This window comes from Physella acuta, unplaced genomic scaffold (assembly GCF_028476545.2).
Source record: "Physella acuta isolate Inbredline_101_S28 unplaced genomic scaffold, ASM2847654v3 ptg001116l, whole genome shotgun sequence".
In the NCBI taxonomy this organism is placed as follows: Eukaryota; Metazoa; Mollusca; class Gastropoda; family Physidae; genus Physella; species Physella acuta.
This window is the reverse complement of record NW_026732633.1, coordinates 92754-236932: the sequence shown is the minus strand read 5'-3', so window position 1 is coordinate 236932 and position 144179 is coordinate 92754. Positions and strand designations below refer to the sequence as shown.

General features: G+C 35.4%; 12 protein-coding genes and 2 long non-coding RNA genes across 14 annotated transcripts; 4 read left to right on the top strand and 10 right to left on the bottom strand.

Annotated features, from left to right (window-relative positions):
* Positions 1–5906: 5906 nt before the first annotated feature.
* Positions 5907–9788, bottom strand: LOC131955932 (serine/threonine-protein phosphatase 6 regulatory ankyrin repeat subunit B-like). The gene has a single exon (XM_059320252.1). The coding sequence runs from the start codon at positions 9786–9788 to the stop codon at positions 5907–5909; it is 3882 nt and encodes a 1293-aa protein (XP_059176235.1).
* An 8114-nt stretch (positions 9789–17902) lies between these two features.
* LOC131955931 (serine/threonine-protein phosphatase 6 regulatory ankyrin repeat subunit B-like) lies at positions 17903–21862 on the bottom strand. Its single transcript, XM_059320251.1, has 2 exons — positions 21668–21862; positions 17903–21235 (listed from the first exon to the last, which is right to left on the bottom strand). The coding sequence occupies exons 1-2, from the start codon at positions 21860–21862 to the stop codon at positions 18041–18043; spliced, it is 3390 nt and encodes a 1129-aa protein (XP_059176234.1). The 3' UTR covers positions 17903–18040.
* Positions 21863–28471: 6609 nt separating this feature from the next.
* Positions 28472–32395, bottom strand: LOC131955930 (ankyrin-2-like). The gene has a single exon (XM_059320250.1). The coding sequence runs from the start codon at positions 32393–32395 to the stop codon at positions 28472–28474; it is 3924 nt and encodes a 1307-aa protein (XP_059176233.1).
* Positions 32396–45788: 13393 nt separating this feature from the next.
* Positions 45789–47341, bottom strand: LOC131955942 (putative ankyrin repeat protein RF_0381). Its single transcript, XM_059320262.1, has one exon. The coding sequence runs from the start codon at positions 47316–47318 to the stop codon at positions 45804–45806; it is 1515 nt and encodes a 504-aa protein (XP_059176245.1). The 5' UTR covers positions 47319–47341; the 3' UTR covers positions 45789–45803.
* LOC131955929 (ankyrin-1-like) lies at positions 47319–49718 on the bottom strand (the record flags this gene model as incomplete). The annotated part of the gene is made up of 1 exon (XM_059320249.1): positions 47319–49718. A coding segment is annotated over exon 1 (2400 nt), but the record flags the coding sequence as incomplete, so codon positions are not given.
* A 9980-nt stretch (positions 49719–59698) lies between these two features.
* On the bottom strand, positions 59699–66811 carry LOC131955928 (alpha-latrocrustotoxin-Lt1a-like). Its single transcript, XM_059320248.1, has 9 exons — positions 66689–66811; positions 66139–66262; positions 65404–65517; positions 64696–65063; positions 64336–64440; positions 63873–63927; positions 62946–63308; positions 60723–61829; positions 59699–60003 (listed from the first exon to the last, which is right to left on the bottom strand). The coding sequence occupies exons 1-9, from the start codon at positions 66797–66799 to the stop codon at positions 59699–59701; spliced, it is 2652 nt and encodes an 883-aa protein (XP_059176231.1). The 5' UTR covers positions 66800–66811.
* Positions 66812–70207: 3396 nt separating this feature from the next.
* LOC131955927 (ankyrin-1-like) lies at positions 70208–73990 on the top strand. Its single transcript, XM_059320246.1, has one exon. The coding sequence runs from the start codon at positions 70208–70210 to the stop codon at positions 73988–73990; it is 3783 nt and encodes a 1260-aa protein (XP_059176229.1).
* A 5994-nt stretch (positions 73991–79984) lies between these two features.
* Positions 79985–83677, top strand: LOC131955926 (ankyrin-3-like). Its single transcript, XM_059320245.1, has one exon. The coding sequence runs from the start codon at positions 79985–79987 to the stop codon at positions 83675–83677; it is 3693 nt and encodes a 1230-aa protein (XP_059176228.1).
* Positions 83678–87512: 3835 nt separating this feature from the next.
* Positions 87513–88628, top strand: LOC131955925 (FMRFamide receptor-like). Its single transcript, XM_059320244.1, has one exon. It carries the CDS (start codon positions 87513–87515, stop codon positions 88626–88628), a length of 1116 nt encoding a protein of 371 aa, XP_059176227.1.
* A 560-nt stretch (positions 88629–89188) lies between these two features.
* LOC131955940 (uncharacterized) lies at positions 89189–91235 on the bottom strand. The gene is made up of 3 exons (XR_009388917.1): positions 91154–91235; positions 90348–90432; positions 89189–89582 (listed from the first exon to the last, which is right to left on the bottom strand). It is a non-coding gene; the product is annotated as an uncharacterized LOC131955940 (long non-coding RNA).
* A 26-nt stretch (positions 91236–91261) lies between these two features.
* LOC131955939 (uncharacterized) lies at positions 91262–94183 on the bottom strand. Its single transcript, XR_009388916.1, has 4 exons — positions 94124–94183; positions 93287–93387; positions 91888–91980; positions 91262–91427 (listed from the first exon to the last, which is right to left on the bottom strand). It is a non-coding gene; the product is annotated as an uncharacterized LOC131955939 (long non-coding RNA).
* Positions 94184–94804: 621 nt separating this feature from the next.
* On the bottom strand, positions 94805–103084 carry LOC131955924 (lysophosphatidic acid phosphatase type 6-like). Its single transcript, XM_059320243.1, has 7 exons — positions 103047–103084; positions 100409–100546; positions 99749–99811; positions 98607–98738; positions 97706–97830; positions 95788–95876; positions 94805–95043 (listed from the first exon to the last, which is right to left on the bottom strand). Exons 2-7 carry the CDS (start codon positions 100532–100534, stop codon positions 94805–94807), a joined length of 774 nt encoding a protein of 257 aa, XP_059176226.1. The 5' UTR covers positions 100535–100546; positions 103047–103084.
* Positions 103085–107543: 4459 nt separating this feature from the next.
* Positions 107544–108614, bottom strand: LOC131955923 (G-protein coupled receptor daf-37-like). Its single transcript, XM_059320242.1, has one exon. It carries the CDS (start codon positions 108612–108614, stop codon positions 107544–107546), a length of 1071 nt encoding a protein of 356 aa, XP_059176225.1.
* A 29420-nt stretch (positions 108615–138034) lies between these two features.
* Positions 138035–139345, top strand: LOC131955922 (uncharacterized protein F54H12.2-like). The gene is made up of 2 exons (XM_059320241.1): positions 138035–138059; positions 138336–139345. Exons 1-2 carry the CDS (start codon positions 138035–138037, stop codon positions 139343–139345), a joined length of 1035 nt encoding a protein of 344 aa, XP_059176224.1.
* Positions 139346–144179: the final 4834 nt, after the last annotated feature.

The window sequence follows — 144179 nt, the reverse complement described above, 5'->3', positions numbered from 1 at the left end:
TTTAGTCCTATAGCGCTTACTCCCCTTTGATAAATTAGGAAAACACAATTACTTCCCTTTATAAAACCATTGCATTAGTGGAAAATAATTTACTTTTTATTACTTTGTTTTGGTGTTGGGAAAAAAATAATTACATAATTAGCGGGGATTGATCAAGTGCAAATGTTGTAGGTATTTTACGGATAAGCTTGGAGTATTAAAATTGTTCATTAAATTGAAACAGGCGCGTTCGTTTAAGTGAGTGCAAAAGACTATGAATAAGTTGGGGTACTATAGTCGTTTATTAAGCTAAAACAGGCGATTCCGTTGGGTTTGCGTTAGTGGTTGCTGTTTGATTTGGTTCGTTTTTGTTCTTTCTTTTTTCGTTTTTGTTTGTGTTTTTTTCTTTGGGTTTGTATTTGTGTTTTTGGTTGGTTTTGCGTTTTGCGTTTGGATTTGGATTGTTTTCGTTTGCTTTTTCGTTATTGTGTGTGTTGTTATTGGTTGGTATTGGTGTTTGTGCTTGTGGTTGGATTTGTTGTTAGGTTTTGTTTTCGTTTGCTTTTTTGTTTGTTTTTTCTTTGTGTTTGTATTGGTGTTTGTGGTTGTGGTTGGGTTTGTTGTTAGGTTTTTGTTTTCGTTTGTATTTGTAATTGTGTTAGCGTTATGTTTGCGTTTTGTTGTTTTGGTTTTGGTTGGTTGTGGTTTGGGTGGGCAATGCCGGGTTTATGATGTTTACTACACACAAAGGTAATGGTCTTTAACAGGAAGGTTTTTCACAGAAGCCAGAGCAGGGCCTGGCCGGGACGGCTAGTATATATATATATATATATATATATATATATATAAATATGTATATGTTACGGTCAAAGCCCAAAGTGCGGCCAAAGCGCGGAATGGCCGGCCAATCCGCGCATTGGCCGGCTCTCTTGGCCAAAGCCCGAAGAACTTAGCACTAAGATCGTATTTCGTACATTGGCCGGCCAATGCGCGCACTGGCCGGGACGTACTGGCCAAAGTCCGAAACGCTTAAACTTGACAACGTATTTTGTACATTGGCCGGCCAATGCGCGCACTGGCCGGGATGTCCTGGCCAATGTTCTATCTAGACTGTGATCGCATTTTCATTACTCTGGGTGCGTTTTCATTGAGAGCAAAGTATTGTTTAGCTCTTGTTTGTATAGCATTCTATATGCAAGGCGACATGGATCAAAAGGGCCGTCAGACCATGAGACAGACATAGTAGATGGCTGTCAAAAGAAAAAAAATGTAAATCCATGTTAGTTTCCATATATGGGCTCTCGATAAAATAGTTACTGAGGAAGATCTTGAGTACATTGAACAAGAAATGGAGGTTGCCATAAATGCAACGACATCCTCAGCTAACACATCTACTGCCGTGGCGGAACGCCCAGACCAATTGCGTGACAATAATGTGGCCAACAGATTCTATATAGTTTGTGAAAAACATTGTAGTGCAGCTCATTCTTTTGGATCCTATGGCAACGATGTCCATGCTATGTGTGGAATACCCAATGAAGCAGACGAAGGGTACGGAGGGAACATTACCTGCAGATTGTGTCCCAACAAACAAGACATCATGGAACACAGATCAGCAGCTCATACTGGCTTGCAAACTCAAGGTGCTAAGATGCTTAAAACATCAAATACAAAATTTAAAGATGGTGAAGTGGGTGACTATGTACGCATCCGTTTTCCAGATGTTGACAGAGGTCACGGTGATCCCCGAAGCGTGATTGCAGTTGTCATGAGCGTCGAGGGCGGTTTCTACAAATTAGGAATGGAACATGGTGTTCTAAAACAACTGTATGCTAGAAGTGAGTTTTCAATTCTTCACGAAAAACTGCTCTTATTGTTGTCAGTTGGCACTGAGGAAAAATCACTACGAACCATCGCATCTTCACAATCATTGACCGGGGGCCAAGGCTACACTTGATGCAATTGCACAACTAAGTGCACAACAAATCGCTGCAAGTGTGAAAATAACAAACTGCTATGTAATTCTAAATGCCATAAAAATTCAACTTGTTGTAACAAATGATAATATTGATTGATTGAGACTATAGTACAATAAAAAATTTGAATGTTTCTGTCATTTACTTTAATTCATAATCAATAAAGACTTAATTTCGTGATCCTTACGGCATAAAAAAAATCTGCTCATGATCTTCTAATTCGGACTTTGGCCGGTCGTCTCTAGCCAGATGTTCTTCTAATTAAGATTTTGGCCGGTCCACCATGGCCAGTCTGCGGATTGGCCGGCCAAAGGCCGAAATCAAGCAAAGTTTCGGACTTTGACCGACCTATGGGAGGCGATATTGGCCAATGCGTGGATTGGCCGGCCAATCCTAGCATTGGCCGACTTCGTGCTTTGACCGTAACATATATATATATATATATATATATATATATATATATATATATATATATATATATATATATATATATATATAATATCAAGATGTAAAAGGTAGACAGACAGACAGATAGACAGACAGACAGACAGACAGACTGACTGATTTATTTGACATTGTGACAATTATGGTAATTTTATGTTAAGTATAATCGTTATCACTCTATGATACATATTAACAAGATGATTGTGTGCTATTAGAAGTTGATAATAAAACATCAATTCTCATACTGCTAGGCCGCTAACCCTTCCTGTTTTTATTACTTTTATTTTTCATTACTCGAATTATTTCTTAATGGCCACTGAGAAGCAAAGAACTGAAGCTACTACACCTTTCTGTTTTGAGCTCACTAAAGCACAGTAGTCATTGTTTTTTGTTGCACTGTTTTTCTCCAGAGTTCATCTAGTAAAAGTATTCAAAACATAATATGAATGTCCATTTTGTATATTTAATATAGATATATGAGTCAAGCCCGGGATTTGCACTCAAGACTTCCGTATGGAAAGTCGTACGCCCTACCACCCGTCCACGCTCACCCTCATTGAACTAGTTCATTTTACGAAAGCTCAAAAGTAAGAACAGGACCATCTTTGAAAATGGATCTGCATAGTGGTAAATTTTTGAATCTGTAACAGTGTCAGGCGGTAATGAAACACGCCATAAACATTTTAGAATAAAATTTGATGGTAACGTGGTCAGCGTTTTCGAGTCGGTCAAGCTCATGTTTTCTAAACCGAAAAGTCTCGAGTTCGAAACTTCTGGCTAATGAGACTCGTTAGTTGGGGACAGCCACTTTTCTAGGAGAGACAACTCCAAAATCAAACAACTGCTCCAAAGCCAAAAAGAAAAGCAGGCTGAAATCGGAGTCAATGGCGCATAATAAGTTGAGACGTGTACTTAATTCTGTTGGAGTGGACCTCTTTCCAACACTAAAATTAAGAATGAAGAAGAAGATCGTTACGGAAACAGAGTAAATGGCAAAATGTTTGCCATATATTTTTTATTTAAAATAAATAAAATTACAAGAGGGCATTTTATTACAAAATTTTATTGGAAAAATTAAAGCTATAGACATCAAAGTAATTATACCTCACTAGCCGGACATAATCATTTTCATATTAATACATAATTGTTTACACTTTATTATTGAAACAAAAAAACAATTTCAATACCAAGTACATTACAAATGGTATAAGAAACAAACAAACTTAATTTTGAAAAAAAGGTACCAAATAATATTCGATAAGCTGATACTAGTTTAGAAATTTTTTTCAAACAATTTTTACTATCTTTTAAGAAATAGATTCATATGCAGATAATAAATTATATATAGTTAAGGAAACTACGCAAGTAGATAAGAAAAGTTGTACATTTTGAGTTGTGTAAGATGAAAGCATTAAAGAAAAGTTTAGCTCAAACTAAACAAAGGCTAAAGCTTTTTTGACTCAGCATTCTATTTTAAGCATATAAGTTATTTTAATAAAAAGCATTCGGAAATAAATATTTGATTGTCAATCATTTTTTTAAACATCAAATATAAAAACAAAATTATCAAGATAAAAAACCATACGGTTGAGATTGACCTTAATGTTGATCCCAAAACAACTTAATTAAGCCAATAGCTTGCAAGATGTTAAATGCATTTCTGGCAATACTGTTTTAATAGACTCACCCGCATTCACCAGATAACAAATTTTATTGAACAGATGTTATAAAACATGTAACCGAAAAAAATTGAAAACAAGTTTTTATTGAGAAAATTTGCTGCAGCTGGTTAACAGCCGATGTACTTTACCCTGATTTTACTAGCAAATGTACAATTAAAAGTCAGTTCAACTTACTAAAACGAAGACATAAAAACCATATAAGAAAAAAAAAAATTGTTTAAAAGAAAGCATTTTTTAATAGAAAAATATCTTAATGTGTGCCATGATATTAAATTACAAATATAATTTACTTTTATGTTTATAATTAATTAAAAAGAATGAAATAACAAACGTAGTTCCGTTTTGTTGAATATAAAAAAAATTATGTTAAAGGGGTCATCCATAAATGACGTCACACTCGTAGGGGGAGAGGGGGTCCGTAATTTTGTGACGATGTGTGATGAGGGGGAGGATCAGATGTTGCGACGTCACATTTTTGCATTATAAAAAAGCAATGTTAGAAAACGAATTTTAGACGTTATTTCGCGGTTTAGATAACTGTTTTAATAAATCGTAATAGTTTAGACAAGATTTTGGAAAAATATCGATGTTTTAAAAAAAATCCAAAGCAATTTTGAGGGGGGTTGTAGGTTGAGGTGTGACGTCATTTTAGGGGGGGGTCTGGCTTTTTGTGACGACGTGTGAAGGAGGGGAGGGGAGGGGGGGAGGTAAAAATCGTCCAAAAAAGCGTGACGTCATTTATGGATGACCCCAAAGTTATAAAAAAATACAAAAGTCGATTTGGTTAAAATTGTCTTTTTGTAGCTAAACAAAATAAATATGAAATAATAGTACTAGTAAAAAGATATTACAAAATTAACTTCGCTAAACACCTGGCCAAAAAACCTGTCGAAAAGTTTAATTCTCATGTGTATTTAGTACACATATATCTTCTTAACACTCTTAATCAGTTTTAAAAAATCCAGCTGTACATTAATGATGATAAAACATTTTATCAATTATTTTCAACACAAGTTTACAGATTTTACAATCAAAACTATCTATATTTTTTAGATATTAAGTAAGAATGTCTGATTTTATCCTGAATTAAAATAATTTTCAAACTTTCTTTTTGCCATTACCATTTTTAAGCTTATATATTACAATACATATTGTAAATATCAAACAGAGGTTAAGTATTAGCTTGTTAACTAAAACCAGATGTAATCTCGAAAAATGAATGTTTCTTACATGTCCACATTTCACAGAATCAATTTAAGATAACCGTTTGCACAATGCATAATAAATAAAAACATCAATAAAAAAAGTATTGCTTCATTCTTAAATGCATGTTTGAATTTACAATCTTTGTTCTTGTTCGTGAACTATACTTTATCATTTTTATGGAAGGTCTACCCAAATGAGTAAGAAAGCATCTATTCTAAAATTTCTAATTTAAAAAAACTCACTCAAATTCTTTATTCCTTCAGTCTCATGTTTAAAGTCTACATGCGTAACTAAGATAAACACAAACAAGAATGTGCACAAATTCATGTATTAATCAATATTATTTACATCAATTCTAAATGAATTTGATTTAAACCCCGGACATAAAATTAATGTCTTTATTAGAATAATTAAATAAAAAAATCGGAAGAAAGTAAAGTAAAAGTTTCCCTTTCAAACCTCACGGTCTATGGAGCAAGTGAAGTAGAGTTCACTTGTTTCTGTGACCTCAGCATATGAGATAGTGCGGTCACTATGCCCAGCCGCCTTTACTTTCTCTATTATTAGGGCCTAATAGCTATCATTATAAAATTAATTTCAACAACCATTATTCAGTCATTCAAATAACCAGTCTATGTCCAAAAGGCCAGTAGTAGAGTAAAGGTCTAGGACAGGGTAAAGTCTCGTACTGTACTGGGTCAAAACAAAGAGGTATTTTAGACCAGTCTTCTACAGGTAATCTTGATATTGGTTCCTGAAACATCAACGTTCGCTGTAATCTTGGTGGGAGTTTGGTCTGTTTTAGTTTTTCTTCTCTCATAGGCCCAGTCCCAAGTAAGGTGGAGACTTCAATAAAAGCTAGTTTGACCAGTGGCCAGGGTTCTCTTTTGGCAAATGCTAGCTGAGCATATAGTGAGTCATTGGAGTTTAAGTTAACATCAGCATCGTCTTTAAAGTATTTGTCCTTACGCAAACTCGTCAAGTCAGATGTATAGATAAAGCCCGTGGCTAAAAAGAACCGAAGGAAATCAAAGTTTTTGTTCCGAGCAGCGCAGGTAAAATTTGATTCAGGGCATCGCGTGTAATTGCTCACTGAATGACACAGTGTAATACCGTTTATTAAGAGAAATTGAAAGATAATTTTTGAATCATCGTTCAGAACAGTGCGCACACATCTGCTATCTTGCAAAATAAATTCATTTAATAAATACCGGTGATTTTCATGCAGGATAGGATCAACACCAAGTTTCAAAAGCCTCAGAATGCATTCTTCCTGGTAGTCTTTTTTAACATTTAGTAAAGTATACACAATTAACGATCGATTTTCATTATCCAAAGTGTTTAAATTGGCACCAGCAGTAACCAGTACATTAATAGTTTCAAACAGACCATCCGCCTTTCTAATTACACGTTCATTTCTAATGTAATGACCTTGATTATTATTGAAATATTTGTTTATTCCAAGGTATGAGTCTTCTTTGTTTTTAACACCCATTACAGAATGCATGCAAGCGTTTCTTCCCTTACAATCTTGTATATTAACATTAGCTCCGTTATCCACTAAAGTTTTCACAATAAAGCTGTAGCCCACATTTACAGCGATCATTAAGGCCGTGATGCCTTCATCTGTAGTGATATCTGGATTCGCCCCTAGTTGTAGTAATGCATAAATAATTGAATAATTATACAATTTAGATCTGCAGTGCAAAGCCGTTTCCCCTGTTCTGTCTTTGATGTTTATTTCAGCTCCGCATTTAATAATACATTTAATATCTTCATAACTTTCCGCATAGAAAAGTGGCGTTTGTCCGGCATTGTTTTGTTCGTTAACATTCGCTCCGTTTTCTACTAAGAATGATGCGATGTGCAGATTACTACTTTTCACTGCAGCATGTAGTGCAGTTTCACCATTTTTGTCTCGTATGTTTATATCTGCGTTGTTTTTTATCAGACTTTGTACAATTATTGGAAACCCACGTTGAGATGCAATCATCAGAGGTGTTTTTCCCGTACTGGTAGCACAGTCTAGATTGCATTTGTTACTTATCAATAACGTTACCGTTTCGCCATGCCCTAATGAGCAAGCTATGTAAATTGCGCTTTCTTTGTTAGAATTAGTCATATTGATAAAAAATTGACAATTAGAATTTGTTTCAATTTTGTGCAAATATTTTCCATATGCATTAGCAATTAGGTTGACCTCATTTACAATTGTATTTTCTTGCCTGAATTCAACATTGTTTTGGTTACTATGTAATACGAGCTTTTCAACCAAAAGAGGAAATTCAATTCCATACTGTACACAATGGTGTAATGCTGTGTTTTTATTTTTGTCAACCAGAAACACGTTAGCTCCTGCTTTAAGTAAGACCTCGGCAGCCTCAACATTGCCGCTCACACAAGCTATCATTAGTGGCGTTTCACCATTTACATTCTGTTGATTTACTTCCGCCTTGTGTTGTAGCAGTAACTTTAAAATCTTTTTACTGCAATATCGAGCAGCTTCATGCAGACAAGTGTTGCCTTCAATGTCTGCTAAAGAAACGTTGGCACCGTGCTGGAGCATGGACTCAATTAGAGTTTTTGTTGTTATGAGTTCTTTATCGGGAACAAATACTTTCGGGGGCCTTGATGGTTGACCACGACGTGGACGTTTACGTTTGTATGAATTAAAAATCTGATCTATCTGGACAGTTCGGATACGTGGTTTGGACGCTATGTCCACATCCAAACGTTTTAGAACTATTATCAATGCAGGTATCTGATTATTATCTTTGACGTTGGTGTTAGCACCATTTTTCACTAAAAGTGTTGACATATTTACATCGTTATGTTCTAGAGCCTTCAATAGCTCAGAATGTCTGCCTTTATCTGCAAGAGCGCCATGTTTAAGCAGAATTCGAACAAGCTCAGTATTTTTGCAAAACACAGCAACATATAAAGGCGAGCATTGAGATTCACTCATCAAGTTTACATCCGCCCCGGACTCCATCAAATATTTTAATGGCTCTTGATGATTGTAAAGTAATGACAGGAAAAGTGGGGTGTTTCCAAACTTATCCACGGCGTTTATATTTGATACAGATTGGCATAAAGATTTTATGATGCCCAAATCACCAAAGATTGCTGCGATGTGTAAAGGAGTTCTATCATCCTCATCAACTGCGAGGGCATTTGCCCCTCCTTCTAACAGTATATTGACTAACTCAACTGATTTCTGTGCTGGGTGTCGAAGAAACGTTTGTGCTGCTATATGTAAAGGTGTGAGGTTATGACTAGAGGAATCCAACAAAGTCTTTTTCGCCTCTTTCCAGAGATCATAATTAATGCCATTTGCACTTCGATAAAACTGTGCAGTCTTTATGTTAACATCAGCACCAGCCTGAATCAGTTTTGACACAATATGTTTGTTAACGTTCATTAAAGCATAAATTAACGCTGTGGTTTGTTTGTGATCTGTAAAGTTCACATCTGCTTTGTGAACAATTAGGAGTTCTACGAGCTGCTCGTCTTGTTTTGTAACGGCCCGAATAAGGGGAGTAAACCCATGGTTATTAACTGTATTGACCTCTGCCCCATGTCGTAGTAAACATGTTGCCGTGTTTAAATCTGAGTTTTCAACACAAATTGCAAGCGGTGTTTGCCAACGTTTATCTAAACAGTTTATATCTGCTTTTGCCTCTATGAGAAGATTTATCATTTCTGTGTCTGATGCATTAGCTGCAACATGAAGTGGTGTTTGATGTTCTGAGTTTTTGACATCAACTTCAGCTCCAGCTGCCAGAAGTAACGAAATAATTTCAGACTTTCCACCGTAGGCAAAATGAAGAGCTGTATTTCCTTTTCCGTCTACTTCATGAATGTTAACTCCTTTTTGAAAGAGAAATTGTACAATATGCATTTTATTCGTTTGAACAGCTTTCATTAACATAGTTTGTCCCTCCCAATAGCGTTCATTAATATTAATGTTAGGTGAGTTCATTATTGCGTTAAATACATCATCTCTAGCAACGTCTTCAAATCTTAATGATGATATTTTATTTGTAATGCCACAGTTTATTAAATCGACAATTAAATCAAAGTGTTCATTTTTATAAGCTGTAGTTAATGCATGTTGATTAAAAGATACTTTCTCCCCTTCCACAACAGCATCCAAGAAGTTGTTATCCCTCGCCATCATTAAAGCCTCAAATCCTTGCTTACACGTAAAGGAAGCTCCAGCTCTAATAAGTTCCTTTACACACTCAACTCTTCGTCTTTCTACCGCTATGGTTAGTGCTGTGGTATCTCTAGAATAGTAACTTGTCACGTTTACATCAGCGCCTGCAGATATCAAAGTTTTTAAAGCCAGGATATTATTTTCAATAACAGACATCATCAGCGCTGAAACCCTGTCCATGTTTATACGGTTAATATCACTGCTCTGTAATCTCCCTTTATCTCCACTTTTAGCTTTGTTAAATACGTCCATAACAATGCGATAACTGTTTAGGTCATCCATTGTTTCTAACGAACGATCAAATCATTCAAATTAATAACTACAATGATAAAATGAGCTTGATCCGCTTTTTACTTTTTCGTATACAGAATATAGAGCAAGTATTGTAAGCGTGCTCAAAATTCACATAAAATTTTGACACTTTTCATCCTTTTACGCCTGAGTACTTCATCATATGCGGAGTATGGAGACTTATTTTAATCGGGCAAAAGCTATAAATGCAGATTTATCAAAATTTCGGCGTTTTATGCGTAGCCGATTCAGAAAAACTGGGCTTTGCAATTCCGTCCGTATGTCTGTTTGTGGGGATGTATGTCTATGAACACGATAACTTGAGTACCGTTACAGCTAAGTTGATGAAATTTGATATTATATCAAATTTGTAGTTCTGTATCTTTTTTTAGCGATTTCCGATAAACGGAATTGGGACTTGTTCTACTTTTTCAAAAAACTATTACTTGCGTAATATTTCAGATAGATAAACAAAATTTCACCTATAAGTAAAGTATTTAATTTTCTGCCCTCTGTCAAATTTTGAGTAATTTCCGTTGTCTGGAAGTAGTAATTTACGCTATTTCAGATTTCTCAAAAAACGAAAATGAATTTGTAAAGTACCGAAAGTTTAAATAATTAAACATGGACTAAAAGTTATGTTTATATCCCGCGTTGCCATCCCCCGTATTGGGATATTAGAATATTCGAGAAAGTTGAGGTGAGATCACTCCCGGTTTATTTCAATTGTCATAATTCGTTACAGCGCAATTTCGTCAATAATCTGCAAATGGAAAAAGTGTGTTTAATCAGTTGAAAATTTTATAAACTGCAAATTTCAGTTATATTATCTCACATTAATAGCAGGCGGTATTAAAATGTCTACGAAATGTATGCTCTAACAAGGAGTAATTTAAACTAAACATGATACACAGCTTTATAGGCATGTTTTAATATTTTTAATGCATTTTTTAAATTCATGTTTTAATAAAAGATAATTGCTCTCAGTAGAGCCTTTAAAATGAATATAAAAAAATCCTTACACCGAAAAAAGAAAAAAACACCTAAAACAATGAAAGAAAACCGAAAAATTTGAAAATGGAACATCGGGGCACTGTAAATAAATAAGAAGACTGGCATCTATTTTCCCGACGTATGTGAAAACAGCTGGTATAGAAATGGCCATACAATCTAGATACTATCAACAAAAGATAGAATAACTTTTTTCGGGTAACAACACAATTAAATATAATAAAACTCGGAATATAGACATAATTTTATAAACTTATTTTTAACTTGCTTTTCCTGACTCGCTCGTGTCTGTCTTCTCCCTGTCTAGATCGAAAAGGGCGAGCGAAATTTTGGTCACTTCTAGCCATTCAATTTTTCTAAAATTCGGTAAGTGGGTCATGACCCAATGACAATGCAATATGACATTAAATTTTACTTATTGGATGCCTAATTAATAATTGATGAATTAATTACAATTTTCTGAAATTAGTAGGTTGTCCTAAAAATGCATAAAAACGCTTTAGTAACAAGCTTTTATGCATAAATGCACTAAAAAGGAGAAAATAAATTATTTTCTTTAAAAAATAATAAATCACGACTATTTAAATAACTATAAGAAAAGCGTGCTTCTCTTTCAAAATATTAGTAAAGGTACCCAATAGATAATATAGTGACCCCCGCTTTTCTTTACAGATATTTAATTATTAGTCTTTTATCGTACGTTTAAAGAATATTATTATCTTCTAATTTTATTGCATTATTGCATAAAGGCTTGCTATTTAAACGTTTTTTATGTTATTGTTTTTCTTAATGAATTTTTCCCACGTTTTCTTTAACTTGCTTTCTCTGTTTGTCTTTCCAATCAAATCTTGCGATCGAAATTTCTGGCACTTCCCAGTTAGCTAGCGCGCTGAAATTTTCAGGGAAGCTTTCTTTTGGATGACCATTGAATATTCAATTGTTATTATTACTAAATTGATCAATGGAAACATTTTATTGAGCATTTTAGACCGCTATATAATCTATATATATAATCCTCCTCTGCTAGCCATTAGAAAAAAAAACCAGCGACGCGTACCTCGCGCGCAGTGAAGCGAACGATCACATGTCGCCACAGGCTTAGGGGCAGAGAATTTAGCTTGAACCGAGTTTAAACTTACAGAAGGTAGGCCAGTTTGGGGGAGACGATATGGTCGAGTGGTTGGGCACACGATTGCTATCCCACTCGACACGGGTTCAAATCTATGTGTTCTAGTCAGTAACGTATTCAAACAACGTGTTTTTTACGAGTTGTCTTTTTACGAGTTGTCTTTTTACGAGTTGTCTTTTTACGAGTTGTCTTCGTTTACCCAAAAAAAGTGAAAAGATAAAATCGATAGCAAGATTTTAATGCAAACAAACAGACAAAGACTAAAAAGTAGAAAATAATAATCATTAAAAAAGTTTTAAAAAACCCACGTTTTCTGATTGAACTAAAAAGTAGAAAATAAATGCTATAGGCCCTACATCACAATAATGCAAGCGATCACTCTACTATAAGCAAGCAAAAACGTGGGGCGCCGTGATTTTCTTACAGTTTCTAATACTGTTGACTCTCTACAAGCTCCCTAATAAAAGTCAATAGTATTATCTAATCAATAGTAATATAACTTTTACTTCGACGCCCCACGTTTTTGATCGCTTATAGTAGAGTGATCGCTTGCATTATTGTGATGTAGGGCCTATAGCATTTATTTTCTACTTTTTAGTTCAATCAGAAAACGTGGGTTTTTTAAAACTTTTTTAATGATTATTATTAAATCCTAAATTTTAAAAATTAGAATAGAATCTCGTAGAAAACAATTCCGCACCGAATGAACAGCAATCAAGGTGTATATAATAGTGCCCGTGGTCGTAAAAGTGCGTGAAATTACCAACAGTGCTAATCAAGCGAATGCTAATGCTAAATCTTGTTATCTACACTTAGTTTAGAAATTATGTGCGTAAAAATTAAATACTTTTGCATTTTCAATGGAGAAGCAGGGGTCGGCGTGGTCGAGTTGGTAAAGTTCACGGTCTCGAGTTCGAACCCTCGGGCAGATGAGTCTCATTGGGTGGGGACAGCCACTCTTCTAGGAGAGACAACTCCAAAATCAAACAACTGCTGTCTTGTAGTTTGTTCTTGGCTGGACAAAGGCTATGAAAGCAAATCCAAAAAGAAAAGAAGGCTGAAATCGGAGTCAATGACCCTAATGGAGCATAACCAGTTGACACGTAACTTTAAGTGTGTTAAAGGCGTTGTCGAGTCGGCAAAAAGCTCATGGTTGTTAACTCGAAAAAGTGTCGAGTTCAAACCCTCTGGCAGATAAGGCTCGATCCCAACACTAAAATTTAAGAACGAAGAAGAATGAAGAAGAAGATTAGAAAAGAAGGTATCTGGAAAGTTTGAATAAATGTACTTCGTTAGAAGTAGGTCAAAATTGAGCTACAGTATTTGCCACAAACGGACTCGTGAGCTAATTAAAAGCTTTTAAAAACTGAAGCCATTTTAGTTTGTTTTCCATTTTAAATAGCAATCTAGTTAAACCAGATGGAATTCAACCTAGCGGCACTTTAAACAGAACAATTAGAAATACGGCAACAAGAAAAAGATGCCCTTCAGATAGAAAATTTGGAACCAGAAAAGAAAGATGACATTCCATAATGCATTTATTGTAGATGAAACAAACTTCTAGCAAGGTCGTAACTAGTTATATACCTAAGAGACCGACGAAAAATTTACAGAATAACTTAGAGCCAGAACAGGCAGCATTATCGACTACATCTACAAAAAATATCTAAATATGCATAATGGCAATTCAACAAACAAGTATTACATTTTAAAAAAAACCAACGAAACCTGTCTTTCGTTATACAACTCAATGATAGCAACGTTAAATAAGTCTTCTTTAAGGTGCCAATAGAAAGAGACTAACATAAATTAATAGCAACAAAATAAATAAAATAAATATAACTAAATAAATTAAAAACAACAAACATTAATAACAAAAAAAATTGATAACAAAATTATTAAATCTAAAATTGATTAAAACTAGATTATTAATAAAACTACAATAAAATATATCGTTGAAAAAAAATCTAATAAAAAGAAATTCCATTTCTTCACAAATGACCACGTGTAACCTATATTGATTACTAGCAAACGATATCAGTTACAAGTGAATTATAGGCCTATTTTTTATAAGTGTTGTAGGCCTATTTAATTTTTAAAAATAAAATTGTTATTTGTCATAACGCAATTGGCTTTTCTACACGTTGAACGATATTAGTCACAAAGCAAAAAAAAATTAGCTAAAAATCCGACACATTTAATGTAACATAAGCTACCAATACCTATTAAAAATGTAAAAAAAAAAAAATTGCACCCCCCCCCCGCCTTTAACTTTTCATTTGCACCCCCCCCTCAAACTTTCGATTTCCACCCCCCCCCCCTCGAACTTTTCATTTGCACCCCACCCCTCAAACTTTAAATTTGGCGCCCCCCCCCCCTAAAGTCAGCGCCCGGGGACATATGTCCCCTCCGCCCCCCCCCCCCTCGCTACGCCTCTGAGAGAGAAAGAGAGACAGAGAGAGAGAGAGGTGCGCATATGGGCTTTTATATATTATGATTATATGGTCTAAACTGTCTCTAAACCAAACAAAAAGCCCAAAATAAACAGGGCAGAAGATTCATATTGGTCAAAAGATGCAAGAGGGATTGATTGGACACCTTGCGCAAACCTACAAAATCTATCACTAGTAAGGCATTTGATTTAAATCCCAAGGAATATTTAAAAAAAAATGGTAGATATTTATATCAAAACATCGACCATATGTAAAGCACAAGCAGCCAGAAGTCGTTGACACAAGAATCGCCGAATACAAAGGAAAGATGTCGTCGTGTTCTTAGACTGATTGACACTTTCCGTAAGATGAGGAAGATGGTATCGTAACTAAACTTAAAGTCGCATATACACTCTAAGCTAATGAGATAAGATTCATTTTATGAGAAAATATGCAGGTTTGCTTTAGTTTTTCTTAAACCCATAAGATAGGCCTATACACAGAAGATCAGCAAAATAAATGTTTAATAAAAAAAAATCCAATTCTATTCTAAGTTGAATAATTTAATTAATTAAGCAACACATAAACATATAATATATGCAAGAAAGAGTATAAAAAACTACGTAAAACCATACGTATTATTTTAACTTTATATGGCAAGTTTAATTTATAAAAATGGCGACCATTAGAAATCGTTATCTCGTTACATTTGATACACTACTAAGATACATTAAGGTTTAAGAAAACATAATCATACAACTTACAATTTCTCAAACACTTTCAGAACTTGATACTTTCATATTAAAATCACATGCAGCACCATATTCTAATAATTTTTTGCCATTTTCTTGAAAAAAAAATGTTTTTTTTTTTTTTTTACAATAGAGTTTTGAGTAAGCCATTATAAACTGAAAATAATTTCGGGAATTCCCGTTTCAGGTAAAATATGTATTCTAAAAATGAGATACGCTTTAGATCTACATTTTTAATCCAACTACAATTTATTTAAACAAATGTATGAGCTCATTGTGAAATAATTCACTAAAAATAGCTTAATAAATTCTATAATATTTTTCCTGGATAGCAATAGGCTGTAGGCTAGTTAACGTACCTTAGACCACAATTATGGTGACTAATACCTCTACCTAATACTTTCCAACAGGAGCCAATAATAGATAATAAAACTATAGATATTTTTTTAAAAGCATTATAGCATTTCTCCAATACCTTACCTGAACGGATATAGTTTCCCCAACTCTTTTATGTTTCTATTGCATATACATGCACATCTTGAAGAGAAAAGGAATTGAGGATTTTCTTTTACTTCTAAGCAGGAAGAAAATAAATAATATCGTAAAATCTCGTAGCAGGTAAAGAGCAATGTATTTAATTATACTATTATATTTTATCAACATGAAAATCATTAATTTTTAGTTTTTTTTTTTTAACTTTCAATCTTACCTTAATATTATTTTATTATATTATGTCGTTTTTTTAGTTACAAGGTAAAATATCAGTAAAGAAAGATAACTTTTTAAATCTATTGTCGAATTGCATTTCAAGTTAAGCCCCTTACTCCCCCACTTTCATTACCAAGGCAATACGTAGGGGATAACAAATAAATTTAAAAAATATATACTATTTATCGTTTTTTTTAAGGATAACTTTTTTACATGCACTGAAAAAAACAACACTTTTTCTCTTTAGTGAAAGCATTGGTCGGTAAATAGTGGATACATTTTTTGAGCAACCATTACTTTTACAAAATGAAATTTCTTTCATTGTTTTCACTATGATAGTTGTATGGATATTTAACTGATTGAAATATAAAAAAAAATGCTGGTAGTCAAATAAATACGAAGACATTAGATAATGGACGAATTTAACAACAGTTAGGGCTCTTGGCTAATTACGCTTCCTCAACAATGAGCTGCAAATATCGCACGATTATGTACCACTTCTCTAGCCCATAAGCACCCAACCTTGACTGTAATACATGAATATTTTAAAAAGATATAGGGTATTGCATTTCCTTTTTAAAAAAAACAAACAACGCAACAAAGTGTATAAAATGTGTTCAAGTCTATAGTGACGTTAACAAACAACCTAGTCAAATCATGTAGTAGAATCTATTCAAATGACTTGCTCACTCTAACGCAAAATATGACAATGCTAAGGGAACAAGTTTGGAGGTATGCAAAGACGGGATTTAATCGAATTGAGTTCTATAATGAGGAAAACTAACCATTTAGTATAATTTATTAATTGTATATGATATTCGAGAATATATTTTAAAAATTGTCTTAGAAAAAGATTGGTTTAGTAGAGTTTACTTAGAAAAGTTTATTAAATATTTAACCTAAAAATAAATATATATTGAAAGCCTATACTAACTTTGTAGAATAAATTATTGAATCCAAGGTGAAATGAATAAAGTTCGAGGCAATGAAAAGATAGTAAATAAAAATGGTTACAAATATCATTGTGTTGTATTAGGAGGTGTAGCAATATAAACAGTATAGTTTGTACTTGTTTAAGGAATTAAAAAAAAAACCAACAGTAACTATAGTTTATTCTCAAATTAATATTTGAAATATCACAACTCTTTTCTTGATTACGAGCTTTGTTTCTTAAAATGCTTTCTCGGTTGGCTTTAAGTGTATTACACCCAACAACTAAATTGTTTTAGCACTACGAGTGACAAAAACAAACACTTAATTGTGAAGTATAATTTTTAATTTCATAAAATGCCTCTACACAATAATACATAAAGATACAACTATAAAGTTCAGAAAAGCAGAATCTGGCGTTTTAATGCAATAATTAGCTCCATTGTTCCATTAGCAAAGGTCTGAGAATCATTGGTTCCAAAAACTCTCAGCCAGAAGACTCAAGTGACTGACGATACTTCAAGAGTTGTTTGAAAGTTAGAGGAAATTGGAATGACTAAGAAATAATCAATAAAAAATAAATAAAAACTCCTTAACAGCTATTAGGACCAACCCATCTCTAAGTTATAGTGTGACGGAGTGGTCTAGCGGTAGAGAGCTGGACTGCTAACCCTTAAATCTCGAGTTCAAATCCGGGTTCAATGCAGTAGGACGTCCCTGAGTCCACCCAACTCTGATGGGTACCTAACTCACATTAGGGAAAGTAAAGGCGGCTGGGCATAGCGCTGATCACACTATCTCTTCATATGCCGAGGTCACAGAAACATGTGAACTCTACTTCACTTGCCCCATAGACCGTCAGGTTTGAAAGGGAAACTTTACTATCTTTAAGTGATAAAGAGCAGAACAGACGAAACTTAAAACTATTACGTAATAAGGTGCTTTGGTATGCTGAAGACATTGCCAAAGAGAAAAAGAAATATGGTGCTTTATAAATAAGAAAACAAGATGTAAGGTTTTATGCAGGTACAATTTTTAATGATCTAAAAATATCAAAATTATAATAATAATAACAGTAACGATAACGCAAATTATAACAGAAGTGATAAAAAAACAGAATTAGCTTGGTTCAATTAAAACGTTTTCAAAATGTATTTATTAATGTATTCATAATTAAAACGATATATTTTGAAGAACAAAATACCGCTGAAATATTCCTAGTATCATGGTTAAAGTAAGTAATAAAAATTGTTGCAACATTCTGTAGAATATAATTTTCATTTATCTAACCAGCCTATGACCAACAGGCCAGTAGTAGAGTAAAGGTCTAGGACAGGGTAAAGTCTCGTACTGTACTGGGTCAAAACAAAGAGGTATTTTAGACCAGTCTTCTACAGGTAATCTTGATATTGGTTCTTGAAACATCAACGTTCGCTGTAATCTTGGTGGGAGTTTGGTCTGTTGTAGTTTTTCTTCTCTCATGGGCCCAGTCCCAAGTAAGGTGGAGACTTCAATAAAAGCTAGTTTGACCAGTGGCCAGGGTTCTCTTTTTGCCAAAGTTAACTCAGCATGTAGTGAGTCATTGGTGTCTAAGTTATCATCAGCATCGTCTTTAAAGTATTTGTCATTACGCAAACTCTTCAAGTCAGATTTATAGATATGTCCTGTGGCTAAAAAGAATCGAAGAAAATCAAAGTTTTTGTTCCGAGCAGCGTAGGTAAAATTTGATTCAGTAAATTGAGTGTAATTGCTCACTGAATGACACAGTGTGATTCCGTTTATTAGGAGAAATTGAAAAATAATTTTTGAATCATCGTTCAGAACAGTGCGCACACATTTTTCTTCAAAATACGGCCAGCCATCTGGCAAAATAAATTCATTTAATAAATACCGGTGATTTTTATGCAGGATAGGATTAACACCAAGTTTCAAAAACTTTTGAATGCATTCTTTCTGCGACTCCTTTTTTACATTTAATAAAGTATACACAATTAAAGATCGATTTTCATTATCCATAATGTTTAAATCTGCACCAGCAGTAACCAGGAAATTAATAATTTCAAAGAGACCATCTGCCACTGTAGATTCACTTGAAATTTCAATGTTGTAATCACCGTAACAATCATTATAAGTATCTCCATATTCTGCAACATATGAGTCTTTTTTGTTTTTAACACCTATCACAGCGTACATGCAAGCGTTTCTCCCCTCACTATCTCGTACATGAACATTAGCTCCCTTTCCTATTAAACTTTCCAAGACAGAAATGTAGCCTACACTGGCAGCGATCATTAGAGCCGTGATGCCTTCATCTGTAGTGATATCTGGATTTGCTCCTAATTCTAATAATGCATCAACAGCTGAAGGATTATAAGATTTAGATTTGAAGTGTAAAGCCGTTTCCCCACTTTTGTCTATCCGGTTTATTTCAGCTCCCTTTTCAGTCAAATATTTAATAATTTTCAAAGTTCCCGCATAGAAAAGTGGCGTTTGTCCGGCATTATTTGGTTCGTTGACATTAGCTCCGTTCTCTACTAAGAATGACACAATTTCCAAATTACCACATTTCACTGCAGCATGTAGTGCAGATTCACCTTCATTGTCTTGTATATTAACGCTGGCTTTGTTTTCAATGAGGCATTTTACAACATTTAGTAACTGATGTTTTGATGCAATGATTAGAGGTGTTTGCCCTGAGCTAGTAGTACAGTCTAGATTGCACTTTTGACTTATCAAAAACTTGACAACGTTGAGACGCCCTAATGTGCAAAATTTGTGAATAGCGCTTTCTTTGTTATCATTTGTCATCTTGACAAAAATTTCACTTGTAGAATTTGTTTCAGTGGTTTGTAATGTGTCAAACAAATTGTTTTCCTGTGCATTAACAGTTCGGTTGACATTACTTACCAAGGTATTTTCTTGCCTGAACTCATTATTATGTTGGTTACTATGTAAGACGAGCTTTTCAACTAAGGGAAACAAATCAATTCCATACTGTACACAATGGTGTAATGCTGTGTTTTTATTTTTGTCAACCAGAAACACGTTAGCTCCTGCCTTAAGTAAAATCTCGGCAGCCTCAACATTGCCGCTTACACAAGCTATCATTAGTGGCGTTTCACCATTTACATTCTGTTGATTTACTTCCGCCTTGTAATGTAACAGTAACTCCAATATCTCTTTGCTGCAATATCGAGCAGCTTCATGTAGACAAGTGTTGCCTTCAACGTCTGCTAAAGAAACGTTGGCACCGTGCTGAAGCATGGACTCAATTAGAGCTTTTGTTTTTATACTTTGTTTATTGGAAACAAACACTTTTGTGGGCACCGATGGTTCATCAGGATCTGGACCATACACACGTTTACGTCCGAGTGTAAACAAATATTGCTCACTTCTCTGAAAGCCTATGTATCGTGATCGTAACGTTTTGCTAAATTTTACAAGTTTTAAAACTTTTATCAATGCAGGTGTCTGAGTATCGTCTTTAACGTTAACATTAGCGCCATTTTTCACTAAAAGTATTGACACAATTACATCATTATATTCTAGAGCCTTCAATAGCTCAGATTTTCTGCCTTTATCTGGAAGAACGCGATGTTTAATCAGCATTCGAACAAGCTCAGTATTTTTGTAAAACACAGCAACATATAAAGGCGAGCGTTGAGATTCACTCATCAAGTTTACATCCGCCCCGGACTTTATCAAATATTTTGCTAACTCTCTATGATTATAAAGTAACGAAAAGAAAAGTGGGGTGTTTCCGAATTTATCCACGGCGTTTATGTTTGATCCAGCCTTGATTAAAGATTTTACGATGTCCAAATCACCAAAGATTGATGCGATGTGTAGAGGAGTCCTATCATCCTCATCAACTGCATGTACATTTGCCCCTCCTTTCAACAGTACATTGACTACCTCAACTGATTTCTTTTCTTCATATCGAGGAAAAGTTTGAGCTACTATGTGTAAAGGTGTGAGGTTATGCTCAGAAGTATCCAGCAAAGTGTTTTTCACCTCTTCCAAAAGATCATATTGAATGCGATATCTCTCTCGATAACACCGTGCAGTCTTCATGTTAACATCAGCACCAGCCTGAACCAGTTTTGATACTATATTTTTGTTAACGTTCAACACAGCATAAATTAACGCTGTGGTTTGTTTATAATTCACGTCTGCTTTGTGAAGAATTAGGATATCTACGAACTTCTCGTGTTGTTTTGTAACGGCCCAGATAAGGGGAGTAGCCCCGTGGTTATTACCTTTATTGACCTCTGCCCCATGTCGAAGTAAACATTTTGCTGTTTTCATATCTGAGTTTTCAACACAAATTGCAAGCGGTGTTTGGCCACGTTTATCTACACAATTTATATCCGCTTTTGCCTCTACGAGAAGATTTATCATTTCTGTGTCTGATTTATTAGCTGCAACATGAAGTGGTGTTTGACGTTCTGAGTTTTTGACATCAACTAGCTCCAGCTGCCAGAAATAACGAAATAATTTCAGACTTTCCACCGTAGGCCAAATGAAGAGCTGTATTTCCTCTCCAGTCTACTTCATGAATGTTAACTCCTTTTTGAAGAAGAAATTGTACAATATGCATTTTATTAGTTTGAACAGCTTTCATTAACATAGTTTGTCCCTCCCAATAACGTTCATTAATATTAATGTTAGGTGAGTTCATCATTGCGTTGAATATCTCTGCCCTGGCAAAGTCTTCAAATTTTAATGATGATATTTTTTTTGTAATGCCACAGTTAATCAAATCGACAAGCAAATCAAAGCATTCATGATTATAAGCTGTATCGAATGCGTTTTTATGATAAAAAAAGCTCCTGCCCTGATCAGTTCCTTTACACATTCGACTCTCCCCCTTTCCACTGCTATGGTCAGAGCTGTGGTATATCTGACCTTAGTTTTGGTTAAATTAACATCAGCGCCTGCAGATATCAAAGTTTTTAAAGCCAGAATGTCATTTTCCATAACAGACATCATCAGTGCTGAAACGCCATGCATGTTTTGGAGGTTAATATCACTGTTCTCTAATCTCAATATCTCTCCACTTTTAGCTTTGTTAAATACATCTTTAACGATTCGACCAGTCATTTTGTAAACGGATGATCAAATCATTCAAATTAACATCAACTACAATCAAATGTGCTTCCTCGGATATTTTTCTATTTCTATAATAATAAATCTGCAAATGGAAAGAGTGAGTGTTAAAAGTTAAATCATCATCGGAAAAAAATGAGGACTTAACATTTTATTAACTTTTGTTTCGGTTACATTAAATCCTATTAGTAGGAGGGACGGCGTCTAGAGTTCGAATCCGGGTTCAAGTCAGAAGAATGTCCCTGAGTCCACCCAGCTCTGCTGGATACCTAACTCACGTTAGGGAAACAAAGGCAGCGTGGCATAGTGCTGAACACCTCTCCCTTTTAACAAGGCATGTCTTTAAGTAGGCAATAATAAACTGAAAACATGCAAATAATATCAGGAATTCCCGTTCAACTTAAAATAATAAAAATGAGTATCCCAAAAGATCAGATAATATTTACAATTATAATCCATTATAAGGTTTCTTTGAACAAACGTATGGAATAATTGTCATAGAAAGTTTAGGAGAAATCTTTTGCGCATTAGTTATTTTTTTAATTTTTTTTTTACAAAATAGTGGTTTGAGTAAGCCACAATAAACTGAAAATAGGACAATACAAATAATTTCGGGAATTCCCGTTCAAGTTAAATATGTTCCCGAACAAGTACTTGTAGACCTGAATCTAGATCTAGATACTATTTAGTATTTAGGACTACATGTTTAATCCCACTGCAGTTAATTTGAACATAAGTTTGGCATCATTTTTAAATAATTTAAACAAAAGATAGTTCAATCATTTTCTATAGGCCTAATAGTTCTCTTGCGTACCTATGACTACAATTTTGATGACTAATATAAAAACAAATGTAGGCAACATATGAGTTTATAATTATAGACCTAATAATCAAATAAGTTATAGACACATACAGAAAATTAATATTTTAAAAATTTCCTACTACATAGGCCATCTATCTTACGATCCATGTTGCGTCCAGCTTTTTCCATGAATGTTAATTCTAGCCACATGAATAAAATTAAATGTATTTGATACAAACACCAGTTGTATTTTATCTTTTATATAATTATCATTCAATGAAAGAAGTATCTACCATTTTACATTACATGATACTAAAAGTGACTTAACGACAAAAAAGTAATGATGATAGCAAATATTAGTCGAAACCGCATTGTACTGAGCTGTAGCATTGAGAAGTAAATTTCGGTATTAAATTAAATATTAAGTGCATAAATCTTGCAATTAAGTTATGCCAAACCTTTAGCTGAATTGATGAATGGAAATAGTGGTCTTATGGAGTTTTCGACTCTTCCTGATCAGAAATGGCATCGGCAGTGATGTGGGTGACAGCCATTTGATAATGGCATACGAGTAAGAATTTACATTACATGACGAACAAGTTTATTAATAATATGTTAAATTATAATTATTTGATTACAAATGTAGCATGGCCATCTGAGGTAAAGACCTTCGATGGGATTCAAACATTAAAAAAAGTATTTGGTCGCTATGTTACTCATTTTCCTATACATTAATTTAAAAAATAAGAGGACAAAGTTCGGCCCAAAATGTGTAGCTTAAATATAAAAAAATTCATCCAGAAAAAAGATATTCAAATACATAGGCCAGGCCTATATACTTGGGAATAGCCTTGGCTTATAAATAATGTCTTTGTTCTAATTCTATATCTAATCTTAGACTAATCTAGCTATATGAAAATTTCAATTGCCCCCTCCCTCCCGAGAAACAAATCTGGAATAAACACTGTAGGCCTACTAAATATTAATTTATTTTAAATATCTAGATTAGTACTATTAGTAGTAATTTAATTACTACTAATCTAGATTCTAGATTGGGTCTTATATTTAGTCTAAATTCAAGTACATTATCTATCTAGATCTAGTGCTAGATCTAGATTATTTAGTATAGATCTAGATCTAGGCCTAGATTGGCTAGATCTAGTACTAATTACTAGTAATCACACTTGACTAGAATGTAGATCTAAGTATTGATTAGATTTTAGATCTAGCTGAGTAGCTAGACCTAAGTACTAGCTACTTAGGTCTAGCTACTCAGCTAGATCTAAAATCTAATCAATTTAGTGACTTACTTAGGCTACTTAGTAAGTACCCTAAGTAGTAAGTAAGTAACTAAATTATCACTTATTATCAGACTACTCTAGTTTAGTAGTTAGCTCTAGAATTACTAGCTAGATCTAGACTTTGAAGTAGCTAGAAATCTAGATCTAGAATCTAGCTAGTGTAGCTACTAGTCTAGATCTAGATCTGACTAGTAATAGTATTAGATCTAGATCTAGTAGAGTCTAGTAGCCTAAGTAGCTATATCACTATATCTAGAATCTAGATCTAGATCTAGACTAGATCTATCTAGTAACTAGTAGTAAGTAAGCTACAAACAGTTAGATTTAGATCTTCTAGATCTACACGACACTTGGACTAGAATCTAGATTAGATCTAGAATCTAGATCTAGAATTTTGTCACTAGAATCAAGAGTTTTGACTAGTGACTAGAGTAGCTAGATCTAGATCTACCAGATCTAGAGTCTAGATACTAGATAGATTTCTAGTCTAGATCTAGATCTAGATTTCTAGATCTAGAATAGATCTAGAATCTAGATTCTCCTAGATCTAGATCTAGAATTAGATGTCTAGATCTAAAATTTAGAGTAAAATCTTCTAGATCTAGATTCTAGATCTAGATCTAGTCTAGAGTCTAGATCTAGATCTGATTTAAATTCTGAACACTTTAAACTTACTATTCTTACTAAGATTAAATTTCGCTCCGCTAGAAATGTTAGACGACTTATCAAGCAAAATTTCGATTAAGAAAGAGAACTCTTAAAATTTAATGGAAGAAATCATTCCGAGTTATACCCCTTACTCACTGATTGCAGCTACTTAACACGGGAAAAAGAATAATACAGGCCTACAGAAGATAAAATATAAAAGAAGTATAAATACGTGCATTATTTTATTACATAAAAGCTTGTAATTAAAACGTTTTTTTTTGCAATAAAAAAAATAATAGCAATTAAATTCTCTGAAAAAAAACAACACTTTCTTTAAAAAAAATAGGGTTTGTCAGTAAAATGCAGATGCGAAATCTTATTATATTAAATTAACATAAATATTTAAAGAATTAAATAAACTAGTTCTTTCATTTCTACACCATATTGCTAACCAGAGTCTAGTAAGTGTTAAGGGTTAAATATGTCTCCGGGCTCGACCCTAGGGGGCGCCAAAATGAGTTGGAAGAAAAATTAAAAGCTCATTTTAGCTGCAGTTTAGCATTATAAACAGGGGCGGAACTACAGTGCGGGGGGAGGGGGGGGGGGCTACCCCATTTAGTGGCCCATAGCCGACCATAAAATTTTTGTATAGTTAAAAAAAAATTTCTTGCATTTTTTACTTGACGGTAAAAGCTTTTGTAAATAACTAACAGATCTACTACAGTTGTGATGTTATGTAGTAGCTAACACATGCTGTTGCTTAAAGAAAAATATATGCCTGAGCTTCCATGGCTTATTTCCCCTTTTTAAATAGTTAAATAGGGGTGCTCATAAGCTCCTTTTAATATATTTGTACTAAACAAATTTAAAAGCAATTACTTCTCTTAATTATTATTTAAAAATAAACCGGGAGTGATCTCCCCTAAACTTTTTCGAATTTTCTTATATAACTTGGAATATATACATGATTTTTAATTACTTAAACTTTTAAAAATAGAATAGAATCTCATAGAAAAAAGAATTGCGCACCAAGCGAACGCCAAAAAAAAATTTGCATAATAGAGCGCAATATTATTAGTACTTTATAAATTTACAAGCGTTTTTGAGAAATCGGAAATAGCGTAAATTAGTACTTCCGGTCAACGGAAATTACTCAAAATTTGACAGAAGGTAGAGAATTAGATCTTTTACTGACATGTGAAATTTCATTTATCTATCTGAAATAGTACTCAAATAATAGGCTTTTGAAAAATTCAAAGTAGAAAAAGTACCACTTCCGGTTATTGGAAATCGCTCAAAAGTTGATCAGGATCTACGATTTTAATAAAATACTTATATATGAAATTTCATCAACCTAGCTGTAATGGTACTCAAGTTATCGTGTTTACACACAGACAGAGAGACACACACACAGACAGACACACAGACATACGGACAAGATTGCAAAATTATGTTTTTCCGCATCAGTGAGGCGTAAAACGTCGAGAATTGTAAAAATCTCTATTTTTTTTTTGCACGATTACAAAACTTTCTCTATAGGCTACTTCGTATACATGAGAAAGTAAAAATACAAACATAAGATTGACATAGCATAAAAAGGAAATATACTTAAAACAAATAATATAAATATAAAAAACATAAAAATAAACAACACGAGAAACCATTACACACACAAAGCTTTCACATTTTATATATATATTTTTTCTTTTGACCGGCTATAATTAGAGGATCGGCTGTATTACAGCAAACATATTGAATAAACTAGTTCTAAATAAAAAAAAAATTTAAAAAAAATCAACAGACTAATGCACTCACACACACGACATGTTATAATTTGTTTAAATTGAAAAAATTGACATTTATTTTCAAAACCAGATCAGGCCAGAAATGAGTATCCAATGTTTGTGTAGGAGGGAGGGGGGGGGGCAGAATTCTTTTTTTGCGGGGTGGCCCTTTTTTCTAGTTCCGCCACTGATTATAAATATAAAAAAAAACCGAGGGAGGGGGAAGGCAAATTGAAAGTTTGTCCCCGGGGGAAGGGTTGATACGCCTTTGCTCGACAACGATTCGTCAGGCACTGTCCAACACGTCCATTGATCAGAAGAAAGAGGGTTTTATCAATGCATTACCAATCTTATATTCTTAGACGTGTGACCTTGTTTTCTAAAACGGAGATAAATGTAAACAGTGCTCGCGTTATATTTCTTGGAACATATTTATAGAGACACGGGTTTACCTCCACTATCGCCGAGTACGCCACAGGGCATTGTGTATGAAAGCGTTGCTGCGGTCCCAGAAGAAAGTCTGACGAAATATCTCACTACCGCCCATCACACCATAGGGCGTGCTGTATGAAAGCCTAAAGTGTACGTTAATCACTCTCCGTAATTGTGAGGTAGAATACACTTCGGCGACCGCCCAAATGTTAGGGAAATAGAAGACCGCTTTTGGACAATTCACACACAACACATCAATTCACACACAGCACACCAATTAACAAATAGCACTACAATTAACACAACACGACAATACATTCACAACACATTAAACACAGCCAATTATATATATAATTTATTTTTCCCCAAACACTCAACAGAAATTTTGAGGAATATCCGTCATGGTGCATTTCCTAAACAAGAATGCGAGAAAATTTATATGATAAACCGGCTGATCTTCCTCGCCAAGGCTAAGAGTTAATATACATCACACTTTACCACTTTAAATAATTGTATACAAAAACAAATAATAGAAATATGAAAGTGTAAAAATTAGCAGAAGACTTCGGTTTGAATTGATTAGCGGCATTTATTTCAAACAAAAATATATGAGGATGATAAAAGCATTTAGCGAGCCAGCAATTCTCAATTACAAAAAATTCCAAATTGCATACACCTGAATATAGGAACAAACAGAATCGCTCGAAAAGTTAAAAAAAAAAGATTACTAAAAAGCAAATAAAGTACATTTAATTATACTTGGTATTCTCATCATTTAAACACTACTTCTACTAATACGGTTTCTGTTAGTCATTTTACTTCAAGATGGTGGTACTGGAAGCTTCCGTCGAGGTGGAGTATGTAAGTCTTCTGGGAGGGTGGCGGGGAAAGGGGGTATGGCGATCAACATGCACTGCGGTGAGTGGGGTAGGAGGGCAGAGTCATAGTGCCTCTCCCCGGAGAGATGACTGAAAGAAACTCTTTACATTGAGAAATCATTTACTAGATAGACTACCTGTATTGGACACACTAAAGCTAATTAAGAAAAAAAATGTATGTATGATATTCGCGTCACCGTTTGTACATAAATATACAATATATCTTTAAAATAATCAACGTCTCATACCAGCTCCTATTCTTTTAGAATAGCGCAAAAAAAAAAAAACGATTAAAAATTTGTATTGGAAAGCTGACTTAAAAAAATGCACCATCACATTTTCGTAAATATACAATATATTATGTTACATTTCAAATCAACATTTTGAATAATTTTAAAATGTAAACTGTTTACGAAAATGTAATCTATATCTACTAAATATTTATTATTTCAAAGAAAGTATATTTTAAATTTCAAAAACGTGTAACAAAACATATAATCCAACACTCGTACATGTATTTAAAACATGTTCAATGATTAATAAAACACGCAAATCCAAAAAAAAAACGCTACAATATTAAAATTGTTAATGTAGTGTTGTTCAGTACGAAATAAATAATATAAAAAAATGTAAATCAAAATCATCAAAACCCAAAAGATTTTCAGTAAAATTAAACTCTATATAAATTATAAACATAAGTTTAATCACAAAGCGAAAAAAAGTAATAAACTTTCCGTCCGTAAACGAATACAAGTTTCTCAGTCGACGAGCCTATGCCCAACAGGCCAGTAGTAGAGTAAAGGTCTAGGACATGGTAAAGTCTCGTACTGTACTGGGTCAAAACAAAGAGGTATTTTAGACCAGTCTTCTACAGGTAATCTTGATATTGGTTCTTGAAACATCAACGTTCGCTGTAATCTTGGTGGGAGTTTGGTCTGTTTTAGTTTTTCTTCTCTCATAGGCCCAGTCCCAAGTAAGGTGGAGACTTCAATAAAAGCTAGTTTGACCAGTGGCCAGGGTTCTCTTTTGGCCAAAGTTAACTCAGCATGTAGTGAGTCATTGGTGTCTAAGTTATCATCAGCATTGTCTTTAAAGTATTTGTCATTACGCAAACTCTTCAAGTCAGATGTAAAGATAAAGCCCGTGGCTAAAAAGAAACGAAGGAAATCAAAGTTTTTGTTCCGAGCAGCGCAGGTAAAATTTGATTCAGAAAATCGAGTGTAATTGCTTACTAAATGACACAGTGTGATTCCGTTTATTAGGAGAAATTGAAAAATAATTTTTGAATTATCTTTTAGACCAAAGCGTGCACGTTTTTCTTCAAAAAAAGGCCAGCATTCTGGCAAAATAAACTCATTTAATAAATACCGGTGATTTTCATGCAGGATAGGATCAACACCAAGTTTCAAAAACTTTTGAATGCATTCTTTCTGCGACTCCTTTTTTACATTTAATAAAGTATACACAATTAAAGATCGATTTTCATTATCCAAAATGTTTAAATCTGCACCAGCAGTAACCAGGACATTCATAATGTCAAAGAGATCATCTGCCACGTCAGATTCTCTAAACATTTCAATGTAATCACCGTAACAATCATTATAAGAATCTCCATAGTCTGCAACATACCAGTCTTTTTTCTTTTTAACACCTATTACAGCGTAAATGCAAGCATTTCTCCCCTCACTATCTCGTACATGAACATTAGCTCCGTTTCCTATTAAACTTTTCACGACAGAAATGTAGCCCACACTGGCAGCGAACATTAGAGCCGTGATGCCTTCATCTGTAGTGATATCTGGATTTGCTCCTAATTCTAATAATGCATCAACAGCTGAAGGATTATAAGATTTAGATTTGAAGTGTAAAGCCGTTTCCCCACTTTTGTCTATCCGGTTTATTTCATCTCCCTTTTCAATCAAATACTTAATAGTTTTCAAACTTCCCGCATAGAAAAGTGGCGTTTGCCCGGCATTATTTGATTCGGTGACATTAGCTCCGTTCTCTACTAAGAATGATACAATTTCGAAATTACAACATTTCACTGCAGCATGTAGTGCTGATTCACCATCCTTGTCTTGTATATTTACGCTCGCTTTGTTTTCAAACAGACATTTTACAACAGGTAGGAACTGATTTTTTGATGCAATCATTAGAGGTGTTTGCCCTGAGCTAGTAGTAGAGTCTAGATTGCACTTTTGACTTATCAAAAACTTGACAACGTTGAGACGCCCTAATGTGCAAAATTTGTGAATAGCGCTTTCTTTGTTATCATTTGTCATGTTGACAAAAATTTCACTTTTAGAATTTGTTTCAGTGGTTTGTAATGTATCAATCAAATCGTTTTCCTGTGCATTAACAGTTCGGTTGGCATTACTTACCAAGGTATTTTCTTGCCTGAAGTCATTATTATGTTGGTTACTATGTAAGACGAGCTTTTCAACTAAGGGAAGCAAATCAATTGCATACTGTGCACAATGGTGTAATGCCGTGTTTTTATTTTTGTCAACCAAAAACACGTTAGCCCCTGCCTTAAGTAAGACCTCTGCAGCCTCAACATTGCCGCTCACACAAGCTATCATTAGTGGGGTTTCACCATTTACATTCTGTTGATTTACTTCCGCCTTGTGATGTAACAGTAGCTCCAATATCTCTTTACTGCAATGTCGAGCAGCTTCATGCAGACAAGTGTTGCCTTCAACGTCTGCTAAAGAAAGGTTGGCACCGTGCTGAAGCATGGACTCAATTAGAGCTTTTGTTTTTATACTTTGTTTATTGGAAACAAACACTTTTGTGGGCACCGATGGTTCATCAGGATCTGGACCATACACACGTTTACGTCCCAGTGTAAACAAATATTGCTCACTTCTCTGAAAGCCTATGTATCGTGATCGTAACGTTTTGCTAAATTTTACAAGTTTTAAAACTTTTATCAATGCAGGTGTCTGAGTATCGTCTTTAACGTTAACATTAGCGCCATTTTTCACTAAAAGTATTGACACAATTAAATCATTATATTCTAGAGCCTTCAATAGCTCAGATTTTCTGCCTTTATCTGGAAGAACGCGATGTTTAATCAGCATTCGAACAAGCTCAGTATTTTTGTAAAACACAGCAACATATAAAGGCGAGCATTGAGATTCACTCATCAAGTTTACATCCGCTCCGGATTTTATCAAATATTTTGCTAACTCTCTATGATTATAAAGTAACGAAAAGAAAAGTGGGGTGTTTCCGAATTTGTCCACGGCGTTTATGTTTGATCCAGCCTTGATTAAAGATTTTACGATCTCCAAATCACCAAAGATTGATGCGATGTGTAGAGGAATCCTATCATCCTCATCAACTGCATTAACATTTGCCCCTCCTTTCAACAGTACATTGACTACCTCAACTGATTTCTTTTCTTCATATTGAGGAAAAGTTTGAACTGCTATGTGTAAAGGTGTGAGGTTATGCTCAGAAGTATCCAGCAAAGTGTTTTTCATCTCTTCCAAAAGATCATATTGAATGCGATATCTCTCTCGATAACACCGTGCAGTCTTCATGTTAACATCAGCACCAGCCTGAACCAGTTTTGACACTATATTTTTGTTAACTTTCAATACAGCATAAATTAACGCTGTGGTTTGTTTATAATTCACGTCTGCTTTGTGAAGAATTAGGATATCTACGAACTTCTCATGTTGTTTTGTAACGGCCCAGATAAGGGGAGTAGCCCCGTGGTTATTACCTTTATTGACATCTGCCCCATGTCGAAGTAAACATTTTGCTGTTTTCATATCTGAGTTTTCAACACAAATTGCAAGCGGTGTTTGGCCACGATTATCTGTACAATTTATATCTGCTTTTGCCTCTATGAGAAGATTTATCATTTCTTTGTCTGATTTATTAGCTGCAACATGAAGTGGTGTTTGATTTTCTGAGTTTTTGACATCAACTTTAGCTCCAGCTGCCAGAAGTAGAGAAATAATTTCAGACTTTCCACCGTAGGCAAAATGAAGAGCTGTATTTCCTCTCCAGTCTACTTCATAAATGTTAACTCCTTTTTCTAGAAGAAATTGTACAATATGCATTTTATCAGTTTGAACAGCTTTCATTAACATAGTTTGTCCCTCCCAATAGCGTTCATTAATGTTAATGTTAGGTGAGATCATCAGTGCGTTGAATATCTCTGCCCTGGCAAAGTCTTCAAATTTTAATGATGATATTTTTTTTGTAATGCCACAGTTAATCAAATCGACAAGCAAATCAAAGCATTCATGGTTATAAGCTGTATCGAATGCGTTTTTATGATCATAATAAGACTTTGTAGAAGATACTTTCTCTCCTTGAATCACAGCATCTAAGAAGTTGTAATCCCTCGCCATCATTAAAGCCTCCAACCCTCGCTCACACGTTAAGAAAGCTCCTGCCCTGATCAGTTCCTTTACACATTCGACTCTCCCCATTTCCACTGCTATGCTCAGTGCTGTGGTATATCTGACCTTAGTTTTGGTTAAATTAACATCAGCGCCTGCAGATATCAAAGTTTTTAAAGCCAGTATGTCATTTTCCATAACAGACATCATCAGTGCTGAAACGCCATGCATGTTTTGGAGGTTAATATCACTGTTCTCTAATCTCAATATCTCTCCACTTTTAGCTTTGTTAAATACATCTTTAACGATTCGACCAGTCATTTTGTAAACGGATGATCAAATCATTCAAATTAACATCAACTACAATCAAATGTGCTTCCTCGGATATTTTTCTATTTCTATAATAATAAATCTGCAAATGGAAAGAGTGAGTGTTAAAAGTTAAATCATCATCGGAAAAAATGAGGACTTAACATTTTATTAACTTTTGTTTCGGTTACATTAAATCCTATTAGTAGGAGGGACGGCGTCTCGAGTTCGAATCCGGGTTCAAGTCAGAAGAATGTCCCTGAGTCCACCCAGCTCTGCTGGATACCTAACTCACGTTAGGGAAACAAAGGCAGCGTGGCATAGTGCTGAACACCTCTCCCTTTTAACAAGGCATGTCTTTAAGTTTAAGTAGGCAATAATAAACTGAAAACATGCATATTGGGAATTCCCGTTCAAGTTCAAATATGTATCCCACACGATCCGATAATATTTACAATTATAATCCATTATAAGGTTTCTTTGAACAAACTTATGGAATAATTGTCATAGAAAGTTTAGGAGAAATCTTTTGCGCATTAGTTATTTTTTTAATTTTTTTTTTACAAAATAGTGGTTTGAGTAAGCCACAATAAACTGAAAATAGGACAATACAAATAATTTCGGGAATTCCCGTTCAAGTTAAATATGTTCCCGAACAAGTACTTGTAGACCTGAATCTAGATCTAGATACTATTTAGTATTTAGGACTACATGTTTAATCCCACTGCAGTTAATTTGAACATAAGTTTGGCCTCATTTTTAAATAATTTAAACAAAAGATAGTTCAATCATTTTCTATAGGCCTAATAGTTCTCTTGCGTACCTATGACTACAATTTTGATGACTAATATAAAAACAAATGTAGGCAACATATGAGTTTATAATTATAGACCTAATAATCAAATAAGTTATAGACACATACAGAAAATTAATATTTTAAAAATTTCCTACTACATAGGCCATCTATCTTACGATCCATGTTGCGTCCAGCTTTTTCGATGAATGTTAATTCTAGCCACATGAATAAAATTAAATGTATTTGATACAAACACCAGTTGTATTTTATCTTTTATATAATTATCATTCAATGAAAGAAGTATCTACCATTTTACATTACATGATACTAAAAGTGACTTAACGACAAAAAAGTAATGATGATAGCAAATATTAGTCGAAACCGCATTGTACTGAGCTGTAGCATTGAGAAGTAAATTTCAGTATTAAATTAAATATTAAGTGCATAAATCTTGCAATTAAGTTATGCCAAACCTTTAGCTGAATTGATGAATGGAAATAGTGGTCTTATGGAGTTTTCGACTCTTCCTGATCAGAAATGGCATCGGCAGTGATGTGGGTCAATGCCATTTGATAATGGCATACCAGTAAGAATTTACATTACATGACGAACTAGTTTATTAATAATATGTTAAATTATAATTATTTGATTACAAATGTAGCATGACCATCTGAGGTAAAGACCTTCGATGGGATTTAAACATTTAAAAAAGTGTTTGGTCGCTATGTTACTCATTTTCCTATACATTAATAAAAAAAAATAAGAGGACAAAGTTCGGCCCAAAATGCGTAGCTTGAATAAAAAATTCATCCAGAAAAAAGATATTCAATATATAGGTCAGGCCTATATACTTGGGAATAGCCTTGGCTTATAAATAATGTCTTTGTTCTAATTCTATATCTAATCTTAGACTAATCTAGCTAGACTATATGAAAATTTCAAGTGCCCCCTCCCCCCGAGAAAAAAATCTGGAAGAAACACTACTAAATATCTAGATTAGTACTATTAGATCTAGATCTAGTAGTAATTACTACTAATCTAGATTGGGTCGTCTAGTACTAGATCTAGATTACTTAGTATAGATCTAGATCTAGGCCTAGTACTAAGTAAGTAGGCCTAAGTACTAATCACTATTAATCATATTTGACTAGAATGTAGAATTGATTAGATTTTAGATCTAGCTGAGTAGCTAGACCTAAGTAACTAAATTATCACTTATTATCAGACTACTCTAGAATCACTCTAGATCTAGATCTCTAGTTAGCTCTAAAATTACTAGATTCTAGCTAGATTCTAGATTTTTTTCTAGATCTAGACTAGACTTAGAATTAGTTAGATGTAGAATCTAGCTAGTGTAGCTACTACTAGGTCTAATCTAGTATCTAGATCTGACTAGAAAGTAGCTAGATCTAGATCTCGTAGTAAGCTACAAACAGTTAGATCTAGATCTATATCTACACTACACTAACACTTGGACTAGAATCTAGATCTAGAGTTTTGTCAGTGACTGTCACTACTTCTACTAGAAGATCTAGTTCTAGTGACTAGAGTAGCTAGATCTAGAGATCTAGATCTAGATATAAAATTTAGAGTAAAATCTTCTAGATCTAGATTATTCTAGATCTATATCTATATCTAGATTCTAGATCTGATTTAAATTCTAAACACTTTAAACTTACTATTCTTACTAAGATTAAATTTCGCTCCGCTAGAAATGTTACTTGTTAGACGACTTATCAAGCAAAATTTCGTTAAGAAAGAGAACTCTTAAAATTTAATGGAATAAATCATTCCGAGTTATACCCCTTACTCACTGATTGCGGCTACTTAACACTGGAAAAAGAATAATACAGACCTACAGAAGATAAAATATAAAACAAGTATAAATAGGCCCTACGTCTTTTTAGTGCATTATTACATAAAAGCTTGTTATTAAAACGTTTTTTTGCAATAAAACAAGTTAATAAAAAGTCTAGTGACAATTTAAGCGCAATTTCCTTATGTTATCTAAAAATAGATAGACGTATAATGCTGGGGTGCGTTCAAGCTAGGAGAACGATCGGTTTGCAGGTGTTTATGTAATTTTAAAAAATGTTTGTGACCGAACGAAAGGATATTTTTGAAAACTTTCTTCAGCAATATTGTTCTAAATTATGGCAGGAATCGATTGGTAAATGTTTCAAGTCGCTAAGTGGTCTGGTTGCCGAGATATGGGCAAAAAACTGCATTTTTTCGAGGCTTTTTGGCTTTTCCGGGAAATCTAGGAAGGAATTTTTTTTGGCCCACAATCATCCTCGGAACTTGCTTAACATATTTGCTTTGGAACTAGTCTTCGATATTGCTTCGTTGAGGAGGAGATACGACTTAAAGCTGCGCACATCCATCCATCCAGAAATGACGAGTTAATAATCGCAATTGTCCAGTTTGAAAAGTGAGCTAAAAATAATAGCATTTAAATTCTCTGAAAAAACAACACTTTCTTTTAAAAAAATAGGATTGGTCAGTAAAATGCAGATGCCAAATCTTATTATATTAAATAAACATGAATATGATAAGAATTAAATAAACTATTTCTTTCATTTCTACACCATAATGCTAACCAGAGTCTAGTAAGTGTTAAATTTTTTAAAGATACCTCCATACAGAAGTGAAATAATTTTTCTAGCTTCACTGGACAAGAGTTACATATGTCCCCGGGCCCGAACCTAGGGGGCGCCAAAATGAGTTGGAAGAAAAATTAAAAGCTCATTTTAGCTGCAGTTTTGCATTATGAATATAAAAAAAATATTGCGAGGGAGGGGAGGGGGCCAAATTGAAAGTTTCTCGGGGGGGGGGGGGGGCAAATTGAAAGTTTGTCCACGGGGGAAGTGTTGCAACGCCTCTGCTCGACAACGATTCGTCAAGCACTGTCCATCACGTGCATTGATCAGAAGAAAGTCTGATGCAATATTTTAAGTTTCATCAATGCATTACCAATCTTATATTCTGTAATAGATTGAAATAATTGTGAGGTCAAGGGAACTCACTCTTCTGTATTAGTTATATTTATAATATTGTTATCTTGAGTGATGTCCCTGGGGCACTTCCTTCCGTCCTCTCTGTGTATTACCATCGTGGTAGTTAGACCCAATTAAACGTGTTATATACAACCACAGGCTTCTGTCGTCAATCTATTACAACTGGCGACGAAGGATAAACATCTACTAGAAAGAGCACCTACTTACGCAAAAAAGAGGTTTGCTAGAGCTTATTAGCTAATTATTTCTAGAATTATGGCGCTGTATGGCCAAATAAAAGAATTTGATGCGAATGATGAAATCATTCAAGATTACCTAGAGAGGTTAAGCTTTTACCTAGAAGCAAACAACGTGACGATAGAAGCCAAAAAGAGAGCTGTTTTGTTAACAGTCATAGGGCCTCAACAATTTAGGCTACTAAAAGACTTATCCGCACCAGCTAGTCTAACTACCAAGAGCTTTAACGAGCTGAGCAAATTGCTAACAGACCACCATGCGCCTACCCCATCAAAGTTTTTATGTAGAGCTAGATTTGACAGTAGGACTCGTCAACCAAACGAGTCAATATCAGAATATGTTGCTGCTTTACGTCATTTAAGTGAATTTTGTGAATTCGGAGACACGCTGTCTGACAGATTATGTGAAAAGTTTGTGACAGGTGTAAACAGCCCTGATATTCAAGGAAAGTTGCTGCTCGAGTCAGATCTAAAATTGGAAAAAGCAATACAACTTGCAATGTCATTCCAGCAGTCATCAGATGCGGCGAAATCTCTTACGCCTTCAGGGATCCATGCAGTAAACAGCAGGTTAGTCAATAAACATCAACCCCATCAGAGCATTCCAACTTATGCTAAACAGCCTGCTCGTTCAAATCCTAGATCTAAATCTAGTAATAATTATCAAAAATGTCATCGATGCAAAGGTCCCCATGCATCTCATCGGTGCAAGTTCAAGTCTGCAACTTGTTATAAGTGCAGTAAGCAAGGTCACATTGCCAAGGCCTGCTTTGCAAAGTCTTCGTCTGTTGCTAAATCTAGCCAGTCAAGACAGTACCGCAACCAAAGGCAGCACTATGTTAACTCTCACCAAGACTACCTAACCCAACCAATAAACCACTCTACCTGTGAAAATGCTCAAACTGATTCGCAGCCGGATTTCAACCTGTTCTCTGTGAAATCAATAAGTCATGCTCCCATCAATGTACAAGTTAATATCAACGGTAAGAGCATCAGCTTCCAACTTGACACTGGAGCATCACTAACAGTCATCACAAAGAAAGATTTTGACGCTGTCACAGAAGGATCAGTGTCTCTACAGCCGTGTCACAAGTGTCTAACAACATACACTGGTGACAATGTTCCGGTAATAGGAGAGTGTATGGTTCATGTAAGTCATAATGGTCAAAGTGTTAAACTTCCTCTTCTTGTGGTTGAAGGAAATGGACCGCCATTACTAGGTAGGAACTGGTTAAGTGATCTTAAGTTAAATTGGGAGAGTATTTGTTCATTGAAGAATGTAAAAGAATCTAGTCTTACTTCACTAGATAAAGTTATATCTGAAAATAAATGTGTTTTTGGTAACTCTGGATTACTAAATGATAGAACAGTGAAGTTAAGCATTAAAGATACAAATCCAAGATACTGCAAAGCTAGAGTTCCACCTTATGCAATGAGGAACAAAATTGAAAATGAGCTAAGTAGATTGGAATCTAATGACATCATAAAGAAGGTAGACTATTCCGATTGGGCGACACCCATTGTGCCAGTGTTAAAGAAGGATGGTTCTATAAGAATTTGTGGAGATTATAAAACTACACTGAATAAGCAAATAGAGCTAAATAGGTACCCTATACCTAACATTGAGGAAATTTCTTTGAATTTGGCAGGAGGAGACAAATTCACTGAATTAGACTTTAGTCATGCTTACACTCAACTAGAACTGCATCCAGATTCAAAAGTCTATACGACAATAAACACACATAAAGGACTCTACCAATATGAAATACTATGTTTTGGCATATCATCTAGCCCTGGAATTTTCCAAGCTGTCATGGACAGTATTTTTAAGGACATTCCAAATGTTTGTGTTTACTTTGACAATGTGTACATAACTGGTAAGAATGACACTGAACATCTTAAAACACTTGATAAAGTATTAAAAATTGTTGGCGAAAAAGGTTTAAAGATAAACAAAGATAAATGTCAATTCATGTTGACAGAAATTAGTTTTCTTGGTCATATATTAAGCAAGCAAGGTATCAGACCTCAACCTGAGAAAACTAAAGCCATTAAAGAAGCACCCAAACCTGAAAATACCCAACAACTAAGAGTTTTTTTGGGCTTAATAAATTACTATGCAAAGTTCATAGGAAATCTGTCTGGTAAACTATCACCACTGTACAAGCTGCTACAGAAAAATGCAACTTGGCACTGGGGTAAACAACAAGATACTGCTTTTAATACAGCAAAAGAGGCTTTGTCTTCTGACACCTTACTAACTCACTATGACCCAGGGAAAAGACTTATATTAACATGTGATGCTTCACCAGATGGTGTAGGAGCAGTCTTGTCCCACATGGATGAGAAGGGTGACAGACCCATTGCTTTTGCCAGTAGATCTTTGAACCAGGCTGAGAAAAATTATTCTCAGTTAGATAGGGAAGGCTTAGGCATCATTTTTGGTGTTAAGAAATTTCATAAGTTTCTGTTTGGTAGGAAGTTCACCATCTTTACAGATCATAAACCATTGCTAGGTTTATTTGGAGAAAACAAAACCCTACCTGAGCATGCCTCACCAAGAATTCAAAGATGGGCTATCACACTAACTGCATACAATTATGAATTGAAATACAAACCTGGATCTGAGAATAGTGCAGATAGTCTGAGTAGATTACCTTTAAAAAACCAAAGCCTGAGCTATGTACCAGAAGATGTATTTGTTCTCTTCACTATCATGGATAACTCCAATATAAATGTGAATGATATTAAAAGAGAAACACAAAAAGATGAGTGCTTAATAAAAGTATATGAGTACTGTAAAAATGGTTGGCCTGAAGAGTCTGTGAATGATGACTTAAGGCCATATTACATAAGAAATAAAAACCTTTGTGAAGATAATATAAAAGATGGAGAAGATGCAGTCCATTATCAGTCAGAGTTGCCTAAACAAAGTATTTGTAACTTAATAAATGATTATGGTGATATGGCAATTTCAAATGTTTTAAAGAAAATACATTAGTAAGAAGGAATGTGATCATCAAACAACTTTGCTAACATCATTAGCACTTACAGAGACTAAAAGAAACTAAAAGGGTAACATCAAAAGAAAAGAAAAAAGATTTTTGCCATTTAATACACCCACTTCAAATACTGGATCACAGTTACAAAGTGATATGGTCCAGAATATTACTCATAAACAGTATTTTTGGTTACCAGGAAAGCACTATCAGATTACCTGAGAAAATTGATCAATAAAAGAAATCTATGTCAATTAAGGATCTGAATAACAGCATAATACTTCCAGATGCCAATTCAAAAATAGTTCCATTAGATCATGACAACTCATGCATTGAAAGAGAATTTGGTGTTAATAAGAATGTGTATCTAAGAAATTATGGGAGAAAGGAAAAATGGATACCAGGTCAAATTGTTCAATGTACAGGACCTGTATCTTATAAAGTTAAAAATAACTTGTGCAGATAATAAGTGTGAATCTATCAATCCCACCAAATCTGAACAGTTCACACCAACTCAGTTTGTTCTACAACCAAGTTCTGTTGATATGAGTGAACCAAGTTGTCTGGAGTCAGAAAATGTAAATTCTGGAGTTAATGATTTAAATCCTAGACCTCCTGAGATAGAGAATCCAGATGGTCAGAATCTTGAGTCACCAAATCAGAAGCCACTGAGAAGGTCAAGCAGGACAATCAAAGTCCCAAATAAGTTAGACCTATGATTTTAAAGGTCAAGAGGACTTTGACATTATTGTTTTGTATTTTAATTATGTTGTAACATATTGTGCATTGTTTGTAAGGATGTAATCTACCATAATGTTCATGTTACAATATAATTGGTGATTTTAGGATACTATCAATTGTTCTATTGAGAGATGTGTTATTGTGTTCTAAGGGTAAAGGGATGTAATAGATTGAAATAATTGTGAGGTCAAGGGAACTCACTCTTCTGTATTAGTTATATTTATAATATTGTTATCTTGAGTGATGTCCCTGGGGCACTTCCTTCCGTCCTCTCTGTGTATTACCATCGTGGTAGTTAGACCCAATTAAACGTGTTATATACAACCACAGGCTTCTGTCGTCAATCTATTACATATTCTTAGACGTGTGACCTTGTTTTCTAAAACGGAGATAAATGTAAACAGTGCTTTCGTTATATTTCTTGGATCATACTTATCGAGGCACGGGTTTACCTACACTACCGCAAAGTAAGCCACAGGGCGTTGTGTATGAAACAGGGATGTGACCAGGCCAGGAAAAAAAATTAGGAAATTTTCTTCGGATAATAACTCAATATATGTTTTATCGCAGTTAAGCAGCTTCATACTGTTACTCAGTTACTGTACTAATTGTTTAATGAAGTTAATATTTTAAATGCAAGAAGTTTATATTACTCTAAAATAACATTGAAAGTCTTGTCTAATTGCAATTTAATGTTTACCTTAAAAACAACTTTTTAAAAATTACAATGTAACAAAAGTAGCAATTTAGTTTTATTTTACCATTAAGCTAACTTAACCCTTTCCCCGGCAACATATTTGGTACCCTGTCCCCGGCAACTGGGTGGATAACACCCAAAGACTTTCTTATAGTAAATTCTTTTCTTTGTTCATTGTGGGGTGGGTAACAATACTGACACAGTTAAGGTATTCAGGGCATTGTGGCCATGGGGAACCCAAGACATGTTGTTGTCAATAGGAGAGCTGTAATATGATACTACAGGTTGATGGGATTCTCAAGCAAGAGTTAACCTGTGGGTGGACACATGTAGTGATTTATACTCTTTGCCGGAGCTCTGACTTGCAGTTACAGACAGAACTGTAGTTTAGAGTTACAATAGGTTAATTAAATGCAGGGGTAAGATTGCCTGTGGGAGGACATATATGGTGATTTGTACTCTTTTAGGGAGCTATGGAATGTAGATAGAGACAGTGGAGCATTTTAGAGTAACTTGACATTAACCTCATTAGGAGTACGAATGAGGACAAAAAGGCAAAACAGCTTTTTAATGCTGCTTGAAAGTTGATACTGGGCAATGAATTGGTCAAACTGGGAGTGGGGTGTGTGTTCTACAGGTTGTGACCCTGAGAGTAAGGTTTATAAATAGCCATAAACATTATTGAGAACACAACAGAAACAAGTCTTGAATGCTTTTGTCTAAACTCAAGGCTAATGATAAAGGAATATATTTGCCAGTTTTAGTATAGCAGGTGAAAATGACCAACAAGTTTTGAGTCTGAACTATCAGTATCAGAGGTAGAAAATGAAGAATGACGAGGTCTACCCAATATACTGCATTTCAAAAATCAATAATGTGTCAACAGTTGGCACACATAATGAAATGAAACTGATGGTGCAAAGTGAAGAAAAAGAAATATTTTCAGGAAAGACACTGGCACTCTGCAGAATAACAATTTAGTTGTCTGTCAATTCAGTTCTGCTTATAGAAGTTTTTGAAGGAATAATTTTCTATGAAGAAATTCAGCAACATTCTGGGTCATATTCACTTTGACAACAATAACTAACAGTCCATCAGGCTCATTGTATATTTGATACCATTATGGTAGATATTCCATACAAATTTAGCAATGTGTTATGTTTCTGGAGAGATCATAACTAATTGGGCAACTGGTTGATTTTAGAGGTGGGAGTAGATTTATCCAATCAATACCAAGCAACTCCGATCAGTATAGAATTTAGAATTAAAATATTTTGGGCATGTGACTCATGTAACACCACTAAAAGGGTGCCCATATTTTGTCAAAGAAAACAAAAATTCCCTGCCAGCAATTTTAATTTTATCTAACAACTGTGCTCTCTGAGGTGCAAATTATTAAAATATGTTAATGTTCTATTATTTTATTACAAAGGTTGATTATTTCAATCCTGTTTGATATTTTTGTTACTCAAATACCTTCAGATTGTTAATTTATAGTTAAACTTTGAAAATGTAACACAATGACTTAACCCACAATAAATAAAAACAAATATTTAGAAGCCAGTTTATAAGCTATAAATATTTTTTCCATTCAAAATTGTGTACTGGTGTGTTACACCCAGTTGCCAGGGACCGTATACAAAAATTTCAAACCCTCATAAAAAAATTTTTACGCATATTTTTAAAATTTACAACCTCCAATGTGTTCACCCCAACCACCTTATAGATGGGAATGAGGCCCAGAAAAATTTATAAAACGAGACTCGAGATATGAGCAAAAATATAGCGACTTCGGGTGGATTACACCCAGTCTCCGGGGAAAGGGTTAAACTGTACTAATCTAGTGTAGATTCTAGATGTATTCCTGTTTTCAATTTTAAATAGGGGGCCTTATAATGCCTTATATTCTTTTAAAGTTTGGATTGGTAAAAATATTTGTCTTCAACTGTAAAGAGCCTAGATTAAGATTAGTTATAATTTGAAAGTTTTAGGTTCATGTGATGGAAAAATGAAAAGGACCAGGTTAGCTAAAATTAGAAAGGGTCTGATATGTGAACCAAAGTTAATCATTTTGATAGCCAAGCCACATCGATATTTGTTTTTTTGGATTAGCTGTAAATTGTTAGGGGTCATCCACGTTTTTTTACGTTATTTACCTCCCCTCTCTCCTACAAAAGCCAGACTCCTTCCCCCTATAACGACGTAACACCTCAGCAACAAATGCCCCCCTCCTCGAATAGAATTTTTTTTAGATATCGATTTTTTTTCTAAAATATTGACTGAGGTCGACCAACATAGGGTATTTTATTCAATTTTTATTACAATGTTTTACAACAGTTTTCCAAATCGCGTAATAGCGGCTAAAATACAGTTGTTTCTAACATTACTTTTTTTAAAATACAAAAATATGACGTTACACTATCTTACGAGTGTGACGTTATTTATGGGAGACCCCTTATTAAAAATTTAAAAACAGTCAGTAAGTATCTTTTCTTCTCCAAACAAGACACGGTCGTAGTCACGTTGAGTTTAGTATTTTTTTTTTATCTGTAAGGCCTACGAAGCATACGAATTGCGGGAACAGCTATTTGAAATTGACTGTGACGTCATTTTTTTTCCACAAGCAGTACCGAACACGTACTTGGGGTCAAGGTGAGGTCACAAGAGCCACCGTTACTACGAGGTGGGGCGGGTTAGTCTAGTCCTCATAGTCACCTTTTGCAAGGATTTCAATATTAAGTTATTAATTTGAGATTGCGAAATAAAATAGAATCAGAGAGAAACTGTAGATTTAGGCGGGTTAAATACCGATAGATAAATTAGGCTATATCAATAGCTAGTTTACCAGGCTTAAGAGATGGAAGTTTCATTTGAATAACTGCATTATTTTAGATAACCTTTTCCCGTGTTTTTGATAAATAGTTAACTGAAAATATCAGCGGAAAATTTGGACTAAAAATTGTGCTTTGAAAAATTCGTAAGTCCGCCGAAATTCCGAATCTTAATCTACATTTAATCTTGATCTAGCACCGTCAGACCTAGCGCAATCGACCAATCGAAAAGAAATGCGCATATTCGAGTGTCCGTTTGACCTAAGACAAGTACAGTAGTTGTCGATTTAAATTTAACTACGAATAAGTGGAATAAGCATGTCGGCCCTTTTCGTAGAAGACATTTCCGTTTTTTTTTCCTAATTTTTAAAACTTCGTAAAAAATCGACAAAAATTGAAAGTCGGCGGAAAAATTCGGCGAAAATTAAATAAGCGGAGGAAAATCGCAACTGAAACGGAAAAATCGGATTTCTGCTAAAATTCGGAAAAATAACATCCCTGATGAAAGCGTTGCTGCGGTCCCTGAAGAAAGTCTGACAAAATATCTCACTACCGCCCAATCACACCACAGGGCGTGCTGTATGAAAGCCTAAAGTGTACGTTAATCACTCTCAGTAATTGTGAGGTAGAATACACTTCGGCGACCGCCCAAATGTTAGGGAAATAGAAGGCCGCTTTTGGACAATTCACACACAACACATCAATTCACACACAGCACATCAATAAACAAATAGTACTACAATTAACACAACACGACAATACATTCACAACACATTAAACACAGCCAATTATATATATAATTTATTTTTCCCCAAACACTCAACAGAAATTTTGAGGAATATCCGTCATGGTGCATTTCCTAAACAAGAATGCGAGAAAATTTATATGATAAACCGGCTGATCTTCCTCGCCAAGGCTAAGAGTTAATATACATCACACTTTACCACTTTAAATAATTGTATACAAAAACAAATAATAGAAATATGAAAGTGTAAAAATTAGCAGAAGACTTCGGTTTGAATTGATTAGCGGCATTTATTTCAAACAAAAATATATGAGGATGATAAAAGCATTTAGCGAGCCAGCAATTCTCAATTACAAAAAATTCCAAATTGCATAGACCTGAATATAGGAACAAACAGAATCGCTCGAAAAGTTAAAAAAAAAAAAGATTACTAAAAAGCAAATAAAGTACATTTAATTTTACTTGGTATTCTCATCATTTAAACACTACTTCTACTAATACGGTTTCTGTTAGTCATTTTACTTCAAGATGGTGGTACTGGAAGCTTCCGTCGAGGTGGAGTATGTAAGTCTTCTGGGAGGGTGGCGGGGAAAGGGGGTATGGCGATCAACATGCACTGCGGTGAGTGGGGTAGGAGGGCAGAGTCATAGTGCCTCTCCCCGGAGAGATGACTGAAAGAAACTCTTTACATTGAGAAATCATTTACTAGATAGACTACCTGTATTGGACACACTAAAGCTAATTAAGAAAAAAAAATGTATGTATGATATTCGCGTCACCGTTTGTACATAAATATACAATATATCTTTAAAATAATCAACGTCTCATACCAGCTCCTATTCTTTTAGATTAGCGGAAAAAAAAACGACTAAAAATTTCTATTGGAAAGCGGACTTAAAAAAATGCACCATCACATTTTCGTAAATATACAATATATTATGTTACAATTATAGGCCTATTACATTTCAAATCAACATTTTGAATAATTTTAAAATGTAAACTGTTTACGAAAATGTAATCTATATCTACTAAATGTTTATTATTTCAAAGAAAGTATATTTTAAATTTCAAAAACGTGTAATAAAGCATATAATCCAACACTCGAACATGTATTTAAAACATGTTCAATGATTAATAAAACACGCAAATCCAAAAAAAAAATCAAACGCTACAATATTAAAATCGTTAATGTAGTCTTGTTCAGTACGAAATAAATAATATAAAAAAATGTAAATCAAAATCATCAAAACCCAAAAGATTATCAGTAAAATTTAACTCTACATAAATTATAAACATAAGTTTAATCACAAAGCGAAAATAAGTAATAAACTTTCCGTCCGTAAACGAATACAAGTTTCTCAGTCGACGAGCCTACGACCAACAGGCCAGTAGTAGAGTAAAGGTCTAGGACAGGGTAAAGTCTCGTACTGTACTGGGTCAAAACAAAGAGGTATTTTAGACCAGTCTTCTACAGGTAATCTTGATATTGGTTCTTGAAACATCAACGTTCGCTGTAATCTTGGTGGGAGTTTGGTCTGTTTTAGTTTTTCTTCTCTCATAGGCCCAGTCCCAAGTAAGGTGGAGACTTCAATAAAAGCTAGTTTGACCAGTGGCCAGGGTTCTCTTTTTGCCAAAGTTAACTCAGCATGTAGTGAGTCATTGGTGTCTAAGTACTCATCAGTATCGTCTTTAAAGTATTTGTCATTACGCAAACTCTTCAAGTCAGATGTAAAGATAAAGCCCGTGGCTAAAAAGAACCGAAGGAAATCAAAGTTTTTGTTCCGAGCAGCGCAGGTAAAATTTGATTCACTAAATTGAGTGTAATTGTTCACTGAATGACACAGTGTGATTCCGTTTATTAGGAGAAATTGAAAAATAATTTTTGAATTATCTTTTAGACCAAAGCGTGCACGTTTTTCTTCAAAATACGGCCAGCATTCTGGCAAAATAAACTCATTTAATAAATACCGGTGATTTTCATGCAGGATAGGATCAACACCAAGTTTCAAAAACTTTTGAATGCATTCTTTCTGCGACTCCTTTTTTACATTTAATAAAGTATACACAATTAAAGATCGATTTTCATTATCCAAAATGTTTAAATCTGCACCAGCACTAACCAGGAAATTCATAATGTCAAAGAGATCATCTGCCACGTCAGATTCCCTAAACATTTCACTGTAACAATCATTATAAGAATCTCCATATTCTGCAACATACCAGTCTTTTTTGTTTTTAACACCTATTACAGCGTACATGCAAGCGTTTCTCCCCTGACTATCTCGTACATGAACGTTAGCTCCGTTTGCTATTAAACTTTTCACGACAGAAATGTAGCCCACACTGGCAGCGATCATTAGAGCCGTGGTGCCTTCATCTGTAGTGATATCTGGATTTGCTCCTAATTCTAATAATGCATCAACAGCTGAAAGCTTATAAGATTTAGAATTGAAGTGTAAAGCCATTTCACCACTTTTGTCTATCCGGTTTATTTCATCTCCCTTTTCAATCAAATACTTAATAGTTTTCAAACTTCCCGCATAGAAAAGTGGCGTTTGCCCGGCATTATTTGATTGGGTGACATTAGCTCCGTTCTCTACTAAGAATGATACAATTTCGAAATTACAACATTTCACTGCAGCATGTAGTGCTGATTCACCATCATTGTCTCGTATATTTACGCTGGCTTTGTTTTCAATCAGACATTTTACAACATGTAGGAACTGATGTTTTGATGCAATCATTAGAGGTGTTTGCCCTGAGCTAGTAGTACAGTCTAGATTGCACTTTTGACTTATCAAAAACTTGACAATGTTAAGACGCCCTAATGTGCAAAATTTGTGAATAGCGCTTTCTTTGTTATCATTTCTCATGTTGACAAAAATTTCACTTTTAGAACTTGTTTCAGTGGTTTGTAATGTATCAAACAAATCGCTTCCCTGATTATTAACAGTTCGGTTGGCATTACTTACCAAGGTATTTTCTTGCCTGAACTCATTATTATGTTGGTTACTATGTAAGACGAGCTTTTCAACTAAGGGAAGCAAATCATTTCTATACTGTGCACAATGGTGTAATGCTGTGTTTTTATTTTTGTCAACCAAAAACACGTTAGCTCCTGCCTTCAGTAAAACCTCGGCAGCCTCAACATTGCCGCTTACACAAGCTATCATTAGTGGCGTTTCACCTTTTACATTCTGTTGATTTACTTCCGCCTTGTAATGTAACAGTAACTCCAATATCTCTTTGTTGCAATGTCGAGCAGCTTCATGCAGACAAGTGTTGCCTTCAACGTCTGCTAAAGAAACGTTGGCACCGTGCTGGAGCATGGACTCAATTAGAGTTTTTGTTTTTACACTTTGTTTATTGGAAACAAACACTTTTGTGGGCACCGATGGTTCATCAGGATCTGGACCATACACACGTTTACGTCCGCGTGAAAACAAATATTGCTTTCTTCTCTTAAAGCATCTGTCTCGTGATGGAAACATTTTGTAAAATTGTACAAGGTTTAAAACTTTTATCAATGCAGGTGTCTGAGTATCGTCTTTAACGTTGACATTAGCGCCATTTTTCACTAAAAGTATCGACACGTTTACATGTTTATGTTCTAGAGCCATCAGTAGCGCAGATTTTCTGCCTTTATCTGCAAGAGCGCCATGTTTAATCAACATACGAACAAGCTCATTGTATTTGTAAAACACAGCAACATATAAAGGCGAGCGTTGAGATTCACTCATCAAGTTTACATCCGCCCCGGACTTTATCAAATATTTTGCTAGCTCTCTATGATTATAAAGTAACGAAAAGAAAAGTGGGGTCCTTCCAAATTTATCCACGGCGTTTATATTTGATCCAGCCTTGATTAAAGATTTTACGATGTCCAAATCACCATATATTGCTGAGATGTGTAATGGAGTCCAATCGTCCTCGTCAACTGCGTGAACATTTGCCCCTCCTTTTAATAGTATTTTGACTACCTGAAGTGAAGTCTGTGCTGTGTGTTGAGGAGAAGTTATAGCTGCTATGTGTAAAGGTGTGAGATTATGCATAGAGGTATCCAGCAAAGCGTTCTTTTTTGCCTCTTCCAAAAGATTATAATTAATGGGATATTCGTCTCGATAACACCGTGTAGTCTTCATGTTAACATCAGCACCAGCCTGAATCAGTTTTGACACAATATTTTTGTTAACGTTCAACACAGCATAAATTAACACCGTGGTTTGTTTATAGTTCACGTCTGCTTTGTATACAATTAGGATATCTACGAGCTTCTCGTGTTGCTTTGTAACGGCCCGAATAAGGGGAGTAACCCCATGGTTATTAACTGTATTGACCTCTGCCCCATGTCGTAGTAAACATGTTGCCGTGTTTAAATCTGAGTTTTCAACACAAATTGCAAGCGGTGTTTGGCCACGTTTATCTGTACAATTTATATCCGCTTTTGCCTCTATTAGAAGTTTTATCATTTCTGTGTCTGATTTATTAGCTGCAACATGAAGTGGTGTTTGATGTTCTGAGTTTTTGACATCAACTTCAGCTCCCGCTACCAGAAGTAGAGAAATTATTTCAGACTTTCCAATGTAGGCCAAATGAAGAGCTGTATTTCCTTCCCAGTCCACTTCATGAATATTAACTCCTTTTTGAAGAAGAAGTTGCACAATATGCTTTTTATGTGTTTGAACAGCTTTCATTAAAATAGTTTGTCCCTCCCAATAGTGTTCATTAATATCGATGTTTGGTGAGTTCATCAGTACGTTGAATATCTCTGCCCTAGCAAAGTCTTCAAATTTTAATGATGATATTTTTTTTGTAATGCCACAGTTAATCAAATCGACAAGCAAATCAAAGCATTCATTGATATAAGCTATATCAAATGCGTTTCTATGTTCATAAGGCTTTGCATAAGATACGTTCTCTCCTTGAATCACAGCATCTAAGAAGTTGTAATCCCTCGCCATCTTTAAAGCCTCCAACCCTCGCTCACACGTAAAGAAAGCTCCTGCCCTGATCAGTTCCTTTACACATTCGACGCTCCCCCTTTCCACTGCTATGGTCAGTGCTGTGGTATATCTGACCTTAGTTTTGGTTAAATTAACATCAGCGCCTGCCGATATCAACGTTTTTAAAGCCAGAATGTCATTTTCCATAACAGACATCATCAGTGCTGAAACGCCATGCATGTTTCGGAGGTTAATATCACTGTTCTCTAATCTCAATATCTCTCCACTTTTAGCTTTGTTAAATACATCTTTAACGATTCGACCAGTCATTTTGTAAACGGATGATCAAATCATTCAAATTAACATCAACTACAATCAAATGTGCTTCCTCGGATGTTTTTTCTATTTTTATAATAATAAATCTGCAAATGGAAAAAGTGAGTGTTATAAGTTAAATCATTATCGGAAAAAAATGAGGACTTAACATTTTATTAACTTTTGTTTCGGTTACATTAAATCCTATTAGTAGGAGGCGGATGGGACGGCGTCTCGAGTTCGAATCCGGGTTCAAGTCACAAGATTTTATGTCCCTGAGTCCACCCAGCTCTGCTGGATACCTAACTCACGTTAGGGAAACAAAGGCGGCTGGGCATAGTGCTGAACACCTCTCCCTTTTAACAAGGCATGTGTTTAAGTTTAAGTAGGCAATAATAAACTGAAAACATGCAAATAATATCAGGAATTCCCGTTCAACTTAAAATAATAAAAATGAGTATCCAAAAGATCAGATAATATTTACAATTATAATCCATTATACGGTTTCTTTGAACAAATGTATGGAATAATTGTCATAGAAAGTATAGGAGAGTTTGTTGCGCATTAGGCTATTTATTTATTTTATTTTTTTTTACCAAATAATGGTTTGAGTAAGCCACAATAAACTGAAATTGGACAATACAAATAATTTCAGGAATTCCCGTTCAAGTTAAATATGTTCCCGAACAAGTCCTTGTAAACCTGGGTCTAGATACTATTTAGTATTTTACATGTTTAATCCCACTGCAGTTAATTTGAACATATGTATGGTCTCATTGTTAAATAATTTAAACAAAAGATAGTTCACTCATTTTCTATAATATTCTCTTGCGTACCTATGACTACAATTTTGATAACTAATATAAAAAGTAGGCAAGGTATGAGTTTATATTATTAATTATAGGCCTAATAATCAAATAAGTTATAAAAACATACAGAAATTTTTTTTTTTTTAATTTCCTACTACATAGGCCATCTATCTTACGATCAATGTTGCGTCCAGCTTTTTTGATGAATGTTAATTCTAGCCACATGAATAAAAAAATTTAAATGTATTTGATACAAACACCAGTTGTATTTTATCTTTTATATAATTCAATGAAAGACGTATCTGTCATTTTACATTACATGGTACTGAAAGGGACTTAACGAAAAAAATAACAATGATAGCGAATATTAGTTGAAACCGCACTGCACTGAGCTGTAGCATTGAGAAGTAAATTTCGGTATTAAATTAAATATTAAGTGCATAAATCTTGCAATTAAGTTATGCCAAACCTTTTGATGAATGGAAATAGAGTTCAAACCCATCAGATGCCTTATCGTAATGACTCTTAATGTATGTCTATTACTATCAAAATATTTTTTCCAGTTACTCATCGAAGGGAAACTTTTGTTAATTATTTAGAATCTAGATCTAGATAATTTAATAGAATCTAGACTAGATAAGAGTTTCTACGAGGCATCCTCGAAGAAAGTTTCCCGTCCCCCAGAAGAAAATGAAATTAATATAGAAAATATATACTTTTAACAGTGTCCCCGTCCCCCCCCTGAATATTTCAAGTACCCCCCCCCCCCCAGAGAAAAAAATCTGGAAAAAGCACTGTACTACTGATATTATCTATCTAGATAGGTAGTAATTACTACTAATCTAGATTCTACATCTAGATCTAGATATTGTCTCATTTAGTATATTTAGTCTAAATTCTAGTAGAGATTATCTAGATCTAGACTAGTACTAAATTACTCAGTATTATAGATCTAGTATTAATATATTATATTATATAATTAATCACTAGTAGATAGATCTAGAATCTAGTAGCAATCACACTTGACTAGCTAGTTAAGATCTAGATACTAGATCTAGATAGAAATCTTAATCTAGAATATATCAGTTAGACTCTTAGAGACTCTTACTTAGACGGTAATCTATCGTTTTAGCGTAATCAATTCGGCTGCAATAGTAATGTGCGGGAGAGGTAGCTGATGAATATATTTGTTTAAATAAGTTTATTTAAGTCAAATTTTACAAAATATCACAGATAATTGATTTAAAATAACAAACAGTGACCAAAACAATTTAAATAACATGAAACTAACTTTAAACTAGGTGTTTGAGATAAATATTAGTAGAAAAAAAACAGCGGCCATCTTTCCATATAAAATTTAGAGTAGTTTCCCTGGATAAAAATGTCTATTCGTATGTATATTGTGTTGACTTTGTTGTTTAATATACATACCTGTCTTGTTTAATATAAGTAAGACAGAGGGCCGTCTTCTTATCTTTAATTTCATTTTCAAGTGAAATGAAGGCTATGTATGTATGTACATCCAAGATCTCAAAAAATTTTGGGAGGTCCAACATTTACTAAACCCTTTTGTACTGATTAGGGGTCGTCCATAAATGACGTCACAATCGTAGGGGGGAGGGGGGAGGGGTCGGTAATTTTGTGATGACGGGGAGGGGGGGGGGGGTTCAGATGGTGCTACGTCACACTTTTGCTTTATAGATAAGAAAAGTTAGAAAACGAATTTTAGACATTATTTAGCTTTAAAAAAACAGTTTTAATAAATTATAATAGGAATTGATTAAAATACTATATTTTGACATATTTCAGACAAGATTTTGGAAAAATATCGATGTTTTAAAAAAAAATCAACTGCAATTTTGAGGGGGGTGGGGGGGGGTGTAGGCTGATGTGTGATGTCATTTTAGGGGGGGGGGGTCTGACTTTTTGTGACGACGTGTGACGGAGGGGAGGGGGGAGGTAAAAATCGTATTAAAAAAGCGTGACGTCATTTATGGATGACCCCTTAACTTGTCAATTATTAGGTCGTCCATATTCCTCATAAATGACGTTGGACTCAAAATATGGGACGGTGTAAAATATTTTTTTCAAAAATGATGAAGAATATATTCGTTTTCGTTAGAAATTGTGATTAAGGGTTCGGGTATAGTAGAACTGCGATATGATATTAAATCATCATCTTGCTTTTAGTAACTATTGGGTGAGAGGGAAATTGTCGGGAAAAGTATGACGTCATTTATGGGCGATCCATTTAATTAAGCCTAGTTGTTTATTTTGTCTGTAGACATTAGTCTTAGGCCTACACTTTTTCTGAATTAAGATTATTGTGTTTTTTAAAATAGGTTCAAATTTTAATTAGTTACATTTGAATACCACATGGTTTTTTTTTCTTTGCCTTCTGCTGTCATCAGTTTTTTATTTCTTCAGTAGTCAATGTTTACCCCTCCCCACCTTCCATTATTACCAAAAAAAAAAACACCCACTATATGTGTCATAGCGTAGATATATAGAAATAGACTAGACGAGTAGAGGTTACTAAGGACGGTACGAAGTTGACGGTAGACGATTTGGTGCGAGAGTATTGTGCGCGTGTTCAATAAAATATGTGTGACGTGAGTGTGACGTGAGCATGGTGCGACAATGTACCGATGACGTAAGACGCAGCAGTGAAGTTAGTTGGGGGTTAGATATAGTAGAAGACGGATGTATTATTTGATATTGTGAAAATGATCTATAAGTGTGTGTTAATTAAGTTCATGTTATTTCATAAACTAAGTTGTTGACATTGTTAATTAGTGTCTGCGGAACATAAGAGTGATTCCCGTCCTCCTCTCGAGTATAATAGTTGCCGTATGAATAGTAGTAGATCAGAATATATTGAGATTATATATAAATCGCCTATCACAATATAGTGATATCTCCCTCTAGAAAAAAAAACTAGATCAACCTATAGTTTGTATGAAAATTATAATCTATCACTTATTCGTGTGTTTAAAAAAAAAAAGAAATACGTCATGCTTCTCAACCACGCTGTTCATCCCCCACTAAGCACAACGTCACAAAGTTCGCGGCGCGCGTGACGTCATTTGTCATTAGGCTAATGTTTAAGAAAGATACCGCTTAATTAAAAGAAAATCAAAACAGGCCCTAAATCACTATGGCGGTGAGACTTTAACGACGTTTAGCCTGACGAATAGATCTAAATAACTTTAGTTCGGTGAATTATATTGGTGTTAATTTATTACAGTGGCATGATGTTCTCCCTCTACTATACAAATTCACGTGCTTTTAATTTCTGCAACCTGCTGCCCTGAGACGTTCGGCTCTAAAATGCCCGTGACACAGCGGCTTCGGTAAATGCATTTAGGCTCCCGGTCCCACCTATAAACGTCTGTCCATTAAGCTCCACGCAAAACGTGTGATTAATATGTGGACATAAGCGGCGCTGGTGGTGGTGTCAACAGGGGCCAAGCTCAGGTCTTAAAGGTGCTCCGCACTTCATAAAAGACAAAATTGATGTTCAGATATCGTCGGACTCTGGCGTTTTGCCGACGGCCGTACTCCTAATGCACAGTCTTAGAGGCTGTCCACTGCTAACACTATTTTATGTTAAATTCAAGCCTATACTGAGCTGTGGCTTTACATTAGCTCAGTGGCGTAGCGAGGTCGAGTGTCACCCGGTGCGGCACTTCATGGTGTCACCCCCCAGAGGCGACAAACTTTCAATTTTCGATTTGTCCCATTTTACCTGCTAGTCAATACTTGTCGAATATTGTTGACAGGAGCTACTTGGTTTGAGCCTTGTTGTCAGAAGTTATTTCATTTGGAGTCAATATAGTGCGGCCTATTTTCGTCGGTAGGCATTTAGTGGCAGGCCCTTTTTGGCGGGGATGATGTGCTGAGGTTGTTTAACACCGCTTAGTACAACAGGCATGCAATAGTTATGAACAAATGTATGCATGAAAACGAACGCTTTATGTTCCTCATTTTCACTGAGCACAGCTTTATAGAAGATTCCAAAATAGACGTCACGCATCCCCCCCCCCCCCCCCGACCACCCTGCGTAAGTTGACGTCACATTAGCATTGCATATGTGACATCGTTTATGGGCAACCCCATATAACTCATTTTGGGTATTTGGTATCACCATTTTGACAACAAAGGTTATTCAAAATGTATATAGGACTTGACATCTACCCTAAATGACATCGCACACTTAAGGGGTGGAGTAACTGGTTTTGAGACGACGTTTTACGCGGGAAGTGGGAGGGGTAAGAAACGTGAAACGTTATGTATTTCGCCTAATACAAAAATGCTAAAAATATTTTTCATTAGAATTATGGCTTGACTTTTTAATAGACAGGGCAAAAAGGTAATTTTCGACATAACGACTATTTCGTGACGGCAAAAATGGGGGTCGGGGGGGGGGGGGGGTTAAGGTGAAGAGAGGTCAAAAACGGGACGTCATTTGTGATTAAATCACTAATTAAAGGAAAAAAGCATGAAAATATTAAATGAAAATAGGAAACAAACAATAACACAAACAATAAGAATGAACTCAAACTAATATTTAAATAAACATTAGATATGTAGTGGTAGCTCTATAAAAATAGGGAGTATCTTAATGTATAAAAATTGCATCTCATAATAATAATTATAGAATTGATGTTTATTGTCAGTCAATTAAATTGTTTAAAGGGCAGAATTTTTAAAAAAAACGCATGCTTTGTATTTAAACACAAGACTAACCTATTTAACAGCAAACATCAATACATTTCCATACAAATAGAAATTAAAGGGAAATGACTCAAAATAATATTTTCTTAAGATGGCGGCTGTTTTTAATAGCAAATTTAGTATCTGTAACATCGTTGTTAAACTTTAATTTCCTGACATTTTTATTGATTTAAACCTTTAATGTGGTTTAATATTCAATTATCTTTAGTATTTTAGTAAAATATGCAAAAATATATCCATATTTAAGCCATATTTATTAGTTACCTTATCCCTACATTACTAGTGACGGCCGAATTGATTACGCTAAAGCGAAAGATTACCTACTTAGACTAGTGTACTAAGTATAGTGTGTAGTGACTATAGTTGACTAGATCTAGAGTAGAAGTCTAGATCTAGATCTAAAATTTTGAGTAAAATCTTCTAGATCTAGATCTGATTTAAACTCTAAACACTTTAAACTTACTATTCTTACTAGAATCTAGATCTATGATTAAATTTCGCTCCGCTAGAGATGTTAGACCGATCAAGCAAAATTTTGATTAAGAAAGAGAACTCTTAAAATTTAATGGAATAAATCATTCCGAGTTATACCCCTTACTCGCTGATTGCAGCTACTGAGGCCTAACAAAGGCAGTGTTTCTTCCAGACTTTTTTCTCCGGGGGGGGGGGGGGGGGGGCACTTGAAATTTTCTAGATTCTAGATCTAGATCTAGATCTAGATCTAGAATCTAGATCTATGATTAAATTTCGCTCCGCTAGAGATGTTAGACCGATCAAGCAAAATTTTGATTAAGAAAGAGAACTCTTAAAATTTAATGGAATAAATCATTCCGAGTTATACCCCTTACTCGCTGATTGCAGCTACTGAGGCCTAACAAAGGCAGTGTTTCTTCCAGACTTTTTTCTCCGGGGGGGCACTTGAAATTTTCGGGGGGGGGGGGGGGGTCGGTAGACTTTCTCCGGTGGGGCGGACACTGTTAAATGTATATATTTTCTATATAAATTATATAAATTTAATTTCGTTCGGGGGGGGGGGGGGGGCGGTAAACCCCCCCCCCCCCCCCGAAGAAACGTCTGGAAGAAACTCTGAACAAAAGCAATATGAACAATATAGGCCTACAGAAAATGGAATATAAAACAAGTATAAATACGTCTTTTATTTTTAGTGCTTTATTACATAAAAGCTTGTTATTAAAACGTTTTTTTTTTTGCAATAAAAAAATAACAGCATTTAAATTCTCTGAAAAAAAAAACACTTTCTGTTTTAAAAAAAAGGATTGGTCAGTAAAATCATGCAGATGCGAAATCTTATTATATTAACCTGAATATTTAACTAGAAGTTGCAGCTTTAAAGAAGAATTAAATAAACTCTATGACTCAATTCTACATCATAAAATCATAATGCTAACCAGAGGCTAGTAAGTGTTAAGTGTTAATTTTTTTTTTAAAGATAACGTCACACAGAAATCAAATTATTTTTATTACTTTATTCCGTGTCAGTTTTTCCGAGTAAATATTTACGTAGTAAATTAGATTAATTACAGTGCACAAGAGTATGTTTAGTTAAACACGTACAAGAATGGAGAGAAGAGTCGACACATGTGTATCTAGCTTCACTCGACAACGATTCGTCAGGCACTGTCCAACACGTATACATTGATCAGAAGAAAGTCTGAGGCGATATTTTAAGAGGGTTTCATCAATGCATTACCAATCTTATATTCTTAGACGTGTGACCTTGTTTTCTAAAACGGAGATAAATGTAAACAGTGCTTTCGTTATATTTCTTGGATCATATTTATCGAGGCACGGGATTACCTACACTACCGCGGGGGAGGTGGTGTGGTGGGGGGGGGGGGGAACTCTTGAAATTTCCGAGTGGGGGGGGGGGGGCACTGGTATAAGGGGTCATCCATAAATGACGTCACGCTTTTTTTGACGATTTTTACCTCCCCCCCCTCCCCTCCGTCACACTTCGTCACAAAAAGCCAGACCCCCCCCCCCCTAAAATGACGTCACACCTCAACCTACAACCCCCCTCAAAATTGCAGTTGCATTTTTTTAAAACATTGATATTTTTCCAAAATCTTGTCTAAACTATTACAATTTATTAAAACAGTTATCTAAAACGCGAAATAACGTCTAAAATTCGTTTTCTAACATTGCTTTTTTATAATGCAAAAATGTGACGTCGCAACATCTGACCCCCCCCCCCCCTCCCCCTCATCACACATCGTCACAAAATTACGGACCCCCCCTCCCCCCTACGAGTGTGACGTCATTTATGGATGACCCCTAAGTATACCTTTTCTATATAAATTCTATTTCTTTCTTAAGAAATCGATCCTCTTAACGTATCGACGAAGTTGCGTTGCTGTTTGTTTCGTAATTTTGGCCTGCTTCTTTAATTTATTCATTGAGTTGATGCTCTTTGATGCTGATGTATACAACGCTGTTAAATCTATTATTTGTATCTGAGCGTTCTCCCATTTATTCTCTCTTGCTATAACGATTGCCGTAGTCGTTAAACGCTTCACACTAAAAAATAAAAAGGTAAGCAGCCCTTTTCCAAAAAAACAAAAAAACAAAACAACAACACATGTATGAAAACAAAACAAAGAAAAGACATGTTAACTTGCCCAATGATGTCGGTTATTATCGTTTACATAATATTATATTTTCCTAACTTGATTTAGTTATCATTTTCTGCTTTTGTGTGTGTTAATTATTGATTGGTTGTTTCATTATTTGAAAATATAAGCTATATTTGTTTTTATAGTCATTTAATGTGTGTTTATATGAACATAGATGTCAGTTGGTCAAAAATAGGGCCTACAGTCTTCTGATGTATTATTTTCTTGTCCTGTTTTTCCTGGTTAACTATTCACATGTTCAACACTGATGTTTATTTTAACAAAATCGGAGATGTTTTTCTTTAAAAAAAATAATCTTTCCAGAGTTTTATACTTTGTATGGACTGAAAGAATTTTATTTTCTAATGGTAACTCTCTCGTGAGATATTCCGCGCAGGGGTGATAAATCACAAAATATCAACCAAATAAACACTGACAGTTTATGATGTCTGTGACCTCAGCATATGAACAGAGGCGTAGCGGAGGTGCGGACCGCACCGGGTGACACCATTTAGGGGGGTGACACCAAGGCAAAAAAAAAAGTAAAACATATAGAGAAAAACTTGAGGGGCGGGGGGGGGGGGGGGGGGAGGGGGGGTGTGCAAATCGAAAGTTCGAGGGGGGGGGTGAAAATCGAAAGTTTGAGGGGGTGTGCAAATCAAACGAAAATTGAAAGTTTGTCCCCGGGAAGGGTCGCTACGCCTCTGGGGGGTGACACCATTAAGTGCCGCACCGGGTGACACCCGACCTCGCTACGCCACTGCATATGAAGGGATAGTGCAATAACTGGGAACAGCAAAACATCAAAGAGAAAAAAAATATTCCAAAATCAAACAACTACTGTCTTGAAATGTGTTCTTGTATGGGCAACGGCAATGGAAGAAAATAATTTAAAAGAAGTCAACTGTCTATGTGGCAAATAACAAATCGACACATAATATTCGATTGTGTTGTAGGAAAACCCGTCCAACATTAGGATTAAGAACGAAGAAGAAGAAGGAGATAATTTTTTTTAATGGAGGCAAGAATAAAGTAATGTGGAGAAGTTTCATGGAGGACGACACAAGTTAGTGAACGTTGTGAAAGATTTTAATTTTAATTATTTTATTATTCAACCTCGAAACAGACTTCTGTATAAATTGATTTGCTACATTATTTAAAAGAACAGATATACTGAGATAGTAAAATAATTTAGCGATTCTGTTGTTTTCATCTACAAAACATAGCAAGTTTTAGTTGTAAAGGCCAAAATTTAGGAATAAACAAATAAATAAATAAATAAAAAACGAATGTTATCACGGCTGTTTTAGCTTAGTCCCAAAAAGCTATTTTCAAAACGTGTTAACAATAATTTCGAGAGAAAATTTGAAAGTAGGAACAATGTTACAGATACATCTGTGTAAATGAAAATTATATCATTCTAAATATATTAGTAACAATCTATCCATTTAAAAAAAAAAAAACTATTATTTTAAAATATATACGATACCCAGACATCAGTCATTAATTCACAACGCAATACGTTTTAACTCTCAAAATATCAGTGTCACACTGTACTATATTTAATCTAACACATGTAAAAACCTAAAAAAATATTATCATGATTTGCGATTAATTCTAAGACATGAAAACGCAAAATACAAAGCCTACTATGTTAAAACACTAATTGTATTTGAGTTAACTACGAATTGACAAATATAAGATATATAAATCAATTCAAAACCCAAAAGGTTATCAGTAAAATAAAATTCTACATATAGGATCAACGTAATCTCAGTCACAAAGAAAGCCTAGATTAGCAGGGAATATTCTGTTTTCAGTTAACCAGCCTATGACCAACAGGCCAGTAGTAGAGTAAAGGTCTAGGACAGGGTAAAGTCTCGTACTGTACTGGGTCAAAACAAAGAGGTATTTTAGACCAGTCTTCTACGGGTAATCTTGATATGGGTTCTTGAAACATCAACGTTCGCTGCAATCTTGGTGGGAGTTTGGTCTGTTTTAGTTTTTCTTCTCTCATAGGTCCAGTCCCAAGTAAGGTGGAGACTTCAATAAAAGCTAGTTTGACCAGTGGCCAGGGTTCTTGAACAGCCGCAGCTAATTCACCACGTATGCTGAGTTTACCTGTTATATTTTTTAAGTACTTGTTTTGCAAGTATCGACGCAAAGTCATCAAGTCAGATTTAAAAAGATATCCAATACCGAAAAAAACATGACAAAGTTAAGTTTCCCATTTTGAATAGCGCAATCAATATTTGACAATACGCACGAATTGTTATGATCATACATATAACCCGATGAAAACCATATATTAATATTAACTGAATGGCTTACCACAATTCCATTAACAAGAAAAAAATTAAAGAGATCGACTTTGGAATCTCGACCTATGGCTAATATTTTATGCATTCTTTTTGTCGCTTCATAGTTAGAATACTCTAGCGGGAAGAATTGTTTAAGTAAGTACCGGTGGTTTTCATGAAAACCATATATTAATATTAACTGAATGGCTTACCACAATTCCATTAACAAGAAAAAATTTAAAGAGATCGACTTTGGAATCTCGACCTATGGCTAATATTTTATGCATTCTTTTTGTCGCTTCATAGTTAGAATACTCTAGCGGGAAGAATTGTTTAAGTAAGTACCGGTGGTTTTCATGAATGACAAGATGTGCGCCCTTTTCTAACAGCTTCTCCACACGCTTTATTTTTTCGACTTCATTTTCAGTAAGGTGTGTACTATGACCGATCGATTCTCGTTGTCCAAAATGTTTAAATCAGCCCCGATAGTAACCAGTGTTTCCAACATTATATCAAAATCCTCGCCCACCGCTAACATACACGCAGTCTGGCCGTCTACATCTTTAACGTTAACGTCAGATCCATTCTCGGCTAGATACTGACACATTTCTAGTCGAATATATGTATAAACTGTATTCCTTTCTCTGACCACCGCATGCATGAAAGCATTTCTTCCATCACAATCCTGAACATTTACATTAGCCCCGTGCTCAACCAACCATTTTATTTTCGGCACGTCGCCAACATCGACCGCGTACATGAGAGGCGTGTGGCCCTTGCTGGAAGCGACATCTAACTCGGCATCAGATTCTATAAATAGACATGTCAAGGAATCCCCAGCACAATGATGCAGGGTTGTCTCGCCGTTATTGTTTCTCAGATTGACATTCGAATTTTTGTCGATCAGAAATTTGGAAACCTGATAATTTGTCGCAGCGAAAAGGGGCGTGTTTCCTGTTCTGTTCTGTGCGTTGACCTTTGCTCCACTCAACACAAGCTGGCGAACGGCCTCTGTAAGACTGTATCGCACAGCTACGTGTAGTGCCGTGTCGCCGTTTCTATTGTGGATATTTATATCGGCTTTATTTTCCAATAAAATGTCGGCGACTGTAAGCTTGTTGTGCTGTAAGGCTATCATTAAAGCTGTCCCACTTTTGTTAGAGACTACGTTACAGTCGCAGTTTTCTTTCAGTAGAAATTTGACAATATTTATGTGCCCTAAACTGCAAGCTATATGAAGTGCATTAATTTCATCTTTATTTTTCATGTTAACCAGACATTTTCTAGGCGTCTCAGTTGCCTTTGACAGTAATTCAGTGACATTTTGCTTTTCTACATCACTGCTAAAAAAGTTGGTATTCGCCCATTGTGTTTCTCCAACGAACACGTCGTCTTTTTGCACACACATATAATCTCCGTTAGATACCAACATGACTACTAATTCTATAATATCTTGTTCGTGTTTAACTGTGCGATGCAAGGTTGTATTCCCTGACTCATCAGACAAGAAAACATTTGCCCCATTTTTGAGTAGGAACTCAACCGCCTCAACGTTAAACCGCAAACACGCTTTCGTCAAAGGTGTCTGGCCAATTTTATTTTTTACATTTACATCAATATTTTGGGAAGTAATAATCCCAAACACATCTGTTTTAAAATATACAGCAGCCAAATGTAAACAAGTATACACATGAACGTATAAGGCCTATAGCACACGTTTACAATTCATGCTCGTTTAATAGATTCATTACTTCTTTTACTTCAGTGTGATTTCTTTTATTATTACTTATTGATCACTCGTATTTATTAATCGCTTAACAATCAATAATCATTTATGTAGAATCAGGTATTTAAAATTGTGCAGTTTTATCAATACACTTATTTAATGTCTGTTTAATGTAATGGTAGGAGCTGATCTTCTTAAATACATAGTCACGTTTTGTATTGCTCCCACTTCAGGGCTACCTTGTGGTTCGATGTACTAAGGCATTAAGTAAAAGACTTTTAAATAAGCGATTATCGCATCATACAACGTAATTGTGAACAAAATATTTAACATTAGTACTAAAATCGCTTGGAAATAAATGTCTAAACGAAGAAAACAGTTTCTTTCTATTCTCCAGGGCCAAACATATATTCATCTTTTAAACAAATAGTAATGATAATCAATTTTTTATCTGCTAATTAAAGGGGTCATCCCTCCGTCACAAAAAGCCATACCTAAAATAACGCCATATTCCAGTCTACACTCCCTTCCTCTCAAAACTATAGTATAATTTTTTTTATAACCGTTTTTTTTTACTAAAATATGTACTGAACTAGCTCAACATAGAATATTTTAATCAATTTCAATTTATTAAAACTGTTTTCTAAAACGCTAAATAACAGCAACATTCAGTTTCTAACATTACTTTTTTAAAAAAATGTAAAAGTGTGACCCTTCCCCTCATCACAGAGCATCATAATATTTCGTACTCCAGTTCCCTCTCCCCTCTACCAGTTTAACATCATTTATAGACAAACTATGTCTCAAAACTCAAAAGCAGCAAAACATTCCATTGTACACTGAATTACTAGTACCACAACACTTACACAGCGCCAACCGCCAAATCTTTCGTAATAAAAAAATTACCAATATTAATGTGAGCAGAAACAATAATTAGAACAATGCTCATTAAGAGTTATATTTATAATTTTAGTACATACATTTTGTTTTTTGCCTAAGTTACTAAACACTTAGCAGAAAACAAGAAAAATAAGAACATTGCCACTCGTCGTCACAAAATTTGCGCTTAAAAGAATACAGCACATCCCCTTTGGCCATCCAGACGACAAATGTCTTTGAAGAGGATTCGCCAGGGCGCTCTGTCCCAACAACCCCAAGACACTTGGCCTTGTTGTTGGACTTGTGAACAACACCCAGCCATGCTATTCCATTATTTTGTTGTTTCAGTGTGATACTTGCTACGTACAGTCCATTAATCGGTGCAGTGAATTCTCCCCTTGCAGGATTAAACACTCCTTCCGTGTTAAGCGAAACGTATTTAAATTTTAGCTTATCATTTCTTCCATCACGGCCACGTAAAGCGATGAATCCTAGAGTACTTTGCCGGAGTGGTTTTTGTTCTTAAAAAAAATGTTTTGTTTTAATAGGTGAAAGGTAATTAAAACTGAAATTACAACATTGAAATGAAAATCACATGATTAGTTGTTAATTAGAGTGATATTGTTGGATCAGCTAGCATGAAAGACAATTTGTTTGTATGGTCTGTTTAAAAATTGAGATATTATGATTAAAAAAAGGATAAAATACGTTTTAATAACAAACTTATATAATTATACACTAAAAGGAGAAAATAAATGTGCGTATAATAGTATGGTAAATAGCAATTTAAATAGAAAATTGTGATCAACCCTAAAAACGAATTAAGCATCCAAAATAAGTCAAATTTGGGGTAAAATTGGATTGTCATCGGGTCTTGACCTACTTGCAGAGTTTAAGAGAAATTGATCTGTTAGAAAAGGTAGAAAAGGTTTCGATCTAGACTGACAGGTAGATAGAGAGACACAGAAAGCAAGTTATATAAAAGCTTGTAAAAGTAGTTTTAGCTACATTATCGTAATCGAAAATAAAAAGGATTACCATTAATTGATAAGATTTTTAAAAAAGAAAACAAAAATTCTACTTACTGAGAGTTAGCAAATCAGTTGTAATTTTCATTAGATCTTTTTCGATCACATCCAGCTTAGCACGAACAATAAAAGAAATCATTTTTAGGATATTTGTCAATGGGTTTGTTATTACTATCTTGCTCATTAAACCTCAGGAAATTAAACAAAAATATATTCATACATTTTTTAATAATGCACTTGTACATTAAATACTAAAGTTAATGTGATAAAAAATATTTTGGTTGTGTTCAGAGCTTGATTTTATATGTAAAACAGCGACAAAAATAGCGACAGAAAATATTGATGATATTTACAAATAGAGTACAAAATATTTACATACGAACAAATGAATAGAGATAAATTTTTAAATTATATAGACCTACGCACACACACACATATTATATATATTGACACTATTTGGAGTGGAAAAAAACATAAATCTGTAAAAGATTAAAACTCTTATATTTATTAATTGTTTTACCTTTGCTCTATTTAGCTCCCTATTTTGTGAAGATTGATTAAACACTTGCATAACTTTTTCTACTGGTGCCAGCCTTTGCTGTATTAGTGTGCACATCAGATTAGTCTGCGACAAATATAAATAGCATTAATTTATTGCGTTTGCCTAAAACCAAATTTATATTATAACAATTCACGGCCACACAATACTAAGTTTTTGAACATCCCATACTAGATTTGTAATAGTGTTGACTATATTATCTCTACAGATGACTACCTAAATATTCTGCATGTCGCTATTTGTAAATTCTTTTATCACATACTTTAAATAAGTTTCCAATTGAACCATATAAAGTATATTGCTAATTAACACAATATTTACATTAATTTTTGTTTTCGCATCGATATTGAAAATCTCATCAGTCTGCATTTTGACATCTTGCGATAATTTGTCTAATTTGTCTTGTTCACTTTGTATTATTTTTCTGATTTCTTCTTTATTTTCTTCATATTCTTTTATGCTTTTGGATAATTTGGATACATTTTCATCTGATTTCTCCCCATTTTCAAATAAAATTTCCAATTTTTTGTTAATGTCTTTCAGTTTTCTATCTTGTTTCTTCGTAACTTTTTCTGTTTCGGCTTTTATGTCAGCTATTTGCTTGTAGAAAATTTTCTGAAGTTTGTTCAAATCTGATTGAACACTCTGAACCACCGTCTCAACATCACTCAACCTTATGGAATCTACACCTGGAAGTGAGAATCAATGATACATAAGTCAAGAGACATCTATGGAATGTTCGCCTCTTTTAGAATTAGCCATGAACAACATTAACCTCGCCTTTTTGAGACTAGCCTTGGCTACTCAATTTCAAAAATAATCATAAAATTAACAGTTTAGTCAATAGCTTATACTGGGCAGTCATTTGTATTAGTTTTAACAGACAGAAAAACTATATCACATTGGATATAGTTTTAACAAACTAGAAAGACATATCAGAACAGAAAAAATTGCTGACACTTGATAAAATTTAAACATACTGTAAACACACTTCACTACAGAGACACTAGGTAGAAAAGAGCAGCTCACTTGATAAATTGGGGTCCTTTTGTTGATGTGCTTTAACGTGTGAACCTGTCATTAACCCGGATGTTCTTGTAGCAAATTGCAGCTGGTCATTTTCTAAAGATGCAGTTTCTGTTTCTATTAATGCACACATTATTAAAATATTAAAAAACAATTGTTGAATTATTTTGTAAAATGAAAAAAAGCAAACAACCAAATTTTGTTAAGTCGCATGATCAAAAGTTAAAGGAATATTGCAACTACATTTTAATAAGTTTAAATTGAAATTTGTTACCAACAACCTTGATTTTTAAACATAATTTTTCTTTGCAACTTATAAATAAGCCAAAGTCAATCAACAATATTAGAGTATTAAAAGTTACCTATTCTGTACTAAATTGATTCTGAAAATAGTTTTCTATTTTACTTTACACATAAATGGATTTTTGAGTGTAGGTAAGGAAAACAAGTAAATATTCTTTCATTTATTTTCTTTCTTTATTATTATGCAAATTGGATCTTATCATTAAGAAATGAGTCTTGTAGATGAGAACACACACAATGTAATTGATGACTATGCAAGAGATAATTACTTACTACCTTATTTTTATTGCATATTAAAAGACAATATTGGTTGGTCACTTGATTATATAAATAAAAAAAAAATTAATTATCTACTATATCTGATGGTTTTCATCTAAGTAATAAACAGTGTGTATGTCATATACTAATTTTAAAAATTCAGTGTAACTGTGTTACCAGAAAAACCTTCTGATTTCTGGATGAGCAAAGCTGTTGATGTGTCTAAAGAAGTGCAGATATCTAGAAACCCTTCCACTGAGTTATCTCCTTTACTTATCCACTCTCTAGATCTGCCCTCAACCTAGGGATGTAAAGTAACATATTTTTTCAGAAAAAACGTTTTAATAACAAGCTTTTCTGTAATAATGCAATAAAAAGGAGAAAATAAATTATACACTACTATTTAAATAACTATAAAGAAAAGCGTGGGTACCTTTAGTTTCTATTGAATACCTTTACTAATATTTAGTTGAAATCTTACAGAGTTGAAACATATATTTTTACAAAAAATATATATTTTTACAAAAAATATATACTATAACCAGTGTTTGTTTCCCACGCCCAGGAAAGTCAAGACCATCCCCCAAAAGTTTAATGGCCCTCCCCCCCCCCCCTAAAAATGCCTGAAAGCAATTCTCTAACTAACCTTTAATATCCCTTAACTGCGACAGTGAGATCATGTGATATTTGCAATATAATTTCTATGTAAATGTCAAGTTTCCATTACCTGCATCACGTGATCAGTAACCTTTGCTTTTAGATGTTTCTGTTCTTCCAACATGGCTTCGATCCTCTGATTGATCAGCACAGTCTTCCGTTGTAACCCAGAGTTCGACATCTTAAAGCTTCAATAAAATATGGCAAACGTTTACATTTTATTCATATTAGGTTTGAATTGATAAAATATTTAGTCCGATTTTATGTGAAATTATTTTAAAAAATCGATATTTATTTTACGATTGTAAATGTATATTCGAGGGTGGACTGGCAATGTCCAAGAGGCCTGGTGAAATTGAAAATGGGTTTCCCTTTATCTCTGATGGAAATTTTCAAAGTGGATCTTTCTTTCCCCCATCAAAACCTAAGGACCGATGCCTACATAGAAGCCACTAGTCTCTTTAAAAAGTAGAATATAGGCCTAGAATTCTAACAAGTATTTTTTTATTGGACATAAAACCTTATGGATGATGCATTCATTAAATTATGAATATAAATATCTAAATATCAGGACTTGGTGTAATAATGTTTATTTTAAATTAGGCATCATTTTGACTACATGGTCTCTAATTTTGTCATTAATTAGTTCACTTAAAACTGGTTTCTATTGAATTAAGCGTGAAGGCTTCTTCAGTGTGTGCTAAAGACATTCAGGTTTACAAGAGATTGAAGAGATACTTGTTTTAGGCCTATTTCAATTTAGAAAATGATTTCTCAAGAGCTAATAGTGTACATTTTATTTTGTCGAGTAAAAGTATTTTAGTAACATTTTCCTTGTAACGTTTAATTACATAGATTATACTCACTGTTACCTATCTTAATATAGTTTTAATTTTCTTGACGTTTTCTTGATTGTTCAGCAACCTTTAGACAAATAACTCTGGAAATTCCCGTAAAACTGAAAAAAAAAAAAACAACTTGCTAACACTATTTTTAGAATATTTTCATTTACACAGGGAAAACCCTATTATTTTATCTTTAAATTAGTTTCACTATTCTGTCGTTATATCTGTTTGACAAGAACGCACTACATTACACACAAGAAGAATAAAAGCTATGTCAGGCAACTATTAATATGGCCGCCCCCCCCCCCCCCCCCTCTGTCCTGCTCATGTAAACCCAGTGTAAGTAATATACTTCTATAGAATCTCGTAGTAATCAAATGAACACTTGACATGATGTTATATAAACCTGCTGTTTACTACGTCATCAAAAAAGCTCATAAAACTGCAATAAACATCACGTGATATGTTTACTGATGAACAGCGTAGTATAGGTGAAACATCCGGTTGGTTGTTATAATTAGAAACTATAACTTACATTTCCTGGGAACCTCCATCTGGAAATTAAAGCGGCATTTTTTGTAATTACAGCATCAGCCAGCAGAACTGTGCTTAAAATAATTGTTGGAAGCGTAGAGTCAGTGCTTGAAACAACGTATATTTTTTTACAAGTGGTAACTATTTTGTTTCTAAAATTCCCTTTATACATGTTTTTTTTTCCTGTTTAATTTTAAAATTCTTTCTTCTTCTCTTCTTCTTCGTTCTTAATTGTTAGTGTTGAAGGGGATCGAGATTTATCTGCCAGTGGGTTTGAACTCGAGACTTTGTTCGAATTTATCAACCATGAGCTTTTTGCCGACTCGACCACGCCTCCAACACAATTAAGCGTTACGTGTCAACTGGTTATGCGCCATTGAGGCCATTGACTCCGATTTCAGCCTGCTTTTCTTTTTGGATTTGCTTCCATAGCCTTTGTCCAACCAAGAACAAACTACAAGGCAGCAGTTGTTTAATTTTGGAGTGGTCTCTCCTAGAAGAGCGGCTGTCCCCAGCTAACGAGCCTCATCTGCCCGAGGGTTCGAACTCGAGACTTTTCGGTTTAGCAACCATGAGCTTTACCGACTCGACCACGCCGACCCCCTAAAATTCTTTCAAGTACAGATATTTACTTAAAAAAAAATAAGTTTAATATACCATAGCTTTAATTATTTTATTCATTCAATTAAATTATTCTCAAACTAAATTTTGTTCCTTTAACAAATTCGATGCAATATATTTGTATCATATAATTTCATATTTTAAATACCTGTAACTAAATTTCCAACATTATTTACTTCCTGTTAGAAGGTCATACAGGTAACACTTTTTTTGAGGAGATAAGCGATCAATGTAAAATCATTTCACTATAATGTAATCTCTTAGATATCTTTTTAGACATTTTTTATGTTTCGTTTATTCTTCATGTGTTTATTATCTGTATTTTTATAGTCTAGGATGTGGTCGTCGTATACCGGGAGGAAAGAACATAGTGTGTAGCGTCAACACGTAGGTAAGATACATTTTAGATAATTGTTAAAATACCATAAGAGCTTTCCCAAGATGAATGTTAAGGTCTTTAAAAACCACAAAAATTGACATCGGACAATAGCGGAAGACAAAAAAAAAAACGCAATGTATGTAGCAATTAGGATAATACACTAAGCAAACTTAGTCTAGAAACTTGTATTTTCTTAATTTATCTGGAATTCCCTTTATTATCCATGCACTTCCTCAAGTTTTAAACGGAACCCCTATATCGTGCCAGACGTACATACCTTTCGTTTAGATACTAAATTACAATAAAAATAAAAGTCATCATAATATACCTGTCACGGATGAAATTATATAGCTAGGTTTATTAAAATATGAATCTGTTCCCTTTTTAAATGTAGAATAAAAAAAATATAAATGGTTATTATTAACAAAAACGGTGTCATCTACGATTATATTTATTTAGTTCGCCCTCTCTCTTTCTTTCTCTCGTGAATTAAATTTTTTTTCTTTATAAGCAGATCATTTAATAACTTAAAAAAAAACATGCACTAGGCATAAAATATTAATCTATGAAATCTTTTGTTTTATTATATACAATCTGTGAAATTTGTTTTTTTTACCGAACGAACTAAAGGGTTTATTTATCTCGAAATATCAGCAATTGTCCTAATTCAGAAAGATAGTTAACAATAGATTTAAAAAAAATTATATTCACAATTTTAAAACTCGAACGAAGTAGATATACAGACTGTAAATTTATGATAAGGCGTTTGTATTCATCGACAACCCCCCACTCCGTCTACTGAAAATGGTCTAAAGTTGTTTTGTATTGTGTCAAATATAAGAACAAATTGTATGGAGAAACTAATGACATCAAGAAGAAATAACACATTTTTAAATTATTAAAATCCTAAAATCACATCGATCATATATAACACAGAGAGATACATTGTAACTTAAGATGATATATCAGATTATAAACATTTAAAATGGGCATTGTCACACATAATTAAAAAATAATTACAACTTTATTTAATCATTATTAATAATGTGTTGTATTTGGCGATTTCAGATGCGGAATTTTTCATAAACTTTGAGAAGAATTACTCATAACTTTGGATATTTATGTCAACATAAAGCATAGAGAAACCATATTCAGTAAATGAGTGTAATATTTTAAACATTTTAAAACAATTTAATAATTAATTACAAAAATGAGTCAAAGAAACTATGGAAGAATTGTAAAGGATGTGTTTAACAGCGCTAGAAGTGGAAGGAAGGGTTTGATAGACAAAGATGACATTAACTGCAGAAACATGTATGGAGTTTCCGCGCTGATGATGTCTGTTATGCAAAACAACATTTTGGCTCTAGAAACTTTAATATCTGCAGGCGCTGATGTTAATTTGACGCGTAACAATTCAAGGTATATCACAGCTCTTACGATAGCTGTGGAAAAAAACAGAGTTGAATGTGTTAAAGAACTGGTCAGGGCAGGAGCTTTCTTTACGTGTGAGCGAGGGTTGGAGGCTTTAAAGATGGCGAGGGATCAAAACTTTTTAGATTCTGTTGTGGAAGGGGACAAAGTACTTAACTCAACGTCTCACGAACAGGACGAATTACTAAGTCCAACGTCTCACAAAAACAGAAACGCATTTATAATAGCATATGAAAATGAGTGCTTTGATTTGCTTGTAGATTTAATAAACAGTGGCATTTCAACAAACATTGCAAAGTTAAAGTTTGAAGATTTCGCTAGAGAGGAAGTTTTTAATGTACTGACTAACTCACCTAAAATTGATATTAATGGACACTATTGGGAGGGACAAACTATGTTAATGAAAGCTGTTCAAACAAACGCAATAAATATTGTAAAAGCTCTTATAGAAAAAGGAGCTAATATCAATCATGCAGACCTGAAAGGAAATACAGCTCTTCATTTTGCCTATGGGGGAAAATCTGAAATTATTTCTCTACTTCTGGCATCGGGAGCTAAAGTTGATGTCAAAAACTCAGAAAATGAAACACCTCTTCATGTTGCAGCTAATACATCAGACACAGAAATGATGAGTATTCTTATTGATGCAAAAGCAAACATTAATTGTTTAGATAACGATAAAAAAACACCACTGGCTATCTGTGTTGAAAACTATTTATACAATGGTAATAAAAATATAGTTGGCCTACTGATTCAAGCTGGGGCTGATGTTAACATAGCGGAGGCACAATGTTATTATCATGGCACACCAAGTCTCGATAAGACTATTTTACAAGAAGTGAAAATCTTTGATCAGGATTCACGTGTTAGAATGGTCACACCATTACACATAGCAGCACGACTTACAGGAAATATTCTAAGAGAATTACACATAAGAGCACGAAAATGTGGGTTTGTCATCACCCCTTCATGCATGCCAGCAGAATTATCTCTTCAAAACAAATCACTAAAATCATTTGAAATTGTCAATATACTTCTTGATGCAGTGGCGGATGTTAAGGCAAAAGATGGGAATGGTAGGACGCCTTTGCACATTGCAACGATATATGGGAATTTCGAAGTGGCGAAATTATTCTGTCAGGTCGGTGCTGATATAAACGCTGTGGATAAGTATGGAAGTACCCCTCTTTTTCTTTCGTTACTTTACAAGCATAAAGAGCTATCCAAATATTTGATGGAGTCCGGGGCGGATGTAAACTTGATGAGTGAATCTCAATGTTCGCCTCTACACGTTGCTGTGTTAAACAATGACACAGAGCTTGTTGAATTGTTGATTAAACATGGAGCTTTATTCGATAATTGTGGAAAATCTGAGTTATTATTGTCTCTCAAACAAAAAAACTCAGACGTATCCATTTTCTTACTTGAAAATGGCGCTAATGTCAACGTCAAAGATGATACTCAGACGCCTGCATTAATAATAGGTTTAAAGCTTATGAATTTGGACAAAAAGGAAGTTTCACCGTATAGCTATCCTAGATTGATTGAGCCATCTTTATTTTTATATGGACGTAAACGTACGTATTGTTTAGATACTGATGAGGACTCAACGCCCACAAAAGTTTTTGTCACTGATAAAGAAAGTATAAAAATAAAACCTCTAATCGTGTCTATGCTTCAGCACGGTGCTAATGTTTCTTTAGCTGACCAGGAAGGCAACGCTTGTCTACATGTAGCGGTTGAACTTCGTAACCAAGATATTTTAGAGTTGTTGATTCGTTACAATGCAGATGTAAACCAACAGAATATAAAGGGCGAGACGCCCCTAATCAAAGCTTGTAAGAATGGCTATCTTGACGCTGCCCAGTTGTTACTTAACGCAGGACCGAATGTGTTTTTGGTTGATGAATTAGGAAATACAGCTTTGCACTATATAGCAAAAAATAGACATGAGTTACTCCCCTTAACTGAAGCCATTTTATCCAGCAATCGAGGACCATGTAACCAGCTCAAAAAAGATAATACTGAGAATTATTACGATGATACCATTAAAATTGATTCAAAGGAATGTGCTAAATCAATTGAAACCGATGCTTTCACAGACAGTTTTATTAACATGAAAAATAACGAAGGAGAAAGTGCCCTTCATATTGCTTGCGAATTAGGGCATACTGAAATAGCCAAACTATTAATTTTAAACAACTGCGACATAGACTGTACCAATACCTCAGGAATAACGCCTCTAATGATTGCCACACAACATGTATCTACATATATTGCTCAGATTTTAATCGAGAAGAAAGCAAACATAAACATTCGAAACACAGAAGGCGAAACGGCGCTACATTTTGCAGTGAAGAATAATAATTTCCACATTGTGTGTACATTACTTGAGCAAGAAGCTAACATAAATGAACCAAACAATGCAGGACAAACTCCACTTTTCTTTGCATACAATTGTAAGATCACAGAATATCTTATTGAAAAGGGAGCTGAAATAAACCTTCAAGACAAAAGTGGAGAAACCGCTTTGCACTTAATGGCCAAAAGTAAGGAATACGCCGTGTATATATTATTAGAACATGGCGCCAATCCAAATATTTCAACGCACGAAGGACAAACACCTTTAATGTACGCTGCGAATAAAGTCGACTTAGATCTAATGAAAGCTTTAGTAAAACACAGGGCTGACGTCAACAGTCTAGACTGTAATGGAAGGAATGCTTGCATGCATGCTGTTATGGGTGTTAAAGGCAAATCTAGCTCGTATCTTGAGTACGGGGAATATTTTTCAGTAAAAGGCAGTCTCTTTAAAATGATTGAAGTACTTGCTTTAGCTGGCGCTAAATTAAATTTATTAGACAACGAAAACCGGTCCCTTATAGTATACATTATTTTAAATGTTGAAAATTACATTAAAAAGGCTTGTATTGAAGAGTTTCTTAAATATTATGTTGATCCTGTCATTCATGAAAATCACAGATATTTATTAAACGAATTTTATCTGTGGGAGCGCTGGAAAAATAATTTGGATTTATGTATGCATAATATTCTAAAAGATGGTTCATCATTGCTTTTTCAATTATTCCTAATTAATGGAATTGCTTTAAGCCATACGGCTAACATTTTCACATATTCTTGTAAATCAAATATTGCCTGTGCCACTAAGAACCTAAAGTATAATTTTGTTAGATTCTTTTTGGCCACCGGTTATATTTTTAAATCTGATGTAAAGTGCCTTTGTCGTAAGCTTCGTTTTAAAGACGAATCTCATGAGTTAGCATTTGCCAAAAGAGAACCCTGGCCACTGGTCAAACTTGCTTTTATTGAAGTCTCCACCTTACTTGGGACTGGACCTATGAGAGAAGAAAAACTAAAACAGACCAAACTCCCACCAAGATTACAGCGAACGTTGATGTTTCAAGAACCCATATCAAGATTACCTGTAGAAGACTGGTCTAAAATACCTCTTTGTTTTGACCCAGTACAGTACGAGACTTTACCCTGTCCTAGACCTTTACTCTACTACTGGCCTGTTGGTCGAAAACTGGTGATATGAAAGCTGTAAAATAAATGAAAATAATTATTGTTGCATTTTATTTTCAGATTTATAATCTGCATTATTAAGCTGTTATTTACATCTTTATAATGGTATGTAAATAAAAGTAAAGTATTTTAAAGTTTAACACACTGCTTTAAACATTTAAACATTTAAATATTTTAAACATTTAAGAAACATGAGCAAATTATTTTTCAAATAGGCGCCAAAAAGATAGCCGTAAGTAATACATCATTTTGAAAATTTCAGTGCATATAAAAGAAAATAGAAGTACAAATTTTGAATTTCAAAATAATATGAATATTGCAACAGATTATATCTAATAGTCCTCATGTTTCGCATACAAATTCGTTGCATTTCGTGTTTTCGGTTTAGATGTGTTGCCAAATAGTTTAAACCTCTTGTATATGTCTCTAAAGTTAAATATAATTTTTTAAAAGTAGGCTACCGACATTGTGTGCAGGAGTTGTCAAAAATGTATATAATTTGTATGTGTTTTTAATTATATTTCATGCAATCAGTCTTCAATGTTATAAGTATATTTATAATAATTGTCTTAATTAACTGCATGTTATTGTCATGTGGTCTACATGTGTACTTTACTGTAATAAGTAAGCCGTAGAAGGCGAACTCTAAATTGTAATACAGAATAACATTGCATGTTACTTTCAGTGGAAATTTTTGTTAACTGTTTTAAGGCAATTGCATAAAAAAAGGAATTTACTTCGATTATTTAAAAAAAAAAAGCCTGTACTTTATTTTTAGGTAATACAAAATTATTTTGGAATTTTATCGCTGTACTACCCACCTTGTGTTTGTTTTATAGTACTGAAAATGGACACAGTTTTGTAATTTTTCTTTTAAAATCATTTTTAGATAGCAAATCAATTTTTTATGAATATCAAATTACAAATACATTTTTTAATTGGACAAAATTTTTATTGATTTTAAATTTTTCCATTTACATTGCTTACATTTTATTTTTAAATGATGTTATCTTATGCTTTTGTTGTATTGTTGGTATTTTATCGTTTATCATCTAGAAAGAAAATTATGAGTAATATAATAAATAGGATATATAAAATAAATTATAGCATATATATATTCTTTTAAGAAACTTTTTAAAATGTATGCAGCCTCATATGAATATATAGAGCAGCTTTTACATAAAATTATCAAATAATCACTAAAAATATTCCAAGCTTCTAGGTTTCAAAATCCATTTAATCTAGATTAAATCTATAGTGTCCATTACATATATGATTTTTTTTTCTTTGGTAATTTTGCTTAGTTTCACTAGCAAAATGTTTTATTGTATTCTTTTTTTTCTTAAAATTATAAAAGAAAACAAAAATAAATGATAAATTTGGTGTACGATGTAGTTGATTGGTTGGAAATAGAATTGCGGTGTGTGTGTTTGTGAGTGTATGGGGGGGGGGGGGAATAATAACGATGATGATAACACAATAAAAACAAAAGAACAAAATTAACTTAAATTAATGTAATTTTTAACGACTAACGATTCTGGTGCCGAGTTAAAAGTAGGACGTTGATGTTGGGAACTAAGGACAACCTTAGGTTATTGGAGGTTAATCAGCACTGTTCTATGGGTGGTACATTGAAAACAGCTCCTGCGTTGTTTTCACAACTGTACACAGTTCATGCATTGGTCAATGGACGGACTGTTCCATGTGTTTATGCTTTACTTCATAACAAAACAAAAAACACACACAGCACTCTTACAGCAACTAGCGGTCATGAATACAAATCTGCAACCAATTTCTATTATGGCATTGAAATGACTGTGATAAAAAGTGTTTAAAAGGGTATTTCCAGCCAGTGAGATAACTGGATGCTTTTTCCATCTTAGCCTAAACATATACAGAAAAATACAGGACTCAGGTCCCCAACAACGTTCCCAACTTGATAGTGAATTTGCTCTCAAGCTCGGAATTCTACCCGTGTTGGCTTTTGTGGCCATGAACACATTATTTATGCCTTTAATAAACTATCGGAAATTGTCCCCCTTGAAGCAATGCCAATAGCAGACTGTTTCGAGGACTAATATATTGGCAGACATTGTACACAGATAAATAATTCAGGTCACTGTTTACCAAAATAGAAAGAAAAATATATTGATAGCAGCGCTGGAATTTCAACTGTTGTTAAAATATTTGAATGATCCCACCATGATAGAGTATTTGTGAGGCATCGCATAATAATACACTGTTTTTTTTTCTAATGTTTGTTTTGTTTTTAATTATCAATTTTGGTTCTCATCATCTTTAGTTTTTCGTTAGATAAACCTCAATTGGGGGGGGGGGAGGTTGTCCAGGGGGTTTATATTGCGGGGGAGTTTTGTCCAGGGGTTCTTGTCGCGGGAAGTTTATGTCCAGGGGGTTTATGTCGGGGGGGGGGATTATGTCCAGGGGTTTTTGACCGGACACCGGACAATTGCGGGTGGGATATGTGTCACATGGGTATTTGAATGTCTTTCACGTGTTTAATGTTCAGAAAAGTTTATAAAAATGCTTGCATTTTGTGTATTGCTTAAGCTCAATCACTTTTTAAAATAGATCCTCTCAAACTGCTTTAATCAATGTCGTGCAAATATAACAGACGTTACATTATACAAAATGTAACGGCGTGGCCTAAGCGGTAGAGCGCTAGGCTGCTAACCGGACAATCTCAAGTTCGAATCCGTGTTCAAGTACGTAGAACGTTCATGGATCCACCCAGCTGTGATGGGTACCTAACCCAATATTAGGGAAAGTATAGGCGGCAGAGCGTAGTCTTGAGCACACTATTCTTTCAAAAGCCAAGGTAACATAAACAGGTGAACTCTACTTCACTTGCCCCACGGACAAATATAAAATATATATACCAAAGATTGCTGTGGATACCTTATCATTATACAATCCAGTTTTTTGAATAAACATGCGTCTCCTTTAGTATAACGTTTTCAAGATTTATATTAACCCATCGCTTTAAGGTCAATCAATATTTCCAATCGATCAAATAGAACGGGAATTTAATCGATATTGATGGAGAGATCCCAGCCGACCATGGGAGTTTTCTTTGTTTTTTTTCGATCACCAATAACACTTCTTTTTATCAAAAAGTAATGAAGGTAGCTAATGTTACATAATGCAGTGGATGTGCTGGCCTCTGTTTGACTGATGTGATCGATACTACAGCTAGGCTGTTGTTTAGTTGCTGGAAGACTTGAAGCTGTGTGAGCTGGGAATTCATGTGTCGACTTTATATCTGGGTATGTGTTTTCTACGTGTTTAAACTAAACATTGTAATGTATTTGCTGAATACATTTTCACTCTAACGTCATGACAGAGAATCATCCTCTTTATCTTCTTTTTTAATTTAGTGCCTAAGACACATGGAGAGATGAAGTAGTGTTTATCTGTTTTAACGACTTCATCACACAAGGAGATAGTGTGGTCAGCACTATGCCCAGCCGCCTTTGTTCCCCTAATGTGAGTCAGGTACCCATTATGACTGAATGGATTCATGGATTTAATACAGACTGGAATCAGGGTCCGAACTCGAGAATTTCGGGGTAGCAGTCCTGAGCTCTAGCACGCCGCCCAAAGATAACATAGAATATGGTGATACATAAAGTTTATATTTATTTCTTCATATTCTAATTCAATAGTCACATTATAACTGAGTGATAAAATATATTTTATTATATGTAGTGCTAGATATTTCTGTAAAAATTGTGTACGTTACGATATGTAAAAAATATCGCCACAACTCCATATTTCACTATAAAAATCTTTTTTTTTAAATTTCATTTAATTTAATCCTCTCCTCAAATAAGTGCCATCCTAATGGGTTCTACGCTTGCTTTAATTAATTGCTTAATTCTATAATTCTGAATATAGATTCCGAATGTATGCTTGAATTTATGTAAAATCTATACATTTAATGGTGTTCGGATGCCGATTGGGGAACTTGCCCGTGCCGTAAACGCTTCATATTTGGCAAGCAATCTCATCGGGCGAATTGAACACGGTGAAAACTATCGGTCTGACTTAATGTCTTCGCCGAGGGCAACAAAGTGACCGCGACTGACCAGCGCTTTTTGTAAACAATATGTATCCAAACGAAATTCTGCTCGACGACCCAGACTGATATTTTGTGACGTCATAGGCCGATCCCCAGGGATAAGAAAAAATTGTGTGTCCTTCGGGAAAACCTCGAAAACCCGTTACAATAAATGACTGTTTTTCGTTTTATAAACATTATAGTTTATTTGAAAAATTAAAAAAATATTTTAATTTTTTTTTGGATGCATCTCGGTAACTGAGTTAGACATTTGGAAAAACTGCCTTCAAAGTGACCATATAATTTTTTATTCGAGCTTTTTGCAAGGGAGGTAAGTTCCTCAAATGCTAACATTTCTCAGAGGAGTTTTATACTAATTTTGGGGAAACAGCTATCGCTTTTTACTATTCAGTAGTTATTAATTTCAGTACAAGTAAAAATACTTATCAATTTTAATCATAAACATAAATTTGTATAATTAAATTAAAACAATTATTGTATTATTCGACATATGTTGAGCAGTTCTTTTTAAGTACCACACAATAATAGGGTGCGCATTTCCTAATTAACAGTGCAGAAAAATATCAATCTTTTTAAAATATTTCTAGGCCTACCCAAATTTTATTCCTAAATCGTATTGTTTTGTCTGACGCGCAAATTCGAGTATGTCTAAAACCTGGGTTTTCTAAGATAGTCGCCAATTGGTAGACTAAACCAATCAACAAATTCTAGCAATGGAATAGAGAAGCCACAATGATTACTGTGCAAAGTTGTACTCAGTCATGATTCTATGAAACATTCAAAACTAAAACGTCATTTTGAAACTAGTCATTCGGAGCACACCAAAAAGATATGGAGTTCTTTCCTCGGCATAAAGCTAGTTACAAACGATAGAGACTTGATTAAACAGGAAGTTTTTACAAGGAAACATAGCATCAGTGCAGGCATCATATCAAGTCGCATTAGAAATTGCCAAGCAAAAAAACCTTTCACAATAGGAGAAAATCTAAAAAAAAAACCCTGCTCGTTGAAGATGGTGAAATTAATAGCAGTTATGTCCATAGATGTTAAGAACACATTTTCAATGATATCAAGCTTTCACCATTATTCAAGTTCTTACTATTTGTGTCTGACCTAACTGAAATGGTATTTTCGTTAACTTATCAATGCACACATACAAACGCAGATATAGACACACAAATTCATACAGTGTTACACAACCTTTTTTTTACGGACTGTAAATCGTCGAGATTGGTCTTTAACTCAATTACTGCATATACGAAAAATTAAAAATAAACAACAATAATAAAAATTTAGCTTGTAGATTTATTTTATTAGTAAAGATATTTCCTGAATACTCGTATGTATTTTTTTTACAGTTTAAACATGAGTTTTCATTGGAGGGTAATCCCCGCAAGCAGTAACGGCAACAGTCACCCATCGAATAACCACAGTTATCAAGTTTACAATGCCGCTTGCAGAAGCTGCCTTGGTTCAAGACACAGGGGGGTGCTGAATGAGAGGAATCAATTTGGACAGACGGCATTACTTATAGCAGTGAAGAACGGAAACATAAGAGCAGTACAAAATCTCGTACAATTTGGGGCTGATTTAAACGTCAGTCGGTCACGGCATGGACATTTTACCGCGTTATCGTTAGCAGCAGAGATAGAGAGGTTAGACATTGTGAAATTTCTAATCGAAAACGGTGCGAGCGTCGCTTGCGAACAGTTAGACAAGATTTTACTTTCAGCGTACAACAATGGCTTCATCAGAACTGTAGTTCAAGCTGAAAAATCACGTGATGCCGATGGACCGTTGGAGCAGTCGGTTTTATTCGCTGCAGTTCAATTAAAAAGGATGGATATTCTACAATCTGTACTTACGGCTGGGGTTTTGCTAAACAAAGTAAATTGCTGGAAGAAAACCATGCTGCAAGTTGTTTTAAATGAAGATAATACTGAAGTAGCCGAACTTTTGATTTCATCTGGTGCGAATCCTAATAATGTAGACTTTACAGGCCAAACAGCCCTCAAAACCGCCTTTAGAAACTCTTGTAAAAATTTCGACCTAATTAAGCTACTACTTGAAAAAGGTGCAGACGTTAATCATAAACCCTGTTTAGGGGAAAGAGTCTTAAATGTTGCCGTGTATGAAGGTAACCTTGACCTTGTCAAACTTCTTTTACAACATAAGGCAGAGGTGAACTTGTCCAATAAATGTGGAAACACTGAATACTGCACTGATGAATGCAGCAGATTTGGTCGATTCACAGAGCCACTTGTAATTAGCGCTGCCAATCAAGGAAATATGGAAATCATGAAGGCTCTGATGAAACACGGTATAGATTTAGATGTAGAGTTTAATGAAACAAATGCGTTGCTAACTTCTGTTGATAAAAATGACGAACCAATGTACACGCTTCTAATAGAAAACGGTGCTGAGTTGGACTCATTTAACTCCAATGGCGAAACAGCTTTATTTATGGCAGCTAAATCTGGGAACCTTGGACTAGCGAGGCTTCTCATCATGCATGGCGCCGATGTGGATATTTTAAACAGTAAAAAAATTAGCGCCCTGTTTCTAGCTGTGGAGTTGGATCAACCAGAGATGGTGAAGCTTTTGGTACAAGCCAAAGCTGCATTAGACACATCTTTCTACAGCGGTAACACGGCTCTCCACATCGCTGTCAAACACAAGAGAGTAGAGATGACACAAGTACTCACCCAAGCTTGGGCTGAAGTGAACAAAGTCAACGACAAGGGACGGACGCCATTGATGTACGCTTTAAAGTTTGGACACCTTGAATGTACACAAATCCTTCTACAGCATGGGGCGGATGCTAACATAAGGGATATCACTGGACGTATCGCACTAGCTTTTGCTTTAGACAATCGTGAAAGGTTCTACCAACATTTCGACGATTTTGTTCAATGTATCAAAGTTGTCCTTGATTTTACCAAAGATATCCATATGGTGTACAGACTACGAGAAAACAGAACAACAATTTTGATATCTTGTATAAAGCTTGAGTGCTTTAAAGTTTTTGCAATGTTACAACGAGCAGGGGCGGACCTTGAACAGGTGGACGATCAAGATGATACGCCTTTACTAGCGGCTTTGCGACTTCCGGTTGATAAACAAGTTGACTTCGTTAAGGTACTTCTCTTTACAGGAGCGAAAATCGATGTTACTAATAACTTAGGACAGACGCCACTTTTCTTAGCCGTAAAAAACAATAACCTCGATATCATTAAATTGTTTGTTCGTGAGAAGGCTGAACTGAATACACGTTTTCCTAAACATGTAGCAGGGAATTCCGGGACAGTATTACACTTGGCTGTCATAAACAGAAGCGTGGAGATTGTACAGTACTTGACAACACTTGACATTGACGTCAATTTACAAAATGATGAAGGAAAAACAGCTTTAATATTGGCAGCGGAGTTAGGACTTTCAGAGTGTGTGGTGGCTCTTCTTAAAGCTAAAACCGATGTCAATATCAGAGACGCCAAAGGCTGCAACGCTCTTGCCTATGCTATAAATGGACGCAGTCCAGAATTAAATCCATCAAACACCTATCTTTGTTGTGTCAAAGAACTTTTGGATTACTCAAGCGATGTCAATGTTCAATATAAAATTGATGATAGAAAAACATCACCTTTGATGGATAGTATTAGACTTGAATATATGAGCTATGTTGACTTGCTGTTAAAAGCAAGGGCAGATCTAGAACTGACGGATGAACGTGGGGAAACTATTTTAATGGCTGTTATCATGTCAAAACAAAGACGATGGTTGGAATTTGCCAAGCGCCTTGTAAGAGCTGGCGCTAATGTAAATGTTGTGAATTCGGTTGGCAAAACTCCGTTGGAGATGAGTATTCGCAGACGTAATTTTCATTTAGTTAAGCTGATTCTTCAGTCGGGAGCTGATTTAAAAGATGTAAAGGACAACGTCACGTGTCTCCACGAGTCGTCCCGACAAGGCAATGCGGAAATTGTCGAGTTAATGATACAACTGGGTGTTGATGTGAACTCTAGAGATAAACACGGTCAGACAGCTGTTATGGTGGCCGGCAATACTGAATGTCTTCACATGCTAATCAAGTCTGGGTGTGACGTCAACAAAACTGACCACAAAGGCAGAAACGCTGTCATGTTGGCATCACGTGATCTAAAAGTAGAAAACTTGAAAGTTCTCATCTCTTCTGGAGCTGACGTCATTGCCAAATCAGTTAACGGTAAACCTGCGGCAATAAAAGATGTTGATGGCAACACGTCTTTACATTTAGGCTTAAAATGTTTTGAAATCACGAAGGTGTTGCTTCAGGCTGGCGTAGACCCTGACGCTGTTAACAGATCAGGGAAGACGCCCCTGTTGCTAGCACTAGAAGATTATTGTTTTGACACACGAGTTTTAAGCTTGCTGATTCTTCACGGCGCCAACGTTAACAAGAGAGACAGAGAGGGTAGCACGGCATTAATGATAGCTGTTCAACGAGGTAACCCTTATAAAATTCAAATTCTCCTTGAAGCTGGAGCAGAGGTTATCCAACGGAAAGACTTTGGGGCGCAAATATGGGCAGTTTGCCTTGCTCGCAACTATAGTAATGAGCACTTGGATCTGATGGTAAAAGCTGGAGTAGACATTAGTAGCGTGAATGAACACGGTGAAACAGGTCTTATGTTGGCTGTAAAACATTCTAGAATAGAGGCGATACAGTTTTTTATGGCGGTCGGTGATTTGGACAAAACAGACGCACGAGGAAGATCTGCTTTAATGTACACTACAGATGAATCGATTCAGAAGATTTTGTTAGAGGCTGGAGTTTCTGTCAACTTACAGGACTACAAGGGGAAAACTTGTTTGATGAAAGCCGCTAAAAATGAAAACACAAACATTGAAACATATGTAGAGCTGTATAGCAGTTATGGGCTTAACATGCATGTCGAGGATAATAAAAATAGAACGGCCTTGTATTACGTCTTCAAAGTAAAGCCAAACAACCATTCAACATTCTTTATGATAAACGTTATGTTTCTTTTGAAAAATGGTATAAGTCCACTGATGAAAATCAATTCTTCTGAATTTAAAACAACGGTGTTCGATAAAATTATGAGAGAAATATATTTCCAAGAACTTTTCTCAAACAAGATTGAGATGATAAGGTTGTTTGTTTGCAATGGATTTTACGTTTTACTCAATGGATCTTCGATTCTCTGCCAAGCATTGAATGTCAATAAAATGGACATAGTAAAATACTGTTTAGCAAACTGCTACTTAAACCTTAAAGACCTAAAATTACTCAAAGAAAAAGAGAGTTATCTCCCTGCCAACATAAAACCTGCACTCAGTGAACCGTGGCCACTGGTCAAGCTTGCCCTCATTACCGTGTCGTCACACATGGGCTACGGGGCTGAGAGAATCGATAGGGTCAAAAGGTCAGAACTGCCCACAGACCTGCAGGATGCCTTGCTGTTTAACACACCTGTGGCCAGACTTCCGACAAACGAATGGTCAACTATTCCATTGAACTTTGACCCTAAGATCTACGATGAATTGGAAACACCTAGACAGTATTTAAGTTTTTGGCCCGTTGACTGTTATCTTAAACCTTAATTTTTCATAATTTACTTTTTTTTAATGTTGCTGTCTTGATAGTGTATTTGTCTATTATTATATTTACAAGTTTTAAATTTTTCTTACAAGATACAAAAATGTTCTTTCAATTACTCGTCGCAAATAATTAATTAGATTTATTAATGCAGTAAACTGTAAGAAATATAAGTAAAGTGACCATATTTATCGAATGTAAAATTAGTTTTTGTAGTAACTATTTAGTTCCGTTTAATTTCAACAAAACAGTTTAGATCTAACCTTAGATAAGGTTTTTGTCTTTTCTCTTTTTCTTAGAGGTTTTTTTATTTTAATTTTTATATGTCAAAAGTTTAGTTTATTGTAACTGTAACATTCATTTTATCTAAACAATTGTTGTTCGATTGGAAAATCTACACATTGCACTGGTAATTTCCAATTTTATTGCAATGCCAGTGGATAGTAAAAAAAAACAACCAATTATTTTTATTTTATATGCTGAGAAATGTCTTTTACTTGTATGTAATTTTGAGAGCCAAATGTAATAGCAATACCACATCACATGAAATTGTAATAACAATACCACATCGCATTCAGATGTAATAGCAATAGCACATCACATCCGAATACAATAGCAATACCACATCACATCGCAATGTAATAGCAATACCACATCACATCCAGATGTAATAGCAATAGCACATCACATCCGAATACAATAGCAATACCACATCACATCGCAATGTAATAGCAATACCACATCACATCGCAATGTAATAACAATACCACATCACATCCAGATATAATAGCAGTTAAATTTTCTCGCTCTAAAACATGCCTGATCCTAAAATATTTGTGAATACAACCATCTTTATTTTTGTCCGTATAAATTGTATGACTCAATTTCAATTTGAAAAGTATTCTGATTTTTTTTTCCTTATCTTGCTGATAATTATTACATGAACAATAAGCTTTTAATTACAGCATACACACATTATACTTAGTTATAATTATCATTAAAAAAACTTTTTATTTATTGCTTTTGATGACAAAGCTTATTAAATAAATTCAATAACAATCTTACTAATAAAACATTTAATGTGTGTTTTCTATTTGTAATCATATGTTTTAAAATCTTTTAACATTCTGATAATGATTTTTAAAATAAAGCTACTATAAAAACAAAGACTTTACAATTAAAGAGAAAACAAATAATTTCTTTGATTCAAGCTTACAAGACGGAATACACAAAGCTATGGCCGAAAATCCAATATATAAACACAACTAGCCAAACAGTATTGTCTCCAGAAAAAAAAACCCACTGTCCTAGTTATACAAATCCCACGAGCCGACCCGCGGCATATCATACGCCGCTATTTAGTTGTTTTTTTTTCTACTTTTCAGTAATTCATAATTTGTGAATTCGACAGTACCAATGCTGCCACTGAAAATATTTGCTTTAAAACTCTAAACCCCCATCCCCCCCAGTGAAAGCAGCCTCCTCTTAGGTACCTCCTCTAAGATTAAAATAGTTTCAAACTGAATTATCTGCCCCTAATAGCCGTCACCAAACTAAACATTTAGCGTGAACTCCAACTCATCTGACCATGTGAGGGGGGGGGGGGGGAGGGTAGCGATGGAGAGGAAGAGAGGGGACTGCAAGGCGCGCGCTTGCAGCTTGTTTTCTATCGGCTCCCAGAAGAGAATTATATATATAGATAGTCACTAAGTCAGTTATCCAATCGGAACAATGCAATTAATAGAACAGCAGGCTCCATCCAGTTGTATTACGTCGGCATTTAATGTGATCAGTTCCTTGCTCAGCCGTCTTTACTTTCCCTAACGCGAGACAGGTACCCACCAGAGTTGAGTGAAATCAGGAACATCATTCAGATTGGTTTCCGGGATTCGAACTCGAGACTTTCGGGTTAGCAATGGAAAGCACTATACTATACTAACAAAATAAAGCCCTAAGCACAGAAAAAAAACCCACATCAGGCGATGCTCTTAGTACAACAGCGCATCCGTATTTCGTCCACTTACGAGACGCGACTAATTTCGAAGTGGAAGTGGTTGGGCTTGTTTGGAAGTGGATGGGCTTGGTTGTAAGTGGTTGGGCTTGTTTGTAAGTGGTTGGGCTTGGTTGTAGGTGGTTGGGCTTGTTTGGAAGTGGTTGGGCTTGTTTGGAAGTGGTTGGCTTGTTTGGAAGTGGTTGGGCTTGGTTGTAAGTGGTTGGGCTTGGTTGTAGGTGGTTGGGCTTGTTTGTAAGTGGTTGGGCTTGTTTGGAAGTGGTTGGGCTTGGTTGTAAGTGGTTGGGCTTGGTTGTAGGTGGTTGGGCTTGTTTGTAAGTGGTTGGGCTTGTTTGGAAGTGGTTGGGCTTGGTTGTAAGTGGTTGGGCTTGTTTGGAAGTGGTTGGGCTTGGTTGTAAGTGGTTGGGCTTGTTTGGAAGTGGTTGGGCTTGTTTGTAAGTGGTTGGGCTTGGTTGGAAGTGGTTGCAGATGGTTGGGGGTGATGAACATGGATGGACATGATTAGGTATTGTTGGTCATGCATGGAGATGGTTGGTTATAGTTAAACATGGTTAGATGTCAATGGATATGACTGGATGTGGTTGTACATGGTTAGAGATGGTTAGAGTTGGATGGAGATCTACACAGATGTTATGTTTACCACTTGAAAGCTTTAATTCAACTAACGATACATTATAATCATCAATTTACCCGGAAAGCAGGTATGTTATTTTAAAATAACAGTTTTAATTAAATGTCTAATCACCATCAAACCATGCTCGCCACATCAATTACTGAGAATGTTCTTCCGCGATGGCACAGAAAACAATAGGTTAGAAAAACACAACAAAGTAATCTATTATTATAAGATCGTTATTCTCTAACTACAGTAGTTTCCCTTGTATAATACCGTCTGTATTAAAAAAAAGAGACATGTCATTATTTTTTGTCTATACTGCTCTTCCAAAGTTTTCAAGATCTTTATTGTATTAAATTATACAAAAATAAACACAAATGTATGTTTCTTCTAGTATAATTATTGGATAAAAAATTACAAATAAATGTTAGTTTTAGTAACAACGCAAGTTTATTGTACTTTACAAATAATAATTTCAGGGAGGGAAATCTGGCGTTGTTTTTAAAAAACGAGGAACACCATTTATCTGTATGATTATATAATTTATTTGAACATGTGTACATTGTTTATAATAAATTGTAAGCCGACACTAGAACATTTGGGGGATTTGATTTTTAGATTTACATTAAATGATGTATAAATGAGAGAAAACAACTTGAATATATTCCCCAGAGTCATAAAATAAATAACACTGTAGTTTTAATCTTGAAACCCATTTTAACTTTTGTTTTCGTTGCGTCAAAAAGGCACGTTTTTTTTTGTTAATTTCCAGCAACTGTTTTTTTTTTTTAAATTCAATTATACGGCCCTATTGATTCTTTATAATACTCTCTAATACAACTAGGTACCGTTACAGAAAATATCATTATAAAACCAGATACCGATCGAGTGACGCTCTAAGATTGAATTTTAAATAAACACAGTAATTAGAGAGCCGCACTAAGAGTATAGTTTAAATAAATACAGTAATTAACGGACGGGATTTTAAATGGTTTTTATATCCAGCTGAGAAAAATTCACCGCAAGTCTGTGTATCCAACTTGTAAAATATATTTTATCTATAAATAAAATATATAGAATTGTTTCTTTATAGAATTATAAGAAACAAATTTGTCTAAGATTATCTTAAGTTAATGGTTGGAATATCTGTTGATACGAAAAAAAAATTGGATACACTTGGATAGTCATAGTTTTTGTTTTCGAAACTAAAAACATGGAAGAAACACGAAACATGAGTGAGTGTTATGACTTGTGTGACAAGGAAATTCTCTACAACTATATTTGTAAAGCCAGGCAAAACAATACTATGGAGCACCGAAGCGATCATATTCGGTGGGAAATTGAAATAATCTATCAAACAATGAAATGTTTTGTCAACCCATCCATTTCTATTATTGGACTAATCGGAAATATCTTGAGCATTTGTATACTGATACAAAGTGGGTTTAAAAAGCCCTCAAACGTGTTTCTGTTAGCCCTTACTATATCAGACTCTTTGTATCTCATTCGACCAATCAGTGCTCCAAGTCTACTAAAGGTTTTCGGTCCGTCTAAACTTAGACCTCTAGTGTACGGTTGGGAATTCCCGGAAAACTTCGCATTTTTCGCCTTCGTCGTTGAAAAATCCATCATGTGTTTTGTTGGCTGGGGTTCGTACGTCTCCACATCTCTACCAGCGGTCATCACCCTTGAAAGATTTATCGCCGTGTATTTTCCTTTACGTCTCAAAACCGTCGTCACTGTCAAAAGGGCCATTTTTATCGTGGCTGGAATCTATTTTTTCTGGCTTTTTTGGAGCGTGTTCGTGTACGCTTCGTGGTTCTCCTTCGAGTACCACACCCTGTCCGAAGACGTCTACTACGGCATCGACGTATACTCCCAGTTTTTTTTCGACAACGCCAACATCATGTTCCCTCTGTATTTCCTCGCCCTCAACTACCTGACCAGCGTGTTCCCCATCTCCATCACCATCGTCTCCTGCATCCTCATCGCCCTGAAGATCCGGATCGCCCAGCGAAGACGCCGGAAACTCACCAAACACAAGAAAACCTACACCTCACGAACTACGCGTACACTACTAGCCGTTTCTCTGATCTTCGCCATCGCTCACGGGACCTACTTCATCCTGTCGTACATATTTCAAGACGTTATGGTCGCAGGGACAGACGAATCGCGCGTCGTTGGAGAGTTTTTAGTGGCCCTAGTTCTCTTCAGCAGTGCCAGTAATTTTTTCGTCTATGTTTTCCTGAACAGCGGGTTCAGGAAACTATTTTTAGACATGACGTTAAAGCATATCATTTGCCGTAAAGGCGGGACAGAAGCTGTTTAAAAATAGATGCTGGAAGTTAAGTGTTAATTTTATTTAAAAAATACCTTAGATATAGTGAAACACACAGAGATTTTCATTGTACTCTTAAACAAAATGGGACTGCGTGGTCTAGAAGTAGAGCGCTAAAATACTGACCAGAAATTCTCGAGTTTGAATCCAGGTCCTAGTAAGTAGAACGTCCCTGAGTCCACCCAGCTCTGATGGTTACCTAAATCATATTAGGGAAAGTAAAGGCAGCTGGGCATAGTGCTGACCACACTATCCCTTCAAATACCGAGGTCACAGAAACAGGTAAACTCTACTTTCGAAAAGGGAACTTTTTAGTATTAGTTTGCTTAAAATTAAAATTCAGATATCGTAAAACACCTGTGGATAATCGCTGCACTTCTCAACACAAGTAAAGTCGCTTCAAAATGACGAAACTGAACGTTTCAATGCTTAAAGCAATTTAGAGGTAACACAAAGTAAATCAACATCTAAGAAATGAAGCTACATAATATATCTGTTTAAAATAAAAATTATCTCAACAAACTGAGAAAACCGACTCGCATTAAGTGGTGTAATTTTAATGACAATATTCACACATTAGTAATGTTAATTTAGCATCCACTTCTATCTCAATTATTTTACTCTATTCGAATTCACTTTCAACATGACCATGTCCCACTTTCTCAAAACGACATTTTTTCAAAATATTCAACTATAAAAGAAAAAATGCTTGTGAGTATGTTTTCCATGTCTCCACAAACATGGCAATTGTATCCAATTTTACAAAAAGCTGTACTCTCATCAGATCTTCCCGTAGTTTAAATTGTTTATTCATCTTGCTGATATTGCCGTGATGTGTGGTCTTGTTTCGCCGTAGTGCTACTTTTTCCTCCGTAGTAAAAAACGTGATTCCAGTAAAAGTTGTTCAAGCAAAATTTTGAAGAGCACAGACCTGATTGAACTGACCTTAAAACACACCACAAAAAAAAACCCAATTAAAAACAATTAAATAAAAAGTTAATTAAAAATCTAATTAATGTAACAGTAACTGCACATAAAACAAATGTGTTTCGTGACATGAGATGTTGAACTTTATATTTTTAGTGGCGGGGTGGGGGTGGGGGGGGGGGGGGGCGGACTAAACTTTCCAGGAGTCGGACACTGGTAAACGTATATATTTTCTATATAAATTTCCATTTCGTCGGTGAGGGTTGGGGGGGGGGGGGCGGGGGGGGGGGGGCTCCGCCCCGCCGAAGAGATAACTCGACCGAAGAAACACTGGGTGTAGCATAATTGATGAATTGTAATTTGTGTACATTCTAATCAACGACACATGAGCTATCATCAGTGGCGTTGCTAGGTCGGGTGTCACCCGGTGCGGCACTTTGCGGTGTCACCCCCCCCCCCCCCCAACACACACAAGAAACAAAATTTATATTTATAAGTGTGTGTCTGTGTGTGTGTGTGTCTGTGTGTGTGTGTGTGTGTCTGTGTGTCAGCCTACATAGGCCTATAATTTAAACATATGCCACGTACGAGTACACTGCAGACTTAATAGTAACGATGTTTATCTATAGTCTGTACATTCTGCAATTTTCTGCCATGGTGTTACCCCCCCCCCCCCCTTAAATGGTGTCACCCGGTGCGGTCCGCACCCCCCGTCCCGCCCTCGCTACGCCACTGGCTATCATTATTGGACCGTTAAAATTTAATGCACAAATCGTCCTTTACCTGGCATGATCAAAAACGGATGAATAATTCTCCTGAATTCGTCTAGAGGAAGTAGTATCCTGGCCTGATATCCAATCTTTTTCGGCTGGGGATGGAAGGGAAGTAAATCTGTTGCAGTTGTTTGACACGTTCTTTAACAACTAGGTTAGCACGTAGTTTGACAAGTGATGTTATACGTTGTATGAAAACTTTTGTGACATGTTTATTGTCAAGTTTTTTTTTGACAAGTACCTTACATCACTATTGTAAAAAAATCCTCACAATGATTTGATACATATCCATCTATTTATACAACTAACATAGCATATATCTGCTAGACCTTAACTATAACCTATTAGCGTTACACGGTACCGGGAATGGGATAGGGTGCGGTTCGCACCGGATAATATCATTTAGGGAGTAGGGGGGGGGATTGGGCTGAGTAGGTGAGTGTCCACTCTTCGCCACTCAGCTCTAAACCAAAGGCGTAGCGAGGGGTGGGGAGGGGGGTACATATGTCCCCGGGCGTCGACCTTAGGGGGCGCCAAAATGGGTTGGAAAAACAAATTAAAATATCATTTTAGCTGCAGTTTTGCATTAGAAATATACACAATATATCGAGGGAAGGGGTGTGTGCAAATGGAATGTGTTTGAGGGGGGGGGGTGTGCAAATTGAAAATTGAAAGGTTGTTCCCGAGGGGGGCGCCAAATTAAAAGTTTGTCCCCAGGCGCCAAGAAGGGTCGCTACGCCTCTGCTCTATACCCACCAGATCCTTAAAATATTTGCTACATTACCTAACGTTTAACCCTAACCTTTGAACCCTCACCTCACCACAGTACAAGACCCTCACAAAGAACTGATCCGTCTCCTTGTGTTTATACAACTCGAATAAAATATTCCCACTGAACTTTAACCTTTGAACCCTCACCTCACCACAGTACAAGACCCTCACAAAGAACTGATCCGTCTCCTTGTGTTTATACAACTCGAATAAAATATTCCCACTGAACGGTGGCCATCGACAATCCCAGATTCCCAAGGCCACCAGCATCGGGGCCAAGGTCGTGTCGTGACCTGAAAATAGGTATAATTTTGGACACCTGAAATGAGAGTAGTTGAGTATTACGTATACGATAGTTTCTGTCTGTAAAAATTGGAACTAGATAATAGAAGTGTAAATTTTAAGAAGAGACGTTTTAATATTAAGTAGACATTAATTTCAAGAAAATAGTTAATCATAGCCTAAGCCTAAGCTAATGGGAAAAATATACAGTAAGGAATTTCAAAACTTATTTATAGCATCTGAGTTAGACGTTAAAAAAATTAAAAGAGACCCAAATCTCTAATCCTAACCTGCTTTTCTAACTCGACGTTTTTGCAACCAGAAAGTTAACTACGTCTTTTATAGGAATAAATGCCTCGTGTATAATCTTCAGTTAAAGTCATTTGTACATGCATGTGGCCCCCTAAATACCAGATTGTTAAAGTCACATGTAGATTAATCTGACGACTCACGCACCCTATAGTAAAATTCAAATGCATATTTATGTTATCACTTACGTTTTTTCATCCGCTCCGTTTTCTATATTGTATAATAATGTGTAGAGCAGCTGACCAATGGAAAGCTTCGTTACGTCGTGTCGGTTTCGGCCACTGAAAGTAAACGAATTCGATTGGTGGACTAACCATGTATGCATCATGAGATTTCACAAAATCTATCTCTTTCTTATTAACACAATCAAGTGCTAAGCGAAAAAGTCGATTTGACGGAAAACTTATACACTTCACATCATGAAATCACGAAAAGTTGTTTGATCATCATTATAACCAATCACCTTAAGAAAAAGAAATTGGATATAGTCTAGTCAATTTTGTTTTTAAGGGAGACCCATAAGAAAAGGCAGATAGTAGCACTAGATAGGAAGGAGGTCCGGCCGAAAACGTCATGGAGAAACTTTCGAGCAGGAGGAAGGAGAGGCTGGAATGTCACGGATATAGGATCAAACTTAGCAGGTTTATAAAAGGGCGAAATGTTTTCTCGGTCTTATGATAACTAGCGAGCAGACATAAATATATGTACGGTGTGGTCTTCTTCTTCTTCGTTCTTAATTATTAGTGTTGAAGGGGATCGAGATTTATCTGCCAGTGGGTTTGAACTCGAGACTTTTGTTCAAATTTATCAACCATGCGCTTTTTGCCGACTCGACCACGCCTCCAACACAATTAAGCGCTAAGTATCAACTTGTTATGCGCCATTGAGGCCGCCGACTCCGATTTCAAACTACAAGGCAGCAGTTGTTTAATTTGGGAGTTGTCTCTCCTAGAAGAGTGGCTGTCCCCAGCTAACGAGCCTCAACTGCCCGAGGGTTCGAACTCGAGTCTTTTCGGTTTAGCAACCATGAGTTTTGCCGACTCGACCACGCCGACCCCTACGGTGTGGTGAACTCTACTTCAATTACCCATACTAAAAAAAAAAGAGAAACGATTACAAGGAAAGAAAAAAAAATATAGACGGGAAAAAACGGAAAAATATGTTTTATAAAGACATTTTTGGAAATGTGTTATTCCATAGCCAGAAATTTCAACATTAATGGAATCTTTAAAAAGTGGTTTTAAGTTTTTAATAGTAACACTAATCGTCCGCTAACCCAAACCCTAAAACCCATCCTGGCCCTAAACCTAATTTCTGACCCTTACTCTAAACACTGTATAAGAATATTACTAATAACCTAACACCTATTTTCAGAAGAGTTTATTGTCTGGTTACAAATATATCTCATTTGTTTGTGTATACAAATTTGACAAGACAATACAAGTCGAAAGCCACTCTTGCAGATAAGGGTTTGATATTTTATATCAAACTCATCATATGAAACACATTTATTGACAGTAGTTATGTATGGAAATAAAACCATTCTTTACGTAATGTATTCTACACATCACGAGTTACCGTTCTTACCCAGTCCTTCCAGCATACACCGCGTGTATAACTTTAGCGGCGTTTTCTTCTATCATGTGCTTGTAGGGTAGCAGCATGGGTGGGTATTCGTTCCCGTGGGTCTGTAAGGAGGGGGGGGGGGTCAGGATTAGGAAAAGTGATACAAGGGAAGATAATAATATCTTCAAGTGTTAGATGGTGAAAAAAAATTATAATGAAAACATTTGTAGCTGATAGTTTTGTTGGTTACAAACGCTGGTAATAATGAGCCGGTATCTAACTAATATTCGCACAAAAAGAAATACGGCACCCAACAAAAAAACATTCAGCATCCAACAAAAGTTGCAGAAACAAGCATCTCACACATCAGACGTCATGTAGAGTACCCTTTACCATCAAACAGATCATCCACCCTTGAACAAAACACACAACACCCTAAACTGCATCCAACATCCAGCACAGTTTTAACATCCCTCATCCACAACACCATCCAGTATCCAACACCATTTCCAACATTCAATACAAGCTTCTAACACAACTTCTTACACAGTACCAAACACAGCATTCAATATTTAACACAGCATCCATCATCCAACATGGTATCCATATCCATCAAAGGACCCAACAAAGAATCCGGAAATTATCACAGCATCTAACATCCAACACAATATCCAACATCCATCAAACATTCATCAGCCAACACGACAAAGCACGACATCCATCAAGGCATCCATCATCTAACAAAGCATCCTCCATCCATCAAAGCTTATATTATCCATCAAAGCATCCATCATCCATACATCAATCATCCAACAAAGCATCCATCATCCAACAAAGCCACCGACGAAATGTACTTACAATCCGCGAGGTGATGTCGTCCCTCAGACACGCAAAGTCTACTTCGTTGGGAGACACACCTGTAAAACACAGGTAACGTTATGAGACACACCTGTAAAACACAGGTATAATTAGGGAACACACCTGTAAAACACAGGTAACGTTAGTAGACACACCTGTAAAACAAAGGTAACGTCCCTGAGAGCACCCAACTCTAACGGGTACCAGACTCACGTTAGGGAAACTAAAGGCAGCTGAGCATTGTGCTGGCCACACTATTCCATCACATGAAGAGGTCATTTAAATAGAAGAACTCTACTTCATCTGCACCATGTGTCTTTGACACGAACGAGAAACGATGATGATACGCTTATTAGGAAACTAACGAACTGTATAAGTTCTGTTGATATTATAATACATGCTTTGAAAACTTCATTAAAATTACTCGTAACTTTGAACAAGTCATGAAACTCTCTTTTCTAGTATTTCTAACCTCGTACAAATGATACATAGTTGTGGCGTCAACCAATGTATTCATAACGGCAGTGACGTGATTAAAACCTATCCATGGCCTTGCTTTGCCCGGGGGTGGGGGTTGGGGGTGGGGGCTGAAACTTACCCATAGCTTTGGTGACGGTCTGTCGGTCTTACTTCATGCCCGGGGGTGGGGGTTGGGGTGGGGGTCGGGGGGCGGCGTGAAACCTACCCATGACCTTGGTCACGGTCTGTCGGTCTTGCTTCGTGCCCGGGGGTGGGGGTTGGGGGTGGGGGCTGAAACCTACCCATGACCTTGGTCACGGTCTGTCGGTCTTGCTTCATGCCGGGGAGTGAATCGATGTTGGACAGGGTCAGGTCAATGATGAGGCGGAGGGCGGGGCAGGCCAGTTTGTTGGGGAAGATGTCTTCTTCAAACATGTGCTTCACGGGCAGCTTGATAGGCCCTGTGGGGAGGGGGAGGATAGAGATATTCTGTAAAGTTAGGGAATTTTAGAGGATAGAGAGAGAGAGAGAGTTAGAGTAAATAGAGACAAGTGTACATACACATATATAAATGTATGTAATATATATATATATATATATATATATATATATATATATATATATATATATATATATATATATATGTATATATATATATATATATATATATATATATATATATATATATATATATATATATATATATATATATATATATATTCATATATATATATATATATAGGGAGAGAAAGAGAGATAGATAGTGAGATTTAGATAGTTAGAGACAGCTACATTATTATAGGGCTGGTAAGTAGATCACCAACCAGTTCTATGGCTCATGCAGGTTTTATTAAGCCGTAGAACTGTTTAGTGACCTACTTACCAGCCCTATAGGCAGAGAGTAAGATAAAATAGAGATCTTGGCATGTTAAGAAAGAGACACGAATATAGATACTGATAAGGAGAGATTAAAAATCTGCTTCACTTAAATACGATACGTTATACATTAAATTACGTATTTTTAAACTATACTTTATTAATAAAAGAAAATTAAACGCTAAAAAAACAGTTATTTTTATAAAATCTTACTCAAATATCTATGAGAGATGTAAGCCTAATTTGTTACCTATATATTTTATAGATTTCGGTGCTAAATTTCTTGTTAAAAATAAAGATGCTTACAGTAACCACAGTGAGGTTCCTACCTGCCTTGTTGAGATCATCTTTGCCAAAGATTCCAGCCAGCAGGCACTTGATGGATTTTACAGTACGTTCAACATGAGAGGATCTGATGCTGGGTGAGGTCAAATTGTAACAACAACACATTGGCTTATTACAGTAATAGAGAGATTTTGTGGTTTTAGCTTAGTTTTCTAATGTATTTGCTTATTGAAATAATAGAGAGATTTTGTGGTTTTAGCTTAATATTCTAATTAATTAGCTAATTAAAGTAATAGAGAGATTTTGTGGTTTTAGCAAAAATTTCTAATTTATTTGCTTATTAAAATAATAGAGAGATTTTGTGGTTTTAGCTTAGTTATCTAATTTATTTGCTTATTAAAATAATAGAGATATTTTGTGGTTTTAGCTTAGTTTTCTAATGTATTTGCTTATTGAAATAATAGAGAGATTTTGTGGTTTTAGCTTAATATTCTAATTAATTAGCTAATTAAAGTAATAGAGAGATTTTGTGGTTTTAGCAAAAATTTCTAATTTATTTGCTTATTAAAATAATAGAGAGATTTTGTGGTTTTAGCTTAGTTATCTAATTTATTTGCTTATTAAAGTAATAGAGAGATTTTGTGGTTTTAGCTTAATATTCTAATTTATTAGCTTATTAAAGTAATAGAGAAATTTTGTGGTTTTAGCAAAAATTTCTAATTTATTTGATTATTAAAGTAATAGAGAGATTTTGTGGTTTTAGCTTAATTTTCTAATTTATTTGCTTATTAAAATAATAGAGATATTTTGTGGTTTTAGCTTAGTTTTTAATTAAAATATCACCGTTAGATATTTTAACTTAATTTTCAAATTTATTAACTAATCAAAATAATACCACTATAAATTTTGCGTTTTAAGATTATTTAACTAGTTTATTAGCTTTTTAAATAATACAATTAGATATTTTTTTTAAACTTAATTTTCTAATTTACTCGCCAATTTAAAAAAAAAAATAATTTTAGAGATTTTGTGTTTTAAACTTAATTTTCAAATTTTTAGCTAATTAATTTTCAGTTTTCAACAATATTAGATTTATTACCACTTGTAACAGTATGAAGACCTTTAATTTAAAACATGATTTTTACAATTTAAAACAATCTTGAATACTGACAAAATAACATGTTGTAATGATATTGTTGAGGGTGGGATACTACCAGTTGCTTATGACTTAAATCTAACTGAAACCTAAATATGACTGCTGACTGAAACCTAAATATGACTGCTGAATTTAACCTAAATAGGACTGCTGACTGAAATATAAATATAATCGCTGACTTTAAACTGCTGACTTAAATATAAATATGACTGCTGACGTAAACTGAAACATGACTACTGACTTCACCAAAAAATTACTGCTGACAAAATAAACAGTCCTTGCTACACGAAAAAAAACATGAATTGTGCTGACTATAAAAAAAGAAATCATGACTGCTGACTGAGCTACAAGCTGACTGCTGACTTACCTACTATCTGACTGCTGACTGAGCTACTATCTGACTGAGCTACTGGCTGACTGAGCTACTATCTGACTGCTGACTGAGCTACTATCTGACTGCTGACTGGGCTAATATCTGATTGCTGACTGAGCTACCATCTGATTGCTGACTGAGCTACTATCTGACTGCTGACTGAGCTACTATCTGACTGCTGACTGAGCTACTATCTGACTGCTGACTGAGCTACTATTTGACTGCTGACTGAGCTACTATCTGACTGCTGACTGAGCTACTATCTGACTGAGCTACTAGCTGACTGAGCTACTGACTGCTGACTGAGCTACTATCTGACTGCTGACTGAGCTACTGACTGCTGACAGAGCTACTATCTGACTGCTGAGTTACTATCTGACTGCTGACTGAGCTACTAGCTGACTTTGGACACAAACACTGACTGCTGACTTACTATACGTCCCTTGTGTTGTAATGATAAAGATTGAGCGCAGGCAGGTACGAGTTGCGAATAACAACCCCCAAATTGTACATCTGTCTCTGTCCGACTGCCGTCAAGATTGACGCATGCGCACCGCCCTACTCACATGAAAATACACATTTTCAAAAATTCTTTCTCCAATATACCACCATTTATAAATAAGATAAATTTAAGAATGTTTTACAAATATAGTTAAGATATTATTATAATTTTACTGATTGAATATGATACTTCGGTTGAATTATCATATATATATAGCGTCGCGCTTTTGCAGAGGCGTAGCGACCCTTCCCCCCCCCCCCCCCCCCGGGGTACAAACTTTCAATCTGCCCCCCCCCCTCCCATATAATTTTTATATTTAGAATGCAAAACTGCAGCTGAAATGAGCTTTCAATTTTTTTTCCTACCCATTTTGGCGCCCCCTAAGGTCGTACATATGTACCCCCGTCCCCCTCCTAGCGACGCCTCTGTACTTTTGTACAGCGTATGTGAATGATCAAGCGACTTTTAACCCGAAAGTCTCTTCAGTTCTGATGGGTACTAGTCTCAGGTTAGGGAAAGTAAAAGCAGCGCGGTATGGCGCTGACCACACTATCCCTTCAATTGCCGTTGTCACGTAAACAGGTGAACGCTACTTCTTTTGCATCATATAACGGTACGTTACTTTTTTTAAAAAACAATGATAATAACAATACTCTTCTTCTTCGCTCTTTGCAACTCATTTGGATCATTAGCTATTTACATCTTTCAATGCGCTTCAGTCTTTGCTGTATTTTTTTCTATTTATTTCCAACTCTTTCCCATTACTTTCATGACTTTTTCAATTTCTCTTAAGAAGTAAACCCATCAAAATAAACTGCAGTTGACCTCTGACCTTTAGTTTCCTGGCCCTCAAGTCCGGCTCCATGGATGACTTGCCGGCCGGGGAGCCATCGTTGAGTTTAACGACCTCCATATCGTAGTCGGCCTCCTCGATGTCCTCTTCCAGGGAGATGTCATAGGTGGCCTGTAAGGGGGGGGGGTGACAAAACGGTGGAAAAACGTTTAAATAATGGTAATAATGTCTGAACTGGGGACAGTTGTCTAAATTAAAGTAAATTGTATCAATTGGGACAATTATCTAAATGACGAAGAAATATCCAACTGTGGTAAATTATCTATCGCATGGAATATTGTCTATACTATAGAAATCTGTTCACTACGTGACAAAATGTCTTTAGCTTAAATTGGACAAATGCCCAAACTTTAAATTATCGTCCATATTTAGACATTTCTGTCATAATTTATTGTGTAAAATACGTAGAATAGTTTAATCATGGTAAATTGTCGAAGATGTTCTAAACTAAAAAGCATTGTTAAAAATTGTAAAATTATCTAAATTATGGAAGAATGTGTAAACAGAGGCAAATTGTCTAAACTACAGAAAACGATGTTTGGTTTTGGGAAGCAACTGACCCACTTTTAAACCATCACCTGTGCCTAGCGACTTACTTCTTCAAGACCTTTAACATAACCCACCTTTAGATAACACCTGTACATTGCGGCTTTCCTCCTCAAGACCTTTAACATGACCCACCTTTAGACAACACCTTTAACATGACCCACCTTTAGACCAAGACCTTTAACATCACCCACCTTTAGACAACACCTTTAACATGACCCACCTTTAGACAACACCTGTACCAAGCGCCTTACCTCCTCAAGACCTTTAACATGACCCACCTTTAGACCAAGACCTTTAACATGACCCACCTTTAGACAACACCTTTAACATGACCCACCTTTAGACAACACCTTTAACATGACCTACCTTTAGACAACACCTTTACCTATCGGCTTACCTCCTCAAGACCTTTAACATGACCCACCTTTAGACAACACCTTTAACATGACCCACCCTTAGACCAACACCTTTAACATGACCCACCTTTAGACAACACCTTTAACATGACCCACCTTTAGACAACACCTTTAACATGACCTACCTTTAGACAACACCTTTACCTATCGGCTTACCTCCTCAAGACCTTTAACAAAGTTAAGCGGTGTTCGTGCCCCATGACGAAATACCATCTGAATCTGGTGTGACAGACAATAATAATTATATATATATATATATATATATATATATATATATATATATATATATATATATACACTATTTGTCTAAATTCAGGGATAGAGTTAGGGTTAGCGTTAGGTTAGGGTTAGGTTAGGGTTAGGCTTAAATCAATGTCTAGGGTTATGGGGTGGACTCAAACAAATCTACGATTGGGGTAGGGTTTGGGTTTTGTTTAAGGCTGAGGGGAATGTTTAGGTTTAGGCTTTTTATCAAGGTTAGTATTAAGGTAATATATTGTTACAGATTTGGAGTCAGGATTTATGAACTTGGGGAGGGGGTTTAATTCCCCAGAGGGGTTATTGATAGGGAGGTAATTGACAAGGGTAATTGTTCCGGGGGGGGGGGTAATGGAAGGAGGGGGGGGGTAATGTCCTAGACCCACCAAGATGATGGTGTGTTGACCAGCAACCGGTTGATTATAACCTTGACCTAGTTTACCTACATGTACCATAGTGATGTTGACTTGGCCAACGGCTACTTGTAACCTTGACCTAGTTTACCTATCTGAACCAAGGTAATGTCTTGACCAAAGGCTACCTGTGACCTTGACCCACCTGTACCAGAACGAGGTTATCGTTGAGCAGCGGCTTGTACAGCTCCTGGCCCCGGGTCGTTGAGTCCTTGCTCTCCTCCTCCAGTCGCTTCTGCTTCTGTGCCTTGGACCCGCCACAACATATCATCACGGGCGACGTCTGGGGAGGAGAGGACATTCGGTGGAGGTCAAATGGTGACCGGAAGTCGTTTTCGGGTAGCGTCACCGGAAGTTGTTCCTGGCGGCGTCACCGGAAGTTGTTTTGGGAATCGTCACCGGAAGTTGTTTGGGCCGTCGTCACTGGAATTTGTAAGGAGTGGCGTCACCGGAAGTTGTTTGGGGCTGCGTAACCGGAAGTGTTTTCAGACGGCGTCACCGGAAATAGTTGGGGGCGGCGTCACCGGAAATTGTCTGGGGAATAAGGATAAACGACGAGGGGTAATAGGATAAGGCTTGACGGGACGGTAAATAAGCTAAGCTGAAAGTCCAGTGTTCTAATCTAGGGCTCGAGTTTGTAGGAGTTCAATACGTCCGCCCAGTTCTGATGTGTACCTTACTCACGTTAGGGAAAGTAAAAGCGACTGGGCATAAGGCTAACCACACAATAACTTCATATGCCGAGATGAAAGAAACAAGTGAACTCTACTTCATCTGCTTAATAGACAACCAGGTTCAAAAGGGAAAGTTTACTTTACTAAGATTAAGTCAGCGGTAAAATGGTGATCGTTGCGGAAGTCGTCGGGGATTGCGTCACCGGAAGTTGTCTGCAGAGTTTATTCCAGGCATCTCTTTCTTCCCCCTGAAGAAAGTCTACCGCCCCCCCCCCCCGGACGAAATGGAATTTATATAGAAAATATATATTTTTATCAGTGTCCGCCCCCCCCCCCCCCGCCCCGAAAATTTCAAGTGCACCCCCGGAGAAAAAAGTCTGGCAGAAACACTGTTTGTCTGTGAGGTCGTCACCGGATATTGTCTTGGAGGGCGTTACCGGATGTTGTCTGATAAACAACGGTAAGCGTCGTAAGGTATGAGTACATTGGTCGGGGTAGTTTGGTGACCGTACCGGATGTTGTCTCAGGAATTACTGTACACGTCCCTAGGTGGGAGATATGGTTTGGTGGTAAAATTTATACTTCAACGGAATAAACTTCCATGCGAATATTTCGAGAAAAAAAACTCGGATGTATTTTTATAATGCCCAGAGATTAGACTAAACAGTGCTTTAACTAGTAAATACATAGTATTATTGTTATCAGAAATTTAGTCCTGAGATATCTTGTCTTGGGCTATTTGTCATGCAACCATTGGATTTAATTTAAAATAATTATTATCATGTAAAGAATATATAACGCTTTATATTTTGTTATGACTTGTTTAGTGGTGCAAGAATTATTTATTTTAGTACTCGTACTGATCGTGTTCCGAATATGTGGGGCTGGCTAAAAGATAAGTAATTTTTTTTTTCAGTCTTCATTCACTTGCCTATTTTCTCAACTCACTGAATCCTTTTGTTTTCATGTAGTTCAGAAGCCGAGCGGCTACTTCTTGATGGTCCGCACGCCAGTCATTCCTTAGCCAAAATAAATTTGGTTTAGTCTTAGACTCTTAGATATTAAAACTTTTGACTCTTATCAATTAGCCATTCCCACATAATTTAGTTTATTCAAATGTTGACATGGGAATACAAAATCGTAATGGAATAGTCAGAAAGATTGGTATTGATGCATGGATAAGTTAAGGTTATATACTTTGATAAAGCAACTGGTTAGGATTATGTAAAGGATTAAACTTTGTGCCAATATTAGTCTATATCGCTTGGTTTGCTTTAGGGTACATGAAATTGTGTGTAAGACATTTTTATCTGGCAGCGTACTTTACAATACTGTATCAAGGATGGTGATTATTTATTTAACAAATGTAAAGTTACACTCTAAAAATAAGATTACTTTTAGATATAACCCTGGGTTAAAAGCCTTTTACTTAACATCGAATCTTAACACAGTTACATTTTATCCCTTACGACATATATGTTTTACTACTTTTACTATCTTATCTAACTTAACACAAACTCCACAGAAAAATAATCTGTTTTCGATACATTCACAGAAAAACTAGCCACATCAGAAGGTTAGTATTGATAATTAATTAGAAACAAGCCTTAATTATACAATTGTACACGAATATCGGTCGCTTTTTTTTAGAGAAGGTAATACATTGATCTAGATCATGATCTAGATCTATCTAGTTAATATAGCTTAGTACAAAGTCAAAGTAATGTAAAACGTCATTAATTATTAAAATTATTAAATTGTTTTACCTATAAAAGATTAAATAAGGAAAATACTTTCAATGAATGTGTCATAAATATACATTAATAAGCAGCAGATTAGCATAAATTGATTTAGATCTAGATCAAGATCGATTTAGCTAATATAGCTAAGTACGAAGTCAAAGTAATGTAAAACGTCATTAAATATTAAATAATGTTTTACCTATAAATAATAAGCAAAGAAAATACTTTAAATGAATGTGTCATAAATATGAATTAATAAGCAGCAGATTAGCATACATTGATTTCGATTAAGATTGATTTAGCTAATATAGCTAAGTACGAAGTCAAAATAATGTAACACGTCATTAATTATTAAATAATGTTTTACCTATAAAATATTTAGCAAAGAAAATACTTTAAATAAATATGATTTAATAAGCAGCAGATTAGGAAGCGGATATTTTTTCTACATGAATGATGTGACTTCTTGATTTGGCTGAGTACATACAATCCAAACATGTCCGACTTCCGTTTTTCTTTGCCGCGCAATTTTAATTGGTGCTATTTTTAGAATGACGTGTAGCTTTTAAAATATTGTACCTTAAACTAGTTTTGAAGCATAATAGAATGTATATACGAAAATATGAGAGGATTAGATCTAGATACATGTAGCGCCAGCTTAAGAAACAGTATATTTGCTGGTAACGCAAAGTTAAAACCTAACTCACATTGCTACGAACTATTGCTCTAGACTCAAAACTTTAATCTAAGTCTTGATATAACAATATGTTTATCTGACCAAAACCCTAGTCCTGATTTTAAACCATAAAGTTAAACTTTATCACGTAGACCAACTGTAAAGAGAAAAAAATATCTATAATGGGATTTCGTGGCACATTGTGACAAATTGGGACAAATTGTGACATTACTAACCACGTATGGATTTTCGATGCATCTCGATAGACAGCAGCTCTTCATGGCTGTTCAACAGCAAGACAAGAGTGTGCAATTTGACGGTGCAAGATGTTCAAGTGTTTGAGACTAATTCATAGTCTAGATATTAATAAACATCAATTTAATGTGGTTAGCTTTTCATGGGTTTTTACTTTCTCGTATATACGAAGTATAGAGAAAGTCTTGTAATCGTGCAAAAAAAAATCGAGATTTTTGCAAATCTCGACGTTTTACACCTCACTGATACGAAAAGACATAATTTTGCAATCTTGTCCGTATATCTGTGTGTATGTCTGTGTGTATGTCTGTGTGTGTGTCTGTGTGTGTGGCTGTAAACACGATAACTTGAGTACCGTTACAGCTAGGTTGATGAAATATTATATATAAGTATTTTATCGAAATCGTAGATCCCTATCAACTTTTGAGCGATTTCCGATAACCGGAAGTGGTACTTTTTCTACTTTGAATTTTTCAAAAGCCTATAACTTGAGTACTATTTCAGATAGATCAATGAGATTTCACATGTAAGTAGAAGATCTAATTCTCTACCTTCTATTAAATTTTGAGTAAAATCCGTTGACCGGAAGTACTAATTTACGCTATTTCCGATTTCTCAAAATCTAACGTAAATTTATAAAGTACTAATAATACTGCGCACTATTATGCAAAGTTTTTGGCGTTCACTGGTGTGCAATTTTATTTTTCTACGAGATTTTATTCTATTTTAAAAAGTTTAAGTATTTAAAATGGATTAAAATTCATGTTTATATCCCGAGTTCCCATCCCCTGTTGTTTTATATAAGAATATTCGAAGTAAGTTTAGTGGAGATCACTCCCGGTTTATTATAATTAGTAATTGCTTTTGCATCAAATCAGATTAAAGCGAACAGATTGTTGTTCTTGTAATTTACATCTACAACGTTCCTCGTTTAATTTAAAAAAAATGAAGTCGACTGTTGAAAATGAGTAACTGAAAAAAACGTTACCCTTTTGAACATGGGGTCATTCATAAATGACGTCACGCTTTTTTTGACGATTTTTACCTCCCCCCTCCCCTCCGTCACACATCGTCACAAAAAGCCAGGCCCTCCCCCCCCTGAAATGACGTCACACCCCAGCCTACAACCCCTCCCCCCTCAAAATTGCAATTGAATTTTTATTAAAACATCGATATTTTTCCAAAATCTTGTCTGAACTCTGTCAAAATGGAGTATTTAATCAATTCCTATTACAATTTATTAAAACAGTTTTCTAAAACGCGAAATAACGACTAAAATTCGTTTTCTAACATTGCAAGCATCTCTTCGGGGACCCCCCGAAGAAAGTCTACCACCCCCCCCCCCCCCCCGAACGAGATGGACACTTAATATAGCAAACATATACCTTTACTAGTGCCCGCCTTACCCCCCCCCCTGAAAATGTTGCCCCCCCCCCCGAAAATATCAAGTGCTCCGAAGAAAAAAGTCTGGAAGAAACACTGGTACCCATCAGAGTTGGGTGGAGGCAGAGATGTCCTATGGTTTCGAGCCCGGGATTCGAACTCTAGACTTTTGGGATAACAGGCTAACGAACTACCATCCGACCACGAAGTCAAATACCGAGTTATACAGGTTTTGTCGTCTGTGATGCAGTACTATATTTTGGACTTAGTAAGCCTCGGGCAGGTGTCCAATCGGGAAATCGGCCTTCGGACAAACGGCATTCGGGCAAGTGTCTTTCGGGAAAACGTCCGGCTCCCCATGTGTCTTGGGTGCCAAAAGGAAACGATGATGATAATGATTCCAGCAGCTTCCTAAAATTACTGAACAGACATAAAATCTGACCATAGCTACAGTCGCAATCACAAGTGAAATTCAGCTCACAAATATCTGTGATCACACTTCCAATAGGGCTGGTAAGTTGGTCACCAATCAGTTCTACGGCTTAATAAAACCTGCATGAGCCAAAGAACTGTTTGGTGACCTACTTATCAACCCTATTAGTAATACAAAGAGAAGGCTATAGCAGCCAGGATATCTTTTATTTAAAGAAATAAAACTATAATTAGGTCTGACATGAATTTTATATTATCACATCAGTAATAGATTAGACAAAGTTGTGAAGGTATTACTTTAGCTTTAGAATTAATCATATCTTCGCCATTGTGTTTAGACGTGTTACACTTTTGCAAGATAGATTTAGTTTTTGAGTTAATGTTCTTTATTCTTTTTAAGTGAAATAGAACATCAAATGAGTTTAGAATCACAAGAGAACATAATATGTTCATATAGTAATTAAAATACATTATTAACTTCAACTTATCTGCTTTATTTTGGTTTGACATTCATTTTAAAATGTATAATCGTAACTAAGCTTTTAATTATGAACCTATGTTTTGAACGTCATTTTTTTTTTTTAAATGTAAGATTTTTGAAATATTAATTACTGGAACATTCATTTTGCACCATTAAAAACTAAATACTGATTTAAAGATAAAAAAATTCGGGCAAAGCGAAGTAACACAAATCACAATAACCAACAAAATTATAAGACTTACACGTCAGGGGATGATACTCTAAACCAACTGTAAATGACATTGTATGAACAAATCATTTTGAAATATTATAATTTAAATTCATATTAAAAAAAAATAGTCTTTCATTAACAGTTTAAAAAGATATTAACAAATGTTTGGATTGTTAGCAGAGTTATTTTTTAATGTTTATCTACAGTAGTATTGTGTGATAAAACTAAAAACGTATAAAAATTTACTTTTTAGCGCAATTTCCATTCTGGAGAATTGCGTTTATTAACTCGTCATTTCTGGGAATGGATGGATGAATGTATGGATGTGTGTCCGCAACTTTAAGTCGTATCTCCTCCTCAACGAAGCAATATCGATGACTAGTTACAAAAACAATTATGTTAAGCAAGTTACGAGGATGAACATAGACCATAAAAATTCCGGGTTTCTTTCATGGATTTCCCGGAAAAGCCAAAAAACCTCGGAAAAATGCAGTTTTTGGCCCATATCTCGGCAACCAGACCACGTAGCGACTTGAAACATGCACCAATCGATTCCTGCTATAATTTAGAACAATATTGCCGAAGAAAGTTTTCAAAAATATCCTTTCGTTTGGTCACAAAACGTTTTTTGAATTAATTAAAATTTGGACCGAATTAGTAGGCATTTTATGCAACCACACCACACGCGTCAGCACGTTTTATAGCTGCGCCATCACGTTCAATATCTGCGACATCACGCTCGGTAGCTAGGCGCGCAATGGTTTTTAGTCATGTTACTCTATTGTAAATAAAACATCTAAAATACTGAAAAAAAAATTAATAAAAAACGTTTTAATAACTAACCAATGGTTTTACTAACCCTGCTGTTGATTTACGCTACGACAGAGCTATTTTTAGATAACGTAAGGAAATTGCGCTAAAATTGTCACTAGACTTTTTTTAATTACTTGTTTTATTTAAGATATCATACTATTTATATAGTTGATCAGAATTTTATAATTCTTAAATTTTTAAATTCCATTCACTGTGGTAAGGTTATGTTTAGGTTAAATATGTTTTGTATGAATTTTTCTCGACTGTTTACTTTATTAGAATGACACTGCCTTAATTTAATTAATAAAATCCCTTTTAATTATTTTACAAAAAATCATTTTATTTAAAATTTTTAATTGTAATGATATTTTTCTATTTCAACAAATTGTTTAGAAATAAAAGCTGTAGTGTTGTTCTAAAAGGTTAGTAAGCATAAAAATTATAAGTATCTGAATGAATGTATATGAGAAGTAACTTACAACTTCTCCATACAAAATTGGCTGTGATATAACACGTACGTAACACTTAACAAGCTTTATAGAAAAAACTGAAAATGTTTTAACTAAAAAAACGATCTCAACCTTACGGTTTATTTGTTCAAAAAGCGTTATCATTAGTTTGTTCTAAAACCTTTATCATTATGTTTTTGCGTAAACGTATCTATCAAAGTATTCCTGAGTTTCTTGTTGAGAATTATGTACACAATGGTGTTGATGGAGCTGGCACAGTTGTTAATGAAGTACTGGATCTCCCTGAACAGCTTCGCCATGGCACTCAGTTTCAAGACTTCGTCGTTGATCGAAATGGAGACGATGAAATACGCGCTCTGAAATATAGCGCTGATAAGAGAAACTGTCAACAACGTGATGGTCGATCTTGACGTCGTCTGGTTTTTAGTGCTAGACATCGACTTCCGCTTCCGGTGAGCCAGTTTTATTTTGACACCTATCAAACAGCAACAGATGATCACAATGCATGCTGGGAGAATCGAGGTCATGAAGTTGAATATATAACTATCGCAGAGAATTATGACATCGATGTTGTCCCACATTAATTTGGACCAAGATCTCATTCCGTAAGACGTGTCTTCAGATACATACACGTACTTAAACTCCAACGCCGCTGCAATAAAAGCTATCCACGGCGTCCAAAATAGAAAAAGCGAGACGACTAAAAACAGCGCTACCTTTCTCGTCACCAAGGTCTTAAATTTGAGCGGAAAAAACACAGCAAGCAAACGTTCAACGGTTATAATAACTGGCAGGCAAGGAGAAACAGCGGCAGACACGCTTGAGATAAAAAATGTCAGTTGGTCAATAACGAAGACGAGGTAGGCCAAATTTCTTTCTATTTCCCACACCCACTTCTGAGGTTTGAGCTTCCCTGGTCCGACGGTTGCTAGGATACCGGCGCAGTTAACTGCCCCTGTCAGATACATAGAGTCAGCGACTAGAAGCGAGGCTAAGAAAATATTTGAAGGTTTCTTGAGCCCGCTCTTGTATAAAATATACAGCCCGATTGTGTTGACGAACAGACCAAGACAGCCGATGATAGGGTTGACGTAGGATTTCATGATGATATATTTCTTCTCAAGATCTCTGCTCACTGTTTCAGAAAAGCTGTCGTCTGTCATGTTTTCATAAGGAACGGTCGTATGAGTTATCTCCCCTTCTGAATGATTCATGTTGGAGTTATCTTTATTTGTTATTTAAAATGTCAGGGAATAATTTTTAAAAAAAAACAACACAGCCACTTCTTACAAAGTATTCCAGCCAGAACTCCAATGAGTTAAATTAAAAAAAATATTTAAAATGATGTATGGATTCTGTAAGATATAGAAAAACAAATTAGTCAAACCAATCAAGTGCTTTTTAGAAAATCATCCATTTAACAACTTAACAAGTGTAAAAAAATAGAGATAGTAGAAAACATGTTTGTTATTTCAAGTACAAATTTATATCAAAGAATGCAGCAACACATTTTAAAATATCTCCATATTATAATCAAACACTTTAAATGTGTGTATATTGCTTAAACTGTCTCTTTAATTAAAATAAATATTTAATTAATTAATAAATAAATAAATTTATATATATATATATATATATATATATATATATATATATATATATATATATATATATATATATATATATATATATATATATGTATATATATATATGTATATATATATATATATATATATATATATATATATATATATATATATATATATATATATATATATATATATATATTATATATATATATATATATATATATATATATATATATATATATATATCATTTACTATTGTGGGGCGCCACAAAAAAAATTACCATTTATTGAAGATATGGCTCTTGTAAAATAGCTTTGGATGTACCACAATCGGTCAGAGAGTCATCCGTCAGTGACTCTGTAATATAGGCCATAAAATCGTTTTTTTTTTAAAAATATGGTAAGCGATAAAATTTAAAGTTATATATTTATAGTTAAATTTGTAAAAAATTAAAGCCGTTTGGGAATAATCGATAATTATTTTATCAATTCAAATATTTAAAAAAACCACCCTCTACCTCTCCTCAAACTGATTAGCCATGGAAAGTAAAACAATGAAAGTCACAACAAATGTTTTCCATGATAAAATACACATTAGTGGTCTATGTTATATAACTGAATTATTGTACTTATATTAAATAATACAACATCCCCTATCACCACAACACCCCGACTCAACCAATCAAAACTAAAAATAAAAGAATTCGCCAAATTACTATTATATTACATGTAAGTATTTGTTTGAATATCTCTAGCTTTAATAAAACCGGAAGTCATTTTGTACTTTTTATACAAAAGTTATAAAATATTCAATTTTGGTTGAAAAATATGCTTTCTGGCAACAAAACTTTGGAACCAGATTTTCAAGCCTACCCTCATGCAACCCTAGCAGATTATGCCACGACTTAAAGCTTTTTTATAGTTTTACTCACATTCAAAATATCATTTTAAAAAGTTAGCATAAACAACAAACGAAGAAAAAAAGTCTCTAGCATGTTAACTACCGGTAAACTATCTCAAACGGACTACTGGTTCCTGTGTAAATTAAACATCCATGAGTTCAGCTTATGGGCAAACAATATCGAAATAACAAAGTATTCGATACTAATAACACTTATTAGCACATAATCAATATCGTTGTTATGTAATTAACAATACGCGCCAAATAAAGAACATTTTTTTTTTTAAAAATACAGCGATTCCATTTTGATAAATTGAAACATACATGTTAGGTTATTTTGTTAAATATCAGCATGTAATTAGCTTTCTAGGATGATTAAACTTAAAAAAAAAACAACGATATTTCGTCAAATCTATACAATTATCGAAACGAAATGTCGTTTTCTTTGTTATTTAACGTTGCAACCCTCCATTTTCATCCTCATCTATAAGGTTTAAAATGTACAGTATTATACACTTAAATACGCTTTGAATGACATCCATTTATTCAGACTTACGTCAAATGATAAGTTGGAATAAGAACAATATTGCTGAAGTTGACGGTTGAATTTTGTTATTGACAGCCTAATTATCTATTATAAATGTAAATTCCACCTAATCATCCGGATGACTAAGTGGGGTTCATAAATTACTGTAAACTGTAGGCATATTAGTTATCGATCTCGACTTTCTTTAAGTCCACACTGTGCCAAAGACCTGCGTCTTTACAAAACTCATACAGTTCATCAAAGTATAGAGCAAATAGGTTATGAATTTATGAGACTTTGTCGCTAAAACATAAAATACGCAGATTAATTTTATGTTTTCTTATTTTCAGTGCATCATTAAAAGCTTATACTTTTAAATATTTTTAAAATCTTGTTTTAATAACTACAAAAATAAATGTTTTTAGCCTAAATGAATTACAATCGGAGCTTACTATTAATCAACAAACCTCACAGCATGGGTATCGTTTTTTTTTCACTGTTCTCATATTCCATTTGATTCAAAGATAATGAGAGAATATACCCAGACTTAATATAGTGGACTTATGCTTTTGTCAGCTAACAAATTAGGTTCATGCATTAACATGGAAACCATCTGTAAAAGTCTTCTGACTAAATAGATACTTTAGGACTAACTATAAACTATACCGATACTACCTTTCTCTGATGTACTTATCTAAAACTTGTATGTGCAAAAATAAAATATAAATTACTATAACAGATATAAAAATGTTAAGGTAAGATGAAGATTATTAGAAATAATTAAATAAATGTCATTGTTTTTTTAGATGTAATCTTGGATGCCGCCCCCCCCCCTACATACTCGACGATTCTCGGGCATATGTTTTACAGACGATCCATGTTCGGTGCTCTGATTGCTTTAGAAATAGTAAGACCTGTCCTTTTATTTCTTTCGTCCTACTTGTACGATTTTACATTTAATTTGATGTTTATTAGAAATATTGTGCTTACATAATTGTTAATATACAATTTTTAAATTTCAGAATCTATTATCTGGCTAGGAATATTACCTAAAATAAACCGGAGTGATCTCCCTTAAACTTTCTCGAATATTCTTATATAAAACAACAGGGGATGGCAACTCGGGATATTGACATGATTTTTTACTTTCTCGTATATACAGAGTATAGAGAAAGTCTTGCAATCGTTTTACACCTCCCTGGGTTGAAAAAAACATAATTTTGCAATCTTGTCTATATGTGTGTCTGTGGGTGAGTGTGTGTGTGTATGTAAACACAATAACTTGAGTACCGTTACAGCTAGGTTGATGAAATTTCATATATAAGTATTATATTAAAATCGTAGATCCGTATCAACTTTTGAGCGATTTCCAATAATTGGAAGTTGAACTTTTTCTACTTTGACTTTTTCAAAAGCCTATAAGTTGAGTTCTAATTCAGATCGATAAATGACATTTTACATGTAAGTAAAAGATACAATTATCCGCCTTCTATCAAATTTTGAGTAAATTCCGTTGACATGAATGAGCAATTTACGCTATTTCCGATTTCTCAAAAAACGCAAATACATTTATAAAGTACTAATAATATTCCGCACTATTAAGCACATTTTGTTTTGACGTTCGCTTGGTGCGTAATTCTTTTTTTCTACGCGATTCTATTCTATTTTAAAAAGTTTAAGTGATTAAAAATCATGTCTTTATCCCGAGTTGCCATCCCACGTAGTTTTATATAAGAATATTCAAGAAAGTTTAGGGGAGATTACTCCCGGTTTATTAATTTATTAAACTTCTTGGTGTCTTCTTCCAGGTCACGTCTCCATGTCTTTCTTGGTCTTCCTCTTTTCTTCCTGCCCTGTGGATTCCAGGTGAGGGCCTGTCTTGTGACGCTGGATACAGGCTTCCTGAGTGTGTGGCCAATACATTTCCAACGTGTTATGGAAGAATTATTTCCTTCAAGCCAGCCAGTTAATACGTCAAATCTGCTTCTTTAACCTGAGCACTATTTACGTTTGGAGTAAGATATTGTTGCTGTGATTCAGTCCCTCTAGTGATGAATGAGGTGGCCAAGCTCGAGACTTGCGGGTCAAAGGTCATTTACTGGTATCACATACGGCTCTCCAAATTTAACTACTGCAAGATTTTAAATTAATTTTAAAAAAGTACAATTTATTAACAAAGGCACACAATAAAGGCAACTTGATAAAATTAAATTTAATGACATTTTATTATATTTTCACACATTTTTAGGAAAATTTGTAGGCCTATTGCTTGTCCAACAAAGGTTTTTAGCATTAAAACTATTGCATGTTTAATATGGTTAAAAGCTAACGCGCACTATAACTGTACATAGGTATAGCTATGACTGTGACTTTACACGTCCTGTATGATCTACATAAATAAAATACAAAAATTATTTATGTCTTACAGTTTTTTTTCTTCACATATATTTAGAATTCCGTTTTTGTTTAAATGCATAAATGAAAATAATCATGAGCTTCTTATTCAGAACTACAGCTATGGTTATGATTTTAAACACCATTATTGATCATCATAAATAAAAACGTAAGCTTTATCCAGAAGACACAAAAATTTATTTAAGCCTTACATTTTGTATTCTTCAAATAAATTTAGAGTTCCGTTTTTTGTTTAAATAAATAAATCAAAATATCTTTGCGCTTCTTGTACAGACTATGTTTATGATTTCACATGCGATTATAGATCATCATAGATAAAAACGTATTCTTTATATATAAGCCAAAAAATATTATTCTCTTCTTTTGTCTTCTTCAGATAAATTTAGAATTCCGTTTTTGTTTTAATACATCAATCAAAATATCACCTGAGCTTCTTGTACAAACCTATAGCTATCGTTATGATTTTTTATGTCATTATTGATCTTCATAAATAAAAGCGTATTCTTTATCTATAAGACAAAAATGTATTCTCTTCTTTTATCTTCTTCACATAAATTTAGAATTCCGATTTTTTAAAATACATCAATCATTATATCCCTGAGCCTCTTATTCAGAACTACCGCAATGTTTAAGATTTTACATGCCATTACTGATCTTCACAAAAAAAAAAGAATTCTTTATTCAGAATACACAATTTTTTTGTCTTCTTTTCTCTTTCTCACATAAATTTAGAATTCCGTTTTTGTTTAAATGCATAAATCAAAATATCCTGAGCCTCTTATTCAGAACTAAAGCTATGGTTAATATTTTAAATACCATTATTGATCATCATAAATCAAAACGTAAGCTTTATCCAGAAGACAATAATGTATTCTCTTCTTTTGTCTTCACTTAAATTTAGAATTCCGTTTTTGTTTAAATAAGTCAACCAAAATATCCCGGAGCTTCTTGTTGAGAATGACGTAGACGATGGTGTTAATGGAACTGGCGCAGTAACTTACAAAATACTGGATCTCTCTGAACAACTTCGCCATGGCGCTCAGCTTTAGCACCTCGTCAGTGATGGACGCCGATATAATAAAAATGGCACCCTGGAATATAGCGCTGATCAGTGAAACAGTCCACAATGTGATGGTCGATCTAGATGTCGCTGCGGTTTTGGTGCTAGACATCGACTTCCGCTTCCGGTGTGCAAGTTTGATCTTGATACCTATCAAACAGCAACAGACGATAACAATACATGACGGGAGAATTGAAGACATGATGTTAAATATATAACTATCGCAGAGGAGTATCACGTCGATGTTGTTCCACATCAATTGCGACCAGGATCTGACACCGTAGGACGTATCTTCTGAGAAATACACGTACTTAAACTCCAACGCAGCTGTTATAAACCCAATCCACGGCGTCCAGAATAAAAAAAGCGAAACGACTAAAAACAGCGCTACATTTCTCGTTACCAGAGACTTGAATTTGAGCGGGAAGGACACGGCAAGCAGACGTTCAACCGTGATTATAACCGGCAGACACGGCGACACGACGCCGGCAAGACTGGAAATAAAAAACGTCAACTGGTCGATGACGTAGGCGAGGTAGGCCAAATTTCTTTCAATTTCCCACACCCACTTTTGAGGTTTGAGCTTTCCGGGTCCGACGGTTGCTAGGATACCGGCGGGGTTGACCGCAGCGGTCAGATACATGGAGTCAGCGACTAGAAGCGAGGCTAAGAAAATATTTGAAGGTTTCCTGAACCCGCTCTTGTATAAAATATACACCCCGATTGTGTTGATTAACAGACCAAGACAGCCGATGATGGGGTTAACGTAGGCTTTCATGATGACGAATTTTCTCTCCAGATCTCTGCTTACAGTATCAGAGCTGGCGTCTGTCATGTTTTCATAAGGATCGATTGTGTGAGTGATCTCCCCTTCTGAATAATTCATGATGGAGTTATCGTTATTTGTTATTTGCCAGGTAAAAAAAAAAAAAAAAAAAACTAGCTACTCCTTACAATATATTCCAGCAAGAACACCAATAACACGATTTGTTTTTTCTCATTGAGATGTATAATCTGTTGGGGTAAAGAAATAAAAATTAGTCAAACATTTTTAAAATAAAAAATATATTTGTAGAAGATTAGCAAATTTACGCATCAAGTGTAATATGAAAAGAATACACCTCCACATTTTAACATTATCAAATGCACTCTTTGAACAGTGCTTCAGTCTATATAATCATAATAACACTATTATAAAATTAAGAGTGTTAATTGTTTGATATTATGCAAGATTTAACTAATATTTCATATCCACCCACATGAAATGAATAAAAAATTAACAAAATCTACACATTTATAATAAATCACATCACTTATTTTATCAACCGAACGAATTAATGTAATTTCAAATAAAAATATAATTTCTAACAAAACAACGGCAACTTTATTTCTATGCAGTGTTTCTTCTAGACTTTTTTATCCGGGGGGTGGGGGGGCACTTGATATTTTCGGGAGGGGGATTCGGGGCTGACCTAATTTTCGGGGCGGGGGGGGGGGGGGGGGTGGTGGGGGCGGACACTGGTAAAATTAAATAAATTTCCATTTCGTCCGGGGGAGGGTGGGGGGGGTAGACTTTATTTGGGGGAGGGGGTGGAAGAAACTTTGTTGTATGTCTTTGATTTTCATGGATTTTATTACAAATTTTTTTTAAAAATAACATGTCTCGAAATAACATGAAATTAAAAAAAAATCTTTGGAGAAATTTAGAAACTTTAATTCATTACAAGACAGTCATCATTATAATGGCGTTATCTGATCATTATGTTGAATACCACCTGAGTAAATATATTGTAGAACTGAAGATGGTGGGAAAATAGTCGGCATAGAGATGTGCCCGAATAGTTACTTAAATAGTTGGGGTCACTTTATGATTTTGTATGGATATGAAACAATGTAGAATAATGAGAGCATTCTGTTATACATCGCACAGCAGCTGATAGGATATATATGTAAATATTAATGTCAAAATAATTGAATTGTTCCTGTATCGCTGTTATGCTACATAAAAATGCATTTGAAGAAATGGCGCTCGTCAAATGGATTTCTGAAATAGGGCTATCGGTCATGAGGCTTAAGTTCAAGGACTTTCAATCAAGGGTTATCGGTTTAGGGCTTTTAGTCAAGTGCTATCGGCCAAAGACTATCGGTTAAGGGTAAACGGTTAAGGGCTATCAGTGCAATGCTGTAAGTCATATCGCTTTCGGATACAAAACTGTAAGGTATATGATTTTCAGGAAAATACTAAGCAAGATGTTATTTTCATAGGAAAGCGTTGTTGAGTAGGATTATTTTTGCATAGAAAAATGCTTTTAAGAAAATCAGGCCGACATAGGAGTCAACGGGGGATGTACGGCGCATAACACGGTGAGTCGTAAAACGTAACTAAGTTGTCGAAAATTATTTCTTCCAATATTAAAATTATGAACGACGAAGAAGAAGACATTTTCAGACACACTTTTATACAATCAAAGTTTTATACAAGACGATTTTAAGATGTTTTAATAATTTACTCACTCACTATAATAATAATCGCACAAAATCTACCAAAATAAAATACAGTAGTATAAATAACGAATGAATAAAAAATTAAACCATCTCAAACAGACTGGTGGCTCGAGTAAAAATATTTACATCAGTTTATTGGGTTGACTTATGAACAACCCCATCAAACAATGGATGGACGATTCGTTAAACTAATTAGTCGTTGATACCACTTATTAACCACAAATTACCGATATCGTTGTTCTGTAATTAATAACACGCGCTAAATAACGACCAGTTTTCTATATACAGCAGTTCAATATTGATATATTAAGAGTAATATTAAGGTTATTTACCTTAGATCTATAAATAGACCTACATCTTTTGTTTTAATTTTCTAAAGATAATGTACGAAAATTATATATCTTGGATAATAAAACATCAGGATAGTTTAATTATCGTCTTAGATCTATTTTATGGGGTGACCCGCTGTTTTAATTTTTATGTCAGTGACCTTTGCTACCCCCCCCCCCCCCCCCCCCCCCCCACACCCCTTTCCCACTCTCTATTCCCTCTAAGATTTATACTAATGAAGTAATGGAGTATAAGATTATCTAAAATACAATAATTTATTCTCGCTGACGACAAATTATACGTAGTGAAGGTATCAATTACGGAAATTCCCGGTTATACCCCTACTGGCGCCAGCGAGATTCTGACTGATTTATCGAACGTTGAGACAAGACACAGCTTCGTAAGGCCAGTTAAATGAGTTAATTCTATTATTGGTTTCTACCAAAAACTTACAATACAATAACTCTGGCCGGCATAGTTATACGGCTCATACAGAACTCACGGGACACATACAGAATATATAGATGCAAAATTTTATATATATAGAGAGAGGTATATAGGTGTATATATAAAAGTGTAATATATATATATATATATATATATATATATATATATATATATATATATATATATATATATATGTGTGTGTGTGTGTATTTTTGTATCAATCTACTTATTACGTTTCCATTTTGAAGAACGCATCCTCCAAAAATTCATAATACGAATGTCTACATTGAAGTATTTACCTATCAAAAAAGTTAAAGGGTCCTTTTTCTTGACCTCTATGAATGAATAGCGTGATCCTTTGAGCAGATGAAGTAGAGTTCACCTGTTTCTAGACTTCGACATATGATTGGATAGCGTAATCAGCACTATGCCTAGCAACCTTTACTTTCCAAAACATACGCCAGGTACCCATCAGAGCTGGGTGGACTCAGGGAAGTTCTACAGTCACAAGTCTGAACAAAGATCCGAACTCGAGACCTGCTGGGTTTGCCGCCAAAAGTTCTTACATTCTACCTTTATTTACCTATCAGCAGACCAGTCATTGTATATGGTATTTGCCTACATACAAGTTTTCTCTACGTGTAATGCCGCCATAATTAATAACAAAATTATAATTGACATTTGGTAAGAAATAGTGTTATTGCTAGTGAACTAGAGTTCTTTAATGCGAACAGTCATTTATTTATTTTTTAAATTGTCTTTTCGAATTTAATTAAAGTATGCTGCTTATCTATAACCGAACAAAATTTTGAGATGTTTTTTCCCCTACAATTATAATTTATTGGAAAATCGCTAGACATGGAATAATCAGCGATATTTATAACTAAAGATTACAAAACGTCAGCTACGATTCCATATCAGCAATCGTACTAATGATAAGTAAAAATTCCTCTTTAGACATACAGATAAAAAGTGCAGAAGAAGTATAGTTTACATGTTTCTTGACCTCGGCATATGAAGGGATAATGTGGTCAGCACAATGCCGTGTGTAAGGTAACAGTCAGAGCTGGTTCCACTCAAGGACGTTCTATTGACTTAAATTTCGGATTTGAACTAGAGTCTTACGGGTTAGCAGTGTAGTGCTCTACCGATTGGCCACGCCATCGTATAATCATAAAAATGATACTGTCATTAACATTTTTTATTATTGTATACCTATTTGTTTTAACCTGAACTGTACTAGCTATATTTGTCTTTTCTAATTTAGAAATGATTCTAGTTATAAAGGTGGACTCAGCAACCTAATGTTGCTGCTATCATTTAATTGTTTAAGACTCGGCGTAATGTTTAAATGAATGATTAACTGTTAAAATAAGGTTATATGATGGCGGTAATTTTAGGATTTTAGGATAGAGGTAGGCAATGGGTACCAGTGTAATTCTCAATACCTTTGTATCGCTAAATATTACCGATAGAAAATTGTGGAAATACGTTGAAAATATTCTAGATGATGAAATCTGTATGACGAAATAACAATGTTATCGAATCGTTGAGTACGTATTTGTTTTTTCTCAGTTAGGTGTAGTGTTTAGACTTTTTCTCAATTATGCTGCAAAGATTCGCATTTCTTATTTTTAGTTGCTAAGGTTTGACAAAAACATTCTACCTTATTAATAAAAACATTTTTTTTTTTGCTAAAGTTCCTAAATAAAAACGTTAAACACAAATGTATTTGTAGACCTAGTCGACTTTCCCGTACCATGTGAAGGCGGATATATAGTACCTGTGGTATGAATAACCCGACTTGGTTAATATTGTTCATGACCAATAGTTATAATCATGTCTTTTACGTTTAGACTCGTTTTAGAACTAGTTTTTGCAAGTCTACTCTCTCCCGTTTCGACTATCTTATTTCTTTTCTTCCTGTTTCAGTAATGTTATGCATACACATTATACGTTTTTGTACTTTGTGTAAATAGTACTATCGGGTCGGGTGTGTGTCTTGACCTCAATCGAACCACTGGGGTTCACACAAACTTTATGCTAAGAACCTCTGTTATAGAGAGACCAAATTAACCAACACAAATCTACTCCTTAGTGGTAAACGTTAGATTCTCTAGTGGTGGTGTTTGGTAGTAATTAGTACCTGTTCATTTAACTTTTTATCTTAATTATTGTGTTCTTTTTTAATTAAATATACCTTAAAATTAATGATGATTTTATTTGATTAAGATTAAAGTTTACAATAAAGTTTTTTTTTTTTTTTAAACCAGAATTTTAAGATTTTTTTTTAACATTTTAACATGTGGTACGAATTATTCACTCCCCCCTCCTTGACGAGTTGTGTTAATATCTATTTGCCTCTGTTAACATAGTTAATAATTAATCCTTAATGCCATTGAACACATTTCTAGCTATGAACTGATACTAGGAGAATATAACTCGAACGTTCTTCCTTTGCTATAGGCCAGCTGGGCTGTTCTAAGCAAGCATAACAGCTTTCTTTCTGTTAATGAAAAAAAAACCCAGTGCAGTTTGAAAAAAGAAAGGTCATGCAACTTGCTGACCGTATAGAGGTGGGCACCACATACATCAGACTCGCGAGGGAAAAGTTTCGCCACAAATTCCTAAATGGGACGGCCTGGTCAGTTGGTAGAGCGTACAATTGCTAACACCAACGTCTCGAGTTTGAATCCCGGGATTGGGTACATAAGATCAGTGTTCCTTCCAGACTTTTTTCTCCGGGAAAGTACTCGAAATTTTCGGGGGGGGGGGGGGGGGCGGTAGACTTTCTTCGGGGTGGGGGGGGAGCCTGGAAGAAACTTTGCGTAAGATGTAACTGAATACACCCAGGGACCCGACTAGTGTTAAGGAAAGTAAAGATTGTTGAGTATATCGATGACCACCCAATTCCTTAAATGCCCGGGGCACAGACACAGATTACCTCTACTTCAGCTGCCCCATGCATCTCCATATCCGAAAGTGTAGCTTTTCAACTGCTTACTTACTAATTCCTAGCCCAACATTATATGATTACAATTTTTGATGCAGTAAATGTTAGCAATCAGTCAGGCATGAGGGGTCGGCGTGAGTAAAAGCTATGGAGGCAAATCCAAAAAGAAAAGCAGGCTGAAATCGGAGTCAATGGCCTCAATGGCGCATAACCAGTTGACACGTATACTTAATTGTGTTGGAGGCGTTGTCGAGTCGGTAAAAGCTCATGGTTGTTAAATGCGAAGAAGTCTCGATTTCAAACCCTCTGGGAGATAATGATTGATCCCTTCCAATACTAAAAATTAAGAACGAAGAAGAAGAAGCCAGACATGCCATATAAAATATTAAGGAAATGTCGTTTGAACTGGTAACGAAAAACAAAATTAGTCACATTAGATTGTTAATGCGTGTATTTTTTATGTATAAATTTAACTATTTCAATCTTGAAACTTTCTTAAGTTAAAGTCTTCGTACCTGGAAATCTCAGTGTACATAAAACTTAACAGACATTTATCATCATCAAATAGAGTAAAAACCGTGAAATGTAGATTTGCGATAATACGATTGGTAATTTGTTGTGACAAGACATAATTATTTAAACTTAGGCTTAAAAGAGTTAATTAATATATTCCTGAGTTTGTAATTAAGGATGACGTAGATGATGGTGTTGCTGGAACTGGCGCAGTAGTTAGTGAAGTACTGAATCTCTCGGTACACCCGCACTAAGGCATTTTGTTTAGACACCTCGTCGTTGATGAAAACGGAGATGACGAAGTAGGTGCCTTGAAAGATGACACTAATCAACGAGACGGTCAATAACGTGATTGTCGTTCTTGACGTGGCCGCTGTTTTGGTGTTGGATAACAACTTCCGCTTCCGGTGCGCCAGTTTTATTTTGATGCCGATGACGAAACAGAAGAAGATGACGAAAGAGGCGGGGAGGATGGAGGTCATGCAATTGAAGATGTAGTTGTCGCAGAGAACGATGATGTCGATGTTGTTCCAGACGATGTCAGACCACACCCTTACGCCATAGAAAGAGTCGTCAGACAGGTAAACAAAATCAAAAGCCAAACCAGAAGCGATAAAAGCGATCCAAGGTGTCCAAAATAAAAACAGGGAAATGACTAAAAATAGCGCGACGTTTCTTGTCACGAGAGTTTTAAATTTAAGCGGGAAAAACACTGCAAGCAGACGTTCGGTTGTTATAAAAACTGGCAAGCACGGCGAAACACATCCCCCAAGCGCCGAAACAAAAAATGTAATTTGGTCAACAACGTATAGCACGTACGCCAAATTTCTTTCAACCTCCCATACGTATTTATGCGGTTTCAGCTTTCCAGGTCCGACAACGTTAAAAATTCTTCCGCAGTTAACTGCCCCTGTCAGATACATTGAGTCAGCGACTAGAAGGGAGGCTAAGAAAATATTTGAAGGTTTCTTGAGCCCGCTCTTGTATAAAATGTACAGCCCGATTGTGTTGACAAGCAGACCAAAACAGCCGATACCGGGGTTGAGGTAGCCCTTCAAGATGACGTACCATCGCTCAAGTTGAAGGACGTTGGCGTCCATCCCAGGCTTAACGCCGGCTGTCGTGGTTTCCAAAGCTACGAGAGCGCTGGTTATCTCCCCTTCATTTGAGTAATTCATTGTAGAGTTATCTTTCTTTGTAAGTCACTTTTAAGAAATGCCAGACACATTGATTGCACAAGAATTATATTAAAAAATTACGATTAATCAGAAGTTTCAATAAAATATTTTTTCCCAAGTAGCAAAAAGAGTTATCTCCTTTCAGTAATAAAATATAATGTCGTCATTAACTCTCTTTATCCCTTACCATAGAAAATTTTAAGCTAACGATAGGCCTAATTTATTTGCGCTTTCCTTCTTTTTAATTCCTTCACTCTATATTAAATATCTGATGGCTGGTAGAGTTAGACGATAGTGTTGGCTCAGTATTAAAATCTACATCGAATAACCTAGACATAGGAAAGAGAAACATTTAATCTATATGTGGACTTTACTATTTATAACCTATCTGAATATTAAACTACACAATAGCTTAGTAATCCAACGTTTTTTTTTCCAAATTATACATTGAATAATACCTCTATTTTTTCTAGATATATTCGCCTAAGCTATTGTTTAGTTTAATTTAATAGTCGACCGCGAAATCGAAGGTTATATTCTTTAAGGGGCGGTAATAATTAAAAAAACTGTTTATCTTTATAAAATATCTCCCTTACAAAACCACAATTACGCGTTCCATACAATCATGTACCCAATTAACGATGCGCCTCCCATAATTAACTCAAACAAAGGGTAGTTTTCTAACCAAATTGTTAAAGTAAAAACTATAATTTTATAATGAGCTTCTATTATATTGATTGAAACATCGCTTCGCTTCTTAGCTAATAAAAAAATTAGATTAACACATATTGCGATAAAAAGGTATACTAAAATAACATTGGTTATTACATCTATTTCTTACATCTTTATCTTCTTTTAACTTAAGTAGATTTTAAATTATCAATGAACTGAAACAAAACTTAAATGAGCAGGTTATTTATATTTCATAAGTTATGCTAACAAGCAAATAAAAATTTTATAACAGTGTGGAGTATTAAAATATTTAGTGTACTGAAAAAAATATTCATAAAAAAACGTTTTAGTAACAAGCTTTTATGTAATAATGCACTGAAAAGTAGAAATAATTGTTTTTAAAATATATAGTAACACACTACTATTTAAATAACTTATTAAATTACTAGCTGTTTGACACCGTGCATCCAATCGCTATGAAACTTTAGGGAGTTGATAAGAAAACTTCAGGGGAGGTGTCTGCAAAAAGAGTTTTTTTTTAATTTCGGAAGGGCGTCGCAAGGTGGAGGCTAATACAATTTTTCTCTATATAGTACCATGAAACTTTGTGCAGTTGATGAGAATACTCTCAAGAAGATTTCTTTAAAAAATAAATTATAATTCCTTTTGGGCGGCGCCATGCGATTTTCGTCAATACACTGTTTGGCGCTCAGAGTTCCAGAGCGGCAATGTTAGCACTTGGTATCCGTTAATTGGACGTCCCGCATTCCGGGTAAGTAGTACTACTATTTTCAGCGGTAAAACTGGAACAGGCTCAACCGCCAGCGCCCCGGGCTCCCCTGCGAGCACTATGGCGCCTACGTTCGTTTGAAAAAAGAAGCTATACACTAAAGACAAGATAGGCTACAATTATCTGTGACTTTAAAGATTCAGGCTCGTCTCCCGGCACCCTGCAGGGTGTGATTTAGCGCCCCGGGTTATCCCGTGAGCGCTATAGCGACTACGTTCGTTTTAGACAGTAAGATAGACTTTGCATAAGGGGTCATCCATAAATGACGTCAAGCTTTTTTGACGATTTTTACACCCCCCCCTACCCTCTATCACACATCGTTACAAAAGACCACCCCCCCCCATAAAATGACGTCACACATTAGCCTACAACCCCCCTCAAAATTGCAGTTGAGTTTTTTTTTTAAATTCAATATTGTTCCAAAATCTAATCTGAACTCTGTCAACATAGAGTATTTTAACAATTCCTAATACAATTTATTAAAACAGTTTTCTAAAACGCGAAAAAAACGGCTAACATACATTGCTGTTTTATAATGCAAAAGTGTGACGTCACACCATATGGTATAGGTATATATATATATATATATATATATATATATATATATATATATATATATATATATATATATATATATATATATATACTTATTTTTAAATAGTATATAATATTATATATTATATAGATATGATTATTAACAGGGCGTTGTGGTCGAATGGTAGTGTCGATTGCAAGCCCGAAGGCCTAGTTCGGATCTCGGTTCGGACTCGTGACCACAAAACGCCGTTGAGTCCTTCCAGCTCTAATGGGTGTCTGTCTCATGTTGCGGGATTGTCTATAAAATTTTCATGCTGAAATACCTGCTCAGTTGATAGAACCAGCATTCCCATACAGGGTTTTAGCTGTTGAAATTTGCGTGTTTTGCACATAAAACATCACATTTTGAAAACTGATTTATTTAACATACCTCCAAACTTACGTACAGCCAAAAAAAAAATGAAGATCACAAGACTACTAGGATTATATATAGAACTATAGGCATTTTCAGATTTTGGTTAAACTATTAAAAATTAGAGTGTCAGTTGCCTTTCAAATCACATTTCCCTTCCTGAAACAAAACAAAAAGTTTTTTTTAAATAAAAATAGATATAAAATTATAATTATCATTTGCCAAGAACAAAAGTCAACGCCAAGTTTAGTGTTCAGCATTAGAGTGTTTTGTGGTCGAAACTCTAGTGTTGGTCCTCATTCCTCGGAACAATTTGAAATTTGACCTATTTAAGGATCCTGCTTGACCCCTCGCAAGGGCAACTTGACCTTGAAGGGGGCAAGACAAGATGGTTAAAAAGTCTCCGAGGGTGCTCATACACACCACTAAAATCAATACCACATTGGTAAACACCATAGCTTTCCAACGTGTGCTTGGCGGTCGATTCCTGGGTCATAGACACGGAAAACAGGCTAAGATTGTGCAATATATGATATGCTCGGATCTCCGAGGCGACAAGTAGACCTGTTTTACTTTACAGCTAAATTATTTGAAATTAAATTTTTATTACTTCTTGTTTGGAGTGAGAGTCTAGTACTTTAATTAATATTTTCTATATGAATCCCTTACCGCATGACTCACGTAAATTTCAATCAAACATTGTAGCTTCTAGGCCTAATGTTTACAAACACAACAAACCGGGAGTGATCTCCTCTAAACTTTCTCGAATACTCATATAACACTACGGGAGATGGCAACTCGGGATATAGACATGATTTTTAATCCATTTTTAATCATTTAAACTTTTTTAAAAATAGAATAGAATCTCGTTGAAAAAAAGAATTGCGCACCAAGTGAACGCCAAACAAAATGTGCATAATAGTGCGGAATATTATTAGTAATTTATAAATTTATATGCGTTTTATTTAGAAATCGGAAAAAGTGAATTTTTACAGGAGAAAGAATAAATTATATCCAATTAACAAAACATAGAAAACAAGTAGTTTATTATAGATAATACATTTAAATTAACAAAGTCATTTTTTTAAAATAAAAAATAAAACAATTTAATTTTTTTATTTTAGTTTGAATGTTTTAAGAATATTACCACTCACTTGAACATCATTCCTATTAATGTCGAAAATAAATTCTAAATAAACTACATCCTGATAAAATTTGTACTACAGTGATATAAGTCGATGCTGTTTTCATTGATTCTAACTGTAATTGTAAATCATATTTATCCAGATGCATGTTTCCCTTCGCACTCTCCACTACTATCTACAATTTTAACACCTCAGTGCACATTTGTTATCTAGCGTTATTTAAATGTAAGAAAAGTAATAATGACAATTACTAAAATTTTTGTATTTACAACGTAACATGCTTAAATATAAACTGTATATGCAATTATAATTTTTTTTTTATTGTCGATGATTAGCTTTATAGTTATGTAGAAGTGAATTTATATGCTTGGTTTAAAAATGTGTTTATGTTTTTACTATGATGTTATGCTGAAAGATAGGTTTTAAATAAACGAAGCGTAATAATTATGATTAAGTTTATATTTTTCTGAGAAAATGTTTATTTAACATTTACTTTCAGATATTCGTGTAGGTTTAATTGAAATAAATTTTGCTCTTATTTAGATTTTTGTTATGTTAAAATTATTATTCGCCATTATAAGATCTTTGTTTCCTGTTAGATTCTATTTATCGCAGTGGATAATGCTCTAATTTCTGTTGACAGAAAATCCAATTTGTACGATTAATTTCTTCCTTCTGCAGTGACAGTAATTAAATTATTAAATTACTAATTTGCTTTATGACAGCATCAATATTTGTGCAGACAAATAACTTATTTTCTTTTCAATTTACAAGACACAAAAACTGCAGCATCAAGACAAAGGTAGTGTTATACTTCGTGTTCTTCTTGTTAGGTAAATACATACAGACAGATGAGTTAACCCTCTAGATCCAGCTACATGTTCCAGGTAAATACATACAGACAGATGAGTTAACCCTCTAGATCCAGCTACATGCTCCAGTTGTTAAAAATAAACGAAGACGTAATAAACGATGAATAATGGATAAATTGGAAGGTAAATACTTCCTTTATTGTAAAAAACATTTTTAAATTTTGATACATTATGGTAGGGCCAAATTATCTTCTGTATTAAAAGTTAACAGGATCGATAAAATACAATAAAATATTATGACCACATTTTAAAATATTGTTCTGTCCGTTTGTTTTTGGTTTAACTGCGTGGCTTGGTGGGTGTAAATGTTTTCTAACCCAAACTAGAAATTCCCAGGGTCCTAATTCACCTCCCCCCCCCCCACACACCTGGAGAATGAGGCTCTTTAGTTGGGGACAGCAACCCACCAAGGAGAGAAAACTACGAAATCAAACAACTATTTATTTAAAGTTTGTTTTTGATAGGACAAATGCTAAAACTAGTGCGGATCATCGGCTTCTGCGACTACCGTTGGTACTAAACGTAGTGCAGTGGCGTAGCCAGGATCGTCTCAAGGGGGGGGGTTCCAATTTTTACCCGGGGACAAACTTTCGATTTGCACCCCCCCCCCTCAAACTTTCGATTTGCACCCCCCCCCCTCAAACTTTCGATTTGCACCCCCCCCCCTCAAACTTTCGATTTGCACCCCCCCTCAAACTTTCGATTTGCACCCCCCCTCAAACTTTCGATTTGCACCCCCCCTCAAACTTTCGATTTGCACCCCCCCCCCCTCAAACTTTCGATTTGCACCCCCCCCTCAAACTTTCGATTTGCACCCCCCCTCATACTTTTTATATATACCGAGGGGTCTATGGGGGGGTTATGACCCCCCCCCTAACCCCCCCCCCCTGCCTACGCCTCTGACGTAGTGCATAACATCAGTGGCGTAGCGAGGTCGTTTGTTACCCGGTGCGGCACTTAATGGTGTCACCCTCCAGAGGCGTAGCGATCCGTCCCGGGGACAAACTTTCAATTTTCGATTTGCAACCCCTACCCCTCAAACTTTCGATTTGCAACACCCCCCCCCCCTCAAGCTTTCAATTTGCACCCCCGCCGGCAAACGTTCGATTTCCACCCCCCCCCCCCCCCCCGGCAAACTTTCCTTTCGATTTGCCCCCGCTCCCCTTAAAAATTTCGATTTGCATTCCCCCCCCCCCCCGCAAACTCTCTTTTCGATTTGCACACACACCCTCAAACTTTCGATTTGCACCTGTTAAAAGACTATTTAACACTCGAATTAATCACTTAATTAAGTGAAATTATCATTTTTCTTTTTCTCTATATATTTTGTTATTTTTTGCCTTGGTGTCACCCCCCCCCCTAAATGGTGTAACCCGATGCGGTCCGAACACCCTCCCCCACCCCACCCCCCCTCGCTACGCCACTGCATAACATTCCTTCGAACAACATCCCCGGAAGTTGTGAGAGGGATCACGATGCTTTGGTATCTATGGATCTCTGTATCTAATGTTCTGGGAAGGGCCTGAGCGTCGATTACCCCCCGGAGTAATTACCCCTTGTAAATTATCCCTGTGAATTACCTCACGTCCAGTAAGGCATTACCCCAACCCCGGACAGGGTTAGGGTTAGGTTTAGGGCTATGGCTAGGGCTTGGGTTAAGGTTAGGACTATGGATATAGCTATGTCTAGGGTTAGGTTTAAGGCTAGAGTTATGGTTAGGGTTAGGCTTAAACCAATGCCTAGCTTTGGTTTTATGTTAAGTTTTATACTGAGGGGTATGCTTAAGCTTTGGTCTTTTTCTTGAGGTTAGGATTAAGGAAATATATAGGTATAGAATTCAAGTTAGAGTTAGGATTCTAAAATGTTGGGGGGGGGGGGGATGGAAGGGGGAGGTTACTTCCCGGGGGGGGGGGGTAATTGACAAGGGGGTAATTTTTCCGGGTATATACGGGGGAAGGAAGTGTCCGAGGGTGGGGGGTCGGGTAATTTCCGGGGGTGGTTATTTCCGCGCGTGTGTGTGTGTGTGTGGGGGGGGGGGGGGGGTAATGTCCTGTAGCCGGAATCACACGCTTTTTGGAGCACATTCGTTGTCTCCCACGGTTGAAACGGAGCTACACAGACAGCTCCAGCATTGCTCTACAACAACAAAAGTTACAGTATACATTTAATGTGATTTGCAAATCTTAATTACCGGTTTTGCAAATATTTGTATTTTTCAATGGTTTACTTTATTGCAATTATATGTTACTGTTTGTGTAATCTTCAATATAACAAGTCTGGTTTTTTTTTGCTAGACGACACAGCTAAATATTAACAAAAATAACAAAAAAATGTTTTTAAATTACTAGCTGTTTAATGTTTATTCATTTTGTAAATAACACATACGTTTAGAATAGTCAACAATCGTACATAACATGCAAATTTAATTACGATTTCTAAGTTTTTTCGATACAAGTTTGGATTTCGAAGCGTTCACTGGTAGAAACGTTGGTTGTTAGATCGCATAAACTCAATCCACACACTTAGCGTTTCAAGAAATAAATAACATTTCGCTTCAATTGAGACCTATGATTTTGAAAAGAATCAAATAATCAAAGAATACAGCAATATAATATACCAACAGTATTGGTACGCTTAAATATGAACCTATTAAATTTTAAAGAATTCATCAATATTTATCTGCTTGGAATAAAATAGAGTTGCTATCCTTTAAATTTGAACCTACTAACTTTTAAATAACTGATCTATACATTATACCAACAGGATTAATATGTTTAACATTTGAACCTTTCAAGTTTTAAATAACTGATCTATACCTTATACCAACAGGATTAATATGCTTAACATTTGAACTTTTCAAGTTTTAAAGAATTCACCAAGATTTTTAAACAAGGCAAAACTTTAAAAGAACTGATCCATTCATTATAATAACAGGATTTACCTGCTTAAAATTTGAACCTATTAAGTTTGAAAGAATTCACCAAGATTTTTAAAAAAAGGCAAAACTTTAAAGAACTGATCAATACATTATAGTAACAGGATTTAACTGCTTAAAATTTGAACCTATTAAGTTTGAAAGAATTGATCAATATATTCCTGAGCTTAGGATTAAGGATAACATAGAGGATGGTATTACTGGAACAGGAGAGGTCATTGGTCAAGTACTGGACCTCGCGAAACACTCGGACCTTCGTGTTGTACTGCGACACCTCGTCATTGATGACGATCGAGATTAGGAAAATCGTGCCCTGGAAAAACACACTAACCAACGAGACGGTCAGTAACGTGATTGTCGTTCTTGACGTCGCTGCGGTTTTGGTATGGGACAGCTGCTTCCGCTTCCGGTTCGCCATCTTGATTTTGATTCCGATGACGACGCACAATATGATGACGAAGATGGCGGGGACGGTCGATGACATGGCGTTGAAGATGTAATTATCGCAGAGCATGATGGTGTCGATGTTGTTTAAAAAAAAATCCGACCAAATCCGGATGCCGTAGTACGTGTCTTTAGACACATACACGTAGTCAAACGCTAGAATAGACACTATAAAACCCAACCACGGTGTCCAAAATAAAAACAGAGATACGACTAAAATGATCGAAATTTTTCTGGTGACCAGAGCTTTGAATTTAAGCGGGAAAAACACGGCTATAAACCTTTCGGTTGTTATAAAAACTAGTATACAATTTGAAACGCATCCACCGACATTCGAAACGAAAAACGTCATTTGGTCAACCACGTACAAAACATAAGCCAGATTTCTTTCAATTTCCCATACATATTTATACGGTTTCAGCTTTCCAGGTCCGACAACGTTAAACATCCTGCCACAGTTAACTGCCCCTGTCAGATACATTGAGTCAGCGACAAGAAGCGAGGCTAAGAAAATATTTGAAGGTTTCTTGAGCCCGCTCTTGTATAAAATATACAGCCCGATTGTGTTGATTAACAGACCAAGACAGCCGATGCCAGGGTTGATGTAACCTTTCAAGATGACGTACCATCTCTCCAATTGTAGAATATTGGCGTCCATAACATCGGTCGCTGTTTTTAAACTGAAGTTCGAATAACAGGTGATCTCCCCTTCTTCCGAGTAATTCATTCTGGAGTTATCTGTCTTCATGGGAAAGAAAATATGAATATTATAAATATAAAAAGTTAATAAATTTATGATTTTGATTGATGGTGAGGGGTCGGGGTGGTCGAGTCGGTAAAGCTCATGGTTGCTAAACCGAAAAGTCTCGAGTTCGAACCCTCGGGCAGATGAGGCTTATTAGCTAAGGACAGCCACTCTTCTAGGCGAGACAACTCCAAAAATAAAACAACTGCTGCCTTGTAGTTTGTTCTTGGTTGGACAAAGGCTATGGAAGCAGATCGAAAAAGAAAAGCAGGCTGAAATCGGAGTCAATGGCCTCAACGGCGCAAAAACAGTTGACACGTAACGCTTAATTGTGTTGGAAAGGGCGTGGTCGAGTAGGTAAAAGGTAGGTTTGCTAAACAAAAGTCTCGAGTTCGATCCTTTCCAGCACTAAAAATTAAGAACGAAGAAGAAGATTGATAGTGTTTTAGTTAACAAAACAAAACGTAAACATGAAAAAGTTACCTTAAAGTAGACTTAGCTTACATATATATTCGATGTTTTACAAAATTAAATGTGGTTTGTATTTTTATACAAACTTTGAAATGAAATCGGTTGACATTTATGGTTAATTTCACATCAAATAAGCTTAGTATATTTCTCGTGAATTGCAAAATGAAATGATAGGGCAATCGATTGATAACTTTTGGAATCTCAAGCTCGAATAAATGTGAATGTAGAATCACATGTAGCTAAGTCTGATTAGGGATGGAGTGTTCGGGTAGTAGATTAGGTTCATATTTATGCATATAAATCCTGTTTGTATAATATATTGACGAACATTTGATTATTTGATTATTTTCAAAAACTTAAATCTCAATGGAAGCGACATGTAATTTATTTCTAAGGTTCTTGTAACGCTAATTAGTGTGTCGAATGAGTTTAAGCGATCAAGCAGCCAACGGTTCTACTAGTGAACGCTTCGAGTTTCAAAATTTAATCGAAAAAAAATTGTACTTAGAAATCGTAATTAAATGTGGATGTTATGTACAATTGTGGACAAGGCCTAGACGTATGTGTTATTTACACATTGAATAAACAATAAACAACTTTAGTAGTAATTTAAAAAAAAAACATTCGTTATTTTTGTTAATATTTGGATGTGTCGTCTAGTACAAGATTACACTTTTTATATTAAAAACTTCAATAACAGTAACATAATACTTTAGTAAAGTAAACCATTGAAAAATACATATATTCGCAAAACGGATAATCAAGATTTGCAAATCACATTACATGTATACTGTACCTCTTATTGTTGTTGAGCCATTGCAGGAGCTGTCGGTGTAGCTCCGTTTCTACCGTGGGAGACAACGAATGTGCTCCAAGAAGTGTGTGATTTCTGGGCGCTTAGGCCCTTACCAGAGCATTAGATACAGAGATCGTAAGATGCCAAAGCATCGTGATCCCTTTCACAACTTTCGCTGAAGTTGTTCAAAGAAATGTAAGGCATTCCATATCCACAGAAGCCGGTGATCCACACTAGTTTTAGCATTTGTCCTATCAAAATCAAGCTTCAAGTAAATAGTTATAATATTTTTGTAGTTTTCTCTCCCTGGTGGGTTGCTGTCCCCAGCTAAAGAGCCTCATTATCCGTGTGTGTGTGTGTGTGTGTGAATGGAAGAGGGGGGGGGGTTAGGACCTGGGAATTTCAAGTTCGGGTTATAAAACATTTAATTAAACCCACCAAGCCAAGCACTTAAAGCAAAAACAATCGGATAGACCAATATTTTAAAATGTGGTCATAATGTTTCATTGTATTTTATCGATCATGTTTACGTTTAATACCGAAGATAATTTGACCCTATCATAGCAAACAAAAATCAATGAAGTATTTACCTTTAAATTTTATCCAATATCGTCTATCACGACTTCGTTTTTTTTTTAACAATTGGAGCATGTATCAGGGTTTAGAGGGTTAACTCATGTGTCTGTATTTACTCAATCAGAATAAAAGACACTACCTTTGTCTTGCTGCTTGCATTTTACATTTTTTGTGTTAGGTAAGTTGATAGGCAAATAAGTCATTTGTCTGTGCAGATATTAATGCTGTAACAAGGCCAATTAGTAATTTAATAATTTAATTGCTGTCACCACAGATGTCAGCAAAAATATTAAGCATTATTGACTGCAAATTGTAAACAGAAAACTGAAAGCCAACTATGAAAAATATTAATTTTAAAATAACAAAATCTAAACAACAGAAAATTTTGATTTTAATTAAACCTACACGAAAATCTGAAAGTAAATAAGACATTGAATAAATGTTTCTCCGAAAACATAATGATAATAACAATGTTTCATTTATTTTAAAACTGGATTTCAGCATAACATCATACAAAAAACAAAACTAAAATTTAAACCAAATATAAAGCTTCCACATAAGACTAAGCCTAAGCACAGAATTAACCATCGCCAACCTAAATTATAATTAAATTTATGGTTCAGGGGTCTCCAAACTTTTCAGTCCGAGGGCCGCATTAACTATCAAATGTCAGTTCGGGGGCCAGTTTCTGGGCAAAGTTCCTCAGCAATCACCGACAAACCTTTTGTCCGCGGGCCGAATGAAAGGACATCGCGGGCCGCATCCGGTCCGCGGGCCGTAGTTTGGAGACCCCTGGTTTATATTAAAGAAATATCCTTTGAAATACAAGAATTTTAATAATCGTCTTTATTCCTCACTATAGCAAACAAATGCACACGCTGTTTTAAAATTGTATATAATAGTTGAGAGAGCTAAGGTAAACAGAGCTATATGTGAACATGATTTACAATTACATTTATCTAGGAAAACAAAATCAATTTATGTCACTGTACCGCTTACTGTAGCTTATATCGAAATTTTGCTCGACATGGAAATGGGAATAATTTTCATGTAAGTACTAATACTCGTTTTCTAGGTTTTTGTTATTTGGATCATATATATATATATATATATATATATATATATATATATATATATATATATATATATATATATATATATATATATATAAGTAGTATAGTAGGTCCCCTTTGGGTATCATTGAGGTGGAGGTGGTGGAGGTGGTGGAGGTGGAGGTGGAGGTGGAGGTGGGACAACTGTTGCATATTGAGGTGGAGGTGGAGTGGACAACTGTTGCATTTTTTGACCGTTATTGATTGATTTTTGCCCATCTGTTGCATATTTTGACCGTTATTGATTTATTTTCGACCACCTGTTGATTTTTCTTCCTGTTTTTTGCCCACCTGTTGATTATTTTTAACCCGTTGTTGATTGTTCATTAACCAACTGTTGATTGTTTTGATTAGTAGGGTATTGTATTGATCGGTATGTTGACCACTTGACCAACTGACCACGTGTTGGTCAGAGGTGGAGGTGGAGGTGGATTCCCCTATTGATTTGTTTGTATTGAGGGTTAGGGTACCTAGTAGTTGACCAATTGACCAGTTCTTTTATTAACGGTTAAAATAAAGTTATACATTTGTTTACCAGTTGACCAACTGACCAGTTGTTGACCAGTTGACCAATTGACCAATTGTCCACTTGTTGACCAGTTATTGGTTGTTTTTATTGACCTGGACGACAGTCCGGCTTTAACAGTATATAGTAAAATAGTATTTCCCCACCTCCAATGGGGGTGTGGGTGGGGGTGACGCGGGTGGGGGGGGGGGAGGTGGTAGCAGGTGGTACCCCTTCCCTTTGTGTGTTGCAATCTCATTCTCCCTTTGTCTGACGTCTGTGTGAGCATGTCCTTTTGTGTGCCGCGACTCGCGTCATACTCAAAGGCAGGTGCCCTACCCCATTGTCTAATCCAACTCACGCGCCTTTACTATCGATTTTTTAAAAGTCATGTTTAAACATGTTGACCGTATAAAATCTTTGTTGAATAGGACTGGTGGATGTCGAATTCTACGCGTCTTAATATAAAGAGATACAGAACGTGCCAACACCCGGGCCGGTTATTGACCCCACTGGTGGTTTCTACTTGCTTGTTGTGTTTATGGCTTGCATTTATTTACACATACACATTCACACACACACACACACACACACACACAAATGAAACTAAAATCAAATCACAACAAAAGACTTCTTATATTTTATGAATTTATTTCAACTTTCTCCAAGTCATCAAACGCTTTTAAAATATCATATCTCAGGGCGAGTAAACGTTCAAAAGCTATACGAGAGAGATTAATTCCAGAATTATTAGGAAATTTAAGATCTGTACCATCCATAAGATCTCTAAGATTTAAAATGTTTTTGTTCATGAATTGACTAACGATAGCTACTTTATAACCACTGTCATTCGTCGTTCGTATTTCCGTCACTTTATTACTACTTCTGGTCACAAGTATCCAATCTTCACTAGACATCTTGAAAGCGCGGAAATAAACGTTTATAATTAGTCCCAATAAGTGCAAGGGTTAAACGGGATATAACTCGATCGTTAATATATTGTCGAGCCGGTGAAGCTGAAAATGGGTGGAGAATAAGTTTTAGGCTAGCTCCCCGAACTTTCTTCAAAACAAAATAAACTGCGTATAACCCACAGCTGTTGGTTACAATGTCTTGCAAAACTCTTGAATTGTAAACGAATGGTCTGTTTGAATTATTTTTTATAAAAGCCAAAATGGCGGGTTCACGAAAACCGCGAACAGTTGGTAATGTAGTTCAACGACCTCCTGAAATCGCGGGTGATGCACCACGCGACTAGCTTCCCTTGTACCCTGTGAGGTCAATAACCTTTGTATAAACATCCGCGTTGTCTGCTTATAGAATAGTCGATAAAAATTACGGCGCTAAACTCGGGACCAATCGTAAGTGTTAAAGCATGCGCACGTCAATCCTGGTATGCAGTACACAATGGCACGCGTCCACCCTTCGCTTGTTCACACCCGCGGTGTCTGCGTATAGAATTTTGAATAAATTTATCATGTAGTAATGTTTACAAATTCCACGCACAACCGAAACACGGGCACGCGTCGGCCGCCCATTGTATTCTGTGAGGACAATACCCATTGTATGGGTAGCTGAGCGCTGGACAATAGGCTTTGAAAACCCGACCGCGTCTTGGTCCAAAGGGACGATTCGTTTCACTGCGCAAGCGTGAAACAGGCGAGATAAAGAAATTACATTTTCGATTTTATGTATCAAGCAGGTGACGAGTTATGTTTTTGTTTTTAAACCAAGGATTGCAGTAGAGTTCAATGACCTCCACATCTGCGTGACCCACGCCTGCATAATTGACCCACGCGTTCATAAAGTATAAATTCAGACGAAATTTTACTTCAAACACTACTTCTCAAGACTTCAACTCATCTTCACGTCCAGCCAACCAGCCATCCTACTACGGACTACATACCTTGTGATACCGCGTCCACTGAACTAACTATACTGCTACGGACCGCATACTTTGTCATTCCGCACTCATCGAATCAGCTACCCTGCTACGGACCGAGTTCACTTCATCTTAGACATTCACATCATCCAGCACTAAGGTAAGGTTAATATTTTTATTTTTTATTATATATATATATATATATATATATATATATATATATATATATATATATATATATATATATATATATATATATATATATATATATATATATATATATATATTCTTTTAAGGGAGTTAACTCAGCGAATATAAAGATACGTTTATTCCCTTTAATAAAAAAAATTTTATTTATTTTCTTGGAGTTAAATGTACTCGCTTTAATTTTTAATGTATACCTGACCCACCCCTAGATTATTAATAAAGTTAGGCTTATACCCTTTTAATTAAAATCTTATTTATTTTCTTGGAGTTAAATGTATTCGCTTTAATTTTTAATGTATACCTGACCCATCCCTAGATTATTAATAAAGTTAGGCTTATACCCTTTTAATTAAAATCTTATTTATCTTTTTAAATTAATAGTTAAATGTGCTTGCTTTAATTTTTAATGTATACCTGACCCACCCCTAGATTATTAATAAAGTTAGGCTTATACCCTTTTAATTAAAATCTTATTTATTTTCTTGGAGTTAAATGTGCTTGCTTTACTGTTAATCTGTAAGTCTCGAGTTCGAATCCCGACTCAAGTCAGTAAACCGCCCTAGTACTTTTGTTGTCTTGACTAGTGTTAGGGAAAGTAAATAGGGCTGACCACACTAGCTCTTCATATACTGAGGTTACAGAAACAAGTGAACTCTACTGCACTTGTCCTATATACCAACAGTTTTGAAAAAAGGGAACTTTATTTTTTACCCTTTAATTATATCTTTAATTTTTAAAATAAATAGTCAGAGGTATTCGTTTTATTTTTTTTATTATACAGTCAACCCTAACCACTGAACAAGCCATTCAACTACCCAACAACCCAACCCACCCATATCCAGGCGACCCAACCACATACAGCAAACCTCCGACTGACAGCTCTCAAGTCGGCTTAGACATTACCATTAAAAAAAGTAAGTTCAATACTGTTTATTTTATTTGATTTTATTTTATTTATATATTTTAATCGAATTAACCCTGTTAATATAAAAATACGCTTATACCCTTTAATTACGTCTTATTTATTTTTAAATAAGTTGTCAAATATATTTACTTTAAATTTATTTACGCTTATTTATTTACTTTTTTCTCTCTTACTTATACAGACAGACTGAGATGCAAACCACCCCTCCACCCACTCACTCAACCATGACCCGATACACGTGCGCCACCTGTCCCCGTGTGTTCAGCAGGAGTGACGCTTTGAAAAGACACCAAGCTACTGCACATGGACGAGGCAGATATCAGTGCACCGAATGTGGCAAAATGTACACAAGAGTTGACAATTTAAAAAGACACACCACCACAGCACACACCAATCCACATACACCAACCGATGTCCCATCAGCATCTGACAGACAAACTGAACAACCGACATTAACATCTGACAGACAAACTGAACAACCTGCATCAACAAACGACAGACAAACAGACAACCTACCTATACAATTAAAGAGACAAAGCACCTATGACGAAACAACAAACAAACGCCTAAAAACACCTCACAACGACAGTAACGTTAATGTAGACACCGACGCTATATCTCTCTCATTCACAAGTGGAACGTCAGTGTTGACACTCCATTTTAGAACACGTAAACATTTCGATCTGGAATAACTCACACCATGGTGAAACATACCCTTTTACATCGAAACCCTAAATTGTACGAAGATTTTTACTGTAACCAGTACGGTCATGGTTTACCAATTTTTATCGGTGGAAGAAATCAAAGAGGACACGGTATTGGTAGTTTCTTTAGTGGTCTAGGTCGAATGGTCCTCCCTTGGTTAAAGACGGGAGGTAAGGCTTTACTCAGAGAAGGTGTTAGTACCGGGTTGCATGTTGCAAACGATGCATTAGCGGGAAGAAACATTGGAGAATCGTTCAAAGAACACGCCAAAGAAGCTGGTCATCGTTTATTACAAGGCGCCGTTGATCACCTGGGACAAAACCAATCAGGAAGCGGATTGAGAAGAAAGCGTGCGCTGTCGAGACCACCAGGTGAACCCTTTGAAAAACGAATAAAACTAGCACACAGATCAAGTCACAATCATTCGAAGGCGTGTGCTAAGCGAAAGAAGAAACATCCCAAGTATTCAGATATATTTGCTTAACCATGGCTCTTATTCATCCAAGTTCATGTGAGTGCTTACATTCTGGATTGGATTTATTTAGTATACCCCCGACACAAACTGCCGTCGAGGAGGGTCAATTTGTTGAAATACACCCCCTCGCATCCTTGGCACAAAGTGCACCTATAGAATTTGCAATTTCTGGCAACAGTGAAGACTATCTAGATTTGTTCAACACGTATTTACATGTGCGCGCTAAGGTGACCTTAGCGAATGGTGATCCCATATCAGTGGACTCTGAAGTTGCACCAGTCAATTATTTTTTGCACAGTTTATTTTCCCAAGTGGATATTTCTCTCAACGACACACTAATCACCGCTAGTGAGAACACCTATCCGTATCGCGCCTATCTGGAGGCTACGTTAAATTACGGGGAAGATGCCAAGAATGGGTCTCTATCAGCTGCTCTATATGCAATGGACACACCGTGTTATTTCGAGGAGTTCAAAGATGACAATAATGATGGGTATAGGATTCGCCGCACCACCGCTGCTGAAAGTCATGAGATCGATATGATGGGACGTATCCACTCTGACATTTTCACCCAAGATCGCTATATGCTGAATGGGGTTGACATTAAAATTAAACTTACACCCGCAAAAGACAGTTTCACTCTCTTGACAGCAGACCAAAACAAGGGGTATAAAGCGATGATAACGCACGCAACATTGGTAGTTAGAAAGGCCAGACTTAACCCGGCGATTTCTATCGCGCATGAAAAGGCTTTAACGAGAATGAATGCAAAATACCCTTTTAAACGCGTTGTTATAAAGACCTTTGCTATACCGAAAGGAATGTTCAGTCACAACCAAGACAATTTGTATATGAGTCAAACACCCACCCGATTAGTCCTCGGACTAGTCGCCTCTACAGCCTTTAATGGTAGTTACACAAAAAACCCCTTCAATTTTCAACATTTTCACTTGACGTATTTAAATGTAAGCGTTGATGGACGATCGTTATCGGGAAAACCACTGGTCATGGACTTTGATAGGAATCAAGCCATTAGAGCATTTTTCAATAGTAACCTCTCTCTGGGTATGGTTGGAAAAGATGCTGGGAATGGAATAGACTATAAACACTTTAAGAACGGCTATACCTTGTTTGCTTTTGATTTAAGCCCCAGTCTTTTGGATGGTGAACAATTTGAATTGGCTAAATCTGGACCTGTTTCTATTGAACTTAAATTTTCACAAGTTACAACTGAACCGATTCAAGTTATTGCGTATGCTGAACTAGATTCGGTGTTAGAAATTTCAAAAACGAGACAAGTGTTGACAGATTACACCGCCTAAAGCGGCCTATAGACGAAAATGAACACAAGAGAACTACAAAGTATACTGGCCGCAGATTTATTTGTACAACGCACAAATCTCTTTGGTGTTGTAGCGTGCGATCAACTACCTACTCGTATCGATAGAACGAAGCAAGCGGCGTTCATTATAAATTTAGATTCGTCCAAGGATGAAGGCAGCCACTGGGTTGGTCTTTTTTTCAATGGTCTATCGCAATTTACTTATTTCGATAGTTTTGGATTACCACCGCGTGAACCCGCCATTTTGGCTTTTATAAAAAATAATTCAAACAGACCATTCGTTTACAATTCAAGAGTTTTGCAAGACATTGTAACCAACAGCTGTGGGTTATACGCAGTTTATTTTGTTTTGAAGAAAGTTCGGGGAGCTAGCCTAAAACTTATTCTCCACCCATTTTCAGCTTCACCGGCTCGACAATATATTAACGATCGAGTTATATCCCGTTTAACCCTTGCACTTATTGGGACTAATTATAAACGTTTATTTCCGCGCTTTCAAGATGTCTAGTGAAGATTGGATACTTGTGACCAGAAGTAGTAATAAAGTGACGGAAATACGAACGACGAATGACAGTGGTTATAAAGTAGCTATCGTTAGTCAATTCATGAACAAAAACATTTTAAATCTTAGAGATCTTATGGATGGTACAGATCTTAAATTTCCTAATAATTCTGGAATTAATCTCTCTCGTATAGCTTTTGAACGTTTACTCGCCCTGAGATATGATATTTTAAAAGCGTTTGATGACTTGGAGAAAGTTGAAATAAATTCATAAAATATAAGAAGTCTTTTGTTGTGATTTGATTTTAGTTTCATTTGTGTGTGTGTGTGTGTGTGTGTGTGTGTGAATGTGTATGTGTAAATAAATGCAAGCCATAAACACAACAAGCAAGTAGAAACCACCAGTGGGGTCAATAACCGGCCCGGGTGTTGGCACGTTCTGTATCTCTTTATATTAAGACGCGTAGAATTCGACATCCACCAGTCCTATTCAACAAAGATTTTATACGGTCAACATGTTTAAACATGACTTTTAAAAAATCGATAGTAAAGGCGCGTGAGTTGGATTAGACAATGGGGTAGGGCACCTGCCTTTGAGTATGACGCGAGTCGCGGCACACAAAAGGACATGCTCACACAGACGTCAGACAAAGGGAGAATGAGATTGCAACACACAAAGGGAAGGGGTACCACCTGCTACCACCTCCCCCCCCCCCCACCCGCGTCACCCCCACCCACACCCCCATTGGAGGTGGGGAAATACTATTTTACTATATACTGTTAAAGCCGGACTGTCGTCCAGGTCAATAAAAACAACCAATAACTGGTCAACAAGTGGACAATTGGTCAATTGGTCAACTGGTCAACAACTGGTCAGTTGGTCAACTGGTAAACAAATGTATAACTTTATTTTAACCGTTAATAAAAGAACTGGTCAATTGGTCAACTACTAGGTACCCTAACCCTCAATACAAACAAATCAATAGGGGAATCCACCTCCACCTCCACCTCTGACCAACACGTGGTCAGTTGGTCAAGTGGTCAACATACCGATCAATACAATACCCTACTAATCAAAACAATCAACAGTTGGTTAATGAACAATCAACAACGGGTTAAAAATAATCAACAGGTGGGCAAAAAACAGGAAGAAAAATCAACAGGTGGTCGAAAATAAATCAATAACGGTCAAAATATGCAACAGATGGGCAAAAATCAATCAATAACGGTCAAAAAATGCAACAGTTGTCCACTCCACCTCCACCTCAATATGCAACAGTTGTCCCACCTCCACCTCCACCTCCACCTCCACCACCTCCACCACCTCCACCTCAATGATACCCAAAGGGGACCTACTATACTACTTATATATATATATATATATATATATATATATATATATCTATATATATATATAAATATATATATATATATATATATATATATATATATATATATATATATATTTATACAGCTCATATACTTTTATAAATATAAACACATTTATATAACAACACTCTCATAATCAAAACCTAACTATGCCAGTACTTTCTGCAGATATCTCATTCATATTTGTCAATTCATTATCTTCTTAGTTCGATCGTACGACTATGACTGTTGTGACCCGGCCAATTACATGATGTACATTAAGTTTTACAATGACCAACTGACACATCCAATAGATTTCTGTAAGGCCAACCATCTTTGACGGATACTGTTGTACAGTGAGCTGTTGTACAGGGTCGATGCTGAACGTGACGAACGAGGTAGGACGACTGAATGTAGATATGAAAAGGCGGCTTTCTTCATTTCTATAATTTTATTACATCAACTTTACACGACGACTAAATCAACGGCAGACACAGGACAAAGACTTCCTAACACAACGACAACAAGACTAAAACTGACTTCTACTATCTTCCTAACAATCAACACATACTCTTCTAGGTCACATCCTTATTTATTCGCGCTTTCAGAACCTTTTATTAATACCACTACAGACAAACTCTCAAACCATCAAAATCTTTACTGAACACAATCAACTACACTCATACTCTCAAACAATCAACATCTCTATTAACCCCGTTCAACCACACACATACTCTCAAATACATTCAATACACTGAAGTCCATTCACAGCAGATACCAAACAACTGTTAGGGGCAGTAAGCGTGCCTGGCCTAGAAATGAACTCTTATACACTTTAAATGGCAAGTTTCTTAAAAATATGAAACTGCCTTCATGTGACTTATTTAATGTCATAGCCAAAAAGTGTACCTTTATTTCCTTTTTAAAGTATTATTTTCATTACATGTATAAAGGTGTGTACATATAAATTCATACAAAAATTACTATTTTAATTTCTTCTTAAAACATGAATCGTTCTTTCGTTATGGAATTAGCAAACAATGTCATTCTGTCAAGTCATTAGTAAGCGTTGATGTCGTCGTGTCTCAAGATGCACTGTTGCATAGCTAAACATAATCAAATGGTAGTGGTATTGAAATATAGTATTGGAGCAAGTAGTTCTACCCTCTCACTGCATAACTGTGGTACACATAGAGAACCCAGTTATAACATGGTGGAGCAGCATAACAACGTGAAACAGCTAGAACAGCTTGAAGCAGTATAACAAGGTGAAGTAGCTTGAAAGCACTTAGAAGCTAGTCGGCGGATATAACATCTAGTCAGGAAACGCTATCACTGTCTAATCAGTCAAGTTTCATCGATATAATTTTCGTACGGGCTATGTCTCTGTGATATATGGACTGTTATTGTGAAAATCGTGTGTGAAGACCCGTGCTAAGAAGACTCGTGTGTGAAGACCTGTGCTAAGAAGACCCGTGTTTGAAGACATATGTATGAAGACCAGTTGTAAGAATACCCGTGCTGTGATGACTTATGCCGTTATGACCCGTGCTGTGAGAAACCGTGTTGGGAGGACCCATGCCATGAAGAACCGTGTGGGGGAGAACATTGATGACCGTGCTGTGAGGACCCTGACGTGAAGGACAAGGGGATCTGTGTGGGAAGTGTGTGTTGTGTGATGAAGCCGACGATGATACCCAAGCTCTACAAATTAGATAAGTAGTACCTCTTCATATTTTTTTAAAGTAGTAGGCATGTACATTTTTTTTTCTATTACGTCTTACTGGACCAACAAATGTAGTGATTAAGCAGGGGCTGTAGGTATTACTATTATGAGCCCATTGCTGTGTTATGCTGATGAGGATTGTTGTATGATTAGTAAGACATCAGTATTAGTGATAATTGATATTGTAATAGTTAATGGGGACACGCCGGTTTGAGAGCGGTGGTATGTTGTTGACAGGATGATGTCACTATGATCTGGATTTGATTTATTATAATAATATGATTTTCAATTTACTATATGTGATGATATGTTATCCTATGAGGTTTGTTGTCTTAGCGTAAGGAACCCAGTAGATTAGGATAATGCTGTTTTAAGATAATTTGGTGTCGTCACCCGGCCAGCAGGGGGATAGTTCGTTGGTCGGTTGCTTCATCGGTAGTTAGTTGATTTTAAGACTGAGGATGTAGTCAGATTATTTTTTTTTTTGTGGGTAGCTCGAGGATGTACCGAGTACCTGGTCATGGATTTAACGGTTCTAGGGAAAATATTCCCCTATGTGATATCGTATTTGGTTACTGAAGATGTTAAGAATTATTATTGGTACATGTCATTGTAACATGAGATGAATATATGCAGGTGATATAGTGATTTATGAAATATGCTGTGGTTATTTAATTACTTAGCACTAAACTAACACGTGAGATGTGATTTATTGTATAAATAATGTAGCGTAATTAACAGAAGAGGTACTACATTAGATTAAGTCTAATACATTAGGTTTGAGAGACTATGTTAGATAATGATAACCGATTAGTAGTGACATGTTGTTTTCCCCTAGGAATAATTTCTTTTCAGTGGAACTGATCGACATTGTATGAAATCCTGGCCTTTACGTGAAGTGTGATTGTATGATGGATAACCAACCGGTGATCTGAGATGTATACTTTGCAGAATCGGCAAAATATGGTTGTGCGCGCGGAGACATGAACTAAACTGAAACTTCAAGAATTCGTGAAAATTGTTTAGCCTTTAAGGTCTATGTGTGAATGCTACCTTAGTTGCTATTGTTAGGTAAAACAGAATGTTGTATTATTGATGTAATTAATAAAGCTAATGTGATTAGCTTGAAGGGAGAGGGGTGTAATGTTATGATGCATGTTCGACTAGGGAAATTGGTGCGCATGAATGTTGGTGCGAAGCGATAATATTGAAAGAGTG

Excerpts from the sequence above, each read along its gene's own strand:
- LOC131955932 (XM_059320252.1), bottom strand. The coding sequence starts at position 9,788 with ATGGATGACCTAAACAGTTATCGCATTGTTATGGACGTATTTAACAAA.
- LOC131955931 (XM_059320251.1), bottom strand. The coding sequence starts at position 21,862 with ATGACTGGTCGAATCGTTAAAGATGTATTTAACAAAGCTAAAAGTGGA. Across the intron at positions 21,236-21,667 it reads TTAATTTAACCAAAACTAAG|CTGGAGCTAGTTGATGTCAA; the intron begins GTCAGATATACC and ends TATTTCTGGCAG.
- LOC131955930 (XM_059320250.1), bottom strand. The coding sequence starts at position 32,395 with ATGACTGGTCGAATCGTTAAAGATGTATTTAACAAAGCTAAAAGTGGA.
- LOC131955942 (XM_059320262.1), bottom strand. The coding sequence starts at position 47,318 with ATGAGAAATGATAACAAAGAAAGCGCTATTCACAAATTTTGCACATTA.
- LOC131955928 (XM_059320248.1), bottom strand. The coding sequence starts at position 66,799 with ATGTCGAACTCTGGGTTACAACGGAAGACTGTGCTGATCAATCAGAGG. Across the intron at positions 66,263-66,688 it reads TTACTGATCACGTGATGCAG|GTTGAGGGCAGATCTAGAGA; the intron begins GTAATGGAAACT and ends TTACATCCCTAG. Across the intron at positions 65,518-66,138 it reads GAAATCAGAAGGTTTTTCTG|AAACAGAAACTGCATCTTTA; the intron begins GTAACACAGTTA and ends GTGCATTAATAG.
- LOC131955927 (XM_059320246.1), top strand. The coding sequence starts at position 70,208 with ATGAGTCAAAGAAACTATGGAAGAATTGTAAAGGATGTGTTTAACAGC.
- LOC131955926 (XM_059320245.1), top strand. The coding sequence starts at position 79,985 with ATGCTGCAAGTTGTTTTAAATGAAGATAATACTGAAGTAGCCGAACTT.
- LOC131955925 (XM_059320244.1), top strand. The coding sequence starts at position 87,513 with ATGGAAGAAACACGAAACATGAGTGAGTGTTATGACTTGTGTGACAAG.
- LOC131955924 (XM_059320243.1), bottom strand. The coding sequence starts at position 100,534 with ATGATATGTTGTGGCGGGTCCAAGGCACAGAAGCAGAAGCGACTGGAG. Across the intron at positions 99,812-100,408 it reads ATAACCTCGTTCTGGTACAG|ATTCAGATGGTATTTCGTCA; the intron begins GTGGGTCAAGGT and ends CTGTCACACCAG. Across the intron at positions 95,044-95,787 it reads AGATGATCTCAACAAGGCAG|GGCCTATCAAGCTGCCCGTG; the intron begins GTAGGAACCTCA and ends CCCTCCCCACAG.
- LOC131955923 (XM_059320242.1), bottom strand. The coding sequence starts at position 108,614 with ATGAATCATTCAGAAGGGGAGATAACTCATACGACCGTTCCTTATGAA.
- LOC131955922 (XM_059320241.1), top strand. The coding sequence starts at position 138,035 with ATGGCTCTTATTCATCCAAGTTCAT. Across the intron at positions 138,060-138,335 it reads TCTTATTCATCCAAGTTCAT|TGGATATTTCTCTCAACGAC; the intron begins GTGAGTGCTTAC and ends TATTTTCCCAAG.